This window comes from Notechis scutatus, chromosome 4 (genome assembly GCF_049901735.1).
Source record: "Notechis scutatus isolate UNSWTSFEM ecotype Mainland chromosome 4, rNotScu1.2, whole genome shotgun sequence".
In the NCBI taxonomy this organism is placed as follows: Eukaryota; Metazoa; Chordata; class Lepidosauria; order Squamata; family Elapidae; genus Notechis; species Notechis scutatus.
Window position 1 is genome coordinate 23,486,640 of NC_142012.1, and position 144,179 is coordinate 23,630,818.

The 144,179-nt window shown below is 36.0% G+C and overlaps 1 protein-coding gene across 1 annotated transcript; it reads right to left on the reverse strand.

The window, feature by feature from the left end:
- Positions 1–26,904: 26,904 nt before the first annotated feature.
- DKK2 (dickkopf Wnt signaling pathway inhibitor 2) lies at positions 26,905–81,065 on the reverse strand. Its single transcript, XM_026668664.2, has 4 exons — positions 80,678–81,065; positions 34,246–34,396; positions 30,172–30,321; positions 26,905–28,662 (listed from the first exon to the last, which is right to left on the reverse strand). Exons 1-4 carry the CDS (start codon positions 80,924–80,926, stop codon positions 28,412–28,414), a joined length of 801 nt encoding a protein of 266 aa, XP_026524449.1. The 5' UTR covers positions 80,927–81,065; the 3' UTR covers positions 26,905–28,411.
- Between the last annotated feature and the right edge of the window lie 63,114 nt (positions 81,066–144,179).

The following is a 144,179-nucleotide window of genomic DNA, read 5'->3' on the forward strand; positions in this document are numbered from 1 at the left end:
GGTGGTATTTGCCAGTTCTCTGAACTACTCAAAATTTCTGCTACCGGTTCTCCAGAACTGGTCAGAACCTGCTGAATACCACCTCTGGTTCTAGTCTCACCTTAGGCATGAAGTCAACTGGCTAACCTTAGACCAGTGATTCTCTTTCAGCCATAGGAAGGAGGTAGCGATAGAACATTGATGAAAAAAAAATACCAAGAAAATTGCAAGGAATTGTCCAGGCAGTGATCAGGAGTCATTTCTGACTTGTGTGTGTGTTTGTGTGTGTGTGTGTGTGTGTGTGTGTGCATGCACACACACTCACACCCCAATGCTTATATTAAAGAATTCATTGAAATGAATTTCCCATTTTTTAATGAGAGATTAATTCAACAACAAGAAAAAGTTTAATTCAAGTATTTAAAAAGTATTAAGTAAAGGTTAGTTACAATCATTTGCAAACTTGAAGTGAATTGTACAACTTATGCCTAAAACTAGTTTCATTTTTGACTGTAGTAAGAGAATTTCATAAGTCTAATGTGCTTCTCTATTCTCTTTTATCTTCATGTGAATTCAGGGCTTATCTGTCTGAGACAGTTTTATACCCTTTCTTCCTCATCTGGCCGCCTGCATATGTATTGTCTTGGCTTGGGATCTTTTCTCTGTCCAACAAGGTCATTCACTTTATTCTTTACAGTGGTAGAATATATCATGGAAGTATAAAATTTATTAATATTCTTTACTATGTTACAATCCATAGATATAACCAGGCTAAAAGTCTGTCCTAGGTGTGGATCCTTCACTAGGTTTGGCACAAGATAATAAGCACAATTTTGTTTTTGAATGTTAGAGACATATTTTTCCTTCCCATTTTGTGTAATGAAATAAAAAAAATTGAAATTTATGTATTTATTATTTATTTATTTAGAAATTTGTATAGCTACTCATTTTAAAATCTCACTCTTGGAGGCTTACAACCCAAGACTACAAATGATAACAGCAAAGAAGACAGTAAAGCCAAAACTTCATTTGTGGAACCCATCACACTCCTTAGAAGAGCCAGATATTGAACATTCTCAAAGGTGGGCCAGTCAGCTTTCCAGCAGAATTGGTGTTCCATGGAACAAGGGCTGCAACAGAAAAGACACACTTCCAAAAATCCACAAGGCAGCAATGTTTAAGGGAAGAGACATGGAACATGTCTACTCTATATGAATGAATGAATGAATGAATGAATGAATGAATGAATGAATGAATGAATGAATTCTTTATTGGCCAAGTGTGATTTGGAATTTGTCTTGGTGCATATGCTCTCAGTGTACATAAAAATAAAAGATACATTCATCAAGAATCATAAGATACAATACTGAATATAGTCATCGGGTACAAATAGGCAATCAAATCATACTATCAATATAAATGATAAGGATACAAGCAGGGAATTATTTGTTTAGCGGAGTGATGGCGTTCAGGAAAAACTGTCCTTTTTCTAGTTGTTCTGGTGTCAATAGCATCATTTTGAGGGTAGGGGTTGAAACAGTTTATGTTTGGGATGTGAGGGGTCTGTAAATATTTCACAGCCCTCTTTTTGACTTGTGCAGTATACAGGTCCTCGATGGAAGGTAGGTTGGTAGTAATTGTTTTTTCTGCAGTCCTAATTATCCTCTGAAATCTGTGTCTGTCCTGTTGGGTTGCAGAACCAAACCAGATTGTTATAGAGGTGAGGATGACAGTCTCAATCATTCCTCTGTAGAACTGTATTAGCAGCTGCCCTGGGCAGTTTGCTTTGGTGGAATGGGCAGATATCTTCAGGAAGAGCCACAGATAATTTGATCCTGCAGGGTTTTAAAGATGAAAAACAGTGCCTTGCGTTTTACCTGGAAGGAAACTGAGAACCAATGCAGCTTGTGTAACAGGAACATAATGTGGGGAAACTTGTGGTCAAATATTGCACACTGCTGTATTTTCAACCAGTTGTAATTTCCCATGGTTCTTCAGTGACAGCCCCACGTGGGGTTACATTGCAGTAATTCAAATGAAAAGTGACCAAGGTGTGAGTGAACATGAACAAGACCTCCCAGAGCAAGAAAGAATATAAATTAATAAAGTTGCTATAAAGAACAGTTGTATAAAGCAAGCAAAGTCTTTACAATACCACATCAGTTACAGTCGTAGCAAAATGATGATTCAATATTGAATTGAGTTATATTTGTTTTGAATCATTTTGAAGCAATTCTCAATCCTCGTTATTCAATCACGATTCACGTATTATTTTATTATGTTTTATGGCTGTGATTTCAGCGTTGGGTTCCTAAAGTTCTTGAGAGTTTCTTGACAATTAGCCAGATATCCCTTCATGAGAAAATCAGTAATAATGGATAGATCAGAAGAAAACTTGATCGGTGTTCTGACTTTGTGACTCTTCTTCTGCAGTTCTGTCTAAATATTTATTTAAACCCTATATTATACTTTTCTGTCAAGCAGGATCAACAAGGTGGGATTTATAGGTACAAAAGAGTGTTGGATACATTGCAATACATTCTCTTAGTTCACAGGATAAAACAAGAAGCCCAAGTAACCTGGCTGTGTTTAGTGATGATATGGATTTAGAAGGTCTGTGAACAGCTTTGTAGGAATGTTCAACTCAGTGAAGTTTTAACTGAATTGCTCATTTGAAACAGATATGCAAACCGAAGGGGATTCTACTTGGATGCAACACAGATGCAACAAAACTTTCATTTGCAAATATTACAGTTTTCTATGTGTCATTCCTACAAAATAGCTCAGATTAAAAGAAAAAAATGCCTCCAAAAATGCCTTCCTTTTTATTAGACGGAGAATAGAAGAGAAGAGAAGAGAAGAGAAGAGAAGAGAAGAGAAGAGAAGAGAAGAGAATTCTTTATTGGCCAAGTGTGATTGGACACACAAGGAATTTGTCTCGGTGCAAATACTCTCAGTATACATACAAGAAAAGATACATTCGTCAAGAGTCAAGAATCATCAGGTACAACACTTAATAATAATCATAGGGTACAATAAGCAATCAAATCATATTAGGAAACATTCAATATAAATCGTAAGGATACAAGTGACAAAGTTACAGTCATACAGCCACGAGTGGGAGGGGATGAGTGATAAGGAGTGATTAGAAGATTAACAGTAATAGTAGTGCAGACTTTGTCATAGTTGAACAGTGTTGAGGGAATTATTTGTTTAGCAGAGTGATGGCTTTCTGGAAAAACTGTCCTTGTGTCTGGTTATTCTGGTGTGCAGTGCTCTACAGCATCGTTTTGAGGGAAGAAGTTGAAACAGTTTATGTCCGGGATGTGAGGGGTCTGTAAATATTTTCACAGCCCTCTTTTTGACTCATGCACTATATGGGTCCTCAATTGAGGGCAGGGTGTTAGTAATTGTTTTTTCTGCAATCCTAATTATCCTCTGGAGTCTGTGTCTGTCCTGTTGGGTTGCACAACCAAACTTGACAGTTTATAGAGGTGGAGATGACAGACTCAATAATTCTTCTGTAGAACTGTATCAGCAGCTCCTTGGGCAGTTTGAATTTTCTGGGTAGGTGCAGAAAGAACATTCTTTGTTGTGCTTTTTTGATGACGTTTTTGATGTTAGGTCATCATCATACAGTAAATCTCCCTGTCACTTCCAAATGTGATCTTGTTTCCCAGGACTTAAGGAATTTTTCAGCCCTCTTTGTTTATTTTGCTAAAACTCATTTCTTTGACAATCTATATCCTATCTTTCTCTGTGACCTACAGGTAATTCTCAACTTACAACCATTTATTTAGTGACTGTTTCAAGTTATAATGGCTCTGAAAAAAGTAACTTATGACTGTTTTTTACACTTACAATTGCAGCATCCCCATGGTCACATGATCAAATTCAGATGCTTGGCAACTGATTCATATTTATGACTGCTGCAATTTATGACTCCCGGGGTCATGTGATCATCTTTTGCAACCTTGTGACAAGCAAAGGGCAAGCCAGAGTCACTTAACTATTTTACTAACTAAACAACTGCAATGATTCACTTAACAACTGTGGCAAGAAAGGTCGTAAAATGGGGCAAAACTCACTTTGACCAATGTCTTGTTTAGCAACACAAATGTTGGACTCGGTCATGGTTTTAAGTTTAGGTCTACCTGTATTTATCTCTACAACACTATATTTTATCATTTTAACATGTTCCTCATGTTAAGTAGCATGCGAGTATGGGGAACAAGGAATAGCCCTGATACAATCGAGTCTGGCCAATGGTAAGAGCATACTTACTAAGGAAGGCAATTTGCCAAAATAAGTTATGACTTCCCTCCTGGCATCAGGAAAAACCAAATGATGATCAGAAGCAGCCAAATGCACCATACTGCAAGGGGAAGTTAGTAGGTCCTATTCAGTGTCATGCCAAAACTGGAACCTCAGAAAAGCAAATGGAAGGGTGAAAGGTTATTTTGAAAAGCAGATTTTAAAAGTCTGTACTGGGTCCACCAGGTTTCAGGAGGCTATTTGCTAAACAGTTTGAAAGCTGTTGTCCTATCCTCGTATTTGCCATCTTTGCTCTAAAAGAAGTTTTGGGAAATATTTCAAAATTGTTAGTGAACTCTTGAAGCTAGCCAGTAGGAACTTGGCCAATTTACATTTCTCTAAAGACTCTATCCCTCTTGTTTAATGCAGCTCTGCCAAAAATGAACAGGCCGAAGAATTTTCACACACACACACACACACACCCTAGCATGAAATTTTAAAAGTGTTTAAACTCTAAGACACCAATAAAATACAAGATATATAAAATATATAAAATATGGCATTGAATAATGTTATTTACTTACAATCATTTTTTTGGATTTTAATAAACACTAAGACATTACTGTATATTAATAAACATTGATCATTGATGGTATTAATTCCTTTGCTGGCAATTACTATTCACATCTGGCTGTTATAAAAATAAATTTAACTTCAACTGTTTATTCTCTTCCCTAGAAAGAATAAATTATGATGTCACTCACATATTTAGTAAACAACAAATGTTTATTGTTGCTGTCATAATATGTAAAAATAATTTTTTATCTTAATATTTTCCATGACTTTTACCACTCCTAAATGGTCATTTGCTGTGAAATACTGAAGTATTTTTTAGAAAGGCTCCCAGCAAGATGTACATGAAGCAAAAAAAGAACTATATAAGTTACATCCTAAAATGAACAGAAATGAAATGGCAAGTCTGTCTGTCTGTCCTTCCCTCCCTCCCTCCATCTATCATGTATCTATAATCTATCTGTCTGTCTATCATCTATCATCTATCCTCTCTCCTTCTGTGTGTGTGTGTGTGCGTGTCTTTCTCTCTCTATTTCTCTCTTTTATTCACCTCTGTGGCTTTCAACAGGAGCTTCCTTCACCTTCCTTTTGACTTGCAAGCATTTGATCTGTGATTGAGTCTTTCATTATTTTTATACTATAATAAAAGGTTAAAAAAATAAGAAATCCATATTGATATGTGTTTGTGCAAAATGAGTTTAATTAAAAACATCGTTTTAGAGAAACTGATGCCTTTAGTAAAATGTCTTAAATGCTTTTATATAAGTAAGCCAGGTTCAGAGAAATAGAAAGTGATTCTAGATATTATGTTTGGATAAAATAAATTATATTTTCATAGTGAAATATTAATTCATTTGTTAAGGTATAACCACAACTCCAGTTTTTTTAAATCTTAATATTAGGGTTACTTCCAAGAGAGAAATGTACAGGAACTTGCCTTTAAATTAGTTTCAGAGATTTGCCAGTAGAAATCAGTAAAGACAAATGAACATTAAATTCTAGCATTGTAATCCAGGGATGATCAAGACATGATAATGAGATAACTAAGGGAACTAAGGGAATCAAATTTAATCACATTTCCAGAGAAGTTCTTTCCTTTTCAGAAACAAACTTCAATGTACTGTTCTTAGAATATATCTTTAAAACTCTGAGTCAATAATGGGATACAAGCCCAGATATAATTTTACCATCTTTCTCACCAGTCCAAATGATAACAACATATATTTGGGTTAAACATTGTATAATGGCTGATGAAAATGCATGCTAGGGTGTATGTCAAGAGAGCCAAATGAAAAACAAAGACCTTGTATTATTATTATTATTAGGCGGAGCAATTTGGTATTGTATTCAAATTATGCAGAACCAAAAATGACTTTATCTTTTCAGAAATTGTTAAAACATCTATAAATATTAACTGTAAGAACTGTATGCAATTGATGTCAATGGTGATTCTGATTCATGTGTTGTAATTTTTCAAAAAAATGTAAACAGTATGTGTGTTTTGCATTATGACATATATTTTGTTGCTATAGAAGCACACAAACTGTTGTCCTAGTTGTCCTAGGAAACACAGAAACAGTTTCTGATAATGTTTGTCACTGTAACTCATTGCAGACCATTCGGTTCTCTGTTTTTGTTAGGAAAAACCCAGCATGTTTTTCTCAGATAATAAGCTACAGAACTTCAGACTGACTTTTTAACTGGACAGCAAAGGAAATTCAGCACTTCCAACTTCCAAGCCATATAAGTATGGACAATGAATGGGAGGTATGTAATTCTTAACATCCTTTTCCACACTCAAAGCCAAGGATGCCTTCCTTCATTATTTACATCCATAAGAATGCATATCATTTGATCCATCCCTCTAGATCCTATTAGTTCATATCATTGTGCATAGTCTCACAAACAAATTCTCTAAGACCGTAGAGTTAAAAGGTCTTGATTAATGCTTTTCAGTGTTTGAAGTCTTTCAACTCCCCTCCCCCCCGGAAAGCATCCATATAACTAAAAGGTGATCATCAGAGGAATCTCAATAGTGAGCCTATGACATTTAAACCGTTGCTTTTTCTTGAACACTGAAGCTGGATATCCTGATTTTTTTCTGTATTCACTGGGTTCATATTTTCAATTGATTCTTCCTCCAATTGGTTGGCTTGGCTAGGCATGCCATCCCAGGGTTCAGAAGGTTCTCTAACAATGTTGCTTACAGGCTGAAGAAGAGCTACAGTCATGATCTAATTCTTGTGGCTTTTTTGGGTGTGGTACCAGTCCCTGACTGGAGTTTTCAATGGACTTGGCATTCTGTGTCAACAGCACTGAGCCCAGCACATCTGTGTTTTCTGGCATTAGATGGTTGACTTATTTCTAGTAGTTGATTGCATCCATTTGGGAAGAATAAGAAATGTGCTCATTAGAGGAGGAACTCCAACAAAATGGTGCCAAACTAAATCATCCAATTAACTTTGAATCATTTAACAGTTGCATTGGAGCTAGTTTGTTTTCCTACTAGACAGAATGGTAATTATTAACACTGTAATAAAGTGTCCCTTTAATTCAATGGGATTTCATTCATGCATTACATCATTCTACACCCAACATACTTATATTTTTCTTTATATGTTTATCTTTGAATTAAACATGGAAATGAAATACTTGCTAAAGTTTGAATGGAACATTAAAGCAATTCAGAATGATTTATATCATTTAAACCGGATGTTTTAAAATAATCAAATTACAGTGAAGTCAGTTTCTTAAATCTAAAGAAGTCTAAAATGTTGCAGTTATCAATAACTTCTAGAAATCTAGTGAATAAATAAACAATTTATAGTAGTTATATTTAAGTTCCTATCTTTCAGAATAAAAAGAGGAAGGATTTACAAGTAATAAAAGTAATCATAAAATTGTAGTTTTAAAATTGTAGCAAATATAGTTTAAATGCAAGCAATAAACTTTTCAGTCTGTGTCTAAAGGACAGCTACTGACAATCACTCTTGGGAGTAAGTAGGAAAAATCTAGTTAAATAAGGATAGTATTCAGCAGATAGGAAATAAATCCTATTTATGTGGAGAAGGAAAATAGAATGTTAAGTTTAAATGAAAATTGCATTCTGTATTGAAATTGCCAAACTTCTGCTTTGTGTTCATGGGGCAGATCGAATTTGTCCAGATCATTTCTATTGGATAATACAACAATTATCTCTGTGCCCAATACATGTATGTATGTGTGTGTTTGTGTGTAATCAATGAATAAACAGAATAAAGGCAAACAAATCTTGGATTTATGATAGGAATTCTAGGCTTTTTTTTTACTTGAACACTGTTGAGAACATGTAGGAGAAGAGAAGGCAGAGCCTAGGGGTGGAATAAAGAAAGGAATCAGTCTGCCATCATAACATTCTCACAAGTGATCCAAGTCCAGCTCTCTTTGAATTCTGTTGGCTCTTATTTAGCATCAGTTTAGTGCTGACCATTAGTTGACTAGATTCTTGTGCATAGACTTGAGCAGTAAATCTTCTTAACCAGAACTTAGCATAAAATCTTGATTCTTTGGATCTGATAGAATGACCTCTTTAATTAAGTACTTTTTAAATCATTTTCAAAAATAGCAAGAAACTACAGGCAATAATTTTATGAATGATGGTTCTTTGTCTAACATTTTTAAGGATTAATGGCATGACATACATGAAACAAAATAGGTCCCCCCTAGAGTTTTACCTATATGATTTTATGAGTATTTCATCAAACATAAATCACTGTTAGATTTCTAGATTCATCCAGAATAAAAATTGTTCATTTGCTATACTGTTTCACAAAAGCTGATTATTCAAATGCATTTTATCTTTCCTGCTTTTCTTCATCTCATGTCATACCTTCTTCTTTGTCATTCGTTAGGTGCTTTCTTTTCAAGTGTTTAATTTTTTCATCTCTTTGTTTCTGTCCCAAACCAATAAAATGTGTTTTTCCCAAAGCTTACTTTAATTATATCTCTAATAACTAATTATCCATTGCAATAGTCCATGAAAATCTGTTTTTCATTCATTTTACTTTTATATTGGCAAAACCAGGCAAAACATAAAATTTATCCATGATAAAATAAAATCTCTTGGTCCATGTTTCTTCCATCTTAGGATAAAGGATTAGATTTTCAGTACGATATGCTGTTCAATACTATACAGAATTCAGTACTATACAGAAATAGATCTTGTTTTAGTTTGTGATTACTATAGGCTGACTTCCACTATGCTCAAAATGTAGTGTATGATAGAAATTTTTCATGAGAAAATTGATGCTTTCTGCTTTCCTTGTTTTTTAGAGAGAATCTTGGGTGAATGTGGTCTCTTTCCATTTTGGAGTTCATATAACATATACGATGTTACAAGTATTGTAGATTAATAAAACATTAATTCATCTTTTCTACAACTGTGGAATAAGATATTTAGCCCAGGTAGCTGTCATGTGTTCCTGCCTTGGACTTTTCAGTGTGGGTAGTGAGAGATTTCGAGGCATTTGGCATTCCTCAGTTCATTTTTAATCAGAAGATACCCTTCTTGCACTATTTTCTGCATTCCAAATGACCCTACTTTTTCCCTGCTCTATAAAACACTTAGACTGAAGAATCATAGGATGAGTATTTATCCAAAGAGAAGAGCAATAGCTATGTTAGCCTATCATAAGCTTCAATTGTCTTTATATCATGTGCTGAAATCACATTTTCTTACAGTTTATAGAATCAGTTTAAGCAACAGTGGCTATTTAAAGATGTTTAAGTCGTCTCTGATGTATTCTCTGCTTCACTTGTCTTGCCTTTGCTTACAATAATTAAATTTTGACTGAGAATGCCTATAAGGTAAAGGTAAAGATTCCCTTTGCATATATGTGCTAGTCGTTTCCGGATCTAGAGGGTGGTGGTCATCTCCGTTACAAAGCCGAAGAGCCAGCCAGCACTGTCCAAATACATCTCTGTGGCATGTTGCCAGCATGACTAAATGCCGAAATGAAAGCACACGGAACGCTGTTACCTTCCCACCAAAGTGGTCCCTATTTTTCTACTTGCATTTTTACATGCTTTCGAACTGCTAGGTTGTCAGAATCTGGGACAAGTAATGGGAGCTCAGTCCGTTAGGCAGTGCTAGGGATTCGAACCGCCGAACTGCTGACCTTTCTGATGGACAAGCTCAGCATCTTAGCCACTGAGCTACCGCGTCCCTTGAGATTGCCTATAGATTCTGAATAAATCTCTGCATAATTAATATGATCTCAAAATCTCATAATATTTTGTTAATGTTTAAATAATATCACAATAGACTACTTACATGCCACTTTTAGTATATAAGCATTAAATATTAACTATTAAAATTATTTCTTTAAATACTTCAGATTAAATAATTGTGAAATCTATCTTATTATCTCCATGACAATGTGATTGGATATGCTATCTATTCCAACATAGAAGATTAAAGTTTAAGCACTGTATCTTAAAAATAATGACCAATAATGATCAATAAGATTTTAATCTCTGGTAAAAATTAGAAAATATGATTTAGAGCATGAAAACAGAGTCACTATAAATTTTGTCACAGAGTAATACATTTCACTGAGTGAAATGTAATTTCTTCGAGGAAGGCCTATAAAACTGTAGGGCAATTTTACATGATTTATAGCCTGAAAATGTGATAGAAACCTTTGGAAAAGTTTGCTGTTATGAGAACATTAAAAAACATTTTAACCAAGATAACAATATCTCAAAGCTGCTACTAAGGAAAAAACACAGATTGGTCAGAAGTTCTTACTGGTTGTCTTCATAACTTTTACAACCTCCTTTTACAGTTAGTGATGGAAATGTTATGTGTCTCCTAGAGAGGGAAACGAGGTAATCTAAAATGAAGACAGGATGCACTCTTGATGATACAGTAATGATGACTTGAAGGCACAGTTCACTTATAGATGAGTTTAACAATTTGACTCAGTGGTGGGATTCAATTTTTTTTACTACCGATTCTGTGGGCGTGGCAGGGGAATACTGTAAAATCTCCAGTCAGAGGTAGTATTTGCTGGTTCTCCGAACTGTTCAAAATTTCCACTACCAGTTCTTCAAAACTGGTTAGAACCTGCTGAATACCACCTCTGCTTTAACTCCTAGGAGTGCACAAGTCTTATTTATGGCAATGTAGCGAGACTAGAAAACTTAGGGATTTTGTAGGCTTTAGTTATGGAAATATGCACTGACAAAAATTTGGCCAACAATTATCTCACAGGTAATTCAAACTGCCACATGTCTGACTTATTTGATTGGAAAAGGTCAAAGCTATTTAACATAAAAGAAATTCAAGGAATGGTTAATGGCTTGCCTGCAAAATACTATTTTTTGAACAGTCACAAAATATGCCACCCAGAAGTTATTTGGTGGTCACATAATCACAGGATGTTCTTTTTGATTCATGTGTATGATTTAATTTATTCCCCTTGTTTGTGCTTATATAAATTCATAGAAGTATAAAAGTATAATTATATAAGCATGTGCCACACAGTGAGTCACTAAATCTAGCTTTCTTCATCTCACCAATCAAGAATAAGATATTAACATAACCTCCCAAATGAAATTTAAATAGAATAAGCAGAAGCAAGACTCTGGGGGAGACATTATCTATCTTCCAGATGTGGAGGGTGAAGAAAATATGGGAGGAACCATACATTTTGAAAAATTAATATTCTAATGGCCACCATCCAGGACTTAACTAATGACTTTGAAACATTGTGGACATTTTAGTTAAACAGGCATCTAGATCCAAATCCACAGGGGAATTTCTGATCAAGGACTGCAAAGGCCAAAAGCAAGGACTGCAATTTGAAGCTTGGCTAGAAAAATGAAAGCCCACCAGATCTGAAGCTGTTGTAGGTACTAACAAAGTAAATATATCCCTCTGGGAGGAGGAGATACAGTTCAAGAACAAATAAACCAAGAAGTCCGAATGCATGACCACATGGCTGTATAGATGCAGTTTCTATAAGATATTTCTGATATTTTACACATCCATACAACAAAGTTTTGGACCAGAACAAATGAACTAAAACTCCGATTGTGCCTTCTTGTTTCTTTGTGTTAATCCTTGTTTATCTGGGTGTTTATATATATCTAACTACAACCTGTAAAATAAACTAGATTGAGAGAGACTGACTAGCTCAAAGTCACCCAGCTGCCTTTCATGCTTAAGGCAGGGGTAGATCAATAGTTTTCTGGTTTTCTAGACTGGTACCTTAACTATTAAACTAAACTGGTGTGTAGGTACATTAAGGTATTGCAAACATATAGACACATATAGAGATATATAGATATGCATAGGATATACAGGCATAGACACATAAAGATAAACTACATTTATGCACATTCAAGAGACAAATAAAAAGCTAAAAAGGAATTAATTATGCATTAGAGCTGGTAGTCTACAAAAGTTACTACTTGTCTATGGAGATTTTTAGTCATCTAGGTCATGGTTGTCCCTGGATGATTTTTAGTCATCCAGGTCAAGGTACTTTTTCAGGAGGCAACTGGACTTTTGGGTTTTTCTTTGAAAACATTTTGCTTCTTATCCAAGAAGCTTCTTCACCTCTCACTGGATGGTGAGGAATAGAAGGATATATACTCCTTGCAGACACCTGTCATTTGCATTCTTTTAGTGAGTCATTAAGGTCACCTAGAGGTTTATCTGTGTTATCAGGGTCACCCTGAGTGGTGCAAATGGGTGTGGAACTTTCTTGGAACTCTTGAAGGGACTGTGTTGTAGACTGGAGCTAGATGATGTTAACGACTCACTAAAAGGATGCAAATGACCAGCTGTCTGCAAGGACTATAAATCCTTCCATTCCCTACCATCCAGTCAGAGCTGAAGAAGCTTCTTGGATAAGAAGCAAAATGTCCTCAAAGAAAAACCGGAAAGTCCAGTTGCCTCTTTGAAAAAGCACCTTTGGAACAACAGCTGCTACATTACTTCATGCATTAGACATTGGGGTATTGACTGAATTCTGAAGAAGGAAGGAAGGAAGGAAGGAAGGAAGGAAGGAAGGAAGGAAGGAAGGAAGGAAGGAAGGAAGGAAGGAAGGAAGGAAGGAAGGAAGGAAGGAAGGAAGGAAGGAAGGAAGGAAGGAAGGATTTCCAATGTTCACAAGGAAACTCAATGGAAACTCAAGCCAGTAGGAAATGACTCCTGCTCCTGCTGTTTTTTGCCCATTCATGGTCATTCTGTTTCTCTGTTTAAAAAGGAAATATCTCTGAAATGATCACCCAATGGGGCACAAGTTGTATAGTTGTAAGTACTGTATATTTTAGAATTTATGTATTTTAATTGTTGAAATTCCTGTGAAACCTGATAGATGTTAGCACTCTATTTTTGTTTTGCAGTACTGTGGGTGCTCTTAGCTGTCAGGGACATGTCATTCATTTGCCAGAAAGTAATGAAATAGCGCCATTTCAATTCTCACCAAGACTCCAGTGCTGGTAATCCCATTTTATCTTTGACTTTCCTTTTAATAGGTAAGTGCTTTTCCAAACATGGTCTTGGTGGTTATAGTCAGTCATAAAAAGAAAACTGATAACGTTGCTTCCCACAATCCTTTCCAGTCCTTCAGGACACTCCAAGATGCTTGATCATCCCAGCTTGCCTGTGTGGGTAAAGCTTCTGGTCACATGGACACATTTCCAAACAAAGCATTGGCTTGCAGCCAAAATACACCCATGGTTAAGTACAAGGAATATCTATGGAGTATATGTGAAATTTACAGCATGTTGCTACTAAATATGGCAGATACTTTGCAACTTGCTACATTAATTAACTAATTGCTTTTTAATTTTTAAATTAGAATAATATTTTAAAACATTTAAGTCAGATGGGTCAGTGGAATGATTTAACAAAGCTGACTCATGTTTCTGTTATGAAAAACTGTATATTTTCCCCTGGAAATCTAATCCAGACTACTGAAAGTAGTATGGGCAGATTTTTTTTTGCCATCAGATCCTCAGAAATATCTATATTTCCCTTGGTTGGCTTCAAACCAGAACAGTTTAAGGGAAAAGCCACCCATCTTTTTCCATAAACCACTCCATTACTTTCATTTTGTTAATGGACGATAATAATAATAATGTGATTTGCAAGGACATCTTTTCTTTCTTATGCATCTGGCAACTCAAGATTACACCTGTCTTCACCCTTTCACAACTGACAGTCATTTAATTCACAACTGCTTGGTCTTCATTCAGTTTGCAGTCATCTTGCTTATATTTTCCAGGCCCTGGCTTTAAAAGTGATATTCCAAACCAGCGTGAGCACATAACTGTCATGCATAATTTCTTGTAAAATATGTGAGCTGAAAGTTCCATCTACAGTATCTCAACCTCATCATGTACATCAGCAAAATATAATTTAAAGCATGGCAGCACTTTAGGAACATTTTGGAATCCCAACTACATTAAATTCATGTGATGTCATATGGTGGGATTGGCAGTTGTTCCTGGATTCAACATCGGATCTGTTCCCAAAGTTCTGCAGTGAGTGAAGCCAGTTGATGGCAAATGATAAGAAAAGATACTTTGGGGATCTACTGGGTGGCTAACCACACATTTTGATTTTTGCCAAAGGCTCAGTAGGCTGATTGCCAGACCACTGAGAGTCGCAATAGAAAACTCATGAGATTTAGTGTTCTGGCTGTATAATCAAATATGATATGGAATATATAATAGTTGCACATTTTTGGTATTGTTTTCTACTATGTCCTATGGCTGGAGGTGGGAGGGAGAGAATGACACCTGCCAAGATCTTATATTATTGTTAGAACAATAGAAAGCACATCAGGGTATGGTAGAGTAAGATGGGATGGGATGGGAAGACAGCTTGTGAAATAACAGGGAATAGCAGCTCAACTGCTTTGTCTTTTGGCATAATGGGTATCTTTTGGGAACAGCCATGGCAAAATGCCAGAAGTGTCCACTGACCTAGAAAGCGGCTTTAGGTATTTTCATTTTTCCTGTCAAAAGGATAGGCAAGACTGTCACTTTATATAACTGTACGCATCCCTTCTTGAAAAGAATAGAAACATGGATTGAAAATAAAGAAAATAAATACACCAACCATATGGAAAAGTGCAAAACTGATAGATTAATTGTTTCCATCTTTGTTCTTTCTTTCATACCTCTTCAGACTGTAACTATGGAGCCAAAAGATGAGTTGAAAATTAATATCAACATCCTTGTTCTGAAGCCACAATCTACCTTTTTTCTCAGAAGAGAAAAAAAGAACATTGTCAAAAAGAAAATCATTCTAAAGATGAAGGAAAAGTATGGAGAAAATAAACTTTCAAGCAAGTTGATTAGTGGCACACCAACACCATGTATTAGAATGATGAAATATTTAAAAAGATGGAGGAAAACATGATTTTGTTCAGATTAGCCATTTAAATGCTCCAAAATCCTTTCAAAATGATGTATATAATCATGATGAAAAGATTTATTTTTTTCCCAACCTGCAGTCAAATATTCCAAGAGAGTTTCTCTATGTAGAAGCTGCTTTTCAGACACTGATCTCCCTGAATTGTGGCCAATGTCAAAACAATATTAAAAATATAGTCCATAGTTAATAAGCTAAAAGAGCATCTTAGCCCATTAATGTTTTGGTAGAGCACTATTAAGATTTTGATCAGGCAATATGTTCCCTGCCATTGAGGGGAATGCCTTACAAAGCAAACAACTTAGAAATTAAACTGATTTAGGATTTGGAAATGTAGTCGATTATATTTAAAACTTATTTTTGAGTTGCTTTCCTGAATAAAATTGTGATATGGATATTTGAATTGTCAAATTCATCTCACTTTGAAAAAAAATGGAGGAGACTCCTGCACATGCCTTAAATGCTACAAAACTCTAAAGGATAATGAAAATTCCATCGAATGTTATCTATGTAACAAATATGCTCATCGTGACTGCTTGGGATTGCCCGAGCAAATGATTCAATACCTAGAATCATCCAATGAGTTTCCATATCTCTGCAAATCATGCAGACCCAGACTGGATCTGTTGGAAAGAGTTGATACCATTGAAACACGAATAACATCCCTTGACACCATAGTAGCATCCCTGGATGTTTTAAAAGAAAGATTATCCAACCTTGAAAAAAAAGACACAACGCAAAAACCTGAACATCCAATAGCTACAAACCACATCTCTACCCAACAACCACAACCCAATCCACAACCCAATCCACAAAACAACATAAATCAGACAAATAATGATATCCCAATCCTCATCAGAGAAGCTGTTGAGCGTGAACGGAAACGTCCAAATGCCATCTTATTTGGTCTAGAGGACATCAATGACAATGATGATATCACAACTGTCCAAAACATCATCAGTGATTATCAAGCATCAACCATCTCCCCTGATGAAATACTTGACATTTCCCAAATTGACCGAGAGCTCAAAAACAGAGACGGCTCTGTGGCCCCACGCTTCTGCAGGGTCATTTGCAAAAATGAATCAAGCAAACGTAAATTCATTTATATATAAATTCACTTGCCAAAAGCAACACCAACCATAAGAACCTCCGTTCTCGCCCTGACCTAACCATACAGCAATGTGCCCACTCCCGTGTACTCCACACTGAACTCAAAAAATGTCTAGACAATGGAGTGAAGGATTTGTACATTGACTACCATGCTGACTGTATCAAAAGTAAGTCACACAACCTGCAACTCAGCTTTAACCTTCAACCACAACCCTACCTCAACCAATCCACCATCACCCAAGACTAGGCATGCACGCCTCTAACTACCTCAATTCCAGCTACAGCTGGCCTTAAATGCAAGCTACTCAATGCAAGAAGCCTTGTGAATAAAATACCTGAATTTTTCCTCTTACTAAATATGGCTAAATTCAACATCATATTTGTCTGTGAAACATGGCTCAATGCATCTCTCCCTGACTCCATTACCACAGTAAGAGACTATCATGTTTACCGGTCAGATCATGAAATTTGTAGAGGAGGTGGTGTTGCTATCTTCTATAAAAAGTCCTTACATCTAAAAAACATCCAAGTTACCCAGGAGCTTACTCTTCCTGAGACCATCACCTGTGAACTATCCTTAAATATCACATTTCAATTCTTACTATGTTACAGAGCACCTGATTATGACATCGAACATGTAAACAAGCTAAATTCACTACTAACATGGGCAACATCCTGCCCACACGCTTTTATCTTTCTTGGTGATGTTAATTTACCTCATATTGACTGGACCCTAAACAAATGTACAACTGAACCCATACATGCAACCTTCTACAATGCTGTTACAAATCTGGGACTGGAACAACTAGTAACCAACAATACTAGACTAAACAACTGCCTCGATCTCATCTTCTGCAATAGTTTGAATTTAATTTACAGCATACAAACTAAAGAAGCCTTTTACAACAGTGACCACAATATGATTGACTTTTGTCTCAACATACGCCCACACAAAAATCATCACAATGACGTAATCCCCAATTATAACTTCAAAAAAGGCAACTATGATTTTATAGACAATGATCTCTCATCCCTTGATTGGCAATTTCTATTCACTGGATGCAATACTGTTGGAAGACCATTACAATATATTTTTACTTGAAGTCAAAAGAGTCATCAAACTATATATACCAATAACAACTCCCCCCAAAAAAAAAAACAGATTACCCATAACAATAAGGAAATTTCAATCCAAAAAGAGATCACTCTGGGGGAAAGACAAATCTGGTCATGTTACTAATTTCAAAAGCTGATACAAAAATTTATGCCACCAGATAAAGACTGAATGCACCAATTATCACATTAAACAAGAGGAAAACCTTCTAAGCACCAATTCCACCCGCACTTTTTACAATTTTGTAAACAGCAAACTAAAAGACTCAAGGTCCATCCCGCCCCTGATAGGACCTAATGGTAAAGACTGCAACGACGACACCATTAAAGCCAACATCTTTAACACATTCTTTGGCTCAGTATTTGTAAACAGCAATGGATCCATTGCCCAGTCGAACCACAGACAACTACAATGATCTAATACATATCGATTTTACAGAAGACAATGTTGAAAAATCACTATGCAATCTAAAACCATCTCTATCTATTGGACTAGATGGAATATGTGTCTCCTTCTTTAAAAAGCTATCCACTGCCATAGCCAAACCTCTAAGCATAATCTTTGAAAAATCTTTCAGGACTAGCTCCTTGCCAAAACTATGGTCACAAGCCACGGTCATCCCCATCTTCAAAAAGGGAGACCCCAGCCTAGTTGAAAATTACAGACCAATCTCCTTATGCTGCATCACCTGTAAAGGCATGGAATCAATTATTAACCAATCCATTATCCTCCACTTAGAGACAAACAACCTACTCTCCAATAAACAATTTGGTTTCAGAAAAAAACTATCCTGTAATCTGCAACTCTTACACTGCAGAAACATATGGCCTACACAACTCGATCAGGGCAAAACAATGGACGTAATCTACATAGACTTCTGTAAAGCCTTTGATTCAGTGGTACACGACAAACTACTCCTAAAACTAAAATCTTATGATATCTCTGGACAACTGAATAACTGGATAGAAGCATTCCTGTCAAACAGACAACAAATGGTCAAAATTGGAAGTGTCCTATCAAATTCTGTACCTGTCAATAGTGGTGTCCCGCAAGGCAGTGTTCTAGGACCAACTCTCTTCATAGTCTACATAAATGACCTCTGTGATTATATTAAGAGCAACTGCGTTCTCTTCACTGATAATGTAAAGCTATTCAATATCACAGACAATACTGCTACCCTTCAAAAAGATCTTGACTATGTATCAGAATGGTCAAACAAATGGCAACTTCAAATCTCAACAAATAAATGCTCTGTCTTATACATTGGCAAAAAAAATCAGAAAATAAAATACAAGCTGAATAGTCAAAACCTTGTTGATGATCCAAGCTCTGTAAAGGACCTTGGAATACTCATCTCTAATGATCTAAGTGCTAGACCCCACTATAAATACATAGCCAAAAAGGCATTAAAAGGCATTTTTCTCTGGTAATATCACACTACTAACTAAAGCATACAAAACATTTGCTAGACCAATAGTTGAATACAGCTCATCAGTCTGGAACCCACATTACGTATCTGATATTTGCACAGTTGAGAAACTCCAGAAATATTTCACAAGAAGAATTCTCCACTCATTGTAGAATACCTTATGCCAACAGACTTGAAATTCTAGACCTAGAAAAACTTGAATTACTCCATCTTCAGTCTGATCTAATTATAGTATATAAAATCATACATTGCAATGACTTACCTGTCAATGAATACTTCAGGTTCAACCATAACAACACAAGAGCACACAATAGATACAAACTCAAGGTTAACCGCACCAAACTTGATTGCAGGAAATATGACTTCAGCAACAGAGTGGTCAATGTCTGGAATACTCTACCTGACTCTGTGGTTTCTTCCCCAAACCCCAAAAACTTTAACCTTAGACTGTCTCCTATTGACCTCACCCCTTTCCTAAGAGGTCTGTAGGTGGTGTGCATAAGCGTACCAATGTGCCTACCGTCCCTGTCCTATTGTTTCTTTTATTTTTCTTATATGTACCCATTTCATGCATTCATAACTATGTATATACTTATACCTATTAACTTGTAAGCGATTGATAAATTAAAAAAAGAATTAAAACAGAGGGAGAATGAAAACAGGAAGACAAAAACTTATTATTCACTCTTTACTTTGATGCAAGATGAAATGGATTACAATGATTCATAGGCAGTTTGTAATTTTATAGAAAAACAAAGAATATCATATCATTTCCAGTTTTCTTTTCTCAGTATAGAACTTTCACAGTGAATTTTCCTTACCACCCTGGTTTTCTCATGGTTTAAGCTCAATGCAAATTCTTGACTTGTATTCATTTGAAAAATGACAGAAAATGTTAGATGTAACAATAGCTTTATGTCATAGCAAAGCCACTTTTGAGTTGCTTTTATGTTTACATCGAGACACTTTGTATAGAAGTGGTGTTAACTCTTTGATACAGTCCAGACAAGAACCATGGCAATGAAGACTAATTCTATTTTTATTGTAAAATTACATAAACAGAACCTTGTAACTCTGAAATATCTTTCCCATCCCTCACTTTTACATTCCAAAAACTAGGAAAAATCCCTTCTGAGTTGCTTTCTCCACTCTTTCTTCTTTGGACTTAAATTTTTCTTTAGTATGCCATTGTCTACTGTGGGTCTTCCTTCTGACTCCCAAGGTCATTCTCACATGCCATCAAGGTAGTTTTTTATTCTGTTTTTCTGAGACTTAAAAAAATACTTCATAGTCTGGCCAAAATGATTAGCAATTCTCCATGGTGGTTCCCTCCCTTCTTATATGTCATTCACATTACGTATCTGATATTAGCACAGTTGAGAAAGTCCAGAAATATTTCACAAGAAGAGTTCTCCACTCCTCCACTCATTGTAGAATACATCATTCCTCCAGAAATTAGACTGGCACCCACTCTTTCAGAATGCCCTGAAAATGTGGTTCTGCCAGAGCAGGATAAAGAGCCCATTAAATGGCTGGTATGAATGTGTGTTGTCATCAGGTGGTGTAGTTATTATTTTAAGATTTATTATTTATTTTATTATTTTTATTTCTTTTATATTGTGCTTCTATGTTCTGTAAGCCCCTTGAGTTGCCATGCACGAGAAGATGGCAATATAAATTTTCTAAATAAATAAATATTCCATGTGGTCATTCTTCCAAATACTAACCAGACAAGGCTACCATCTTCTGAGACGGAGTGATAATAGGAACTGACAAATTAATGTTGAAATGAAGTTCAAGATCAACTTTTTAAAAGTTGACTTACAGTTACCATTATCCCTCCAGCCTACATAATTTAAAGAAAGTTAGTTGCAAAGCCTCTGCATTTATTTCTGTGGCACTGGAATTTGCTGGCTCTGAAAAGTTAATCCCATTCTGCTAAACATTAAAAATAAAATAGAACATGTATCTGTAATTTTCCCATACTTGTCAACCAGAGGTATGATTCTCACTTCAGTCTGAGGACTCAAATTGGTTTCAGTCCAAGTTGAGTTTGTTTATTTTCTGAGATCCCTAATCTGGCCCAAGACAAATCTTTCAGTCAGCTCAGTTTCGATATGCAAAATCATCTTTAAAAAAATACCAATCAATTGATAATGTTGTATGAGAGTTTTCATGCTAATATTGAAAAAAGTTAATTAATGTTAAATCTGAATGGAATAGATTTATGAACAAACACAAACTTGACAAAGATTGATCCCTTTGTCTATCTTAGATCTAAGCTACCCTTGGTGACAAGCTTTCCCAGAGCTGTTCTGGCAGTTCTACAACCTTGGCTTGAATGAAAAACTCCAAAGTGCAGTGAAATAAAAGAACCCTGCATAAAAATAATTCATGGCAAAGGCCTGTCATTATTATTTTTGTGTGTGTGAAAATAGAATAGAAAACATCATCACCTCTCCTGTACTCTGAAAAACAAGCTTGTTTGGAAGAGTAGCCATTCCTTTTCCCTAATGAATGCAAAATGATATAAAAAACAAACAAACAATATATCCGTGTAAATAGATTTCAGGAAAATAGTGTGTCTGAATTCAATCTTTTGGATCCCAATGGCATCCCAAATTCTATTAACTGTCAGCTTCTCTCTTTACAGAATTAATAAAGAGATTATTCTTTATGCAAAATTGAACAGTGAGGAAGGAAAATGCAAAAGCTGATGTATTGTTCAAATTAATTTCCCTCACCTGGTGGACAGAGAAAGAATTGTGTGTGCATGTCAGTCTCTGCTTTGTAGTTTGAGGAAGATAATCATTCCTAATTCATGAGTAAACGCTTCACAAGTATTCCTGCATTCCATTCTTCAGCTTATGAGTGTAGCAGAGGGAAGGGGTTTACTGCAATACAGAGCAGTCATTCTGAGGAACATTTGCCTAATGTTTCAGTCTCTGGTATATTTTCAATAAAAACCCCTCCCTTTCCACAAAATACTGCCCAGTTTCTCTAACTCAGTCCCCAGACCAACTTACACTGTATTTGACTTTCACTTCATGACATGCAATTGAATTACATGTAAACTGGATCATAGACCCAAAGTCCATGCGATTGATCAAATTAGGATCTATTCACCAGAAAGATTTCTGCTAAATGATCCTTTAAGAGAAACTAACTAAATGTAATACCACATTATTTGGTTAATATTATTCAAGTTTGATGTTCTAAAAAGCATATCCCTTAAGAAGTCATTGAAAGGCTAACTGTGGCCTTTGTGCAGAAGTGGTATTCAGCAGGTTCTGACCAGTTCTGGAGAACCAGTAGCGGAAATTTTGAGTAGTTCGGAGAACCGGCAAATATCACCTCTGACTGGAGATTTTACAGTATCCTTCCTCTGCCACGCCCACCAAGCCACACCCACATAACCGGTAGTAAAAAAATTTGAATCCCACCACTGCCTTTGTGGCACAAAGTATTGCGCCACTTTGACCCTATAATTGTCTCTTGGCAAAAAGAATGATTCTTTTCTGGAAAAAGTAATGGAAAATAATGGGAAGGGGTCATGTACTATATTCATATTTCTTGGATAAAGTTCATACGGTGAAGTCCATATAAACCCAGCATCAGAGAGACATAGATATGAGTCTACTATCTATCACAGGAACTCACTATTTTATAGAAGTCATACTCTCTTCCTCTCCAACTTGCCAAATTGGACAGTTGTGCAAAAATTGCAAGAAAGAGTGCCATGTATGTCTTTTTGAGCTGCTTATGGAGTATAAATCTTACAAATAAACAGAGGAGAAAGAAACTGAGCTTTTGGAAGATCTAAGGTCAGAACTGGGAAACAGCATTATGATAGAAGAGGGTATGCTGATGGAGGCTGTGGTTATTAAACTGGAAGAGAACTTGAGAGATGAACATGGTAAGAGTCAATGAAACTAAAATCGGTTCCTACTGAAGCAAATCCAGATTTTAGCAAAATATGAGTTTCCTCAAAAGGCTCATGTTTTTTCCATGAGTGAAAACTACAAAGAATATGATGTTTATCTATGTATGCTTTTGTGTTTTATGTTTGGTTTTTTTGTTTTTAATCCATGCTCCTCTGTTTATGCTTTTCTGCATGTATGCAGATGTCACAGTAAATTCATTTATAAAGGCTAGATATATTTGTTTATTAACAAAACAATTCAGAATGCTTCTCCTGCACTAGCAAACTTCAAGCAATTTAGGAAGAAAAGAAATCTAGATGAGTGAATAGAATTCTTCCTAACATTGGGCCTTGTCTTTAAACAAAAGCTTGCACATCCTATCTGTATAACAATGGTTTCATCGTTATTTCCTAGATTCAATTTTCTAGTTAGACTAGAATATTGAATTCACCAAATTGGAATTTGAGAAGTAGTTTCATTCAAAGAAAGCATTGGCAATTCTCTTTTGAATATGACATAAAACTTCTTATTTCAAAATAATTTGAAATGGTTTCATCTTTTAAGCAGGTGAGTAGGTAGGTTAAGTAAATTATGCACCAGTATGATTTATGAGAATGAATGTGAATGGTACTTCATCTGTAGGAAATGGATTAACAATTTAAGCCTTAGCACTAAAACAGAAACATTTTTCATGAGTGAAGGTAAACAGTGTCCCAGGGAAAGTTGTAGGATCCAATCTGAGTTGGTCACCAGGATCAAAGATGTATTCTTCCAAGTTTTCAGGCTCATTCTGGAACCCATCCTCAGGTAACTTCTCTCTAGAATATGTGCATTGGCCTGTTCTACATGTTGTATAAATATGGTTCCTTTTTACTAGTTAATTGGTGTGATGATAGCAATAGCACTCAGCAATAGTACTTTGACTATTATGTATACGTTTATGTATACATAAACTGAGGGCTTTCCAGCCCTCTCTAAGCAGTTTACAGAGTCAGGTTATTGCCCCCAACAATTTGGATCCTCATTTTACGCACCTCGGAAGGATGGAAGGCTGAGTCAACCTTGAGCCTGGTGAGATTTGAACTGCCAAATTGCAGGCAGCCAGCAATCAGCAGAAGTACCTGCAGTACTGCATTCTAACCACTGTGCCACCATGGCTCATTCACTGTGATGGCTGGCTATTAAGTCATTAATTGTAATTTTCTTGTGCTACTGAAAATTACAATTAAAAACTTGATAGCCAGCCATCAGTACCCCAAATAACAAGTAAAAGCTACACAGACACCAGGAACCATATGAATATAATGCGTAGAACAGCCCAGTGGAAACAGAGAAGTTTCTTGAAGGTGGGTTCCAGCATGACCCTGAGAGCTTGGAAGAATAAACTTTTGGTCTCAGTAACTGACTCAGATTGGATCCAGAAACTTTTTTTTAACTTTACAAATTTATTGGTTTTTTATATGAAAACCCAGTCTTTTCACAAAAATTTACTTCTATGATAGATTGCAAATTTCCAGTGCAATCCTGTGTGTGGTTACTTAAAATTACTTCCATTGTATTCAGTGTTTCATATTACTAAGTGATTATCTTAAGAATTGAAGTTTTATTCATGTTTTGCTTAAGTATAATTGATTTCACTTGGTTCCCTTCTTCAATCCTTGGGGATTTACTTAAATGATTTCCCAAATTTTAATCTGTACCATGCAGCTTTATGCTCTTGTTAGATTTACAATACAAAGAAAACACAACTAATTGTAGTGAATGATTTAAAACAAATATACTTCTCAGAGTGTTGGCTTCACACATGACAAATATTACATATGTGCATAAATTCCCACATGCAGATCATGTTTTACATATTTGCAGATCACTGCATGCAAGTTTGTATATAAGTTTGCCATAAATAGTGAAATAAATGCAAGATTTGTTTAATTTTCTACACAGAATGGGTTTTCACATGGGACTTTTATAATGTGTAAAAAGTAGTCATTTTTCACAAAGCATTCAAAAAAATCCCTCAATCCCTCAAAGTTGAAATCATTGTGAAATTATCAAAAGAATGCAAAATTCAATTTTCTCTATGATTAGGTTATAAGTTCAGAGGTTTATGTTAACATGACCTTATTTTAAAAACAAAACAACTTAACTTATATTAGTCTGTATGAAATTTCTGAAATGCACAGCCATAGGAATGAAGAATGTGAACAAACTTCTGACCTCGTCAATCAGATAAGATTATATGAAATCATAGAACTGGAGGTTTAACATGGATAAGGAATCTGGTTGTTTTTACGAAAAGAATGCATGGTCAGAATTTTGAGAGAAGAGAAGAGACAGACACTGAACTGTAGGGTCCTATAAAAATATGAACTATTTTCCAGGGTCTATGGAAGTGGGCCCTTCCCATAAATTCTGTACGTTCTGTAAAAAAAATATCCCATTAAATAAAAAAAAAAAAAATTAGTCATCTTTCAGAGGTTCAGATCACAAAAGTGTAATACTCAGCAAAATGTAATGGTTTTTGGCAGCACACTAAATGCCAAAAGAAAGATCCAGGAAGACCAGTTAATTGTTGAAAGAAAAGAAAAAGGAACTCTCAATTCACCTCTTTCTTGATGTTTTCTCTAATGCTAAGTAGATGAGAAATTACTGAGAGTCAGATATATTTAGTATGAAGAAGATAAATTAAAGACAGGCATGACCATTATCTCAAATGTGAAATGGTGTCATGGAAACAAAAAGAGAAACCCAAGTGACTGTGACCAACAATAGAATATTGCTTACTAATTGCAATGAATTCTAAATGTGATGTGTTACCTTACTTACAGAGCTCTCTCTTCTGCACTCCCCTTTAGGGGATGAAGTAAGAACACCATGACAAAGTGTGGAAAAAAACATTTTAATATATTTAATCTTATTATATATTTCTTTCTAAATTACAAAGTCAACAAATGGCAAGTATAGTTTTGCTACAAAGCTTTCTGTAGGAAATCTCTTCTATAAGAAAATACATCTCATTACATTTCCTGTAAATAAATTACTCCAAATACTAGATATGGGGGAAAAATAAAGTCAGGGAGGGCATGCAGATAACATTTCAACATGTACTTTGTTACTCCTAGCTGAGCTGAGAGAGCAAGGACTTTTTCCTGTAATCTTGCTAATGCAAAAGGATGTCAGCTACCTGCTTCCATTATTTAACCAAAGGAAGTGATACACTTTGTCCATCTCCATTCTATTTTCATTGTATTGAAGTAAACTGAATAAAGTTTCCTGTATTAAACTACCGAATAATTTGAACTTCCTAAACTTTAAATAAGCTTCTATACAAGTGTCTTATTACTGAGAAAAAAATTAAATATTCAATCTGGTGCTTCAGAGCTAATAATCTGTTGGTAGCAGGAACAATTGACGTAAAAAACAGTTTTCTAATTTCTTCCTCAAGCTGCTTTTCTTGAATGAAGTTCCAGGGAGAAGTTTGCCACAGGAAATGCATATCTGAAACATAAATGGATGGGGCAATGTCTTGGGATATTTTAAGCAGAACAATCAAGCCAGAGAAAGCTAAATCTGCATTGTCTTATTACTATCTGTCAAAGCTACTTTTTATTTTAAGCAATACTGTCTAAAATTCATAAAACAAATTTGCACATAATATCAATTTTTCCTCCTAGATCATGTACATTAAAATAAACTACATGAATAGTATGGGAGGGAATTAGAACATATAATATCCTATTAATACTGGACTAAGGAGTCTACCAACTGGACTGTTAGCATAGTTTCATGGTTTATTCTGAATTCCCATCAAAGGATTATGAAGTTCTGTTTCTAAAGCAGAACTAAAACTTAGAGAATTATAAACACCTCTGCCAAAATCCACTTTCTTGCCTTTTTAATGTATAAACAATGAAGGACAGGCTGCAAATTACTTTACCACTACCATATGCGTTTAGATAATTTAGGTACTTTCTGAAGTTGCAGTTTGGCACTGAAATGGAAAATGGTTTGAAAGTATTTTTTAATAGACATGAAAAGCATGTAGCATTTGGCTGATATTTACTCATGGGTTTTGAAATATAAATTAATTACAGATAAACTTTAATTTTTGCAAAACATGGCCATTTTGTGGCTTCAGAAAGTCAGGAAAAAACTTGCTAGCTACAAAACACTTTGTTGCTATTGTTGTTGGTTACCTTTGATTGCTCCATTTTTAACAGACATTACAAATGGCATGTTGCCTCAGCATATTAAACTCACATGAAGGATAAACTCACATGAAAATAAAACAAAATGAACAGAATTAGAACACATACACAAACATACAAACACAATTCTTTCCTCCTTTTAAGCAAAGAGGAACAATCGGTCTCCTAAATGTACCCAGATCATACCATGGGGATATCAGCACTGTGAAAGTACATATAAGGATGCTGAATGGAGCAGAAAAGAGCAGAAATTGGTATCCATTTTACTAGACCATTAATACTGCTGAAGTTAACTCCATTGATATACGTACAGCAATCCGGTAGTGCCAATGCCAACCACATTCCTAAGGTGCATTCAGAACATATTTACCATATTCTTATGACACATGTTAATCTCAGTACTTTCAAAGTTATTACCATTTTTTTTGTCACTGACATATCATGGTTTATGTTGTGATCTAAAACCCTTATGACACATTATTTAGCAGAACAGGTTTAATGATCCTGAATGCCCACTTTAAGAGCAAAAATAAAGAATAATTCATAATGTAAACCTCTACTCCCTAATATTTACAACCAGTACCTTGGTGTATTATTCCATTTTGGATGTAGTAATGAATAGTCTGTTCTCACTGTAAGTCCATGGGGCTATCAATAAACCAGTAAAGCAAGTTAATGGGAGTCATTAGCTACAATAAATGAAGTAGTATCAGTTTGAGTTATGAAGTCTGTTTATATCATTTATGTGAATCTAGATAAGTGTTTTTTTACTGTTGGCAATTTAAGATATCTGGATTTCAAAACTCAGAATTCCCCAGCCAGTATAGCTAAATTGCTAAGCTTGAGAAATATGAATCTAGATTATTACCCTAGCTTAACTGCCTCTATTCACATATCTTAACATAGAATTATTGTATGGATTGTAAAACAATAAAGTCCATAGTTACATATGCAGTAACTTCCTCCTTTATTTCTAACACCTTTAGTTTGCTGGGAACTTTATGAAGTTATTATTCAGTATACAAGTATGTGTTGATAGATAGAAGTATATTTTGGCAAAGTGCTGCTCTGTATTGTAAATATATCCTATTTTATCATCAGAATGGGATAAACCAGCTAACCACTAATATGGAGAAGTCACAAAACTATCAGTAGAGCTTTGTTGCAAATCTTTGGCCCCACTGTCGAATGGCATCACACTAAAAAGAACATCCATCTGCTGTCAGCCGTACTTCCAAGCTGAATTATAACACCTGTGGAGATGGTGCTTTTTCTTGCCACAAAGGATATTTAGGCCAGTCATTTCTTATTTATATTTTTTTCCACCGTAGTCTATGCAATAGACACTTGTCAAGGCCTGCCGGTGACACATTTTCAAATCCCACCTCAGATCTTCTGGCACATGTGAAGTCTTGCTTTTGAAGAATATGTAGCATCTTTCCAGATTTTACATGATAACCCTTTGGCACAGTCACATCGCTGGAAAATCTCCAATCCATGGGAACCTTTCTTCCGCTGTTTGGTGCATACCTCTCCTTGGTGTAGCACCGGCTTGCAAATTTTGGTCCAAAAATGGCGAGCACAACAAAACCCTTCTGTGCAATCAGAGGACCTTAAGCAAGGGTCTCCTTCATGACCTAAAAAAAAATAATCGTTAGTAATGCTAAGAATGGAAACTAAAGCAATTGGGCTATTTTCCAAATATATTCTGATAAATAAAAATTTCTTTAAATGTATCTGCGTGATCTTCCAGAACATTTAAGGAGAACATTTTATTTATGGTTAGAGAAGTTGAATTGAATGGCAACAATCCTTTTCCTTTAACAGAATATATTCTCTTCCCATATAAGACTTTTATAAACCAATCATGCCCTTTTCCAACATACTGTAACATCTGTAAGGTAGGAGCAAAGGACTTTCCAGATGTTGCTAAACCCAAGCACCTAAACTAGAGCTGCCAATGGGAAAGATTTCCTGATAATGAGATCTATTACTACATGGGATTACAGCCTTTTAAAAACTATCTCTATGAATTATGTAGGAAGGTCATCACAGATTTCATTGGCACCTAGACCTCAAATTTATTAAACATGCAGAAAAGTCTTTCATATTTTTTTCTTGTTGGGTTTTATCCAAGTCAGCTATTAGATAAGAAATAGTAAGAAAATGTTGACTAACTTCTTTGGGCTCATTGACGTAACTATTAGCCACTAGTTACAAATTAAAAGAAGGATCCAATGATGCCATTCTTAATACATCTCCTATACTTTGTATACCCATCAAATTGTTTCAGGGACTTGGGGATCTCCAGAACACATTTTTATAAGAAGGAATTACCATAGTTTATCCCATACATGATGAACTCCTATATATTCTGTGACAGGAAGAAATGTGAAATCTCTTGCATAGCCCACAAATCTACATTATGCTGAGTAACAAATATTAAATAAGTAAACAAGCAAATAATTTATTCCATAGGTAGCTCAATTATAAACACTTATATAAGAACTATTAAATAAGTATGTTTAACACTATGAAGCTCCTATCTGAAATAATCATCAGTATAGAATTTTGATCACAAAGTGGTGCAGTGGCCTAGAGGTAGAGCTCTTGCTTCACAATCAGGAGGCTGTGAGTTTGATCCTAGGTAAAGGCAGATATTTCTCTCTGTGAGTACACTGAGAATATATCTGCTGAAAAAACCCTCCGCATTGGCAATAGGAAGGGCATCTGGCCAGTAAACACTCAGCTCCATTCCGTTGCCTAGACTCCACCCCGCAATGGTTTATGAGATTCTTAAAAGAGGATGATGATAGAACTTTGATCACACAAAGCTCAAATTACTTATTCCTGAGGAATACTTAATGGTATAAAGTTCCCCAATATTTAAAGATATGGAAGGATGCCTTCAAAGATGATTTTATATATAGTCCTGGGCATAGGACCACCTTAGATGATATAGAAATAGCCATCATCAGCATTTAAAGGGATGCCATTTTTCCAAGGGTCTCCTGTTCCTCACCCCCAAAGAAGCTTATCATTGAAAAAATCAAATATTAATACACGAATTTACTGTTTCTACAAAAAATTAGTTCTTCCCTTCTCAGGAAACCATTACAGACTGTTCATAAATCAAGCTATCCTACCTTTTGCATGTGTCAGCTTAGATTGTCCTTTCCCTAGATTTTGCCAGCCCAAATCCTTGGTGGGATAGTGATTACTTTTTTTATTGCGAGGCACTTCTAGAGCTGGAATATGGGGTGTGAGAATGCTCTCAGTCACTGGTATACAAATACCTAAATCAAGGAATGAAACAAGTTAGAACTGGAAATACCACAGTTGATAACATAACTGGTGTGCCACAAACGATGAATTTATTAATTTTCATAAAGAAAGTGAATACTCAAATGTATGCATGTTTGAGGTCTTCCATGGCTGTCCCATACTACATTGGTTAATTTTATTATCAGCAAACTGCAGTTGTGGTACTGAGGAGGAAAGGCTGGTCTTTAGCAGGATTCCAGCTCCCAACTAATATAGCATTTGGATTTAATGTGTCCATCAGTCATTAAGTTGGGAAAGTACAATTGAAAGTAAGATTTGACAACCTGCAGGCAGTGGAGCTCATGCATGTGTCCAGTCTCATTCTGCAGTCCCTAGGGCACTCCTGCAATGGGTATAATTGCAACGTTGAACCCATTTTTAGTTTGAAAAGCAAAAGGACAACATAAAAGTCCTAACCATATTTCAAGACACTAGTTTATGGCCAGCCAGTGTTGCTTTAGAAAACAATTCTGGCTTAACACAATATATTTAATCAGATTAAATCCAAATTTCAGTATGAAACCATTTCATATGAAATTAAATATGGCTAAATATGATTGACTGACAATAGTTAATATATTAATTATATATACTTTATTATTCTCATCTGATTTTATATGTACGCATGCATGTATGTGTGTATATGTATGTTGTTCTGACCCAGGCTTCCCCCAACAGCACGAAGACGAGACCTCATCCCAATAAACCCCTTTTATTTAATTTACAATGAATTTCCTCTCCAACAAAGTCCCAGTCAACAGTCTTTCAAGATTGTTCCTAATTATAAACCTTTATCAGGTTTGGAGAGTGGCCAGGCTGATATCTTTCAGATACTGCAATAGTTGGCAAGCATGCCAGAATGAACTAATTGTCTCCTGTAAAGCTCCACTTCCCTTTTGCTCCTTTTTTATTATCTAGGAGAAGAGCCATTCACCATCCACCTGTGGCTTTACTCCCAAGTCGGCCCTTGTTCCTCAGCTGTTCCCTTCTTCTGGCAACTCTATGCATGTGCACACTGGGAACAGGCTCCACTGTTCTTCTGCCTCACTGATGTCTGACTCTGAAGGCAGCTGATAACTGTTAGATGTCCTGGCCCCATCTCTGCCTCCGATGCAGAGCACTTGTCAAAGCTTTCCCCAGACTCCAGGACTGGCCCATGTTCCTCCTCAACCTCCTCACTGTCCGAATCTGCTGCTGGCCACTGTTGGGCCACAACATATGTATATGTATGCATATGTGTATATATACCTACAGTATGTATATGTATGTATATACTGTACATACTATAATATATAACTACAATGACATGGGAAAATACCCGAACAAAGCTGAATACTGTACATACTATGTATATACCAACATCAAGACGTTTCAAACTATGAAGCCCAATTCACAAATATTTGTGAGAAGGTAATATGCTATTACAAATTGGATCCCATCCCTTTTTCCTTATGTGCTTTCTAGCTAGTCTACAGGTGTGACATGTTCATGTGCAACAGTTCATGATTTTTTTTTATGCCTGAGGCATTTCCCCTCAAAATTTGCAAATATAGAATTCTCATGCCATTTTGTGGAAGAATTGTGATAAAAGATTTGGTGCAATTAAAATAAACTACTTGATGATAGCGATAATGATAACGTTTTAGAGTTTTCCATGGAAATTGAATATTGCTGATTCCAGATCTACAAGTAGAAATAATGATTTTTATATAGGATTCTCTATCAGATATCCAATAATGCTGGTATCCAAATAATATAATAGTTCTGGATAAAACAATTTCCTTATATTTTTTTTCTTGTATCACTGATTCCATTTATTGAAAGAGAAATTACTTTAGAAATTATTTCAAAGGAGATTATCAAATGTAGGCCTTACTGTACTGATTTAATTGCAAGATAGCTAAAGAATGTGTGCATGACTGAATGAATGGGACGGAGAATGCTGTCTTTCATTTCACTCCCCATAAATTGAATTTATGGGGCCTATGGATTTACAGTAGGACAGAAGTCCCTTTCATTAAAGTAGTTCAATGGCTCTCAAGTTCTGTAGTAGCATGACCCCTTAAAATGGTAAGGCACATGACCTCTGTGAATACAATGAATAATTTTAATGAATAAGAAAAAGATTTGCCACTTACTTTTAATAATTAAATTTTAAGCTATATATCAACCAAACCAATGAAACAATATTGCAAGATTACTAAAAAAAACCTAGAAATAAAGAAATCCCTAATAAAATTAAAACCATATATTTAATAGAAGGATGATATAACTTGATATAACTCCTGAAATCTGGGTTTCATTTTTGAAAATAATCGCTCTTACTCTTCAAAGTAAAGTGACAGGGGAGAATGAAAAGGTTATTTCATGGCCTTCAATAAACTCATCTTAAACTGCTCTTAAAATATGGAGGTCTGCAAAACAGACTTAATAGAAGCTCTTAAGTTACTTCTTGTACTTTTCTCTCAGTATAGCCATACTGTGATAACAGCATAGCTTCTTTACCTTTCAGTCTAGTGTTTTGGTGGTTACAATACCCTCCCTTTACTCTTCTCTATTCTGTAACATTTCATCCCTTCCTCTTCTCTGTTATTTTTCCCTGTGCAAGAGCAAGTTGTGAAATGGTCAGAACTTTGCCAGGAAGCCTCATTCCTCCAGATAAGGTTTTATTTGTTTATTTATTTTATTTATTTAGTCAAAAGCTTACAATACAATAGAAATAAGAATAAACATGTTTAAATGTAAGAAATAGGAACTAATAATTGGGGACAACAGGACAGGGATGGTAGGTACGATTGTGTGCTTATGCAGGCCCCTTACAGATCTCTTAGGAATGGGGTGAGGTCAACAGAGGTTACTTTGAGCGTAAAGGAGTGGGGGTTTGAGCAGGTGACAACAGAATCAGGTAGTGAGTTCTAGACATTGACCACTCTGTTGCTGAAATCGTACTTCCTGCGGTCGAGTTTGGAGTGGTTTACATTAAGTTTATATCTGTTGTGTGCTCTTGTATTGTTGTAGTTAAAGCTGAAATATTCATTAACTGGCAAGACATTGTAACATATGATTTTATGTACTATGCTTAAGTCCAATCTTAGCCGGTGTAATTCAAGGTTATCTAAGCCTAGATTAGGTTATTCAATCAATCAATCAATCAATCAATCAATGAATCAATCAATCAGAACAGAGTTCGAAGGGACCTTGGAGGCTCAAGCAGGAGAACTTATGCCATTTAAGACAAGTGACTGATTGTCCACTCTCTTCTTTAAAACCTCCAGTGATGAAGCTCCTCATTCGAAAGGAGAATGTACTATATTAAAAACCAGAAAAAGAAAAAACGGATTCTCTGCTGAGAAACAGTGGAGTAATGAATTAAGAAGGAATGTGTATAACTCATGAGAAAAAACATTTTGTAGTAATTTTGATAATCCATGAATTCAAGAGATCAACTGTTTCTCCATCTTTTTCTCTCATTGATGCCCCCAAAATGAATCCTCTTCTTACGTGGCAAATCTTAAAGAACAAATATGAGAATCAAGTACTAAAATCCAGGGAGGAAGGGGTCAAGTTATTTTCTAAAGCTCCTGTAGACAAGGAATAATGGATGGAAACTGAACAAGGAGAGATTCAACCTGGAAATAAGGAGAAACTTTCTGACAGTGAGAACAATCAACCAATGGAACAGCTTGCCCTCGGAAGTTGTGGGAGAGCCATCAGTTGAGACTTTCAAGAAGAGATTGGACTGTCATTTGTCAGAAATGGTGTAGGGTTTCCCGCTTGGGCGGGGGGTTGGACTAGATGACCTACAAGGTCCCTTCCAACTCTGATTACCTGTATCTGTATCTGTAAATATTTTACACTGCTCATGTTTTTTTTTAAATTAAGAGTCATGCACATACCGTTGTTACAGCGGTTTCCAGGACAGCACATGCCATCTCTGTGGCAACGTTTCTTCTTCCTTCTACAAACCATGCAGGTAGATGTAGCTTGATGGGGACTATGGCAATACTTCCCAACTTCACATTCTTTATCATTAGTGCAAGGATAAGCCTGTGGGTAGTGATAAATAAAAGTGTCATAATGAGTCAATAACACTGTAAAAGTCAAAACAAATGATAATGAAAGCATATTTTTAGATACCAACTTAAAAGTTTTTCATACTTTCAGTATTCAGTGATACTAAAATACCCAGATTTATGGTTTTCCAAACATTATTTGTTGTAACTGATAGCATATAAATTATATTGTCTTGTGTATTAAGGACTATCACAGAGGTAAGATCAAAAAATACGTTTAGATGGATCATTTTCTATATGATATTAATAATATGTATCATGTGAATCTTTTCTTTTAAGGTTTAGATGAGCAGATTATTGAAATTTACAGGAATAATATTGAGATATTGGTCATAGTTTCTTCAACTGAAGCAATCAAACAAACAAAACAAAAGTCAAATTTTCCAAGAGCAAAATAAGAGAGATTCACATGATACTATATTCATGAATGGTCCTTTGGTTAAAAATGAATCACCATCAGTTAAGCTACAGGATTTACCTTCTTTGGTATCTGAAGAGAAAAATGCATATCAATACGCCCCCATAAACCTTTCCTTCTCTAAGAAACCATGATTTGGCACAAAAAAAACCCCTCTACAGTTAAAACAGTCAATAAAATTTATTGCATCTCCTTGATCTTTAATCAAAATTTGGCATGAGAGCCATTTTGCTTTCAGAATTCCACTAGGGCACTTCTCAATGTAAGACATCAAAAAAACTACTAGGGAGCATAAAAGATAGAAATATTGCAGATAAATAGGCATATGTGTCTGTACATTAGTTTATTTTTTAAAAAAAAATCTGTTATGAGAAAAATCTTACTTTTCAATTCTAATTTTTTAACGTGCCTTATCTAGATGGGGTGGATTTTGTCTGTGTTCCGAAAATCTGTCCATTGATGCTGAATTTAATTGAACCAGCTGCTATTTGGGGTTGTTTTAAACTTCTTTGAATAAATTAATTTCTGAGAGTTTTTTTTGCATAGGTACAGATCATAAGTTGTTTGATAAAGAAGCACCTGTCCTCTACTTCCCCTTTCTTAAGAAAGTTAATGAGAGGATGTCGTACCGGAGTCCAGAATTATATTTTCTGTCATACTTCATTTTCTCAGTATGGTGCCACTCTCATGGTAAATCCACTGCTGTTTTATGAAATGTTAAATCGCCCAAAAGTATCATGTTACCCCCCTAAATCCTTTACAATGAACCATGGGAAAGTACAAGCTCCTTTTTACAATGCCAAGAGCCCATTGATCAACCTGGGTTGATATAAAAAAACCTAGAAAGCAATTTAGTTCATAAAAAAACAAAAACCTGGACATTTCCCCCCATGATTAACTTGATTCTTTATAAGGTATGTTCTTGGGCTTGAAGGGCCTTCTAGAATGATATAGGATTGGACCCAAGAAAGTCTGCAGTGGAAGGTGAATAGAGACGTGATAATTTTGCCTTCTGTAATATTTTTAATTCACAAAAAGAATTTTAAGATTCAAGGATTGTGTTTATGCAAACCTAAGAGCTAGTAAAATCTCATAAATCATAACTCCACGAATGAACCTATAAACACTGAATTAAACAGCTGAAAAAATACTGAAACAACAGATAACGTCATTTAAAGCAATTCCATTTCTCAAGTCAAACTAGCTTTGAAACTGACAGTGTTGGTAATTTCATACTTTTCATTTCATATCTGCCTGACTGATGTTTTCTTCTTCCTCCCCTGTGTATCTTTGACATACTAAAATCAATATTTCAATTTTCAAGCACATCACTGTTGGCCATGTTACACCACAGAAACGTATGAAGTCTAAGAATACAGATTCTATTACATTATTAGTCTTTTGAATTGGCAATCATCATACAGTATATTTGGTTGGTCACATAGTCAGCCAGATGTTTAGACTAGATTTGGTATTTTTATCCACCGGCTGAGTCATTCCCAAGGACCTTTATAGGCAGGTATTGTTATTTGATAGTGCTAAAGATACCTTCACAACATGTAAGCTATTATAAGTAAAGCTACCTTTTGCAATTGTCCAATGGTGATTTTATTATTATTGACATACTTTTTGGCAGGAAATTTACTATGCATATAGAAAAATGCTGAATATGTGGAAGTTAAAAGTAGGTTGACATGGCAACAGTATCATATAATCAAACAGGAGGCATACTTGTTAGATTTTTCTCCTCCCCCCCTTTTCTAGTTGACAGTACAATTTTGAAAATAATTATAGAAAGACAGAGTTGTAATCATGAAAATATTTTTCTATGCAAGAAGAGTTAGTGAGCCAATTCTGCAACATGTTCTGCTGGTGGGAATACATAAGCTTTTGAGCCCACAAAACTCTTTTTCAGTTATCCACATTTTGTTGTTACTAGCATTTCAAAGTGATAAACTAAACTAGGCAAGCTGTTGTTTGCATCCCAGATTTCTGGCTTTTTCTTACAACTCCCTCAGATTTATAAAACAGTGAACTCATACTACTATCCCCTCTACTACTGCAAGGTAAAAAGACAGACACAAACTTGTGTAAAACATTCAAACGAGATGCTTTACACAATTAGTGCAAATAAAACTCTTTTTCAAACATGAAAACAGCCACTATTTTTGTTAATTTCATATGACTGACCTGGCTTTTTCAGCATACATATATAAGCATGTATATTTAAGTTTCCACTGGGACTGTCACAAAATAAAATAGCTTGTAGAGACACTTGGAACTTACTGCCATGTCTCCCAGAAAAGTTAAGCATGTGCCTCCTCAGAGCTTAAAATTTTATAACCATGAACAGGATTTAAAAATTATACTGAAGTAAGTAAAGTAGGTACATGAATCCACATTTCATGTTAAGCCTTAATATGGTACCAGTTCCAGTATTAATGTACTACACTCATTATTATATTATTCTGTTTGATTGATTCACCAGTTATCCTAGCTAAGGATGCTGCTATTAATTAAATTAGTGGCTTTTTAAAATACTATGCTCAGACCCTCTCCACGTAATCACATGGTATAATTTTTGCAAATTATTGGGTCCCCATTAACATATATTTCACAAACAAAAATGCATGTTAATAAATGTGTATTAAACAAATAATATGCTAATAAAATATATGTATATTGCTTACAATTATAATATGTAGGAAATAAGGCTATTTTAAGGCACTACTAAATTTGATAAATATTTGTAAAATATCTATGCAGACAATGTAAGAATGCAAAAAAAGGACACTGTTACTTTCCCCATTTAAGATGGCAAGTATTAATATGCAACATATAATGGCATTTTGAAAATGATAGGATCCTATACTATTAGGGTACTTTAAAGTATCTCTATTATTAAGAGCCGCTGTGGTGCAGTGATTAGAATGCAGTACTGCAGGCTACTTCTGCTACCTGCCAGCTGCCTGCAATTTGGCAGTTCAAATCTCACCAGGCTCAAGGTTGACTCAGCCTTCCATCCTTCCAAGGTCGGTAAAATGAGTACCCAGATTGTTGGGAGCAATATGCTGACTCTGTAAACTGCTTAGAGAGGGCTGTAAAGCATTATATAAGTCTAAGTGCTATTTTGTTTGGTAGAAGCTAGAAGGACTATAGTTCATAGAAGAGAGGCAGAGTGGTTTTCATGGTATTTATTTCTCCATGATGAATAAAAGCAAAATGACATATGATTAAACAAATATATGTATTAGTTCAGTTTGTATAATTGATTCCAAATTGCCACATTCATCATTAGAACCTCATAGAAATAATGTAATCTTTATTACAATCTATGAGAAAGAGCTTTGGGAGATTCTGCTATTTATCTTTAGTAGATAATACTTCATCCCAGTTCAAAGTATTTCTTCTGCATACCCTTTTTCAAATCTTTACACTATTGTATTATATACATGTGAACAGTTAATTTATTTTATAATGTAGAAAATAATCACAAAGTGCATTGTAAAATGTAAAGACCACTGGGGACATAATATATTAATTCAGTGAAAATGATCCTGATGATCTCAGTTTTGCCCCTGGTGGATATCTATTCCAGTCATAAGATTTCATTGCTCCTCCTGATGATCTGCAGTTATTTCCTGCTTTTATTATATGGAAATAACATTTTTTGTGAGTCAGTACTGAATGGAAACTATTATGGTTCACTTAACTCTATTAGCAGTGTGTGAAAATTATTTTGACCATGTGTGTTTTCAAAATTTAATTCCAAAGGACAAGCAAAAGAAAAACAAGAGAAATTACTATATTCAACCGGATATCAAAAATTAGCAAACTAAAACTCATATTCTTTGTATTCAGCTCCTGCACAGCTCTTGTAGCTTCAGATAATTTTCAGGTTGTCAAAATCAGATTGAACCTCTTTTTATAATCTGAAGGAATGGCTGTTTTATGATTAGTAGTATTTCCTGTAGCATCTTTTCTTCTAAAATATAGTCATTTTTAAGGCAGGGGTGGAGCCAGTGGCAGGTCAGTCCCCGTTGGCCTTTTTCAACCCTTAAGAGGATTTTGGTTCTTCAATGAGACCTCTTTGTATCCTTTAAACTAGCAGAACCCATTGGGATCTATCCAAGGTACTGATCAATGCAACCAGATGTAACTTGATCTTTTCACTTAGCCAATGTGTTTGAGAATTACTATTTTCTCAATTATCTCAATTATATTGCCTTCATCTCATCTACAGCCAGTGAGTAAAACCTTTCCCCACCCCCAGCTGTAGGGATGTTAAAGCATTATGTCTGACTCTTGTTAGACTCTCCATTTCTTAGATGAGGGAACCAACATCATCCAAAAATATTGCTGTGTTATGTGTGGCCAGCATGATTATGTGCCGAAACACACAGAATTCTGTTACCTTGTTACTGAAGTGGTGCCTATTTATCTATTCACATTTGCATGCTTTTGAACTGCTAGGTGGGCAGGATCTGGAGCAAGTATCATCCCATTGCTCAGTGCTTGGGTCTCGAACCTGGACTGTCAACTTTCCAGCTGACAAGCTCAGTGTCTTTAACTGCTGAACCATTGTTCCCTATAGTGATAGTTACATGTATAGAAAATCCTAAAGGGAATCATTAACTTGAAGCAGAGCAGAGTAGGGTTAGTAACGGGGGCAGCAAATTTTATGTTGATATGGATTTTTGCTGATTCAAGTGGAGAGCATTTTAACTCAGCAGTAAGGAAAGATCATATTGAAAGGATATGAAGTGCTTTTCATCTTAAATGATCTTCTGGGCCTCTTCCCCCCCAAAATTGATTGGCTAGAGGTACAACCTGTACTTCTCTGCTCCTTTTCATATAGAAGTCACAGACCATCCATGGTTAATTCTGGGAATGAGTCACAATTAAATTGGAACAATCAACTTCTTGTGGGCATAAGTTGTTTTCAAGCAGGGGCTTACACAGAAGATTTGTAACTTCATGACACAAGGTCTGGTAGAAGGCAACAATAGTGTTTTCTTTATATGGTAATAGAGAAGGCTGTTCAGCACTTCAGATTCAAAGCTGAAAAGGTGATTCAGAATAGAGATAGCTTGCATCCTATCTCATTAAGAAGCTGCAGGATTCCAGAAAAACCCCTCTTTGAGGAGGCATTGATAGTATGCTCATGCCCATTCCAAAGCACTCTGTTGCACTTTACTCGTGCCTTCTTAGTGCAGGCATGCATTTTCTTTGATCACACAACCTCTTCCCACTCCAGAACACTTTGGTATTCAAGTTCCATCTAACTGCTTCCTATTATTTCCTAGTGAAAATAAATTCCCTAGTGAGGGAAAGAATTGCATTATCTCTATGTAATTAAGGATATTACTCTGAATTTTTGCACCTGTTCATAAGTTGCTGTTCTTATCTGACTTGGAAGATTGCACAATGTTTGCACTTATTCCCTACATGGGAAAAAAAGTGTGCATTTCTAAACACTTTAACACATTTTTAAACCTTTAAACATTAAAGATTTTGAATATAAACTAATACACAGAAAAAGATAAGAGGCAAGAGGTAAGAAAAAAGAAAAGAAAACCCAACTACTGTATATACAGTTTACATCAATATTGTTCACTGTACCTGTCGAAGTTCCAATTACAGCATAAACTTATCACAGGATGCAGAAATGCAGAAAATGTAAATATGCAACTGATTGCTATGAATGGGTTGAGTGAACATGCAAACAGGGAGCCCAATTTATCTGTATAGAGAAAAAGGCATACAGAAAAGGTCCCAGCTAACTGAACATGAATCGAATACAAATTTTATACCATCTTTCCTACTCACTCTGAGCCTTTTATTGTAAGGACTTTCTCTCTTTCATTACAATAAAAGCTTAGTTGCAGTTCGTTTTCAGTCTTTTGAGTCTTTCCTGCCTAGCTTCGGTCTACCCCAAGAAGAACCTTTGTTCAAGCATCATTTTCTCAATCTTCCCACTATCTTTTTCCATTCATTCACTCACATTCTTGCAATTTTCTCAGCATTCAGTCATTCAGTATAACCAATTCACTGCAACATAATTCTTTTTGTACTGGTCATTCATGTTTGTATTTGAATGGTGCAGTGGCCTAGAGGTGAAGATGCTCGCTTCTCAATCGGAAGGTTGAGAGTTCAATCCTAGGCAGTGACAGATATTTCTCTATCACAAAGAGAAAATATCTGCTGTGAACTCCAAGTAGGTGTCAGGAAGGGCAACCAGCAAGTAAACACTCAGCTCCATGCAGTCACCCCAACTCTACCCCAATAAAAGGGATTACAGCAGGGGTGTCAGCGGTATCTCAAGGCCCACAAACTGGATTCAGCCAGTGGGGTGTTTAAATCTGGCCCACAGGACTGGCCTGGAAATATCAAAGGACTGGCCCACAATGCTCTGTTGACCAAAATGGGCCAGGGGAGGGTCACATGGCCCCCTGCTCCTCCTTTTCGACCTTCATGGATTCCTGAAGCACTCTGCCAGGCAAAAATGGGACATGCAGAGGCCTTGCAGGACCTCTGGACAGTCTGTTTTTGGCCAACAAGGTACTGCTGAAGACCAGGGAGGTGAAAAATGGGTCTTGTGGGCGCCTCATGGGGCCTCCATGAGGCCGGATTTTGGCCAGTAGGGTGCTTGGTGGGGAACAGGTGGGAGATAGGAGGGATGCCTCCTGCAGCACTTTGCCAGCCAAAATGGGGGCATGCACAGCCCATGCCTCATTTTGGGCCTCCATGGCCTCCTGCAGCACCCTGCCAGACAAAAATGGGATGTGTGGGGGCCCTGCAAGGTCCCCATATGGCCCTTTCTCAGCTTCCATGGCAGCACCCTACTGGCCAATGTCCAGGCCTCATGGAGGCCCTGTGATGCTCCCACAAGGCCCATTTTTGGCCTTCCTGGCCTCCTGCAGCACTCTGCTGACTAAAAATGGGATACAGGAGGCCTCATGGGGCCTCTGTGCAGCCCATTTTTGGGCAGCAGTGTGCTGTTGGAGACCAAGGAGGTCAAAAATTAGGCGTGGGGAGGCTGTGTGCCCCCCAGTGCTCCATTTTGGCTTACAAAGTGTTGCAGGAGGCATCCATCCCATCTCTGACCTGCTCCCGTTCCCCCTCTCCCACTGGCCTGCAGAGACTACAGTGCTGATCCGGCCCTCGAAGAAATCCAGTTTGACACCCCTGGATTACAGGGTCACTAAAAGAAAAAAAATGTTTTTAGTCATTCTATATTTATTTAACATTTTTTTCCTTTTCTTGAGTTACTAATTCTTAGATATCCCATTTCCACTGTATTCAATTCTAATCCTATGTTTCTACAGAGCAGTGTTTCTCAAGCTTGACAATAATACATGGACTCCAATTTCCAGAATTCCTTGGCCACCATATTGAAATCCACATATCTTAAAGTTGCCGAGATCAAGAAACAATGCTGTGAACATATCAAACTCTTTTCTATATATAGAAAGCACAACTTGCGCACAGCCATTTTCTTTGTAACAGACAATTTTCTATATACACCTTTTCTACCTAGCATGTACAACATTCTTTCTAATTTGTAATTATATCACATCAAGGTATATAAATCCATTTACTTGCTCATGAGTTATGTACGACATGGAAATTTTTGTTCCATTACTCTGCCAAATATAACTATAATCCCTATATGAATATTCATCTATCTTTCAGTCAACCTGAACCAAACAGATTGACTGATTCCTAGAGACTAGAAGGAAGAAAAACCTCACATACATTGGACTTATGATGTCAGCATATGAGAGAAAACAATAGTTTTGTGCAAATTGAAGGGAAAGGGAGTAGATAAGGTGAATAGAGAGGATCAAAAGTATTTGAAAATCCCTAGAAGACCTACAACTTACAGTACCCCTATATTCATACATTTATCAGAAATAAAACCAAATTTGATGACATTTCACTGACTCTAATGACTGAATATTGCAAACCAAATCTAAGTTCAGACTCCTGGACTTTGGGCATGTCAATTTTTTGTTTACAATGAAAATTTCTTGTTTCATTTAATTGTTCCCCAGAGTTACAGACAGTAACCTTTGTTAAACTTTAAAGATGTTTGGAATTAAAGTACAATCTTCCATAACTTTTCATAAATGTATGTCTCAAGGATACTATGACCTTCCTCACCATTATGAAATATAATTGTATTAATTAAAAGAAGGCATCACATAATTATTATGAAATTATTACAATAAATATTTCATTCAAATAAGCAGATTTTTTATTTTATTATAATATTATTTTAGTTTTTTATTGCTAATTCTTAAGATGTTTTAAGGTAGACAGTTCAAATCCATTCAATGAAATTAGAAGCAAAAAATGTTTGCACATAATAGATAAGACATTATGACCTCCACTGCAATGGGCTTTTCAATACTTTAGCATCTGCCTTGTCTTATTTTACAATAGTCCTTTGATCTGCTTCAATATCCTGACTTTCTTGAAAAAAACATTTTTTAAAAAAAAATGTTCATGTAGGAACCTCATCTCTCCACTTGGATGTCTTAAAAAGTAGTCAATAGTTAAATCTTTTCCTTTTTTGTTCCTTTTGTTTTAAAGCACTAAATCCTCTGGGTTTGGCATAACATCAGACTAAAACTGCTGCTTTGTAGAATAAATATTCATTAAAGTGTTTTTTTTTCACACTGGTCATCCTTTCCTTCTTGTCAAGCGGGTGGCCTTATTGTCCATGCAGCTCATTGTGTGTTCGACCCTCCAAGATGCCTTCAAGAATTTGGCAGCACATTTCTTTGCTGTTTTCTTTAAAACTTTTTTTTTTTTGAGGGGAAGGGGTCATTGTGCTATAATTCCGTTCACATGTAAGGCTTGCAAGGAAATTTTAATGGGATACAAACCATATCTGACAATACCATCAACAGTGTTAAAATTATGCATCTTCTTTGAAGCATTCTTCATGCTACAATCCAACATCTATTTTTAAGTTGCTTTATATTGTTAGTTTTCTGAGCTTCTGGTCAAGAATAAAAAAACATGCTTCAAAATGGCTCCTATGGAACAATGAAATTTTTTTCTTGCTCAGTGTTCAAACTCTAAGAGTCCATGAGACTGAGAATCCTCTTTCTATAAAGAAATCTGCAAGTTCCTACTGGACTGCAAATATGGAGAGCAGAAGTGGAAAGTGCTTGGAGGGAAGATTGCCAGTTTTCCACTTCAGATGTCCTCTGGCCATAGGATAGACATGGAATCCATGTCTTAATCCATGAAGTAAAAAGGAAAATGGAAATCTTTTGCTATTTTGTTTTTTAGGACAACGTCCTCACAGGAAGGAATCACAATACTATATATATATCAATGAAGTCTAGAACTAAACCAAATATTGGGGAGAGAGAGCAGAACAAAAATTGGCTGCTTATTCTTTCTCTTTCTAATTCTCATCCTTTTCCTCTTTGGTGCTAGAAGACACTAGTGTACTAAACTCTTTTCATTCAAAACAGCTTTGAAATAAAACTTGAGGCTCCATTTGGTTGCTTATCTGACTTATTAAAGAGTGCAATCTTGTTTTATTATGACCATTCTGCAAATACTATTCATGTTGTCTCTGATACTTGGTGGAACTGATCTGAAGCTAAAACAAGGATGCTATTCGTTCCTCTTTTGTGTATAAAGCTATCTAGCAGCTGGCAAATGACTCTTTCTTTACATTGGCAATGGGACAGCATTCTCTATGGCAGCAAACTAGTTCAGGGACTGCAGGGCAAGTATAGTGGGCCATAAAACTTTGCTGCCACCTTTGAGCATCTACACATAGAGACAATGGCATTTTGTCTAATAATAAAGCCTATCCCAATATGCAACCTTTACTTAAACCCTTGAAGCTTTCTGGTTTTATGTTCTTCTATATATTTGCTTTTTAATTAGAATCGTACTGTGGATTTGAAAGCACCACTGAGCTCAAAGTTCTCAACACAGGAATCTACATTAAAGCACAGTTGTCTCTGCTTGGACATATCCAGTAAAAGGATCTTTCTAGATAATTAATTTTATTGTTAAAATGGCCCCCAATCAGGCTGTAAATTGGCCCTTTTACAACAAATTTTCCCCATTCCAAATTGGAGTAAAATCATGTCATGGCCTAGTGGTTTTCTTGATTTTATGTTCTTGTTTTGATGCCATATTAGCTATCCAAATTTGTTTGATCAAAGTGGGATTGCATCAAATCTGAAAAATTGATGGATAGATGGATGGATGGATGGATGAATGAAGATTGTCACTAAATTTGATCTTGAAAGTTTCAACTGCTAAAAAATTTAGTAGTTATATTTAATGCAGCATTAAATAAATGGCAATATCTAATTTATTTTTATCTTGGTTGTAACACTTAGTGCTGTAGCCTTGTTGCCCAGAAAGGATTTAACTTTCCTAGAACAAGTTCATAGTGTATAGGAAAAAAAGGAAATATCCCGTCCATTCTTCACTGCAGCATACTTTTTCAAGTTTTCAAGCAAAAAAGAGGTCATGGTGGTTCCTGCATTAGAAAGAGCTTATGTAGAAGAGAATTAGGGAACATGCAACTATTTATGGCTTTAAAAGCCACATGACCTCTGGATAAATCCTTTTTCCATTCTTGCTCTATATATTAAATAGACATTAGGCTTGATTTCATCATCATCCAAAATGTATGTATTTGGAAATGATTCCCATTGACTTCAATGGGTATTGTTCTTTCATATAAGTGGGGTGAGAACCACGGCTGTGGGGTGGGGGAATTCATTTCATTTGCTTCTCTCTGTTCGAAGCCATTTTCTATTAAAAAAAAATTGCCTTTTATGAGCTACCAAATTACATATGACCAAATGTATCTATTTAGTAAAAATGGGTTCCATTAGTTTGTAACTTTAGCCAAACATTGTTTTCGTTTGAAGGAAGATAATGGAGAACAGGTGGAGATGTTTAGCATCAGGCTGCTGTTTCTAAAATTACATATCTTTTGGGACTTGCCAGAAATTTCTAAAAGCTGTCAGAAGAGCTCAGGAACAAGTATGTTCCAGAATGCATTCCATACACAAAATCCTTAAAAAAAATCAGGTGAGAGAGCAAAAAGCTAGTTGACTGGTAAAAAAGGAGCTTAAAGCCATCCTGTTAAAGGTCAGGGCTTCCTTCTCTACCCCAAATTAACTTGGCTTTTAGGTATGCAGAAGAATCAGGCTACTAACTTCTCAAGAGCAATTACTCAAACACGATTTTAGCATCTTCCAGTGCTGAACTTTAACATTCTCAAAAAATCCCCACTGCTTATATAAAGCTAATTAAATAGACCTCCTCTAAGAAAGTTGGGCTATGTGATTAAAAAAGAAAGTCAAAATTTGCAAAACAAATCAAATATCTCCAAATTCTTATCCTCTTAATATCATTGAAATTCAGAGTTTCATGATTGTTTTCACAAAAAGATTAAGAACTCCATTTCCCGAATTATTATTACAAGGACAATGAAATGGTCCCAAACTGCCTCTTTACCAATAGGAAAACTAGTGTGCTTAAAATAAAAGACATTTACACCCGATAATCCAAATTCAAGGTAGAAGTTGGGTATGCCTTCCAAATGATGAAACATTGATTTTTGAAACATTATTTTTGGCCAAATTCCTGGAAAGTGAAATAATGAGTTGATACAGAAGCCTGATACTTTGCAGTATACTAACCTGCCATTCTGCCAGTTTTTAACTATTAGGGGAGATGGGGAATCTGACATTTATTAAGAGAAGAGCCTTGGGACAGGAGTTTGGGGATATTATCATCAAATATTATCATCAATCAATCTAGCATAAAAAGTCTACACATGCTCAGTGGCCCAAGAGAAGAAGACAGCTTTAAAAAAGACACTATTTCAGGCACAAGACTAGAATGTGAATAGGTGCTATGGAATCTCCATAATGGGTGGCCAGATATTTGAATATTTTTTTAACTTTCTCCAAAGCCTTTGGCAAAGCATCTAAAGTTCTATGGGAAATATAAGGTAAGATGATAGCTTGAATTCATTTGCTACTACAGCTGCAGGCAATCGGGCTAGAGACCAACTAATACAGGAACCAGCCTATTAGAAAGTTGTTGGTTTTTTGAGAATCCCCTAAAACTATGATATGAACCTATGTATGGAGTTCACAATACAATAGAACTAGCATACCAGATTAATCTTAAATTAAGACCAAACAAGTTGTTGATCGTGATTAAAATCTATGTCATTCACTTCCCAAGCACTCTGATTCTTAGCTCAATGTTCTCATGTGAAATCATGTGAGGGTTTAGCATCTATGTTTGAAACTATGATCTTGTAAAGTTTTCATTTAAAGTTTTGATGTCTGTGACTTTGGAAATGACGTTAAGAACCTGAAAAATTATTGATTCCCAATCTAGTTACAAGTAAGGATTTAGGGCATGACCAAACCAACCAAACTCTTCTCACTCTTAATTTTCTTGCTCTCTCAGCAAGAAACTTCTTTACATTGTGATCTGTTCCACTATAGGGTTAAAAATTTCTGTTTAAATTATATTTAAATATATTCTTTATTTGAAGAATTGTCCTATCCAAATCAACTTCAAGGCAAAGACACCTAAATTAAAATATTGACAAATAGATATTTTCTTCAACAAGTTTAACACACAGGTACCAGTCCATAGGCTTTTTCACTATATTGATGTTTTATTTTTCTGTTGAAATTACACTTATCTTTTCTAACCTTGTAATTATCACCAGCATATTTTTTCTCTCTCTTGATTGCAGTTTGTAAGCCATTCCATTTTCCTCTCTCAATATTCCAGTCTGATGTCCTTCCCTCCTACATTTTTCTACATATTTGCCTCTTCCTACAACTAGAGAAATCCAGTAATAAAAGCTACCAATATTTCTACTCCTTTTACTCCTCTGGGATTTCATGGCACATCAATCCCTCTTTTAGGCTTCCTCATCAACAATATTATCACTATCATTGATAGCACTTTTGTGCAATCTTTCTAAAAAGTTGGACACAAGGTCTTGGATTACAAATTCTGGAATTCATTTGAAATATTCTACACTGAAGAAAGCAGTTGTAGTGTGGCTTATTTTCTCAAGATCCATAGACTATTTCAAAACAAATATCTTCAAAATAGGGTAAAAAAAACTAAAATAAAATAATTCCTTACCTCAGCATATAAAATATACATTAAATGAACTATTTGAAACAATGTAAGCATACAACAGCAGCCTACTACTTTTGCTAATTTTGTGAGGTTGATTTTAATTTAAGAATCATATTAATAAATAATTCCCAGTTTAATTTTTCTCTTGAACTATATCATGGACTCCCATATAATGTTTAGCATTATGCCATATAGTGTAACAAAGATATTGCTACTACTATTATGCTAATTCTGTGTGCTATATATACTGAAGATGCTATGAAAACATACATATTCTAGTTTACTGTCCCATATCATTTAATGTTAACATAAAATGCTAAATTAAGAACATTAGAAAGGCTATTTTCATATCTAGATTCATGTGAACTATATCAGCCTTACTAATTAAATAACTTTCTCCATCATGCACAGCTTGCAAGATCTGGGATGATCTGAGTCACAGGCTGCAGAAATTTTGTCTCCCTCAACTGAATAGCCCTGGAGAGTTTTCACAAAGGTTGCTCCCTTTTACTGTCTATTTATTTATTTTAACAGGAGAACTTTCATGTTCAGGATAGACATTTTGTTACTAAGCTAAACCTTTCTTTGAAGTACCGAGTCCAAAGAACCCCTTGTCCATCCAATATAAATTGGAATTTCTATGAGTTATGTTTTGCGGAACGAAACAAAATCCAGAAAACCAAAATAGTTTGTGGCCCTTGTTTTTCAGTTTATAGTACAATATCAAATGGATATTTTCCTAAGTCAAGTGTTATAAACTTAAAACCCACAATTTCAACAAATATTTGAAAGTTAGTAAAGAAATGATTGTGTTAAATTATAGTCCTGATGTCAATCTACAAATTACCCATCGTTAAAAGCAGATAGCAAATACACATGTACATATACAAACATTGGAATGAATATAATGGCCTAAATTTTGCATAAACAATTCCGTTAGCTTAGTTCAATATGTGTCATTTTTTAAAAAATAGGAATCAGCATTTAGGATTTTTACAAAAGGCTATAAAAGTCTTCAGGGACATATTGCAATTATTATTTATTTATTTGATTGCATCCCATTTATTTATTTGATTGCATGAAGATCAAATCTTCATTTTATATCCCACAGCCGTCTTTCTTTTTGCATTTTCCCTAGGCTTTGGCCATGAAAAGTAGATTCTGACATCTTCTACTTTCTATTGGCTTCTAGCAGGAAGAAGAGAAAACAGAAGCCACAAGACTCACTAGCAGTGCTACAAAATGATTTATTGTTTAAGAAATAGGATGAAATGGTCATTTCCTACCTAAAAGGGTATTCTGCTCTAAGTTTCTTTTGCCAATTGACACATACTAATAAGCCAAGTATCCAGGAGTTTTTGAAAGAAAAATGTTGGAGAAGTTCTAAAAAAATGTTCCATATTGCAACTGGCAAGGGTGGTTTTTGGTATACGGCTATTATCCAGAAAGTGCTAATTACCCCATATCATGGGCTAGAAGTCATCCTTCTCTCCTTGATCCACTCACGATACTGACAAAATCAGGAAGAGATTAAATGAGAATAGAATAGAATAGAATAGAATTCTTTATTGGCCAAGTGTAATTGGACACACAAGGAATTTGTCTTTGGTACAAAAGCTCTCAGTATACATAAAGAAAAAAATAAAATACATTCATCATGAATCATAAGATACAACACTTAGTGATAGTCATAGGTTACTAATAAGCAATCAAGTCATACTAGGGAACAAATAAAACAATCTAAATTGTAAAGATACAAGCAACACGGTTATAGTTATAAGTTGGAAGAGATAGGTACAAGGAAGGATGAGAAGAATAATAGTAACACAGTATTACTGAATAGTTTGACAGTATTGTGTGAATTAGTTGTTTAGCAAAGTGATGTCATTCAGGGAAAAACTGTTCTTGTGTCTAGTTGTTCTGGTGTGCAGTGCCCTATAGCATCGTTTTGAGGGTAGAAGTTGAAACAACTTATGTCCAGGATTTGAGGGGGTCTGTAGATATTTTCACAGTCCTCTTTTTGATCCGTGCAGTATACAGGTCCTCGATGGAAGGCATGTTGGTAGCAATTGTTTTTTCTGAAGTTCTAATTATCCCTTGAAGTCTGTGTCTGTCTTGTTTGGTTGCAGACCCAAACCAGACAGTTATAAAGGTGCAGATGCAGACTCAATAAGGAAATACACACTTACTGTCCTAAGAAAAGGAACGCTTGGAAAATGTTACTATCAATAAAAGCAGGATAGATGTCTAGAACTTTGTTTTAGGTCTCATCATTTATTTATTTATTTATTATGCTGCCCATCTCTCCTACAATGTGACCAATTGCAAGCACTTATGGATTTCACAGTAATTTCCCTCAGGCTCCTATGCAATTTCTTTGCAGAATTCAAAGCAGGCTTCTGGCAAGCACATAAAATTAATACATTTTCCAGTTTGAATCTTTTACCATTTTGTCTTATTTACATTATTCCAGCTTGCTTGCATATTCATGGAAGTTAAATAGATATATATATATATAACAGGTTCAATTGCCCCTTCTCTTTATGTAAGCTGCAGTGTACAGAGAAATTGAGCCCTGATTTTGACCTTTATATTTGTCTCCAAATAATGTTCATCACATATTTATGTTCCATATTTATTATCACTGACATATCCACCCTGTCCTCTAGGACATCCTTATTTGTTCTGGCTAATATCCAGCTTCTAGAATTCCATAGTCATTACAGAATCAGGGTTAGCCAAGTTAGCAGAGTGAAAAGAGGGAAAGATGGGTGTTGAAAAATTCATTATAAAAGAATAATTATCTAATTTAATCTATCTAGCCTGAGGAAAGGATGACTATTTTAATTATAAATTCTGATTTATACATACATACATATTTGTAAAATGATATATTTCTGTATCATTTGTGGAGGGGGAAAAATGACTGTTTTATAAATTGCTCTGAAATTTTCAAGCTTTGCTTTATATGATCAGTAGTATAATATATTAACTAATAAATAAATAACGTATTATATAAGTATAGTATTAACAATATAATGTTAGTAATAATTAATATGAATATATTAGCATAGTTATACTTTTATTTCTGAAGGGAGCTCTGCTTGTTCCAAAATGAAATCAAAGAATAGATGGAAACAAAGGAAATAGGATGAAGAAAACAATGAAAGAAGCAGTACAAATTGATTTTTTTTCTGGGAATGTTATGTTTGATTTTCTGTTTATCTTTTAGTTATGTTTCCTTTACAAAGGTAATGTCTTTTAAATTAGAAGCTTTTGATGAAAAGCCTTTGTTTCCAACATGATTCATTCTAAGTGGGTTTTCTTTTTGACAATTTAATCTTTTGAAAGGAGAGAAAAATCAATTCCTTGGGGATGACAGAAGAACAAATATTTGATGACAATGAATGCACTCAGCTGAAGCTCACCAAGTTGAAGCCCTATTGGACTGGTATCGGTAGGGAGTCAAGCTTGGGCCCTGAAAACACTGTCAAGAAATGGTTGATAAGAAATTGGGTGAGGTTAGAAGCATTTGGTAGCACAGTGGTTAGAGTGCAGTACTGCAAACTACTTCTGCTGACAGACAGCTGCCTGCAATTTGGCAGATCGAATCTCACCAGGCTGAAGGTTGACTCAGCCTTCCATCCTTCCAAGGTGGGCAAAATGAGGACCCAGATTATTGGGGGCAATAGCCTGACTCTGTAAACTGCTTAGAGAGGGCTGTAAATCACTATAAAGCAGTATATAAGCCTAAGTGCTATTGCTATTGCTAATCACAACTGGTTTATTTTGAATTACTTTGGTCGACTCCCAACCTATGAAATGTGTTCCTTCAGGAAAGGCTCTTTGCTGCCATTCTCTCTGGCATTATGAAAGAGGACACCGAATATTGTTTGCACCATTTTATGGATTAAAATTCATTTTAATTATTGTGCCATTTTTCTTTTTCTTTTTAATCTTTTTCTGTTGTTAGCTGAAACTATTTTTTTTTTCAGATGGAAAGTAAAGATATAATGCATCTAAAGTTATAATTTTTTATTTGCACATCCTCTCCTGGATCCTTATCCTCCTTCATCATTAATGTACTGTTGACAGAATGTAATAAAATAATCCTTGCAAATTCTTTGATGTAGTACAAAAAAAGCCCCTAATATTTAGTTTAAGTAGAAATTATAGTGATTTTCAAGAAAGGAAATGTTGCTACCTAGCAGAAACTTTGTTTATATTAAAAAAACCTGTTGTTGTTTTTTCTGTCCTCTTTTAATAAAACCCTTATTCTCCTAAGTAACATGATTGCTGTTTCTTTGCAGATTGCATTCCTTCTACTGCAGTTCATGTTTGCTCTGTTAATCTCAGCATGTGCACCATCTAGTGGACACTAAGAAAATTTGCAGCAGCTAAAAAGGAATTCTGAATTATTGGTTGCCATAGAATTCAACAAGTTGACTGCAGTTACCTAAAAAAAGGGGGAGAGGTTGGGGGCTAGTAATTTTTGCATGTCTAAAGAGTCATGGAAGAAGATCTTTTAAAATTTGGAAAAGATTTTGTTGACATTTAACAGGACATTTACAAGAATTCACAAAGGTGATGCCAAAAATATTGAAGCCCTGAAGGTTTGTCTCCTGAATACCTTTGATGCTGCTTTCTGAGGCAGAACCAATCCATCTAATCTCCTCAGTTCAAGCGGAACTTTTATGCAGACCATGTGAAGTGAGGTGAGGTGAGTGAGGAGAGGTGAAGTGAGGTCATTGGGTGCCTAGAGATAGTGACTTTGGGCAGTGTTTGGCACCCTATAGAATACCAATACCAGTAGCACTTAGATCTATATACCTCTTTACAGTGCTTTATAGCCTCTCTAAGCAGTTTATGGAGTCAGCATATTGCCACCAACAATCTGGGTCCTCATTTTACCAACCTGGGAAGGGTGGAAGGCTGAATCAACCTTGAGCCTGGTGAGATTTGAACTGCCAAATTGCAGGCAGCCGGCAAGCCAACAGAAGTAGCCTGCAGTACTGCACTCTAACCACTGTGCCACCTTGGCTCATGGTGGTCCCCATCCCATGTCAGATCACCCTATGAAGTCTAAACTGCTTGTTTTAACTTTTCTTAGATATGCAAGTCTAGTAAAACATTGTTAGATTATTATACTTCATTATTATTATACTTATTATTCTTTGGAAGTAAAACAATATTTTAAAGCTCATTAGTACAAGTCATGTTCATAAACTATCTATGTTTTCAGTACATAAATGCACCAAACAGCCTAGGCATGCTTACTTTTAAAATCTTATTGATTTTAATAAGAGATTGAGTACAAAGTCCTAAGGTAGAAAGTACAATTGAAGTCAATAATAGTTATTTCTTGGAATAATCAATTTTACAATTTTAAAGCCAGACTTGCTGGGAGTTTTAAAAAATATAACTTTGTAAATTATTTTCCACAATATATACTTTTTTAATATACCTCTTGAACAAGGTTTAAAATCTAGAATCCCAAATTGAAAAGATATGAAAGAAGAATAATTTCCAAGTTTCTGTATTTGTTTAGAAAGTGTCAGTTGAGTTAGCTCTTCTTAAAATATGACACAAACCCATTTTTAACATATCTTCATTAGTGAGTATACAAATGAAATTATAAGGGTTTTTACATGAAAAAATGTCCTATTATTAAAAAAAATGCAGCTGCCACTTTCAAAAACACAGTATAATCACAAATCCTAATTCATTCTTTTTTCTTTGACTTAGAGGCACAAAATGGGAAGATAAAAGTTAAAGCATAAGAAAAGAACACGTAGTCAGAACTGTAATTTTGATCCAATTTTTTTTTTTTTTTTTTTTGCAAAAGAGGACTCTGAATTTGCAGATAATATTAAAATTTGAGAGCGCTTTTTAGAACAAGAGTTTCCAGACTTTTCAGCTCATCAATCCCTCCAGAAGTTTCAGACTGTTCATTTACCTCTAAACATTTATTATGTATTTTACTACATGAAAATGATTTAATAAATACCACTTTAATAGTATTGTGATAGCAACAATGATGAGAACTCAAGGTTGCTCCTTCTGGCAGTTGGCCATCCAACTAATCTTTCCATTAGCCACCTTAACTTTAGAGCTTGTGACTAGCATGGAACTCTATAGAGACCTCCCAAAAATTAGCTGACCCCAATCAAACCTTTATTATTTATTGACCACCTATTGTTATCCAGACATTTATCAACCCCTTGAATAGGCCTATCTGCTCTTAGGAATTGATATTTACCTTTGGGGAAACTTAGAGAAAGGAAATGGAACTTGTTTATTTTTACAATTTTCTTCCTTGCAAGCAGAAAATCACTCTTTAAATCGCCTATCTTATTCCCAAAGATTTCTAACATGAGCATAATTTGGTACAATAGAATCCAGGAACCCGTTAATTTAATTCTCACATAATCTTTGTATTATCACTAAATATTTTGTGAGATTTTACTTTTTTTTACTTTTATTATTATTTTTAGCCATTTTTCTGGATGCTCATAATATCAGATACAACCACTGAGTAAAAAAAAAGCTTTCTTATACATGCTTTATTGAAAACATTCTAGAATATCACACAGAATTTTTACGCAGAAAGAACTCAATATGAAAATATAGAATAATTAAGACATAAGAATTTATTTCAATAAATTGATTTTGCACTGATACCTATGTTGGCACTAGCTAAAAAGAATAAAGCGAAAGAACTTCCCAGAGAATGATTGCTGTTGCAGAAACAACCTTTTCAGAACTAAAAAAAATGTGCTCCAGGAAGAAATTTTATAAAAGGTGTAGTGATCTGAATTTTTATTCAACAGAGTTTTAAAATTGCTTTTGTTCATTGTTTAGGAATTACATTGTCATGTAATAGGACTACCATTTTTAATTGCTGAATAATTAAAACAGAAAATTTCAAAAGGAGGAGGATGGGCCACTGTTTTTATACAATAGTACAATCTGCTAAAATATATATTTGTAAAAAAGAAGATTGCTTATATTGTACATCCAACATGTAAAAAGGCAAAAAATATAGTTATTATAAGCCCATTATGTTTATGTTCTATTAGACAACAACAGCAAAAGTTGATCTAGCCAAGCTCTTTCTGCAGTTGTCAAGTGGCTCATGGGAAAAGAAAGTGGCCTTTGGAACTTCTGGCTTCAATTAAAGAGCTGAATGTTATGATTGGCTGAAAAGAAAGAGGGGCCTTAAGTTCAAATTATTCAAAGCAATGTAAGAGAAAGGTGCTCGTGTGAGCGATTCTGGCCGTGAATTAAGCATAATTAAAGGCAGTAGAAGATGTGGGTTTTGCCACATTTGTTACAATTTGCAACAGTATTATTGTCTGTTTCAACAGGGGATCATTTCTCTGTCTCCTGCCCACTTTAAAATGCTTCCCTTAAGGGTTCCTTTCGGAAAGCTCTCACCAGCAGCCCAGGGAATGAATGAATGATATTCTGCTTGGGAAGCGATCCTTGTAGCATTTGGGTTTTTGCAATGAAGTTTCCTCATAATAAAAGCGGGAAAGAAATGTGCCATGGGGCTCAAATCTGCAGCTGGGAGGTTGAGGTGGTGTAGAAGGATTCCAGGGGGAACAGCAATTATTATTTTCTTTTTTTTTAAAAAAAAAAAGGGAGAAAAAAAATAATTCACATTAACATACGCATGTATCATGGACCCAGCTGGAAGGAGAAGGGCATACAAGCAATTTTTTTTATTATTATTATTTAATTTATTTATTAAATCACAGCTTTTAACAGGAAACTGCAGCTGTGGGAGGGAATGGAAAGAATGTTTTATTTTTTTCAGAGCATATGCAAGCATTTGCTTTCAATCGGCATAAGAAGCCAGACCTTTCTGATTCGACATCAAAGTAGAGTAGGCTCCCCTTTAAATCCATAGTAACCATCCATCAGGCCATGGGTTGTCAGCTGCTGCTGGTGAGTGCCAGGTCAGTTTGTAATAAGGGCACTCTTATTCATGACTTCATTGTTGAATAACAGCTGACCTGGCATGCATTACTGAGACCTGGCTGGGACAGGAGGTGGGGATTCCTCTCTTGGAGACATGTCCGGCTGGGTTTCCCATGTGGCATTAGTCTGGGGAACTCGGGCCCGAGTCAAGGAGCTGAAGCAAGGAAGTTCCTATGAAACAGGGAGCACTTAGTGTCTTACACTGGTTCTCCTCCTTCATCCAGGTTTATTCCAGTTCATGTTGATGGGGCAGGGAGGAGAGATACAGCCTGTGACTCCAATGTTGTATTGGAGCTTGGCCTAGGGCTTGGCCTCTCTCATCTTCTATTTATTAACATCTACATGAGGATGCTAGGTGATATGATCGAAGGTTTGGTGTGAGATATCATTAACATGCCAATCATACCCAGTCTTGTATGTCCACCCTGGACCATCTGAGTGATGCTGTGAATGTCCTGTCACGGAAGATGAAAGAGTGTAGATGGGGTGCAATGGGTATTGACTCAACTCAGCAAGACTGAGTGGCTTAGATATTTGGGTCTTCTGGTGACAAGGTTGTTCCACCATTCCCTTGATGGAATGGCACTGTCCCATATGGACCCACTGCATAAGCTGGGGTATCTTCTCGGACTCATAGCTTCTATTAGAATAGCAGGTGGCAGCCATCTCAGGAGGACCTTTGCACATTTTAAGATTGGGCACCAGTGGTACCCATTCCTGGATTGAGAAGCTCTGCTCACAGTTCTTTGTACCCTTGTGGATTACTGCAACACGCTCTACAACGGGACACCCTTGAAGAGCATTTGGAATCTTCTACTAAAGCAGAATGTAGATGCATAGGTAGTAAATAGTGCTAGTATGATTTTGGGTGCAATTCAGGGAGCTGCTTATCTCCTTTAAAGCCCTTCATGGCTTGAGGCCAAGTTACCTAAGGACCATCTTCTCCCAGTTGTTTCTACCTATACAATTCAATCTGGCAAATTGGGCATGTTATGGGCTTCATCAACCAGAACACGTTGACTTTCAGAGACCAGGAGACATGCCTTCTGTGCTGTAGTCCCTGATGTCTGGAACAATCTCCCTTCAAAGATTAGGAGGACCGGATCCTGCTCATCTTTTGTAAGACTATTGTTCTGACCCAACGCTGTTACCAGCCAGAAAATCTCAAACAAATGCAGCAACTCAAACCTACTCAGCTTTAATCTACAAATAACTTCTTTGTAGATAAGAGATGGCTTGCAGCCAATTAGTCCAACCAGAAAAGCCTTGACAGAATTCTTCAGATAAGCCGGAGTCTCTACACACAATGCTGAGTCCTTAGAACGTTTTTGCTTTCTGCAAAAGCAAAAACCTTTTGAAACCAGGCTTATATTCCCTGGAGGGAGGGACCATTATGTTGCATCCTTACTCCGGAGTCACCTGTGCTGCTCCAGGTGTTCTCTTCTACGAATCATCCTGCGCTCAGGCACACTTGGCACAGGCTCCTCGGGAACCTCCTTGTCACTGCTGCCAGCCCCACAATCCCTGAAGGCAGCAGTCCACTCCCTGATGGTCCTGGCCCCTCATCGCTCTCCTCAGCCATCTGTACCTGCTGCCGGCTAACCACAACAACTATGAAGATCTGGTTATGTGTGTTGGAACCTGAATATGTTTAAGGGCCCTGTTTCTGGACTATATTAACATTCACAGCAACAGTATTTATTCTTGGCGACCATAAATATTTATTTGCATTGTTTTATTGTTTTTATATTTTTATCACATATGTCATCCAGAGTCACTGATTGAGATGATTGACTATACAAATCAAACAAATAAGTAAATAATAAATAAATATCATTCTTAAACTTCCCACATGCTTGCTTTAAGTAAAATTGTTGATAAGAACGGTAATGAGAATAATGAAACAACAATAAGATGCAATCATAATCCTGGAAGAAGATTCCAGCCACCCAGTGAAGGAATTGGTTCATAGCAAAATTACTACGCAACTTCCTCCAGGTCTGTTCCATTCAATTTGGGTCATCCGAAGCCCTGTTTCTCAACCTTGGCAACTTCTAAGTTGTGTAGACTTCAATATGCTGACTGGAGAATTCTGGGAATTGAAATCCACACATCTTAAAGTTGCCAAGGTTGAGAAACACTGCTCTAGAGAATAAATGAGCAGGAAAAACGGTAATGCTTTGCATCGAAAAGTATTGCTGAACTAAGCTAAAGATCCAACTAATCCAGCAGCCACTTCCTAACCAAACTCCTCCAAGACATTTACAAATAAGTACTTTTTTCCTGCGAGGTCCTCCCTTAGGGCTGTACCTCCTTAACAGCTGGTATTAATTAGTATAATGTGTCCTAAAATGGGAATTAATTAGTATAATGTGTCCTAAAAGTCATTATCTCTAATCTTTTCAAAGTGGCATTGTTACATTTTGGCACATCTAACTTTCAGAATGTGAAGTGCAATGCATGAAAAACTGTCCAAAGAGTTTCTCTGAGTAATCAAAGAAGAACTTGGGAAACTGCTTAGTTTAGAAAAAATGAATGGAAGACATCCAAAGATGCAGAAATGGTAGGGGTTGCAAGTAGAAAATTTATGTCCAGCACCCTTTTTGCAAAAACATTCCATTCAAAAATGAACATTCTACACTGTATCTACTTTACTATACATAAAGCAGATGATTAGACCAGTTCATTCATTACACTACGACTGTGTATCTTTTTAAGACTTTCTGAACAAGCAGAAAGCGTAATTTCATTTTTCTGCTGTCCCAACAAGCCATTCAATATTATTGAATCATCCCATTTCCTTATGGAAATTAGCCAAACTATATGCCATTGAGAGCAAACCAAACCAAAACAGTAATTCTTCAGGATAACACTAAGCCGACCTCTGAAAATGGCTTTCTGGTTCCAGATATGAATCTCACTCTGTATCCTACAGGACATGCTGTCTTCTGGTGTGATCTTTGCAACAGAACTCTTGAAGTCATGTCAATCAAGGGCCACTAGCCTAAACCAAGGCAGTAAAGTGACCAGGAATGTGTAAAAACCATGACAACCATGACCATGGGTGGCTGACCCAACACATCAATTTTGTATGGGACATGATCTGAGAAATGTGCAGTTTTGCCCCATATGAGAGATGAGAAATGGAATTGCTCAAAGTCTCCAAAGAAAAGAGAGCTCTGAAGTTCACAAAGAAAAAGTAGGGACTTATATTCATGCCAAGAGATAGCATGAAGAATTCAGCAATGCCCTGGGAACATTGAGGAAAACAGCAGCCAAGAAGAACTGAATTCTGCATCCTTATTCCCAATAAAGAAGCCCCCTCTTGCAAGATAATGACACAGGGATAGGTTATTTGCAGGACTGCCCATATCCAATTGTTTTTTCCCACACCTTCTCTAAATTTGTGTCATCTGGCAGGACCCAAGAAGCATATGTTCTCTGATGCACTAGCCTTTGGCATAGCATACCACTTTCCCACTCCAAGATTCAAATAAGACCTGTTTTCCTCCTGGCACTGGGTCACAGCACTGAATGGGCCTGTTCGTAACAACCAGAATGCTGAATGGTGGTGGGATGGCATTAAGTTACACTATATTTTCTTTTCCATTACTGATTTTGTTTTTAAACCTATGTTAGCCACCTAGACTTGTAATCTGCAAATTGGGTGGCCATATATATCAGCTAAATAAATGATAAATACTTATAACCATGAATCATCAATAAAGGTTGTGGCAAAAATTTTAATCTATCAAGCTCATAGGGGTGGCTTTCTATGGAAGTGATGCAGGCATTTTCTTGCTAACCCACCAGTGTTCTTCTGTTCACAAGCTAAAACACTGCTAAAAGGTGAGCTGTAAAGACGCTATGCAATGAAATACAAAAAGGGAAACCAGGAATATGGGCTGCATTAACCTTCAGACAACATATTTAAATTATTCTGTATGAGGGGAGTCCCACCTCACATGCTGCTTCTATTAACCAGCATCATATCCCTGGTCAATGGGAAACCACTTAGATGCTTCTCTGGAGAACAACACGGTGCCGGAGCTTCTGGAAAGCTAAAGTCAAAACAGACACAGAGAGTTGCTTGCCTGAATTGGCACCAGTCTCCCAGCTGCAGAACACGAGGCACCAGTTTGTCTTCTTAACATTAGCAAGGCCAGGAAGGGATTCATTAAAGAACTAAAAGCCACAACTTGGCTTCTAGCATCCTTGCATCCCTGTCCAGTTTTATATAGCAAACATTAGATCAGTAGAGAATAAGGATTATGCATAGAAGGGATGCTTCAAGCTGATGAAATGCATTCTATATAGTTATTATCCTTCAGCTTATCAGTGTTCTATTCAATAAATACATCATCTACTAGCATTTGGAAAACATATTCAGATGCCGTGGTTTCTCTACGTCTACAAAGATCAGAACAGAGCCAGCCAGGAGCCAGCCAGAATAGAGCCAGGAGAAGATTGCTGAAAATATCACGGATAGACAAGAAAACAAACAATTGGATCATCAAACAAGTTAATCCACAGTTGCCATTCAAGGTACAAATGGTCAGGTTTTGGGGATAGGTCATCATGGACCAAATCTATCTATGTGGTTGCTAAGAAGTCAATTCTGACTTCATAGCACATAATTAATCAATCCAAGATTGCTGTAAACTGGATAGCTACTGAAAGCTGCTTACTGGTCTCAAGCTGAAAATTGACCTCAATATAGAAAAACTTTGTAAATTTCTTTGTAAAACAAAATGCAGCAGACAGTTGAATAATTTGGTAAGAAACAATTATACTTATGAGATTTCCTTGTTTCTTTTAATTATAGAATTTCACTACGAGATTTATGATTATTGGTGGCAAAGTTTTGCCAGATAGAGAATGCTCTCCATTATGGGAAGTCTGGGTACACTTTATCCCCTAAAACTAATTTACAGAAGAATTGTGAAATGACAAAAAAGGTTACCTACATGAAAAGAATCGATCCATCTTTTCCCCCAAAAAATTAGCATTTTTCCCAAAAATACTTTTTTTTTATTTCATGGCTTCCCTTAACTTAGAGATAACATATCTTTTTTGCTATTATGCCTTTATTTCTCTTGACTATCCAAACAAATGGACTTCTGAAAACATGAACATCTCTAAAACTCATTTTCCTACAGAAAAATTATTTATCAAGTACCTCGACAGCCAGCTATATAAAATTGTAAAGATGAAAAAGCAACATGTTTAATTGTACATTGAAAGAACTGCAAATATTTCTTCTCTTCTAGCAGGAATTTATCTTGGTGCCATGCTTCCTTGGCTTCCTTGCTGCCATTCTGTATCAATCCCAACTTCTCAAAGGTAGGTGCTGTGTAATAGTTTAATCATGATTAATGGATGGAAACTGACCAAGGAGAGATTTAACCTGGAAATAAGGAGAAACTTTCTGACAGTGAGAACAATCAACCAACGGAACAGCTTGCCCTCGGAAGTTGTGGGAGCATCATCACTTGAGACTTTCAAGAAGAGATTAAACTCCCACCTGTCAGAAATTATGTTGGGTCTCCTGCTTGGGCAGGGGGTTGGACTAGATAACCTACAAGGTCCCTTCCAACTCTGATTATCTGTTATCTGTTATGATGAAACTAAGGCAATTAAAAAAACATTGTAGTAGATGTAATTGTACAAATTTGATCTTTGCTATTGCTAAAAGTTTAGACACAAATAAAAATCAAGCTGAATTCTACACTGTGGATCTGTTCTTTGGGGCAAAATACAATCTTATCCAAAAGACTCTAAAATTAATATTAAAATTTGGTTGCCTATTTCCATTTTACTTGACTTTAATTTCAGCATCTTCACCTTCATCCGGCGCTTGTTACTTTAACATGCCTTCTTCAGGAAACTCCACCCACAAACAAATGGTAGAACTTAACTCTTCAAAAGTTCCATCTACACGTGACAGAGACTTCCGGTTTGCTGGGATTCGGCGGCAGCAGGAATCAGCGATCAAGCGCAGTTTCTGCTTGCGCTCGCCACTGGAGTGCCCTGAGCCAGCCGGCTTTGGGGCTAAAGTCACCCTGTAGAGGTGGCTGAAGACAGGGGAGACCCGGCAGGGTTTTGAGGGGAGTCCGCACCTCCCCTCCTCAGCTGGCTTAACTCCCTTTTCCGAAGGCAGTAGAGTGGCAGTCAGAAATGGCCGCCTCAAAGAAGCACTCATCCGGAAAAGAATGTGCAGGAGGAAGCTAAGAAGTGAAAGTTTTGGCTGACCGGGATAAGAAGCAACATTCAAGATATCCTGGAATTTAAACTTTAAAAAAGATTCATCGTTCCCAAGGAAGATCCAGAAGCAGCGAATGAAAGTGAAAAGGGAAAGTTTGTTTTTTCTCACTCTCCTTCCTTATGGTGACAGCAGTTGAATGAGAAATCGGAAAAACCCACTTTGGCATCAGCAGGTAATTAAACTGAAAATCAAAGCCAAGGGGACAATAAAGATTTCTGAACACTGAAAAAAATTTTTTTTTGCTGTAAGTGGGAAGGGAGAGGAAAAGAATAAAGAGTAAGATTTGGCTGGAGGAGAGTGCTTGGAATTTAAAAGAATCGAAAGTTAAATTGTAAACAGACTTCTAAAAGATACATTTTAATTGGAACTTTGTAATTGAATTGTAACCCCAGGAAGAGAAAGTGAAAAAAGAGGAAAGTGTTAAATGAAACAGCTTCTGTGTATTTGGACTGCTTGGTGACTTTGGGATTTTTGGAAATTATATTTCAATGATTAAAAATACTTGGGTGGTTGTTTAAAGATTTTTTAAAATAATGGCATCACTTGTGGATGAACTGAAAATTGAATTTAAAAAATATAAAGAAGAGGAACAAGAAGGCAAGGGCTCTTTTGGCTCTGTTTTTCACTTTTTAGAAATGGCAATTTCTACCTATGGGAAACTACAAGAACAAGAAGATTGGGACAAAGAAGAAGCCATCTTTAATGAACAAGTAACTTTATCTGGGGAAGAAAGGGGAAAGAGGGGAAAGAGAATGGAGAATTTAACACCTAAAAAAACAACCAAAAAAGGGAAAAATAAGGTGAAAAGTGGATATAATGTCAGAAAGCAACACAAAAGAGAAATACAGAAGAGGGAAATGGAGATGGAGAGAAAAGGGGGTAAAAAAGGCGTGAAGAAGCAAGGGAGGAAGGAAGGGAAGAGAAGCTACAAGGGTTTGAAACAAGATGTAAAGAAACAGGATTTATTTAGAGATAATGGGTAAAATATAACTGAAAAAGAGATTCTGCAAAGGTACATATAGACTGTATTGTTGTATTTGTATTAGAAATAATGTTAGAAAATTGGAACAACATATGATTATAAAATGGGATAAAATATTCAATGTAATTTAGTGAATTTTTTTCTTTTTTGAACAAAATAAATGAAATGAAATATGAGAGAATTGAATTAAGAAGGAATGGGAATATTTTAATTACATAATGTTTTAAAATATAAGTGAAATGGGGGGGAAGTAACTACGCAAAATATATAAGGGTTCCCATAGAAACATGATACTTATTTGAAAAGGAATGTGTAAAATGTTTAAGATTTAAATGAATATTAATTTTAACGATAGAGTTCAACTGGTATGGATTGTTGTTTTAATTATTTTATATATTTATAATTTTTTCTTTTTTTAAAATATAGTGTGTAGCTTTAGAATGTACTAAGCAGAATCCGAATGAAAGTTATGTATTATATTAAGTGTTAAATTTAGGGGAAAGATATAAAGGCGTCATACTCCAATCAGTGATTACAGGAGAAATTTTGTATTAATGAGAAAAGATAATAGACAGTTGAAACAGGACAGACAAAGGATATATGTATAATGATTTAAATTGAGATGAAATAAATAAAGTAGAATTAAGAGAGTGAAAAGAGGGGAGAAGCTATATAGAAAATCTAGAATGATAATAAGATATGGAATGGTATATAAAAGTGAGCATGAATTTGAATTTATGTCTGTACGAAGAGATGTAACTCGGGATCAAGCTGCTTTCAAAAAAGATGTTTTATGTTTTTATGTTTTGTGTTTGGTTTGTATGTTTGTTTTTTAAAAATTAATAAAATTTTTGGAAAAAAAAAGTTCCATCTACATAGAGATAATCCCTTTTTAATGACCACAATTAGAACAGCAACTCTTTCGCTAAGCAAACTGGTTGCTAAGAGGGAAATTGCATGACTGCCACTGTGCTTTACTTTTGTCCACCTTTGGAAGGCTCACCAAATAATTAGCAAGAAGAGAATTAATGCTTTTATTTACATTAATTGGAGAAGAAGAAATTACAAGGAAAACAAGTAAGCAAAATCTTGTAATGCTTTCCTCTCCAATTTCTCTACTGTGCAAAAGGGGAAAAAAAGAAAAAACAACCTGTCAGGCATAGCACAATGTGTACATTCTATTCTATTCTATTCTATTCTATTCTATTCTATTCTATTCTGTTCTGTTCTGTTCTGTTCTGTTCTGTTCTGTTCTGTTCTATTCTGTTCGATTCTATTCTATTCTGTTCTGTTCTGTTCTATTCTATTCTATTCTATTCTATTCTATTCACTTATAATGAATTACTAACTTTCTAATTGCTTCTACATAAGTTCCCATAAACCTGATCTGATATGAAGCCAAAGCTTCAGCAAAATCACTGGAGACAAAGTTAGAATACTTTCAGGAAAATGCTTCAATTGATTAGCTTCAATCAATCATTTCATTTACCAGTCTAAAGCAGCGCCTGAAGTGCTATATTCAGGGACTGCTTTAGTGCTATATTCCCCTGCCTAGCTGGACTAGGTTGGGCTGAGCTGAACTCCGAAGCAAGTGTATTCAGTACCATTTATCCAGGGACAGATTGCCACTGGGAAAATTCTGAGCAAACCAAGTATCCTTGGGAGTGATGCTAAACTTTGAGGAAGTCTTGGGGAATCATTGTTTCAGCAGCACTAACACAATCTGCACACTATCCTGTTGTGAATCAATAAAAGTTAATAACTTAAATGCAAATCAGGGTTTGAAAACCTGCACACTTGATTGGTCCTTATACAACAACTTTGGATTGGGCCAGAACTAGTCCCTGATTGGCCACTATTTGGACTATTCTTATTGGTTATTAGTTTGAACTTGTTGCTCATCTCATTGGGTAATAAGTAGCAGCTAACCCTATAAAGGGTTACTGCTGCCCATAGCCTTGCTCTGTTCTGTTCTATTTACTGTTATTAAAGAGTTGAAGTCACTGGTCAGATGTCTGGTCTCCATTATTCTCCATACTTAACAATCCTATATTGCCTTAGCACTTAACCATAGCAATATGCACATGTCTGTTTACTGTGTACTGTGTTCATGTGTACTGTGACATGACATCCCCAGTATCAAGATGGGTTGTTACGGTACATATTTCTTTCTTCCCATAATTCTATCTAGCTTGTTTAACTATGATGTAATCAAATGGACACAATTGGGAGAGTGCTTGATTGTTCGTTTGCTTACACTTAATCTGTAGCTTTTTATGACAAACATGTATCAACCTCAGAAATTTGTGTAATTTGTGAAAGAACAAATTACAATTGATCTTCATGACTACCTGCTATATATCAAGTTATTACATCTCTGCTCTCTTGCACATCTTTTATCCTAAAAGGTACTGTAGCATTTAAGGAAAAATGCAAGAATTATAGAAATTCTAAGATTAATTTCTCACAGGACAAGTTCAAATGTGATCCATATTTAAATGCATTGGGATAGTTTTATAACTTTCTTTGAAACATGAGAGATAATGAATTAATATTTTACAAATAATGACACTTGTTCTATTTTATTCATAAAACCTTAAGGTCCAGTTGCCTAAGGACAGGGGTCTCCAACCTTGGCAACTTTAAGACTTGTCTTAAAGTCTTAAAGTTGCCAAGGTTGGAGACCCTGGGCCTAAGACGTTACCATGAAGTAATAACAACTTTATTTACTTGGCAATACATATGTAAAGCTCTAATTGAGGCTAAAGTTCACTTTCAATTTATTGCAGCTGCTGTGTTAAGGATCCCTTGGAAAAAAAAACAATTTTAAGAGGATTCTGCTCTTTAAAAGCCATTTCCTTACATGGGAAGTTGTGGAAGATAGCAAGAGTGGAGGAAAAAAAATGACTTCAAATTTTACAAGCAATACTAAAAAGCATTTTGGAAATGCTGTATTAACTAACAATTTGCAAAAACTCTTTTTACTGTCTCAGAGTATAGTCCATTCCACAAAACTTTTAATGCAGAGTGAATTTTTATCCCAGTTCTTGACAGACAGCTGCTGTGCTTCAGGGAACACATTATCCTTAACAAGATGCATACGCAATGAAAAGTATCACTAGATTTCATTCTGGGAACCATAGAAAAGGAGAAATCTGGCCAGTTGCTTTGTTGCTCTTTTCAGGGGTTAGTGGATCAGTATCTACATACTTACTTAGATCTATGAAGGCAGTTGTGCTTCAGTTCAGACAATGTTGGAATTCTACACATCTAAAGCAGATGTGACATGTTTTCTCAGTGAGGCCTCACATTATTTGATGCATCCAGCAGTTCCAGGAATTCTTTTCTTATTGGTCTGCATTCATGGAAGTCTGTTCAATTGCTCCCAGGTAGTTGTTTGCATGTTTGGTAGCTTTTTGATTTATTTTCCTAGGAACTACCAGATGAAGGGTTCAAAAACAATTTGTAGAACAAAGCAATATGGCGACTTCATTTTGCATTTAGAAGGAGGGGAGGACACAGGTTATAATTTCAGAAAAGCTCTTTGTGTGAGCTTTCATTCAAATAAAATGGCTTTCAGAAGCTTAGCACAATCTAACTATGGATATATAGCTATGGTGAATTTATCCTCTGCCAATCAAATTTGCTGCAATTGGACTGATTTGGTTCTTCATGATAAAATTGTGAATTCATTTTTATATCCTACAGGGAAAAATCAGTATAAAAATGAATAACAAACATTGCTATAAGATGTACTGATGACTTAAAATCTGGGATTTCATACAAACTATTGAAACTATCTCCTTGCTGGCAGATGAACTTCCAATGCCCTAAATAGTTGCAAAAAAAAAATGAGGGAAGGCTTCCCAGTTCTTTTATCATTGCAAACATTTGCAGTTTTGATATATTGGAAGGTCTTTTCCTATGTTTTTATTTTATGTATTTATTAAATTTTTATGCTGCCCATTTCCCTTACAGGTTTAAATAAATTGGGGAAAAGTCTCCTACCAGGTTTACGACACTGATTCTCCTTCTTCAACGGTGAAGCCTCTGTTCTTTGAAGAGAACATTTTAAAAATTCCTTTATATTTTATAAAATAAATTATAAAAGTCCCAGAGCTGCCCTTGCATAAAGCATAGATTTACCACTAAGTTTATATTCAAGACTGATTTAAATAGAGATTTAAAATATCACCCCTGCTTGGAGGTAATAAGGTGTTCCAGAAAAACCACTTTGTGCAATCAAACTCAGGAACATGGTGTGTTTTCTTAGCATGACACTTTTCCCCAAAAAATGCAGTGCCAATCCAAAAGGGAAAGTATTATCATACTAAACTTTTGATTGTTTTGCAGCAATGCTGGTTTGAATTACAGTACAACAATATCCAATCAAAGATAATCTTAAGCATGGCTCAGTCTTGAAGCTGGTCCTTATTACAGTAGAGATAATAAAATATGGTACGTATGGTATTTCTCTACTCCCTTTTCATGTTACTATATTAAAATGTAGAAAATCAAAGGAGACTCTATATGACCAGGGCTAACAGAGAAGAGGGGGAAACAGGGAAACAAAAGAGATACTGCCCAATTAAACAATGATTTGAAAACCTTATAGCACATTTGTGAAGACTTGTTCTGTCTGTCTTCTAAGAACAATAACCAGTGTTACAGCAATTTTAATTGCTCACCAGTTATTAAGCACTTTAGCCCAGCAAGATGGTAGCAGTTAGCCATCCTTAGTTGATTTTAAAAATTAGGTTTAAACAGCACCAGGAAATTCCAAGCCCGTATGCTAGACTAGAAGACAATGTCAACCACTTGTGCACTATGACATAGTTGTCAAGAAAGTGACATGAATATGTCCATGAAGACATCAGCTATCAAACTTGATTCATAGATTTTATCTTAGAAAGCCTCATCTAGTTATTTTCTGAAAATGCTTCCATCTCAATTTTAATGGCAATCTCTAATGTGGGGAATCTTGATATGCAAATGGTCCAAAAAAACCTTTAATCATAAAAGCATTTAAATTGGATTTACATTCCCTCGTAACTTTCTTAGAACTTTGCAATTTGAGTATTATTTTTTTAAAAAAGCATAAAGAGAATAAATTAGGAAAACTTCAAGCTCTGTAACAAATGAAGAACTGAATCATTTGGCAGAAGATTTTTATACCATTATTCCATACTGTATTTTCACATTATCTATCCTCTGGAATTAATTTTCGTTGTCAGCAATTTTGTATTTTGATTAATCCTTTTGAAAAAAATCATGATTTTAAATAATAATTAAAAAATAAATAATCCCACAGCAATAGATTTGGTATACAACAATTTATAGAAACTTGCTCACCAAAAAACCAAAAAAGAAATGGTTGATTTTTTATATCAATATTCTTTATGGATTGATACACTTTAGAGTAGACAGAAACTTTTTCAATGCTGTTTTATTACAAGACATATATCTTGGGAGAGCCTGATTATTACAATAATTAGAATGCTGTTCTACTCAATTATAAAGCTAGTAATTGAAAAAAGTTGTACATATCTATAAAACAGAGCTCATAAATTTGTACATGACAGTTTTACACAGAAGTTTAATTAAAGGATCACCATGTTTCAGTACAATCATCCCTAAAAATTTATATTTGTAAGCAAAAGTTTCATTAGTCACACATAGCATCAGGACTTTCATCTACTCGACAATTTGTGCCATAAGCCTATCTTCCAGGGGTTGAAAAGCAAATCTATTGACAAAAAGAATGGCAAAATGAATCCATAATATTTTGCAGCTATCAATTTCCTCATAAGACATACGGAATTCAAAAGAATAGGGTAACTAACAAATATTAAAGCTTCTGTCCAAGTTAAATTAATATGTAGAAAAACTTCTTAGCAGAATATAACACAATTTTAGGATATTGCAAAAATGTGTGTTTGAGAGAAGCATTCTTCTCACTTTGTCTCCAAGAACATGATTTACTTATTCCTTTTTTTTACAAACACAGTACAGTTTAATAAATTGAAATATTATTGTTGTGGGCTTAGATTTATTGAAATTTTGCAGAGATATTCCCCCACTGTTCAGACAAAAAGAGATTTCTTATTCCATTCAGTATTTAAAATGTGCATGTCAAATTGATTTAGCAACAAAAATATTTTGAAACTAATTGTATGATTTTTAATTTTATAAAATTTTGTTAATTATAATAGGAGTCTCTGACTAATTTTATTTATTTATCCCTGAAGCTGAAAGTGCCAATAGTCCAAATTAAGATATCAGTAGATGTTAGTTATAACCATTGGGCGTGAAGAGATAAATGATATCATTCCATAACTGATCTTAAATAAATATCCCAATATCCACCCAAATTGTTCATATAACAGGTTTTTTTTAAAAGAAAAGTTTTAAAGTCTGAATTAACCCAAAACATTATCATCAAACTACAATTTTCCACAAAATGTATCAGAATTTTCAAATCTATATAATAGTATGACATATCTAATGTCATATATTTTTAACCCAAAGCCATCCAACTAAATAAAGATGCTATATGTGAATATCCCAAAAGTGCCTAGAAAGGAGAATTTATACCAGATGATGTCATCTATTATTTAGAAATAATCAAAAGTGTAATTCAAATTTGGAAATCCATCCTTTTTTTTAAATTGAGAACTGTATAGTTTTTCGAGAATATCTGTGAAAATGAATAATTGCACAGAAATTAATGGGACAATATACTGACTTTTTAAAACTGTTTTTACAGGGATTCAATAAAAAAAACCTTCTCAGATAATTTTTTGTACCCAAGCGTTAAAGGCTCCAACCTATGAATATCCAGAGAAACTTCTTTCTATATCTCATTCATATGTTATGTAATTACTTGGGAAATATCACATGAAATAATATATAATTAATAAATGAATTGAATTCTCATTTGGAAGTAGCAATAAGATGGAAAAGTTTCACGAATGAAGGCAATGAAAATCTTTGTCTATCTTGGCATCATTGTCACATTAGACCAATTAACTAAGTATTTCACAACTCACTTCATTAATAAATTGTATCAAAACTGGAGTCGAAAAGGGCGAAGTACAGAAAGAAAAAAATATCATAATGCTATAATACTAATTTATATTCTTATGAATTGTGAGAAAAATTATAGGTATAATCTAGTCCAGTGATAGTCATGTGACGAAAGTGCACACGCACGTGCCTGCACCCATAATGCAATGTGCGCATGATCTCTCACGTGCACTTGCGTGCCTCTGCATATGCGCATGTGATTCCCCATGTCACACGCCTCTGCACATGCGACTTCCCCACACACGCTGTCCCCCTGTGCATGCACAGCAGATACCCGAGAATCAGGTGGCTGGAAGGGGGGCACATGGGCATGCATAGAGGATCAGTTCTGGGCGACAGCTTGCATGCCAGCAGAAATGGCTCTGCGTGCCACTTCCAGCACACATGCCATAAGTTCATCATCATGGATCTAGTCTAAAAGCACAGGGTAAAAGTTCCAAATAGTTCTTAAAATCACAGCAGAAAGTAGATATTCTTGTTTAACCTTTTCCTTAAACAAAAATAACATGCATTCTCATTCTCATTCTCTCTCTCTCTACACACACACAGACACAGACACAGACACACACACAGACACACACAGACACACACACACACACATACAAGGGTGGGATTCAAATTTTCTAACAACCAGTTCTGTGGGCGTGGCTTAGTTGGTGGGCATGGCTTGGTGGTCATGTTATTGACTGGGCGTGGTCAACTCAATATCACTCACATTGAGGCATGCATCTCCTCGCCTGGCCTCTCATGACTGTGGGGATGCTGCAAACTCGTAAGTGTGAAAAATGATCATAAGTCACTTTTTGCAGTGCCATTGTAACTTTGAATGGTCACTCCACACAAGCAAAGTACTAGCAAAGGAGGGGAAAGAAACTCCAGAGAAGTTCCAGAAACAGGAAGTCTAGTCCTGCCAAGAATGTAATAAGGTTCAATGGAGAGGCAGTTTCTGTAAGCAACACCAGAATGTTTCCTTCCTGCCTTCCTTACAGGATTAGGCCAGTAATTTCTTCTAACAACCGGTTCTTCGAACTGCTTAGAATGTTAACAACTGGTTCTAACGAATAGGTGTGAACTGGTAGAATCCCACCACTCACTCACTCTCTCTCTCTCTCTCTCTCTCTCTCTCTGTGTGTGTGTGTGTGTGTGTGTGTGTGTGTGTGTGTGTATAGATGCATCAAGGGATAAAATTCAGATCAAACAAATTCTCTGCTGAAGAAAGTCAAAGTCCGAGGGATGAAGTTTGTCTTGTACCCACCTTTTGGCTATGACCTTTGACATATTAACTCATGTCAACTTTGAGGAGGGGACAACTGACCATTCCTTGGCAAAAGTCTTCCAGAGTAGCATGGAACCACAATTTAAGGGGCCTTACAAATAAGTATTGATAATCAAGCTATATAATCCATATCTTCATTAAAAGAAAAGTCTCTTCTAAATCAAACTCAGTTTTCTTGGCAGACTCATAGAAATGGGATGAATCTCAATTTCACTTTTACCTATAGCTTGGTAATATCCCATCAAAACTATTAACCAGCTGTGCCTAATTTCTGAACACAGACAATATAATCCTGGTACACATCCTAAATGACTAGCAACAAACCACTTATATACATATATCGGAAAGTATATTGAAAAGCAGATCAGTGCAAAATAGAGATTTTGCTAGTAGGATGGATTATTCTTTAGACATCTGCCACTAGCAATCCTAAAGTGGGATAAGCTAAATTCTTATTTCCTGGCTGAGGATGCTGAAGGTATTCTTTTCCTTATTTGATTGCCAGTTTGCATCCAGAGAACTGTTAGCACAAAGATTAAGTCTGCAGCTGTGGAAACTTCTGCCTGGTCTTTTACATGCCTGTTCTGTTTGTTATCCAAATCCCTCACTGCCGGCCTCAAGCTGTTGTTGCAGCAGTGGCGGCGGCTGCTACAGTACAGAGTAGCATCTACTCATTGGCAAGATGGAGAAAGAACCACAGGAGAGATGTGTAGCTAAAGGTATCTAAAGCCCAATATTAACACATCTTCCATACCTATTCATTTCTTCAGAAAGGTCTATAGAAAGATGAGAGAAAGACACATATAGGATGTTTCCCCTACACACACACATTACAACAGATGCAGCCTTCACCATTCTCACAACTGCTGTCACTGCTGAGAGCTGTAATCCAGAAGTATCCAAAAGGCAAATGTTTGTCATGGCTGTTGTAGGCTGTTCTAATAGTCAGAAAAGAGATCTAGAGAGCCTTCAGGATGAGAAGCTTGAAGTGTGATATACTGATATGTACTGATATATATATTTAATTAAATCATTTTATTTTGTTGTTGTTGTTCCCATAGAACAAATACCAAATTCCATTGATTGAATCTAAATCCACTCCTAGGGGATACTGATTGCACATTTAAATAAATTATTTAGAAGAATATACGGAAGGTTCTCCATTAAGTGAGTCACCTTGCCTTTATGTAAGACTAAAATATGGTGATGTGATGGCTCAGTGGGTTAAAGACATTGAGCTTGTCAGCTAAGCTGACCGGCCAGGTTTGAGACCCAAGCACTGAGCAATGAGGTGAGCTCTCATTCCTGCCTCAGCTCTTGCCCATTTTGTACTTTCGAACTTGCACTAGCAGTTTGAAAGTATGCAAATGTAGATAAATAGGTGCCACTGTGGTGGGAAGGTAACACCATTCTGTGTAGTCATATAGTCATGCCACACAAACAAAGAAATGTCTTCAGAAAATGCTAGGTTGGTCAGCTAAGAAGCAGAGATGAGCACTTCCCTCTAGAGTTGGGCATGACTAAATAAGATAAAGTTTTACCTAAACCTGAAGATTTTGTACGTTTCCTGTGTCATTGTAAGTGCAGTGGACACCAGAGAGAAGAAGGTTCCACAAAAAGCAGAGCCAACAACCATAGCAAAATGAAGAGCTGGTGAGACTGGCTCTTTGAAACCAGTCTGGACAAGGAGAAGACTTGAGATTACCAATAAATATTCGAAGCAGTTGCTATTTGTGAGGAGATTACAAGTTAGCAGACTCCAACAGGTTTACAGCTTTAGGATATGGAATAACCCTCTTACTCAAAGTGTGCTTAGCAGAAAGGCATATATATTTTATTAAATTTCAGAAATTGCTTGTTAACTGCTTTCCAGCTATTAAAAATGTTGGATCAACAAGTTTGACAGCACCAAATAAGTTTCCTTCATGAAATAGTTCTAATTACAAGTTAGAGCATTGAAACAATTTAGTGGAAGAAGAATAAGCAGCAAAAATGTGATTATAACTTTGATTTTAAAAAGTTACCAATGGGCTAAGGAGCCAGGTAAATTTGAAATATGGTTTTGAAATTAATTATAAGAATCCTTCCCATTGGGAAATGTTTTATTTTGAATTCTTAAAAAAATATAGGTTGGAATCTGAAGGAAAGAACTAGAAAACATTAAAGTTTACAATTACAGGAAATGTATATTTGTTATATTTGACTAATTAATACCAAATTGAGAAAAGTATTTTAACATTTGACATATTGAAGGATAGCCTTGAACAATGGACCCTGAAGTTAATTGTAAGTTTTTATCTATTGATAAACTGTTATGACATGGAAATGGAACAAGTTTTGTTGGACAAGACTGAAACCGTTCTGAAAGTGGAATTAAAATTGACAAGCCACAGAAATGATATGGGAAAAAATGCTATACTCGACATACAAAAGAAACTGGATAATACATTAATCATTAAAAAGGATATATAAATAAGAAGCAAGAGAGTGACCTGGATGATCTTCCTGTATTGGATTTTTAAAAATAGATTGTTAAATCTTTGAAGAATTTTGTGAGAAGGGACAAAGTAATCAGGTTTTAGGATATTATTTGAAGGAAATAAAGACCAAGATTGTTAAAAGTAAAAGGAAGGAATATAACGTTGATTTATTAGATCAAGTTTAAAATAGGTATGTTGTTATCTTGAATAATGAACTTAATGAACTATTCCTGTTCAGAATGAAATGATAAGGTTTTTAACAATTTGTTTATATTTTCTGGCTACAGAAAATCCAAGAATAGATCATTTCTTGGATATTAAGAAAATTTTAGTAAAATTGTTTAAATGTTCATTAAGTTCATTATTCAAGATAACAACATACCTATGAAGGTGGAAGTCCTTTATTTCTTTTTCCTTGGTATATTCATTTTTTTTGTCTTTTATTATTTCTGTTTTTCTTTTCTATTCACTTCCTTTTTCCAGTATTTTTCTAATCACTACACTAGTAATTTTTGATAAAATTACTATTAAAAAAGAATGCATAAAGTTAGGGAAGAGCCACATGTAACAGCTGCTAAAAGAAATTGGGGTCAAATTGTGAAAAAGTAAGCAAGTTCGTCACATATTCTTTCCAATATGAAAGAAAAGACCTATTCATGAAGATGATGAGCAGAATGCTAGCTTCAAAATGGAGATGCAAAATGAAATCTGCACATATTCTAAGCTAATGAAGTCTTTAATTTAAAAAAAAAATTCACATGGGCAAATATTACTTTTTAGTTCTATATTAAAAATACTTAATTGTATACTTGAAACTTTAAAATAATACAGTTACTAAAATGTCAAGATTAGCTGCAGAAACATCGGTAGAAAATCTCTCTGTGTTGCTACCTGGGATGCAAAATGAACCCACATATCCAAAATATTAATACAAAGCACAAGAGATAACAGAAATGCAAGGTCCACTCCTTGTGGCTTTTTGGTAGCATTTTTAAACCAAGTATGAAATGTTTTGTAGGCAAATAAATTCAACCCAGTGAATGCTTGACTTTTCTTCTGCGCACGTATTCATTTTTTAACATGTAGACCAGAAATTATGCCAACCACATTTTTATTAACATATAAGGAAATCAAGTCTGGAATTTTGTAATGCCAATTAAAACTCTACTATTTATAGTTTCTTGTGTGTCTAAACAACATTTAATGGCCCAGACTTTTTTTTTCAACTTCAGTTCTCTCATTTTAAAAAGAGAGTTGTACCCTGTATAGATAAAATCTTTTATTTCAGTGTTTGACAGCAAGAAACATTACATTACAACACACATATAGTTATTTATATATTTCAACTATAAAACTATAAAATCTGGTGTGGTGGGTTGGATTGACAGACAGCCTGATTATCCCAAATTCATACAATCTATTTGAGACTCATTCTCTGGCTCCCAATACTAAAGGCAATGGTCCCAAACTTTCCTTCATTATGCAAAACCAGAATGTCCCTGTGATGATTGGGAAATGGTTATCCAAAAATAATAAAAGACCACTTTTATCTAATTTTGGGTAATTAGATTGGGTAATTTTGCCCAGGTTTGGGAAGCATTGCCTTGGTCACTATAAATCACTACCACCCACAAACATTCATGTCATAGCCATAAAGATCAAAGATGAAAAAAATGGATAGAAAGGAAGTGGGAGAAAAGGAAGCTTTGATATTTTTCAAACAATTTCTTGTATCCCTCAAAACAAATTCCAATAGTCTAAACAACTTAAGAACTACTAATCTAATAATGGTTTCTTTTAAACAAAATGGTTATGTACTAATTAACTGGAATTCATGTAACCATTATTTTTAAATGCAGCAGATTTCATGCTCTGACACTAGAAATTTCATTTCAGCAGCTCTTTTTAAAATAAATAAATAAAAAGATTCAGTAACAGCCATTGCTGATACCGTTGGTCCTGCAGTCCTAAATATATGAACCATTGCTTGAAGAACTCATCGCTGGAAGAACCAAAAGCGAATGTTTTCCTTTTAGTACTGAATTTGGACTGCCACAGATTTCTCTCTACCTTTCAATCACAATATGCAGAAGTCATTAACAGCACAAAAGAAATGAGTTCTGATTCCCTTTCTTTCTTTCATTTCTATATTCTTATTTTTTGCTACACATCCTTCCATTGCTAGGTATAGCAAGCAAGCAGCACCAGCAGCAGTAAATAATGGAAAAATTACGATCATTTATCTGCTTAGTTGCATTCAATTTACCTATAGATAAGATATTTTTATAACAATAACTGTTCATAAATTGTTAATAACAATAACTATTTATGAACAATAACACAGCTGCATAATTTAAACAATAAAATTCTCTAAAATGCTCATGTCTCTACAACTCTCCTAATGGACTAAATGCTTTTGTTCTGTCTTATCTTTATCTAAAGAAATATAATTCTTAAGAGTTTAATCCAGCCGCAGAAATACTTGAAATATCTCTTGATAGGTCAAGTTTTTCATTTCCCCATCTTTTTAAAGTCTATTTGTTTATCTTCATTCCAACATAAAATTCTATGTTTTTTTTTTTAAATATTATTCAGATGTAGAACTCTTGTCATCTCGCTGGAACACAAAGTTTTCAAGTATGTTACAGAACTGGTCAAGTTGTGCAAAGAATAACTTAATATTGGATATTTTTCATCTCCAGTTGGAGTCAGTGTTTGCACACACAAAAACACAAGCACATACACAGCAATATGGACAGTGGGAGTAAACAGGCATAAAAAGAAGTCATTTGTGATGTTGCTTTCTTTCTGCACTGCAAACTCTAAAACAGAATTTGGAAAGTTTTGGTTGAGATGCATCCTGTGAGTGCTTCCCAACTGGCCCATAGCATTTTGGCAGACGTCTTTCCTCTCCATACTACAGTCTCTCAACCAGAAATCACTCTGAAGAAGAGGAATTAATAAGCAATGATTCTTTGTCACATCCCACATGGACCATTCTATTCCTTTCAGAAGGAAGTAGGATGAAGCATTCCCCTGTACAGGAAAATATGCTTCGTGGAAGAAGAGAAAGGGGAATAATAATTTGCCTTTTTCTGGGCAGGAGAAAGTACAGAACAATTATTCCCTTTCTCTTAGTGCACAGAGAAAGTCCACTGTATCTGAGTGGAAATGGGACAGTTTTCTAATCATGACAAGATACTAAGCGCAGAATATATTGTGTACAGAACATATAAAAGATGGTGTTCAACATGCCCAGAAGGTTCACACAGACATCAGAAGTTAGAAAAAACCCACTGCTTATTAGAAAGGAAACACTGAAATTAGAGAAGCTTTCAGGGAGATGCAAGGTTCCAGTTAACTTTCTAAGGTAGATTTGATAGAACAACACTTAGAAGACAAAACAGAAGAGACAGATTTACTAATGAATAAAATTTCCACTTAAAATATGATTGTGCACCGGATGTTACTAGATACTATTAGTCTAGATGGACCCTGGTATAAGATGAGCTGACTAAGGCAACTTATTTTGCTGACTATAGCAGTGTTTGCTTCAACTTCGTAGGGCAGCATGGATAAGACATGGATTTGTGATGGGAGAAGGAAAAAAAAAAAGAAAGCCATTATCATGTCTATAACTGGACTTTTTTTATTTTGCTTAAATATGTTTTACTTGTCATCCAAGAAGCTTCTTCTATTCAGTTCAGTTCAGTTCAGTTCAGCTTCTGTTCAGCTGAAGAAGCTTCTTGGGTGAGAAGCGAAACATCTTCAAGCAAAACAAAGAGATTCCAGTTGCCTTTTGAAAAAGTAGCTTTGGGGAAGCCTCCATCATTTAGCTAGCAAACAAATAAATTCCTTTTTCATTGCAGAGAAATTAAACCTAGGTTTTCATAAAAAATCATGCCTATACAATATAAATGGGTTGTAGTTTTTCATAATAATATAGGTTGTGAGGAAACCACTAAAATACTTTCTGTTATCTTTCTTTACAGCCTGTCAATTAAAGATTACAGAACGAATAAAGGACAGCAAATCTCAATCATTCCACTGATTCTGTTTTTAATTGTAAATTATTCTATCCTAATTTCTAGCAATCCTTTAGCCACACAATGAGGGGAAAAAACCCTGACTCTTGATACTTTATCACCATTATAAATCTTCAGGTTAATGCTACCTATATTCAAACTGAATATTCAAAATGAAAAATTTTGCATTTCATTGTTTGAGGACTCTATGCTGTTTACCTTGTTAATGGGAACCGCATTTTGAATGTATATATATTGGATAGCTTCCTACTAAAACAGACATCAGTTACTCTATCTTTGCAGGAAGTCAAGGAATGTCTTTTCATTTAGTGAATGGGTTTGAGATCAACTGACTGGGAAACGATCCAAAAATGAAGCAGTTGATGGATGCAATACCTCTTCCAGAGAAATACACTGGGAAATGTTTGCTCCACAACAGACTTTAAAACACATCTAAGAATCTATTAGTTAGACTTTTTAATTTTTTAAAAAGTGAGGATCTTATCAGTCACACATCCCATATCAACTTCTGAAAGATGTCTGTTAAGAACAGAACGGATACCTTTGGAGCCCTGACTGATTCTAGGCTATTTAATTGTCACTGTTTTTGGTTGTTTGTTCAGAAAACTTGTGACTCAATACTGTAAGGTTATTGGCATACATATCAATCATGCAGGACTTCCACTCTCTCAAAATAAAGAAAAAGAGACATAACAGAACCATTTATAGCCTGTAAAATCAGTATCCTGCAATCATTCAGATCAACTTCCGAGAAGCCCAAATGGAGAAGACAAGAAGAGAAAAAGGAAGGTAGAAATTGAAAGTCCCTATGACAATTTGTAATTTATATGCCTATTTTGTGACCTTGAAGCAACCACCTACGGTTATTCACCTATATAAAATATGGAATTATTCTTCAAGCATTCTTTGCTACTCTCAGTTTTCTGACCACCATACTTAATAAGCTATCAAGTTACAATTTTTATTTTCTGCTTTCTTACCTCAAAGGCACTACTAAATTATAAGTAAAGGGGCAATGGAAAACGGTGCAAGATTTCTCAAAACTTTTTTTTTTTTTGCTGGGGAATGAGGGATTTTGAACTCAGACTGCACCAAGTTGTAATTTAATCCACTTTTTAAAAAACTTGAAACCTATTAAAGCTACTTAGCACAGTGTTGGGCCATTGGGAAAAGCACTCATGTGGCTCTCCAGATGTTTCAGGCTATAAGACCTATTAGCACAGTTATCACCAAAGTTCATATCTTCAGGATATCTTCTGTATTAAAGAAACAGCAGAAATTATTGAGACGTCATGAGGATTAATGATCTCCTCATTCCATAAAGTCAGTGGATCACAGCTGATATTTTGTGCTATTTTAAAGGTCTTGCCTTTAAAGTGTCACAAGTCTCTTGATTGGAAGAGATGAAAATGGCCACCCTATGAAAACAACATTGTGCATACTTTTATTTCTATAATCAAACTAGCAAGAGAAGAAAAACAATCGAAAACACAATTCTCTTCTTTCTCATTTTTACAGCTGCTTCTAAGTTTTTGTGGGGAGATCTGGCCACAGGTCTCTGGAGTTACATCTGTTCTATTGCTAAAATTCTGGTTAGGAAGTAGTATTACTGGAAGAGATTGAAAGAAGTTCCATCTCACTCCATTAATAATTCCTTATGGGGAGGAAGGAATGTCCTACTCCTTGGGGAACAAGGCTTACTGGTCTTTAATTCTAAATTTACTACTTCTACACTCATCCATAATGGGAATCACTCACCCAATAGAAATAGCATCAGGTATTCTAACACCACCCCTTGTCCCCCAGTTTAAATACCACATTGAAAGCTGTGATGTCCCCAGAACTAACCTGCTGTTCCACATTGTGATTTCATTGGAGATATTGACATTTTTTGCACTTTCTTTTAAATCTTGGTGCATTTACGCTACAAACAGAAAAATGCTGAAAACAACCCTTTGGTGGTCATAATAGTAATACAATCGTCATTGTCACTTACTGCTGAAACAATGGGCCCACAGAGTACTAGAAACTTGAAACTTCAATCTTCCATTCATGCTGCCTTTATTATTACTGTCCAAGAAGTATTTCAGAACTAGACCCTCTCTAGAAGTAGCCTATCTCCAAATGGTAGAGAGATACACATCTTAAATCACCAAATAGGTTACTGATACCTTCCTGAGGAATTTATACCTATCCAAGGTTATTGATAGTTCAGCTGCAAGAAGAAGAGGAATGAAGGACATCATTACTTTGAGGGGACCCTGGGTGAGGTACCCCTATCTTCCCCGCTAACCTTCCCTTCTTGCTTGCCACCTCTCCATGATTAACCATCCAGCTGGAGCCCTGGATCCGCGCCTTGCAATCCGGTCCTCGCTGGACCCCTCTGGAACAGGGGTCTTCAACTTTGGCAACTGTTAAGACTTGTGGTCTTCAACTCCCAGAGTTCCCCAGCCAGCTGTCCACAAGTCTTCAAGTTGCCAAGGTTGGAGACCCCTGATCTGGAAAGAAACAAAGAGGCGCGCAAAACGCCGGTTGCACCTTACCTCGCTTTGTCGGTGATAATGCTTGAGGCCTTTCCCGCCCTGGCCGAAGAGTTTGCCTTTCTTGCCGCTCCCCAGAGAGAGTCCTTGGTGGAAGGGGAGCGACCGGTTGGCCGCCTGGGTCGGCGTCTCGCCCATGAGGGTGGCCTTGATGGCGTTCGCCTTCGTGCCGTCGAGCTGGGAACCCTCCACCACCAGGAGCGCGGCTAGGAAGAGGAGAGGGCGGGAGGAGAACTTAGTCCAGCTCTGCATGGTCGTCTCCTACCCTCTTCCTAGACGTCGTCCTTCCTTCCCGAGGCTGGGCTGAGCGGGCGCAGTTGCTGCAAAACCCCCGGGGTCGGCGAGCCCCTCCGGCCGTCGGAGCAGGGCGAGCAAAGGGGGGAGAGAGAGAGAGAGAAAGAGAGCGCTCCCAATCAAGGTCTCCGGGGCGGCATGGTGGGGCGCCCTCCCTCCTCCTCAGCAGGAGAGCCAGTGGCGGAGGAAGGGAAGGAGACGGAGACCTGGTGCCGGGCGGGAGGCGGTGGCTGAACCCGAGGAAGGAGCCTCCCACCCGCGAAGCTCGACCGGGTTGTCTTGGGCAGGAAAGAGTCCTGGATCCGTTCCCGCGTCCACGCCGCCTCGTTTTGCCGTGGGACAAACGCCCTTGAGCCAGGACTGGCCTGGAGAGCGACGGCTGACAGGTCGCTTCCCTAGCTCGCTGTCTAGGAATCCAGGCAGCCTTCCACCTTCCGCTGGCTGGTCCGGGGCATCCCGACAGCGGGCAGATGAAAGGCTTGGACGGAAGACCGGGCGCTCCGCTTATTAGGCTTGGAGTCCACCCTCCCGTTCCCGCTTTGGTCCTCCCGTCTCCAGAAGCCGCCTCCTCTGCTCGCCTCCTGCCCTCTTCGCTTTTATAGCTTCACTGGCGGAGTTTTCTTTTCCTCCGCCCCCCGGAGCCGCAGAGTGACGGGGCCGAGCTGACTCATTCCTTGAGCCCACTCCTCATCATCCTCCGTCCCCCTCTCGGCACCTTCGTTCCCCCCCCTCTTTGCTCCCGATCTCTTGGAAGTTTTGCGTCTTTGCGCAGGGAGCGCCTTCCCTTAAGTTAAGGTCCTCTGGTAAACCCTGAACTAAGGATGACGGCTGAGGGTGAATACTTGTGAGGGTCTAAGTTTTTGGATCCCACTCTTGGTCTAATTAACTCAGGGTGGTTGGACTTGGTTCTCCCAGCAAATTGTCTCAACCTGCTCCAAGGGCTCTTTTTGCCCAACAAAAAGTGTGGAAAGTTTTGCACACATAGATCAGGAAGAGGAGGAAGAGAAATAGAAGGAAGCAGGCTCGCTCTCACTCTCTCTGTCACTCACACATATAACCAGAAATGTCTTGCTCAGGTTTCACTGGAACTTAAAATATTTGCTATCAGATCAAATCCCGTTGAAGTTAATAAAAAAAGCATTTGTTTCCATTTAAACTAATTTTGGAAAAGGCCAACGTACTGGTGGAATCCATTCCTAAGCGTTTGTCCATTGTCTGCAACCAAACAGACAGGATGCAACACTTAATCTGATCAAATCTGGGTGTAGTTCCTGGTGACTGCCTGGAATACCGGTAATCCCCGAAGTTTTACTGGCAAAGTTTTTCAGAAGTAGTTTGCCATTGCCTCCTTCCCAAGACCCAGACAGAGTAACTGGCCCAAGATCACTCAGCTGGCTTCATGCCTAAGATGGACTGCAACTGACTGTTTCCCAGTTTCTAGCCCAACACCTGAACCACTGCACCAAACTGGCTCTTTTAAACATAAATAAAATAGGACAAAGGGAAAAGAACATTTGCAGCAATGGGTCCAGTGGTGACCATAGAATATGTTGACTGCCATCACAATTAATTATAAGGTAGTTAGTGCAATTCAGTTGTGTATTCATTAAGAAGATCAATTTGCTATTAAGTGTACCATTGGCTAGAAAACTTTTCAGTTGCCACCTACCTTTTGTTCTGTATTGGAATATATTGTGAAGCTGGAGGAGACAGAAAAAGAATTTGGCTGACTATAAGATGATTTGCAGTAGATCAACTGTAAACTCTCAAAACTGAACAAGAATAGAACTAGGAGGAGAAAAAAAAAGAACTGTATTGCTGGAAGTATCTTTGAATGCAGTTTTTTTAAAAAAGAAAGAATTGTGACTTCCTTGAATTCAGTTTGCAGCTCAGAATAGATTGCTGGGTTCCTAACACTTTAATTTGTAGTGATAATTGATTTGGTTCACATTAGGTTTTGGTGTGTGGAACCTGAATATTCAGGAACCGAATAATAGAAAAGTAAGAAATTATGTATATCTAAACTCTGTCCATTCTAAGGATTCTGTCAAATGTAACTGCAAATACTTGAAGAGAGGCCATGCTTTCCTTTAAAATCTTCTGTTAGAGGATCACAATTCTCCTCTAAAAGATTTTTATTAGTTCTGAAGAACAAGTAGGAGCTTAATGGTGCTGCCACTTCTTTGCAAATTCACCCAGAAGAATCTATTCTTGGTGCCCTTTGGGTGTTCCTTCTGACAGTATGCATGTACTTAAAGATGTTCCTTTACTTTGGATTACATTCAGGTTAAGATGCTAAATTAGGTCCATCAAGTCTGTTATTAAATATTTTCCCTTCACTGTGTTCTCCATTTTTTTTCTTTTTTTTCCTTCTGTTTTGAAGGATTTTTTTTAAAGAGAAGAGTGAATGTCCTTTTCAACAAAAAACCTGAATTTACATTTGACACTTTTGTTTGTTATTGCACATTTAGTGATTCAGTGATAACTAAGCTGGACTTTAAAATGCCATAAGTCATGTCTTTACAATAATTTTATATTTATGGAATTGAAGAGAAAATGGAGGAAAGCTTTATACATGATGTATGTGGTATAGCAACCCCTCCTTAGGTTAAGTAAATAATTAATAAATACAGGTTATTGCCATCCTATACTGGACTGATCAAAATGAGCACAACAAGCACTGGTGTCTCTGGACCAGATGTGGTATTCACCAGGTTCTGACCAGTTCTGGAGAACCAGTAGTGGAAATTTTGAGCAGTTCGGAGAATTGGCAAATACCACCTCTGACTGGCCCCACCCCCATCTATTTTCTGCCTCCCGAATCCCAGCTGATCGACTGGGTCTTCTTTGGTTGCCCTGCACAAGAGATTGGAACTGGAAAGCAACTTAGTGGGGGGGGGGGAGACGGAATGGGATTTTTTAGTAACCTTTCCCCAGGAGTGGGGAGGGAATGGAGATTTTACAGTATCCTTCCTCTGCCACGCCCACAGAACCGGTAGTAAAAAAATTTGAATCCCACCACTGTTCTGGACAGATGTTTTTTTTAGGACCTATTTCATTCACACTTAGATATAAGGGCCCACAACTCCTATCATCTCTATCTAGCAAAGTCATGGGTATGGCGATAGCCAAACATACTACAAGTTTTTAAGGCATAGATTTCATCTAGGAGGCTAGAATATTTATCCAGAATTGTGTATAACCAGATGCACTTGGACTGTATATACATGAAATAATGTTATGTTTGGAATGTTTCATAAAATCCTAGAGATGAAAGAGACTTTGGAGGGTCTTCTAGCCCAACCTCCTGCCAAGACAGGAGACCTTGTTGCATCCCAGACAAATAAGTGTCCAATCTTTTCTGGAATGCATCCATAACTCTCGGAGGTGAGTTATTCCATTGATTCATTGTTGTTACTTTTCTCTTTAGTTCCTGGCTGGATTTCTCTTTAGTGAACCATTGCTTCTTGTCCTATCCCAGGTGCTTTGGAGAATAAGTCAACCCCTTCTTGCTTGTGACTGCCCTCAAAGACAGTGATTATATCATCCCTAATCCTTTTCTTCATTAGACTACACATACCTAGTTCCTCATATATTCCTCATAGTTCATCCTTCAATTTTGATTCCTACACTCAAAGGAGTTGGAGTCAGTTCCAGGAATCTAGTAATATGAAAACTTAACTTGAAAGCTAGGTATAGTAATTCATTGGGAACATAACATTAGATTGAGAGAAAACATTAGCTCTTTTCATCCCTCATTGTAAATATTAATTTTAGCAGCATTTCAGGGCATCTGGCAGAATATTTGCAATCCTACCAATTGATGTGAGGAACTGATCTTTTACTGTATCTCATTGCATAAAATTATTGATCACACTCAATTAACAAAGAATATAATCTAGTGTTTTTTCAGGCTTAGGATTCTCTACAAGAATCTACCTTTCTTTATAGAAGAAAATCAAATGTGCACGTCTACCAATAATTAAAGATTATATAGTTCAAACAAATGTTCAAAAATATGTCTAGTAAATGTTGGAAATGTAACCAAAGACAAATTCCTTGTGTGTCCAATCAAACTTGGCCAATAAAGAATTCTATTCTATTCTATTCTATTCAAAAATTTGGCACATATTGCCATTAAAACAAAAAATTTTGGGGAAAATATGCATGTGGTTAGAAAAGATGTTAGGAAAACATGTAGATTTTAAATTGAACATTTTTAATTAGGTATAGTATCAGAAAAATTTGATAAACAAAGTATATATTTAATATTGCATGTATTAACAGCAGTGAGTATTGTATTTTCTCAGCATTGGAAAAATGAAGAAATACAACTAGATGAAGAGATAATTAAGAAGATATTGGACTGTACAGAAATGGACAGACTTACACTGAAGATCAAACAGAAAGAAGATACAGAATACTATCAAACATGGAATTTATTTTATCAATAGCTGGAAAAAGGGGGTAAAGATTAGGAATATAATTTGTATTGCTAAGCAAACAAAATAACCCAGACAGCACAATGTTTATTAAGCACTAAATAAATGTAGTAGTAGAAAATCAATAAAACTTTATAAAAAAAAAGATTATAGAGCCCTAATTTGAAAACTATGTAAGTATTTTTCCTTTTCTTCCCTTTAAATTATATACAATCTTATATGATGTAGGGTAAAAAGCTTGCACACTCTTTGGTGAACTTGAGTTGAAGTAATAGAGGTATTAGCCAATACAGATGTAGAATTTCTAATATTTTAAAAATATGGTTGAAGTTCAGAAGTTAAATGAATCATGAGTCATGTTTCTTGTTCACCTTGCATGGATGGCTCCCGTGCTATATGATTATCATGCAGATCTGGGATGTTCACAAGTCACTCAATAAAATCTTCCCTTTCCTTAAATTGAGGAAATATATCTTCAAACATAAATAGCAGATGGTTGAGAAACAGGATAACAGAAGTCAGAAAGAATAAAATCTATTTCTATCTTATCCAAAATAATATTTCACATATGGTATTCACTGACCTCCCTTCAGCTGCTGTTTATATTAGACAACCATCTTAGAATTGAGCAGAGTGATTTAAAAATATGTTTTGTAATTATTCTGTTCAGAGATTGACAAATATGTTCAAAACCTTATAGTCACAAGGTTGAAAATGTGGAAAAGGATTTGTAATAAATAATGATTTTAGATATCCGTGAAACTTAAATCATACCAAAATATAAGAGACAGTTTCAAGAATAATTCACAGATATAATCAGGATAATGTTTTTGAAATCTGACACAAACTGAATAGTTTTAACATGTTTAGCTCCCAAAAGGTCTTTAAGTTACTTGTATTTCAAGACAATTAGCCGATATTTTCAAAACTAAAAGGTGAAGATGAAGATGGCAGTAGGATTCACATAAAGAAACAGATATGTATACCAAGAGGCTTTTTTTTTCATCAAATCTTACAGTTAAAACACATAAATGTGCTGGTATGCACTATATACACTATATATGGCCAAACAACTGTGGCCTCTAATTATGCAATAAGTTTTTATTATTTTTTCTCAAAAATAATATGCAAAGGATGTCCAACCATAAGGTGCAAATCATATTTATGCATGATATCACCTAGCCATCTGTTCACTCTAGATTTCTGCTTTCAAGGACTCGTTTTCCCATTTTCCATGAGAAACACTAAACATTGCATATTTCCTATGTGATCTAATGTAGAATACACAAATAGACATTCTCAGGATTCTACTACTCCACATGTATCAATTAGTTGCATTTTAGTTGTCTTCAATCTCTAGTTGACTTCTCTACCTCAAAAGCTTTTAAGCCAACTGTATACAATTTAAAAAACTGTGAAAAGTCATTTTGAGATGCTCTACATCTTTCCTTTTCAATATTATCTGTACTTAAAATGAAATGTGTTCCTAATTCTGTACAAACTTATGTAGACAGTAACAGAATGAAAGACATATAAAAATAAGGCATTCATGCACAGAATCCAAGAATTTCTGGCTTGTGTGCAAAGGAATACAATTGAAAAAAAGGAATACCATGCATCAAATACACTGAAGATAATATCGTGGCTACCTCAATTCAAAGATTTACCTCAATTCAAAGATTTAAACGCAGACTTCAAGATGTTGTTGTGCCGAAAGAGTAATCTACTGACTAATGCATCTCAGTACAATGCAATTAATATAATAAAACTCAATACAATGCAATTGTTAAATGATTTAAGATGTGTATAGTTTCATTGACAAGCCATGATTATATCTAATCTCAAAATTTTAATCTGAAAGTATTTGTGACTCCTCTAAGATGAATATGCTAGTCTCATTGAAATGATTGGTGTATCTTGGTTGATATTCAACTATTTTGATTAAATCATCTTCCAATATAGAATAAGTTTTAAATCCTGTTGACTTATGGTGTTATTCATTACTCTCTTGTTTCAATACAACTAACAGGCCTTGATTCAACGTACTGACTTTTGCTTAGCATCTGACAGATGGCCAAAAGATGTATTTTGTTCCAGGTCTCACTGCATTACCTTTTGTCCAGTTTCTGCAGCCTCCCTGATGGAAGGCATCCTTTTTAAAAGGAAGAGAGGGCAATTGAAGTGATGGAAAGATGCACACCCACATTAACTATACACTACCAATAAATGTAGGAGATGAATAACATTACCAGAACAGAAACCTCTTTTTCAGAAGAAGATCTTTGGAAAATTTCAAGACAGATGAGTTATAATTTATAATTATGCAAAATTTATGCACAGAGCAACAAATTCATACTTCAGTTTAAGAGAAAATGGTAGATGAAATATGGGCCCTTGACCTCCTTCAGCATCCATGATACATAAAACCAACATGTTAATGTTCTAACAACATTTCATCAATAAAATAAAGAATGAAAAGTGGAAAGAATTTGGAACCAAGAAGATCAATATTCTTGTAATATCTTACTTGCATTCCATTAAAATTGGATTTGCCTTTTCTTCATTTGTCTGGGGTTTTTGTAATATATCTTCTTCATGTTTTCTTTCTTCCTAATGTTCCTAATCTTCTCAAAGTTTAAAATGAATGGAGCATCTGGAAAGGCTAGCTCAATTGCCTAACTGGAGAAATGATCCATATGAGAAGAGAAAGAAGAACCAATTTACATCAGTCTAAAGTTTAGAAGCAAATTAAAATGTCACTAGTTTTATAGCATTTTCTCCCAAAAACTGGAAGTCAAAAAAACCCCAAATGAAACAGGAACCATAGGCAAGTTGAATGAGGAAAAAAAGAAATATATAATAAAGTTTATCAGGACAGATTTTTATCTCTAAATATATATCACGCTAGCTCTCTGTGTGTTTGTATTGATATATTAGTTTCTTAGATAGATATGTCAGAAAATCTTAAAAGAAGCTAACAATTTCCTTGAAAGAACAAATATGTATTTTTCAAAGTGTCCTCATCAAGATTTTTTAAAGCATTTATTTCTAACTTTAGGTTAGATACACCATAAACACAAATGTTTAATAGTGACCATCAAATGTTTAAACCAAGAATTCTATAGCATCTGACCAGCAGAATTTTAGACCACAAAACCAGGTGCCTCAAGGAATTTGTTAGTTTTTAAGGTGCCAAGGGATTTGGTAGTTTTTGCCACTACAGACTAACTATGCTTCTGGAAATCTGCTTTAAAAATTCATTATTCTTCAGCTTTTAAGCAAAGCCATTTAGTAAGATAATCTATTGATGAGTGGAGACAGAAAAGAGGAAAACCATGAGAATACTTGTTCATCTTTATTTAATTCATCTTTATAGGCAAAATGTGCATCCATCAAATAACATATTGTTTGGGTATTTGTTTGATATTTTTTAAAAAAAGAGATTGCTGTTGATGGAACAACTGGTCATGGAATATTTAAGTGGGAGGAACAAGATCTTATTTGTTATTGGGCCACAGTTAAGTCCATTGAATATTTTTCAAGTCTATAAAGAGACACGTTAAGTTTTTCATCCAAAATACAACAGAATTCTGAACTGCTGCCCTCCAGCCACATCAAAAGATATATACCAATGCTGGTATATCAACTATCTGATCTCATACAACATTGTGGTGATTTAAATATCAAAAAACTCTAGGTTTGCAAAAGATTTTTCATTCAAAAAATCACCATGGAAATAATTTACACTTATCTTCTCTCAAAAATGTTAATATCAGGCGACAAATGTCAGTGGCTTGACACTAATATTCTTCTGAAATGTCAGGAATAGGAAGGCTTTCACCTTAGCCAAAAGGAAGGACAGTTGATCAATTATCTGGAATCCATTCATCAAAAAATGGTAAAGCCAGGACCAAATTATATTTACTTTTAATTGACACTAACTGTAAGATATTTTTTAAAAAAATCATTCTTCCTTTGTGTCATAAAAATCACAATGGGTGCTGCTCATGGATCAAATGTTGGATACAGAAATTGTTTTTTTCATAGTGTAGAATAGAAGAAGTATCATTTGATGCCCTCAAAGTATCTCTGTTCTGCTACGTGAATGTAGATAATATAAATAAGTCTGGAATCATCAAAGGCCGCTTCCTTTGGGATTGTCAATGCAAATTACATTTAGTATTGTTTCCAGTAGTTCTGGAAAATCTGGTCATTTTTATAGAGAGAAATTTAAAAATTGAATATCCTCTTCTATTGTTTGTTTCATTCTTTCTCCTTTGTTTGCCCCTTTTTTGGGGGGCCAATTTGTAGTTTAAATGTTTGCTGATGTTTAATAAGTAAGTGGCATGTGTGTTGGCTCTCACCTGGATGTAGGGGTCAACTGGAGTGTGTTAGGTAAAGTAGAAAGCACCCAACACACACACACACACTCAACACGCGCACACACACAAATCAAACTGTGCAACTTTATGATTGGCAGTAAGAAAGAAGGATTCTCAGCTACAGTTAAATTTTTTGAGCAGCAACTCAGCAAAAATACATTGTCATATTCAGATGAATTGTTTTGGTAATATTTCCTTGAACCTATGGGTGTCAAGTGAGTTGCAGAAAAAATATGGTACAGAACAAAAATTAAGGAGTTAAATATTGTGTACTACATGCATTTTTGGAGTATCTTTCTTGGTCAATTATAAACATCTCTCAAGAGAAAGACATATTTTGCCCTGTCTTCTCCTGTGTTTTAATCCTATTTCAGATTTCTCAACATTAAATGCGTTTTCTAACCTTTAATTTACCGTATTTGCCGGCGTATAAGACGACTTTTTGCCCTAAAAACATGCCTCCAAGTGGGGGGTCGTCTTATACGCCGGTAAATACATTGTCACGTGCAAGAGCGACGGGGCGGAGCTCCGCAACTTGCGAAGCCCCTTCAAGCCCAGCCGAAGTCTCTCTTCCTCCTTCTCCCACCCACCCACCCACCCTCCGCCCGGCTCGGGCGCTTGCGGAGGCCAATCTGGAGGTGGGGTGGGGGTGGAGCGGGAGGGTCTCTGGCGGGCCGCCGCCAGCCAGCCCCGAGCCGCGTAATGGCCCGGGGAGTGGGGGGAGAAGGTGGTGGGGTGGACTGTGGCGCCCCTCCTTCTGGGCAGCGGGCGGGGCGGCAATTTGCTCCTCCCGCTTCTCCCTCCCTCTTTGAAAGACCGGGAGGGCTGTGCTTGGGGCGGGGGTGTCCTCAGGAAGTTCCTGATGGGACCCGCTGGGCAGGGCCACCCGGCTCCCGAGCTGCTTTCCAGGGTCCCCTTGGGAAGAAAAGGGTCCGGTGGGCGGTGGAAGAAGGCGAGCGCCCTCCTCCCGCCCCCTGTCCCGTCCCGTCCCTCCTCTTGTCCCCTCCTCCCCTCCCCGCTTAAGAGAGAAAGATCTGCCTCCCCTGCACCGAGCTTCCACCCGGCGCCGCGTCTCCCGGCCAGCGCGCTTGCACTTGGGAACCGGCCAAGCGACTTTAAAACCGAGCGGAGGCCAGAGATAGCGAATTACCCTCCACACCACACACACACACACACACACAGAGAGAGAGAGAGAGAGTTGGCAGCTGTCCATCCCCACCCTTGGAGTCCCGATGGCACGCACGCGGGGCTGTCACAAAGAAAGGGAGAGGAATTGAGTGCCAGCCTGAGAAAGGCGAAGCTGCCTCTCTAAAGCATTTTGGTGGCTTTGTAAGTTTGGGGGAAAGGGGTTGGGGGTGTCAATCAAGAATTATATCCAGAATACCCCAAGTGTTACAACTTACCGTATTTGCCGGCGTATGAGATGACTTTTTTGCCTTGAAAAGCATGCCTCCAAGTGGGGGGTCGTCTTATACTGCGAGTATATAACAAAACTATATTTTGAGTGGAAATGTTGGGGGCTCGTCTTATACGCCCAGTCGTCTTATACGCCGGCAAATACGGTAACCAGTTCTTTTCTTTTGTTTGCATGTAGTAAAATTTCTGAAGGCTGAGAAATAAAAATGAGGAATGTGTAGGTTTGGGCTTCAAAATTAGCCATGCTTCAGTGATCTAGTATGCCAAACTGTTTCACATTAGTGGAGCAATCTCCAGCATCCTCCCCTGTCCTCACCCCAGATATTTCTTTTTTTTATGATGGCACCCATTCTAGTGTGCGTGTAGAGAGAGAGGTCTTAAGCTTTTATTAGATGCTAAAATCAGATGAAGTAGAGACTTTCTGGTGTTGTTTTTAATTACTCTCTTAAACCAAAACACTCCCAGAGGAATAATTTAAAATATACAATTACACAAGAATATTTTGTAGTTGTATTTATTGGGAAAGATTGTGAGAAAAAAAATAGCAACAAGTCTCATTTTACCTCATTTTATCTCAGAATACCTTTTGACTTCTCTTCAAACTCTTTTATTTCTCTCTTTTTTTTCAGTCTAAGGCTAAGCCCATCATGTTCAAGTCCTATATGTCAGTCTTACTAGGCAGCCTGGATAGGACCAAATAAACTGATCCTACTTTATTATAAAATCACATTGACAGAATCTTTCAAGTCTGAAAGTACAGTTCTCCCACCTTTTTCTTTACAGCCCAAGAAACTAGGGAGGAACTCGTCTGAGACTCTAGTAATTGTCATTATCCAACTGTGGGCTGTGCTGTCTCTTATTTGACCATTCCCAAGATACCATCTCTTCATTCAATCTCTCAAGGTTTTTCTCATACACCATTACAAAGACCAGAATTGGGGTGCAGTAAGGTTGTGTGAAGAAACAACCTTCCGCATGCTATATTCTCCAGGTGTATTAAGCCACAGTTCCAGCCAACATGAAATCATAAAGGTAGTCCTGCAAAGCAATTAGCACTGAAAAATAAACCAAAATGTAAAACTGGATTACAAGACAAAACCAAAAAAGAAAGTCCACAAAGACTACAATGAGAACATTTTATACTTCATATCCTTGAATTGGCCTGGAAAATCTCTAGGCAAGTTTTCAGGGTTATTAACACACCACTGCAGCCTCCAGTTCAATATTTCAGCACGTGGAGCATCGAAATCAGTTTCTGACACTTCACAACATGACTGCAGTAGTCTAAAAGCTGTTCTTGGCCTCTGTGTTCTGAAAACATTGACATATTATAGTGAATCTTACTCCTTCAGGCTTTGAGCTTCAAGACTAGTAATGAAAATACTAGCCATGACAGCTCTGCAATCTGTTGAGAAGTCCCAGTAGGAGAAGCAATTTTGTTGTCAATTTCAGCATTGCTTCTCCTACCTGGAGTTCTCAATGGATCTACAAAGCTGCCAAGGTTGGCATTTCCATTCTCAGAGTTTGGTAAGTGTTCCGCTTCTCTTAAGTCTGAGAGGAGATGCTTGGTTCCTCCCACCACAACCTTTCTTTCTTTCCTTTTATGTTGAGTAGGATTGAAGAGATTTTTGTTCCAGCAATACCACAGACAGACGAAAAAACATTTCATCACAATTTCTTTTAAGCATTTCAAGATGGAAGAAATAAAGACAATTAAGAGCACTGATAGTCTGGAAGTATCCTTGCACTGGTGCTCAATCACTTCTCAATATTGAAGAATCTTTATTGCTTCCTTTTCTCTTGGTGATAATATGATAATGTAATATACTTTTATGATTGGCAGTGAGAAACTTTTTACAGTTATGATTGCCTGCTCCCTAACACTCTGTGTCAAGTGCTTTCAGATTTAAAGCTGAAATAAGTGACAATTACAACTAGGTAGTTCCTTTTTAATGTTGATAATCCAATTAAAAAATAGTTTCCCAAAGCACTTAGCTGTATTGGATGTGAATTATAGAAACTGAAGTCCATAACCTTGGAAGTTACCAGATTATAAAAAGCTCTTATAGAATAGAAAGTAGGAATGATTTTCATACCATAATGTTAGAATTGCTCAGAGGAACACATCAGACTCTTCATGGTCCACGTAAAAATCATTTTAAGGAAACAAATATGACCCATTGACCACTAGATGGCCATACTTGATTTGGGTTGGATTATATACTTGTCAAATGTATTCATTTATAGATTGAAGTTAAGTTTAAAAAGTTTGAAGTCATTTACCTGGGGGGGGGGGGGACACATGCCACAGAGAAAGTATTAGAATCTTTCATTAATAAATAATTCTGACATCATGTAATTGAAAATTATCCAGCCTCTTTACATTCTGCAATAAACCTGTAATGCTAGTTCAGCTGCTCATAAGGATAGAACGATTTATCAGTTTCTAATATTATAACCTGCCCATTCTATTTCTGTAACAGTATACAACTATAGAAACAAACAAATAAACAAATAAAAAACCACTGTGAAGAAAAGTTAACACATATTTTCTGAGTCAATGTGGTTAAGTAGTAAGATCTTGAATTAAGACTATAGAGTCTCAGATTCATGGTCAATGTCAGCCTTGGAAATTACCTTTCGTTCAATCGCTCCCTTTCAGCTCAACCTATCTCATAGAATTTTTCTGTGGGGATAAAATGGGAGATCTCTGTATAAAGTGCTTTCAGTTCTTGGAAACAAAGTAGGATATAAATGTAATAAATGAACTAATAAATGTTTGAATATGCTTGTATTTCAGTCATGTAATAAACACAGTTCTCCAGAACTAGAAATAAGAATAATAAACAAAAAATATTATATTTAAAATGAAACAATAAAGTGATAAAACAACGAGCAGTACTGTTTCCCTTTCTTTCAACATCTTGGAAAGTTTCTTCATTTGGCAGGTCTTCACTCAATGATAATTTTCTCTTTAATCTAATCCAGAAGAGGCTCTTCATGCAGGAACCTTTATTGGCTCCCTACACCTTAACAGAAATGCTTGGTTTTAATCTGTAGGGCCTGGAGTCCAAAGTCTACCCTATCTTTCTTCTCTTATTTTTTGGCATATTCCTTCAGGTGACTCATACAGCACTTCTAGTAGCACCTTTTCCCTCTATGTCTTTGTATTTAAAACTTTTTTAGCATATGACCCTTAAACTGTGGGTTAACCTCTCTTTTTAAATTCATTTAAGAAGGATTTAATTCAATCAGCAGGCATTGGAAAAGCAGGAAGCAGGATAGAGGACAGAAAGAATATTAACACTTTGGTTTTGGAGGAGAAAATACCATGGACAGCCAAGAAAAGAAACAAATGCATCATTGAAAAATCAATCCAGAATTCTCTCTAGAGGCGTAAATGACTTGAGTCAAATTATCCTGTTTTGGACAACTTATGCAAATTTCTAGCTGTCTAGAGAAGATTATCATGCTGAAAAAGATGGAAGAAAAGAGAAGAGGATCTATAGCAAGGTAGATGGACTCCGTTACAATTATCATGAATGTTAAAGGACATGAAAGAATGTTAAAGGACATGAAAGACTATGAACAAATCATCATGGAGATAATCTGGGTGGTTGGTATGAGTTGACAATGACTTGATGGCACATAATCAATCAGTTAGTATAATCCAAACATTGACTACAGACTAGTCAATACTGCAAATTCTCATTTGTAGGAAGGTAACTTGGCAGTAAATACATTGTGTTTTTTGTGGATTCTTTTTTTAATGAAATCTCTTATTCGTAATTTTATTGAGGCAGATGGATGGTTTTAAAATTTGATAAACAAATAGGTAATGTAGTGTATAGGATTACATGATTGATTGGTTTTGCTGTTACATGATGGTGGTGTTCTTATTAAGTTATTATGTTTTTGTAATTTTCTTGTTGCTTAAATTATAAATTGTACCTGCTTGTTGTCCTTGGTATTCTGATGCTTTAGGTGTTTGCAGTATTTTTTTTTAATATAAATTTTATTTGGGTTTTGACAAAAACATAATACAAATAAAACATCTTTTTTTGAGACTAGCATGATCCCAGGTTATCACTTCTTCATACAGATGCAAACTCAATTTCATATTCATCTTTGTGTTCATATCTTATTATTATTTTAATATTTTCTCCATAATTTTTCCCTACCTTGGTTTTCTCAACTTTATTTTTAATTATCTCATATCTAAATTCAATTATATATCTTTTTCTAAGTTTCAATGTCTTTCCAATCATTATATTTATACTTTTGTCTGTACTGTTTCAATTTCATATTATCTTTTGTCATTAAACAAATTTTCCTCTGTAGTTACTAATTGGAGTATGACACCTTTATATCTTTTAATTTTATCCATTCAACTCTTATTTAAACTTCAATTTATGCCTTTAAAATTATAACATTCAATATAGTACATAACTTCCAATCGAATTCTGCTTGGTACATTCTTAAAATATACACTATGTTCTTTAAAAATTATATATATATAGCAATAGTAAATAAAACTCTCATTCCATTCCAATTCAATTCTATCATTAATATTAGTTAGAATCTTAACATCTTTAACATTTCTTTTCAATTGAATATCATACTTCCTTGGGAACACTTATAAACTTTCCATAATTAATTTCTTTTTTCCATATTTCTCTTCACTTATATTTTTATAAATCATTAATAATAATTAAAATGTTCCCATCCTTTCCTAATTTCATTCTCTCATTCACTTTATTTCATTTATTTATTAACAAACATTCCACTGCATTACAATAAGTATTTTATCCATCATTTTAATCATACATTGTTTCATATTTTCTAAAATTATTTCTATTTCTAATATAACAATACTATCTTATGTACTTTTGCAGAATACCTTTTTCAATTAATTTTTCACCATTATCTCTAAATAGGCTTATACTTTCAATCCTTATACATGTTCTCTGTTTCTCTATATCTTGTTTCTGTCTTTTATAACTTCCTTTCCTTTCCTTCTTCCCCCTCTTCTTCCCCCTCCCCTTTTTGCCCCATTGTCTCTCTACTTCTAATTCTCTCTTCTGTGATCCTCTCTTCTGTTGCTTCCTAATATTGTAATTATTTTTCAAACTAATCTCTTTTTTTGTTGTTTTTTCAAATCTTAAACTTTTCACTCTCTTTCCCCCTTTCCTTTTCCCCCCACATAAAATTACTTGATCATTAAAGATGGCTTCTTCTTTGTCCCAACCTTCTTGTTCTATAAGCGTTTCTTGTTGTTTCTCATAGTTCCAGATCTCCATTTCTAAAAATTGAAATACGAAGCCAAAAGAACCTCTTCCTTCTTGTGCATCTTCTTTCTGTTTTTAAAGTTCCATTTTCAGTTCTTCTAAAAGTGATGCCATTTTAAACACTTTTAAACAACCACCCGATTGATTTTAGTCATTTAAATCCAATAGCCAAAAATCCAAAAATCATCAAGTAATCTAAATAATCCAAAGCTGTTTCTTCTTGCTTCTTTTTTCCACTTTCTCTTCCTGGGGTTCTATTATTTTGTTACAAAGTTTCAGTTAGAAATCTTGTTAAGGTTTCACTGTAAGTTCCTTTTAGTTCCAGGTAGTCTCCTCCATTTTTCCAGATCCCGCCCTTTTATTCTTTTCTTTTCTCTCCTTTCCTGCTTTTAAAGGTTTCTGAGTATCCAAAAGTCTTTATTATCCCTTTGACATTTTATTTTCAGCTTAAATGCCTATTGATGTCAAAGTGGATTTTTGTCAATTTCTTACTTAAATCTTTTAGCTGTCAGTATAAGGAAGGGAAGAAAAAAAAAAGCCAAATCCTGTCCCTTCCCTCTTTCCTTCGCTGCTTCGAAGTCTTCTTTGGGAACAATGTTATTTTTTATAGTTTAAATTCCAGGGTACCTTATGTTGTTGCCTTTTCAGTTTAACCTGGTCAGCCAAAACTTTCTCTTCTTATCTTCCTCCTGCACATTCTTTTTCAGTCAAGTTCTTCTTTGAGGTGGCCATTTCTGACCACCGCTGCAACCGCCTTCGGGAAAGGGAGTAATGGCCAGCTGAGGAGGAGAGATGCAGCTCTCCTCGACCCTGCTGGCAGTCTCCCTACTCTTCACCACCTCTACAGGCTGGCTTAGCCCCGAATCCAGCCAGCTTGGAGCACTCCAGTGGTGAGCATGGATCGAAACCACACACGATCGTGGATTTCGGTCTGTCTCCAAAGAAGCTCAAACCGGAAGTCTGTTTGCAGTATTTTTAAAGGTGTATCATGAAGAAGGGCAGGAAGGAGAAAGAGTAGAATTGCCCAAAAATAAAAATAATAAAATCACAATAATAAAACCAATAATAATATATGTTGCCATGTTGATATCCTGGAATTTTAGCTTAGTTTGATTTTTGTTGAAATGATGTCATGAATGATGTGTGGGTCAGTGTGAAACCCAGTGAAAGGGGAGGAGAGGAAAAGGGGATTTGTGGTTTGTTAAAGAGACTAAACATTCAAAGAAATGATTCAGTTAGATAGCTTTAAATTTTGGACTAATCCTTTTAATTGGCATTAATTGTTTTAATCCCTATTAAGCAATACTAATAGCTTTACTTCAAGTTAGCCCTACTGCATTTAAGGAACCTGAAGAATTGGCTTATCTCTATGTCATCTGGAAAACTAAGTGCTTTCTTCCTTTTAAGAAGATTACAAGAACGTTCTACAAAAAAGCCATATTCTTTCATAGATGTAATAGCAATAATTTTGTACTATGAGATATTAATCATAAAGGTATTATCAGTATATTTTGTGGGTGCCTTTGAGTCAGTTTGCCTGGACAAGTCACACAGATTTATGGCAAAATTTTGGCAGTGGTTTTCCTTTCCCTTCTTCCCCAGACTGATTGGCTCAAGGTCATACAGCTGGCTGTGTGCCTAAGGCAGGACTAGAACTCACAATTTTTAGCCTGGTGCATTAACCACTACATTAAACAAGCTATCTTTGCCAAATTTAGTCCAACTAAATTTAACCCTGAGAAGTGCACGTCATAGAAAATAATTAAATACATAATGAAATGGAAATAACTGCATTGTACTCATCAATTAATCAAGCAAGTAAACAATATCATTTAAATACTTATAAGAATATTGCTACTGTATACATACTATTTCTGAAACAGTACAAATTTCTATGGTAATAATGCTTATCCAAAGATGAGTTTCCTGGGACTATTATTAACTATTGAATATATTGAGTATATTGAATAATATTGACTATAATTGAAAACTGGTGACATTTCTGTGACATATTTTAGAGTAAATGAATATCGGTAGTACCTTGTGAATAAATATAAGCCTGCCCTTATATTGAGGAGCAGGAGAGGTGAGTTCCCATGTAAAACATAAAGACAGTATTAACAAACCATAATGAGCTATAGCTATAGTTTATCCATAGTAATGGGAAAGATTCTGTAGTTTTCTCCCTCATATTCCTTTCTCTACCTATTGATCAAGTAGTTTAATGACTTAAAAAAGTAATAAAGGCAAAAAGGTGCAGGTTTCTCTTGCCAATTGTGTCCGAGTCTAAGCAGCAGTGCTCATCCCCAATTCACAGCTGAAGGCCCAACTTTATCTAAAGACACTCCCACAATCGAATGGCCAGCATGACTAAACGCTGGCAGTGCACAAAAAAACTCTTACTTTCCCACCAAAGTGGTACTGATTTATCTACTTCCATTGACATGATTTCGAACTACTTGGTTGGTAGGAGTCGGGGCAAGTAACAAAAGCTCACTTTGTCATGCAGTACTTAGATCTCAAACTGCCAACCTTCTAGTCAACAAGCCAAGCATGTTAACTGCTCACAGCCCTTTAAACAAGGGAATAGAGGTGTTGTTTTTCTGCATCATTTTATTTCATTTTTAGAAAAAAATATTTTTTTGAAAACATGTCAGGATGGTAAAGCTAATCCAGCTGTTTCCCGACCTTCAAAATGTTTGGATATTCTTCAGGGATATGAGAAGATGGCAGATTTCGTGTTCCTCTAAACTCATGAAGATATTGCATTTTTCTAAGAAACTATATCTTTGTAGAGATTTACAACCACAACATAGCCTAGGCTATTTAGCAGTGCATAACCTTTGGAATGAGTTTTTGCTTCATGATCTGGATGATCTCCACCCTGCTGTTGTATAGAAGAGCCTTTGAAGAGCCTCTGGCTCTTCACCAACATCTTTGGTGAGGAAGAGCAAAAGGCCCTTTGCTTTGTCCTTATAAAATCTGCTTTATTAGCCATATTTTATTTTTTCATTACGATGTCACAGCAATGTGAAACCACAGCTGCCACTTTTTTAAACTAGTGTTGGCTTTCATATGCATCAAGTTCTTCCAAAACAACCTAGGATATAACAATGCATCATCATAGTATATGTGTGGATCCAAGCAGTGTGGCCTTTAAAAAAATGACAGATGGAAATTTTATCAATGCGTAAATTTTCTAAGTGCCATCCAAGCTTTTTTTTGGTAGGGCACACAGTATGTGCCAAAAGCCACTGGGAACAGCTGATTTATGCCATAATATTTCAATTTCAGTTTTTAGATCTTGATACTCTGTGATCTTCTCCAATTCTTTGTCTATTTTAATATCCCCTGGTATTACCACATCAATTATCTACACTTTCTTCTTTTCAGTTATATCTAGTGCTTAAGATCCAACATTTGAAATGATCCAAACATTTGGAAATCCCACAATATTTCTGTCTGCTCATTTTTTACTATTTTTTCAACCATATGTTCCCAGTAATTTTTCATTACTAGCACATGATTATTTTAATAGATATTCCAATGAATCATTTTGGTGATTGTTACATTGTTTATTATAATCAGCAATTTTTCTTCATGAGCTGAATATGTTTTCTTGTTTCTTCTGCTTCTTTGCACAGTCTTTGCACAATTATTATTATGACAAGTTGCACAGTAGGCCAGATAATTAGTCTGCATTTGGTATTTTTATCTGCCTATCAAGTTCTTCTAAGATACGCAGATTCTGTTGTTTGGTGGTTTTAAGGTATTGTCAGAAGATGTAAGCTGCTCTGAGTAGAGTTCTCTTTTGCAAATGATGATAATGTTTTTGTCAATGCCAATGGTGTTCAAGAGGTGCTCCAGATGTTAAGGGATTGCACACAACATGCCTATTACAAGCTGCCTATTATAATAGTGCCTATTGGTACTATTTTTGTTTTCTTTTGATATAGTCATTCTACTTCTATTTGCAGGTCTTTTGTTTTCTTAATTTCTGCAGTTCTTTCTCTTCTATGCTATTGTCTCCGCTACTGCAACATCTTCTATCCAGACTTTTCCCCACATTTCTCATCAACAATTAATTCTGCAGTGTGTTATCTGGCAGGTGCTTATTTGTTTGAATTATGAAGTACCAGAGTTCTTAGCTTCTTTTTTTTCTGTTACTTTGTCTGTTTTGTAGTCTCACCGGTCATTGCTTGCTGGAAAATGATATTTCTTGATGGTATTCAAATGCACCATTGTTGCTACTTTGTAATGCTGTTGTTTATAGTCAGTCTGTACGATCTTGAAGCAGTTAACTACTGTACTAAAAGCAGTTTAGTTTTAGTTCCACTGAACTAAAAACCTTGGATGGGAAGACCAGAAAAATAATAACAATGAATCATGAGCTTCAGCCAAGTAGCAACATTGTCAATCCCTAAGGAGTATAGGTAGATATGGAATGTTGCAAGCACACCAGCATTTGAAGATGTAAAAAGGGCATTAGAAGAATATATGAAGGACAGTGATTTAGGCACACTGAAGCTAATATACCATAAAGGCTTACTGAACCATACAGTAGTGGCCAAATTTGTGGAAACCTTTTGGGAAAAGTGTGTGTGTGTGTGTGTGTGTGTGTGTGTGTGTGTGTGTGTGTTGAGGTTTGATGGCTTTTTTTTTAGAGTAGAACCATAAAATTATATATCAATGAAAAGATAATTTGATCAAGAATGTAATGCAATGAAGTTTGTTCAATTATCTATATTCTATGAAAAGTTATAGCCAAATAACCAGAAAAAGAAAGCACAACTTACTTAGGTTGATATCAGGTAGCTTTCCTTCATCTGATTGTAGCCAATGAGCATGAGTGTTTAGAGAGCCAATCAGGTGTAATCTTGTTTTGGCAACGAGCCAATCAGATCACTGTAGGATTCAGTTATTGATATCATGTATTGAAGCTGAAAGGAGGACATTTGTTGGTGTGCTATGTAATTGCTATCAAGTTGGTTGGGGTTTTTTTGTGTTCTTTCATTTAGTGAGCTTGTAAAACATAATAAAATTAAAGTAATGGTGCAAAGAGTTGACTAGAGTTTCTGTTGCCCAGAAAGCGATGTAAAATAGTATTATTACGTGAACAAGGCTACAGTTATTTTAAAAATTAGAAGAAAAAATGGTGGAAATTTAACCAAAGGTGGCATTTCTAAGTTTTTGAAGAGGTATAAGGAGACTCAGTCACTACAAAACCACACTGGTAAAGGCAGGAAAAGCTGCACAACAGCAAGTGATGATAGAAGAATTAAGAGACTGTGCCTACGTGACAGAAGAAAACCATCTGGAAGTATACAAGATGAAATGGCGCAATGCAATGTGAAATTGAGTGCAAGGATTGTTTAGTGCAGACTGCAGGAATTTGGCCTAAAATCTAGAATTCCATGAAAAAAGCAGTTCCTTCATAAAAGTTATTGCATTACATTCTTGATTAAATTATCTTTCCATTGATATATAATTTTATGGTACTACTCCAAAAGAAAGTGGTGTTATTAGCCATCAAACCTGAAAAATACACTTTTCCCAAAAGGTTTCCACAATTTTGGTCACTACTGTAGAGATGAAATTGCTTAAAAGAAAAACCAACTGAAGAGTAAAAAATGAGACATAGTAAGACCAAGTATTACATGGCCAGTACACACACACACACACACAACACACACACACACACACACACACCGCTAGCAGGCAAAGTGGATAACAAAACCTGGTCATTCAGCGATCTCCCTGGTTGTTCAGCAGATGAAGCCTCAGTTAATAAATGTGGCTCTCTTGGGATGGCCCTGGGAGTGTCCATCAGAGGGGAGAGAAATCCTTCATCAGGCTGCAGGAACACAGCTAAAATCTTCATGTTGTATAACTGCAGTCCAATGAAGAATTTATGTTCCATCCATCCATTGAAAGGGAAATCATTAGATCGGCTGCAGGAACAGAGATAAAACCCTGAAGATTCCAGCTTCTTTTCTGCAGCCCAATGAAAGATGTCTCCTGCCTTACATTTTACTTCTATCCCTGCAGTCTAATTCCCTTCAATCGATGGAGGAAAGAGGAAATCTCTCACTTGGGGAAAATCCTTCATTCAACTGCAGGAATGCAGCTAAATCTTCAGTAATTTAACTCTGTTTTTTCAGCCCAATAAAGGTTTATTCCCCCAGTAGACGGAAAGGACTGAAATTCTTTATCAGGCCAGAAATTTCCCCCCTGGGGAGCTGAACTCAGCTCCACTTGGACCTGAAGTTCCCTCCTGGCAGATAATCCTGTTGCTCTCAAACAATTTCTCCACCAGAATCAAATACCTCCTCCACACAGAGTAGCAGGCAATTCTGTCAGCAAACCCCAGAGATGAAAGGCAGTCCTCTCAGCAGGCGGCAGCAAATTGCATCTTTTCCTGTTGGTTTCTCCACTGATTTTCTGGGGAAGCCAGCAGAAAAGGTTGTAAATGGCAATCACGCAATCCCAGGTTGTAAGTGCAAACAGGCTGCCATGCATCCAGATTGCAAACACAGGACTGTAGGCTAGATGGCTTTATAATTGCTGGAAGTGCTGTACAAGTTGTGAATCCATCATAACTGAATGATAATGAATGATTGTTAAATGACCAATGGCGGACCACCTATATAAAGTCAGAATTGAGAATGAAGCAACAGATGAGCAACAGATAGCAAATGCCATCCCTGCAAAGAAATATTATTACTATTTTGTTATTATTGTACAACTCTCAGAGTTGCTGGGAGTCAGGTAGAATACAAATTTTATTAATAGCTTTATACACTGCACTCCAACCTCTGTATTTATATGAATTAATGTTTTCCCTTTACAATCTCTGTTCCCTGATTATGAAGTCACAATTAAGGTATATTTGCAAAGTTCCATTCTCCTGCTTCCTCAGATCATTTTTAATTATTTTCTGCTGTTATTGTTGGCTAGTGTGGTTTTCACTCAATTTTAGACACATTGAATTTATTCTGCTCTGGCTTCCCTATGCAACAATAACATGTGACTGAATCCCTGTACCTTCCCTCTAAAACAAACAAACTGTAGATGACTATTCCAATATGATAATAATCAGTATTGCATATGTCTGGGTTTTGAACATTTGTTTTCCATGTGCATTTCTTTTACATGTCAAACATCACATTTCCAGCAGAAAATACAGTTTCCTAGACTCAAGTTTCCCATGCTACTGTAAGCTAATTTCTCAATAAGTAAGGTACCTAAAGGTAATTTTTTTAGTGAACAAAATTTAAATCTATATTTTAATGCTCCTCATACAGCTCTGAGCTGACATTTGAAATTTCATCTATTGCTTATATCTATTGCTTTGTTGTACACAAAGATAACTTCTGGCTCACATACAACCAGTTCCTGATAGGTTTCATGATATGCTCTCACCTTCTTCTAGAATGTTTTTCTAATTCCCAGACTAATCTACAACCTTAATTTTTTTCCCATCTAAGCCCTACTCAGATACTAATTTGTACCAACCAAGGAAACATTAACTTTATTTAGCTTTCTGAGTTCAGCCAATACCTTGGCCTCTGGTGTATATCTTGGTTCACAAATTGTCAGTAGAATACTATCTAAAAATCTAGATAGTTGCCCAGGTACCATGTGGTTCCATATCTCAACTATAGAGGACTGCATTTGCATCCTGAAGATCTGAAGTTAATTCAATAAAAGGACATGGAATTATAGGATCAATGAGCTTGCAGATACTGAATTTACAAGGCATTGTTTACAGTTCCAAATTATTAAGAAGTTTGAATAGTGTGGTATGATGGTCAACGGAAGTATTAAGGAAAATAAGAGAAGACAAAACCACTGAATGCAGAATATGTGAGACCTAGCCAGGAAAAAAAAATGAAGTTGCTTCTTCTGAAGTCCTTCTGGCCAAATTTACAGCAGAATGCAGTAGATTTCAAGAAGCAAGGAGTTGTCAGAAGAAGCAACCTTCTTGGGTGGATTTTGGTCCTTAGGGAACCACCAGATGAAATAAAGAATACATTGTGGAAACAGTTTTTTCATCTTGGTATCCCAAGAGATTGCATATCTGCAGAGGCACAGAGGTTTATCTTGTACTTTATGTCATTTCTAGAGCATTTAGCTGCCTTAGGCAGTTAAGTTGTATGTGGGAAGGTTTTTCTAGAATGAAACAATTAATGTCTAGCAACTTTTTAAAATATTGGTTGACAATTGTTTTATAATGTCTCTTCTATTCATCCATTTCTATCCAATATGTTGATATGGGATGTTTTGTAATGATGTTTTAGGAATGTTTTTTTAATGGCAACAGAATTCAGTCCAAACCACAGTATTGTTACTAATTTAAGTAAGTAATTTAACATAACTTATGAAGTTGTAGTTACTAAGTTGTAGTTCATAAATCATTATTGCCGTTTAGTAATATATGAGAACCAGACAATCTTGATTTTTCCAACAACCTACGATTATGATTATCTACAATTATCCACAAATCATGGCACTTATAAGGCATTTCTTATGTTCACTTATTCAAACTTTCTTTTCATCACAAGTTTGAAAAAAAACCTCTGCAGTTATCAGCCAAGTATAGAATATTCCTATTATTTTTTTTAAAAAAAAGTACCTTCAAAAGTAGAATTTAAAGAAAAAGAACCCCTACATAGCTGTATTTTTGAAAGAATTTATGAATGAACTAAACTTTGTTATTTCATTGTTATTTCACCTTTGAAAATGTCCCTGCTCACTCTGTACAGAGATGGCCTTGAAGAAGATATTCAATAGCCATTATGTAAATTGCAGCTTAGCCCTGAAAGGAAAGAAGGAGAGCAGCTGAACTCAAGATTGCATTGCTCAGACAAGACAGGGGAAAGACAAGATTTCTCATTCTTTCAATATCCTGTCATATTACTCTGCAGCAATAAATTAGAATTCCAATAGCCATTATGGCATCTTTTTCCTGACTTGGCTAGCCAGAGGGCTGGCAATTTCTTTCCCCAAGGAAGGCTTTAAGAATAAGTCATTTTATCTTCATTATGTATGTTTTAGTTGCTTTCCAAGTGGACATAATTCTTGGAAAAATATTTAGTCTGAAGCATCAAATTTCCCGGTGTGTGAGAGAGGAAGACTAAGGTAAAACGTTGCATTTTTCTGGTCTTCCCCAATCTACTGCTTTCCAATTATATCAGGGCCAATTTCACTAAATCCCCGTAGGTCAGGAACTACAGAGGTGGAAGTCCCAAGCACCATGTTAAAAGTGAAGTGGTAAGCCTCAATGTGGTTTTCTTGTTTATAGCTCAGCATGATTGGGGAAAACCACACATTTATTACTGAACCAATAAAAGTTGGTTAGATTGACCCTGCCTTCATGGACCACAGCAAAGGGATTAGAATCACTGTTTCGTTTATTTACCAGAAGCCAGATTAATGGTACTGCACAGGCTCCCTTTAAGGGTCAGCATCACCATATGTGTGAATAAAGAGTCATGAACGTGTCAGCAGTGTGAGGCTCCCAAATTCTACGCGGAACATGTCCAAAAACTTGCAGAAGTTTCCTTTCCTTCCTTTTCCCTGACTGGTGAATCACGATTGAGTAGCTCTTGTGTCAAACTTATTGCATTCATTTGCTCTGTTGGCTGTCTAATGTTGGCACTATCTCTAAGAACATCTTTTTGCAATCTTCTTATTTATGGCTGTTTGAAGATTTGCATAAAGTGTCACTGGCACCATCTAAAAATTCTCTTCCCTCTTTTGGCCCTAATATTGGATTAGAAACTGGATGTTTTCCTGGGATCATAGGAATTATAGCAAAAAAAGCTATGAAGCACTAAGCTAATTTTGAAATCATGAGTAACCTGACATAATGAACATTAAGTTTACGATATATAGGTCACAGTAAGCTGCTCAGAGTCATTGTTTGAGATGGGCAACCATAGAAATTGAATAAACAAACAAATAAAACTTTTAATATGTGAACTATCTACTAACTATTGAAACTGATAAAGATACTTAACAGCATCTGATCTAGATATTATTGGCATTGTTGAACTAGAGTTTCTTTATCAATCTATTTGTTCAGGCTATGGGATATTCCTAATTGTCTTTTTGCTGGGTTGTCTTGCACAGAAGATATCCAGAGGTACAAATTGAGGAAACAGCTTTTATTTTTTTCACCGTCACACAGGGAAATAAAAGTTCTCCTGCTATTATATTTCCTTTTTCATATCAGACCCCCATTCTCACTGTATCCAGCGTGGAGAATAGTTTTGTGTCTTTTCATTTCTTTCCACTATAGTGAATGGCTCAGAAAAAGTTGGGAATGGTGGAAAAACAAGTACTGTATGTGCAAAAGATTCATTCTGGAAATAAAATGTTCTGGGGAATTCTGAAACATTTCTTTATTCTTCTGAACAAAACATATCCAATGGTATTGGCAGTTTTCTGGTAATAATACTTCAAGTGTTTCAATGGGTTTCCAGACTGACAAGTTTGTTTTCTGTAAAAAGAAAAAAAAATGACCTGTTTGATAGTTCTATATTCTGAATCAAGAGAAGATAATGGGTGCCAATATATTTTTTATATTTCAGTGGGAGGATGCAATGTTATTTGGAAAAGTATTTTTTTTAATTAGATCAAATTAAAATGGTCAGAGTAAAACAAAGGGGAAAAAAATAATTAGTAGAATGAAGTTGTGGGTGCTCCAACACAGGAAGTTTTTAAAACGAGACTGGACAATGATTTGTCTGAAATGGTGTAGGGTTTCCTGCCTGAGCAGATGGTTGGACTGGAACTTCTTCAAGATATCTTCCAGCTCTGAATATATCTGTATATATTCTGTTATTCAAATCTCTCTCTCTTCTCTCTCTTTCTCTCTCTCTCTTTCTCTCTCTCCCCCCCTCCCCCCCTCTCTCTCCAAAGACAGTGCATTTACTTCTTTTTTCTGACTGAAGCCTTTGCAAGTGCATTTTGGAGAAAAACGGAGGAAGGGAGGGAGAAAGTGCATTAACATGAATTGAAGCTGGGAACTACATGCAGCTGAATATCACATGTAGTTTGACCCCAACATATCTGGGTTTCTTCAGAATCAATGTCATGTGACTGTCTTTCATGAAAGAAAGATTACTTGGAAACACTTCTCTGTTTTTTTTTAAAAAAGCTCTAACCGCACTCTGCCACACATGTTCAAGTTCTGAAAAAGAGAACACAAGTTCTCTCTTTATCCAGTGTTTCTGCTAATGTTATTGAACTCTGATATTTTTGTGATCTAATTTTTCCAGAGTTGCTTTCAAAGTAGTTATTCATAGGTAGGTTGGTAGATAGACACATATTCATATATGCATTCTTAAATATAGTCTGGGAATTACTAGAACTCCATTGTTCTTTTTGTACACTGATTATTCATTTTCCAGTTTTAAATATTTATTTTGATATTTGAACATAAATGTCTTTAAATAATCTACATGGTCTTCAGAGGTAAAGAAGATATAGTGAAAATCTGGCTCTAAAACAGTCTCCAGGTAAATTGTCTCATATACAATAAACATCCTTGGAATACAGGCTAAAAGCACCTAGTCTAAATACATCTGGAGAAACAAAAGTAAGATTCACTCTGAATATTGTTCTTTCTCTCTCAGTTTACAAAATAATCTGCCTAAACAAATTCTAGCAGAAGTATGAGAAACAAGGACCAAGCAGCTCTCCTTCAGGAGGTAGAATTTGGGAAATGATGATCACATTGGTTATCAAAAAGGCTGTAACATTTCTCAGGACTTTCTCATCCTCCCTCCTCCTTCCATATATAAAATGCCATGTTAATCCAAAGCAAACTGAAAGCATCTAATATGAATCAAGATCACCCTGGAGATTATATTCAAGGGTTTAGTTCAATATAGGAGTGATTCAATCAAATCTTTAAACTTAATTAATCTTTTACAATTTTAATAGTTACCAGATATATAACAAACATTTCAAAGTAGATTTTTATATCTTCCACTGTTTCAAAATTGGATTTGATAGTTTACTAATTCAAAAATTATGTTTAACTGAAGGCTTCCAATTTATTCATAGCACCAAGGGAGGCCAAGAAATTTGTGTGTGGTTATTAGGCTGGGTGAAAATTTCATTCAGGTTGTTGAATCCCCACCCTTAATGGCAAAAGGATCACAAGTCATTTGAAACTGACTTGTGAACAAAAGATCAGAAGTAGAGAAGCCTTTTTTTTATGGCAGCCATGTTATATGCCATGGTTCTGGCCTCTGAAGCAAGAAAATGGCTGCCTGATATATCACTTCTGCTTTCTAAGAAGTCTTTTGTGGGGTGGGAATAGATTGTTATCTTTGAAGTCACAAAGGATGACATTTTAATTTGCATCACAACATAGCAAAGCATGTTTCTCATTTGTTGAGTGTCTTCAATCAGGCTGCTATTGATAAGCATAAGGGACATGTTCTATAATAGACACAATTTTTCTCTGTCAGTCTTCTTTAATCAATTTTCCTCTAGTGAGAGAGACTTCATGATGACTTATATCAAAAGGATTAGTAGGCTTGAAAGCAGTGCTTTGGATTCAAAGGCAAAAGGATATTTAATTGGTCTTTAGTTCTTTATAGCAGCTACATTTTCTCTCCCAGGTTTGTACAGCTGCTCTCCATAAATGCACTGTGAAAAAAGATGCCATTTGACCATCTTGTCATTAAATGTTGAAGGATATCATGCCCTGCCATGAAAAGTTTATTAAATTTAAAAGAAATGTGTGAAAACACAGTCTCTTTATGAAAATGATGAAAACATGAGCAGAGAAATGTGATTTGTTTTTCTCTCTGTGCACAAGCAAAATCAGTGATGCAGGAGGATATTTTCTCCTGCCTTGCTGTCATTTTTAGATGAACAGTTTATCTGCTTCGCACTTGTCAAGTTGTCCGGCACATTTTTTTTTTTAGTTCTATAGGTAGGCCATTCACTGCCTTGCTATAGTTTCTTCAGAGTAGGAATAGCATAAATAATAGTAAAGTGCTTATTATGCCTGTACTGTGCTTTAGATTCAAAGATACAAAGTTGTGTCTGTAAATAAAACAGCCTCCTGTGGAGCTGTTACTGTTCCCAGGCCAGGGGTCTTCAAACTTGACAGCTTTAAGACTTGTGGACTTCAACTCCCAGAATTCCTCATCATGTCATGTTAGCTCAGGAATTCTGAGAGTTGAAGTCCACAAGTCTTAAACTTGCCAAGTTTGAAGACCCCCACTCCAAGCAATTGAATGATCTCAATTCAGGAGCTATATCTGAGCTAGTTTTACTATGTAGTAAACTCAAGGAGGTACCTCCGGTGCAAGAGTATGGGTGTAGACCATTAAGACCCAGAAAATATGAAATTGTGTGCTTTCTGGTATGAAAATTGTTTCTGTTCTAAATGTAGAGATATGGTGAGCATCATATAATTATTGGAAACATACACCAACAGGAAACATATTGTTTCTGAAAACAAGTAAACAAAATATGTGACAGTAGACAGCAGACGCAGTAGGGAAAAAGAGAGACAGAGAGGAGGAAGAACTTCTTCACATCTTTTTAGAATCTTCTAGAGCAGGGTTGGAGAATTGTGGCCTTCTTATGACTTGTGGACTTCAACTCCCAGAATTCCTGAATCACCCATTCTTCGAGTTGAAGTCCACAAGTCATAAGGCGGGGGGCATAGTTCCCCACTTCTGCTCTAGAGCCTGGACATATTAATACCAACTTAGAAGTGTTCTGTTTTTTGAAGCTTTCCTTAATCCTCCCGTCTCCCTGAAGGAAATAGGAAATCAAATGATCAGAAACAGAGGAGGTGATGATAGTGTTACCCAGTTAAATTTGTAATATACTTACATCTTTTTTCAGCTTGGCCTTACCAGGCAGCATACTAATTGTCCCATTCAACTGAGTCTTAAGAGTCACTATGGATGAGCAAAGCAGCCATTTACAGTGAAAGAAGAAAAGGCAGTGAAAGAAGAAAAGGCAGTGAAAGAAGAAGAAAAGGCAGCATTTGAACAAAAAATATGACATTTTTCTGTCTAGGCATCATAAAGTCATCATAGAATTGTAGAGTCATAGGGCTGGAAGGCACCTTAGAGGTCTCCAACTCCCTGAACAAACCAGGAATCCTTATGTGTGTAGTCCTATCTATCAGGGTCTTCAAACTTGGCAAGTTTAAGCCTTGTTGATTTCAACTCCCAGAATTCCTGAGATAACATGACTGGAGGAGGAATTCTGAGAATTGAAGTCCACAAGCCTTAAAGTTGTTTGAAGACCCCCTGAGATACATAAACCCAAATGAGTCTTCCATTTCCATTGAGGACTTGAATGGTAAGCAGAAAGATCTTCCATGTTCCCCCAAGAAAGTGAAAACAAATTTTCTATCCTTTTCTATGTATTTGATATAAAATCCAAAAGGGCTACCAAGGGGAGAGGACGTATGGTTTATAAGCCCCAAACCCAAGACTGCTGTATATTATTTTTGCTGCAATAGCTTCTATTCTTCCAATCTAATAAACTAATCACATTAGCTGTAGAACAACAAAGGCCTAGCAAATTCAGTCTAGAATATGGCATTCCATAAGAGAGAGAATCAGATTCCACATGTGAAAGAGCTTGAGATAAGATTGAGTGAAAGAAAACCATAGAAAATCAGGATCAAAAGGTAGTGGGAAAAGATTCTGAAAAAGAGGTTTCTGCTATTGTGAAAAAGTTTGAAACTCCCAAAACTAGTTTTATGTGCCAACATTAAAAATTTCCTTTAAAATTTAGCACTAATAGCTAAGCTTAATGCACTATCTAGAAGCATCTACCACCCAAGAAAATTATACTTAAGTGTCATCTTGGAAAATAGTTCAAATGAGAACTTGTTGGCAGCAAAATTGTGGGAAAACGAAGTCAGATATTCAGAGCTGCACACTTGGCATTGGCCTTATGGAACACATTATTACATTGGCACATTTTGCAAGAACAAAATAACTTAGCTAAAACATTTCTGCCACGCTGACTGTTAGATAACATTTTCTAGAATGTATTGGCAAAGAAGATACAATGGAAATTATACGATAAATGTGCTTCTCAAAAATCCAGAGTGTCTATCTGTCGTTGTTGTTTTCTCTCTGCATTAATTCACCTATAGCAAATGTTGAAACGTTCTCTCTGACGCAGAAACCACTGGGTGGCAGACAATGGGAAAGTTTAGAGAAAATGATAAGACGTATCAAACACCAGAGTGGGACAACAGACAATTCCCTCACAGCCATTAAGGAGAATAATGCTCTTTGACAGGAACTGTTCCCAGTGGCAAGAAAAATGGAATCACCAGAAACATATATCACATTTCTGTGTGGCTTACAGTTGTAATATGATTTGTAATATAATTATAGTTGGAATTCTAAAGTATTGACTAGGGATGTTCAGGAAACAGAAAATATGTTTTATTTCAAACCCAGATCAGCCCATTGTGTTCCAGAAATTTTCTAAACATTTTCAGATCAGTTACAGACATGATGAGTATCTGAAATAAGTAAATAAGTAAGTAGGGAGGGATGGATGGAGGAAGCGAGGAAGGAAGGAAACTAAAAAGAATAACAATGAATAAAGTGTTGAAAAATGTATTTTAAAAAGACATGGGAACAGTAAACAAAAATAATATATTAAAAACAAATAAAAAATAAAGTACTATAGTTGTGGTGATGATTAAACAATGGCTAATGTTTCATTTTCTATTAATATTAAATATCAATACTTGAAGTGCCCAGAGTCATCTTATCAGGGAGATAGGCAGCATATAAATTTAATCAATCGATACATAAAATATTCTGAGCAGGCCCATGCCAAGATAAAAAAGAAACATAAGTAAAACAATTAGTTCATTATTTTTTTCCAACCTTACTTAACTTTTGAATTCAGAGATACTTACTTAGCTCAGCACCTTTTACTAAGCTAAGTACCTTAGCTTTTGGTAGCTCAGACCAAAAGACTGTCTGATAGACTTCACAGTTCACTTCACTATGGACTTCACACTATGGACTTCACAGTTCATTGTACATTGTTTTATGTACAAAAGCAAGAGAGAGTTAGAAAAAAGGAAGAAGGAAACCATAAAGGGAAACAATAAAAAGTTAATAGGTTAAATATAATAATATAATTCACATTAATTTTAAAGACTTCATTAAACAGAATAATATTGATTAATCTTTCCAATAGAACAATAGAAACTCAGTTCATAAACAGAAATTGAACTTCTATCAGCATCCAAGCTGTAAAATTGGGATTGTAGTATCTAGCCAACATACAAGGATTATTTTTTTGTTGTTGCCAGCCATACTTGAGAAATCTAAAATTGTTTATATAGAAAAATGCATTTCAAACGTTGGTATATAATTTGAAACTACCTTCATATCATTAAACACTGTTGAACTTTGCAACAACATATTAACACATTTATTGATATTAAATTTTAAAAAATATCATGGGATAAGTCCATAGTGTACGATTAAGTTTTCCCTCACCACCAAGAATAACTAATATTAATATGGGCATGTTACTTTGGGAATATTGATATTCAAATTATTTATTCCAGGGTTCATTCAAATAATTAACTTCTACAAAAACCTATAGTTAGAATGAACTAAAATATATCCCGGTGTTGATATACAGCTTGCTGTCAGAAGTTGTAAGTGCTTCATCACTGGAGGTTTTTAAGAGGAGACTGGACAGTCACCTGTCTGAAATAGTATAGGGTCTCCTGCTTGAGCAGGGGTTGGACTAGAAGACCTCTAAGGCACCTTCCATCTCTATTGTGATTAATTGGTTGGTAGATTGATTGATATGTATTTCAACAGTAGTTTTTCAAGGCCTTTCGGAAGGCTAGGGTTCAGGGCAGAGGTGGTATTCAGCAGGTTCTGACCAGTAGCGGAAATTATGAGTAGTTCAGAGAACCAGCAAATACCACCTCTGACTGGAGATTTTACAGTATCCTTCCCCTGCCATGCCCACCAAGCCACGCCCACAGAACCAGGAATAAAAAAAATTGAATCCCACCACTGGTTCAGGGCCCTACCAAATCTCAGAGCAAGTAATATTCCAACGGATAGGGGTCACCACCATGAAATATGCAGCCCTGATTCCACTAGATGGCAGCATTTAAGGGAAAGGGCCTGGTACATGCTCAGCATCTCTGATCCAATGATATGTGCAGATACCTTCAGGGCAATTTAATTAGAGAATACTCAGTCATAAAGAACAGTTGTATGATTTGATATAAGCTTCATAACTGGAGTTTGTTCACAGTTAGTTGCATAACCTGTAAATTTGCATTTAAGAGATTCATCAGATTTTGCAGGACAGGAAATTTTTATATCATTATTCTTTAATAGCTATTCTTCTATGTTAATACCAGTTACTTCTTGTGCATCAGCATGAACTTTTCAACTAGTTAGACAAAATACCATTGGAATAAGGATATTATATTCAATTGGCTCTGGGTTGTACTGAAAATGTTTGCTAAACGTCATTGCTAATCCTCCTTTCCTCCCAATTGAGATATTAGTCAGAATTATGCCTTAAAGGTAAAGTTATGTCATACATCTTTCATTTAAGTGTAAGAGCTGCCACCTAAACCACTAGGCTAAAATGCTAAAAAAAAGGGCTTTGATCTATCCTGGCAAATGCCTGATCTCACCCTGTGTAAGGGAATTTTAAATGAAATATGCACAATATTTAAAGCTGACGTTATATATTAGCTAGTAGGGATACTGAGCTGCCTACAACTGATATTTGCCATGTGTGGAAGCAACTGTAAATCACTCCATATTGTCCTACAGTGAGCCACATTTGATGATTTAATCATGTTAATTGTATGAAGGGCAGGCAATCTAGTGCCCTCCAGATGTTTCAAACTACAAGATCAATAAAGTCCTGCCATTGGCCGCGCTGCTAGGGTTGATTAGTTGAAATCCAAAACATCTGGAGGGCACCAGGCTTACTGCCCCTGAACTAAATAGTTATGAAATTTTAATCCAGTCTTCCCGAACCTGGGCATCTTCCAGATGTGTGGACCTCAACTTCCAGAACTCTCAACAATGATCATACTGGCTGGAGAATTCTCAGAGTTCATTTGGAGGGCATCCAAGTTGAAGAAAGCTGTCTTAATCATTATGTAGAAGCAGAACTCATAAATGGATAGAAGGCCTGCATCCAGTCAAGCATGTGCCAATCTAGTGTAGTCATTGCAAGTCATTACAGTTTGCTATAAGTTCCCAGTTTGCTTTCTTAATTACTGTACTTGCAGTGATCATAGCAACAGGATTTCCATCTCAGCACAGCTCCCCAGATAATCAGCCCTAATAGTCCAGCAGTACTTTATGTGCATGATAAGAATGGACATGATCAAAATGCAACTGTGTGCGCAAACTGCAGATGCTTTCATTATATTTTGAGAAAACATAGCTCTACAGGGCTTCTCTCTTACAAACCTAGAGTAGCCCTCAAAGCTATTGCATTGCAAATACAGATGTTTCAATGGAATGGGTACTGTATATAACCCATCAAAGATAATATTCATTGTATATGAACATGAGCCATGTTGTGTACTACTCAACTGTGACCACAATGAGTAGTCTTAATGAAGACTATCTGGGCTATTATGGAGTGCTCTCAGCAGACTTCATCAATGTGGTGCAGTGATTACACATTAAACGTTTCAGTGCCAGTGCCACAACTTGTTTGAAAGTCAAAGCACTTCGTATTTGGTATATTTCCATTTACTTAGGAGGCTTTTGCCAGCAATTTCTCCTACTCTGGTCTTGAAAAAGGAAGATCGTCTGGATCTCCAAGGAATCTACATGGGAGACTCAGAGATCAGGCAGTATCCTCATTACCTGAAGAAAGACGTACTTTTTATTTCTCTTGACTATATGTGTGTAAGTTGAACCCATGCATCCAACAGGAGAAAGAGAAAGAATCTTTATCCAAAGAATTTCAAAAACTGAAGCTCAAAACATCAACTTCAAATTAAATTATTTATTAGAAATGTATTATGAGATAGCAGAAGAAAAAAAAACCCATCTAGGTACTTGATACCAAACCAAATATTAAGTGGTAGAAGGGTATATTCTCATCTCATGGTATCCAAGTTTGGACATCCAGGTTTGTGAATGGTTATTTATGAAGCATAGCTGCTATTGGTTTTATCTATTTTATTATAAGGCACCCAGAATCACTTAAACAAACAAACAAATAAACACACTTCAAGGGAATAGTTATTTTATTAACAGTAATCCAACACAGAGAGAAACTATTTTGAAGAATGCCCCAAAAGATTGTAACTCCATCAGAGATAAGAAGCAGCACTGGAAATTTAGCAATTGAAGATTATGGTTAACTGATGAGGTGAGAAAGAATAATAATATTTCTTTCATTTTTCATCAGGATGATTAGGGGTGACTACAAAAGTAAGCCATCTCTATTTCTCTTTTTAAATGTTATAAGAACTTTCTGTAACCATTTGAAAAATTCTCTTGAATCAGAAGATAGGGAATTTTGACTATGCTTTTAGGAAATCTGATAGTTCACAAGTACAGTTCAGTACTACAGAACATGCTTATCATTTTCAATAATTAATTGTTTAATCACACAATCAAGTTGCCCTGTTTCTCAAAAGTTCAAAAAAAATTCAGAATAACAAATCACAGAATTTTGCTTTCAAGCATGTCAAGCTTAACATCATTTCTTGCCTTTGTCTAATAATAATATTCCTTTTAGAAATTCATCTTATGGTTTAATGTAGTACACATCTACTATTTCTTTAGGGACAGTGATGTTTTTAAAACAGATATTTCTGCAAATCTGGTCCCAAAGAGCAAAACATTTGTGGAGCTGTTTTTAATTATAATATTCAACACAACCAGTTAAGGCCAAAGCTCCTAATTTACGACAGGGCTTGTTAATTTGCTACACTGAATTTGTAGTGTTTAAGTAAACATTGCACTTCTGGATGACAGATAGCTAAACACTGAAATAAAACTAAAGAAACATCCATAAATTGTAGGACTTTGAAAGAACTTCCGTAGCTTCAGAAACAAATTCAGACGGCCAACAACTGATGCAGGGTTGAAAATAATAGTTATTTTCAGGACCTCTGACAGTGCAGTGGTTAACCTCGCCTAGAGCCTGGAGTTTGATCTTGATGGGGCTCAAAGTTGACTCAGCCAACTTTCCAACTTTTCAAGGTCAGTAAAATGAGGACCAAAATTGTTAAGGACAATATGTAAGTAATGCTATATATTGTAAACTGCTCAGAGAATGCTATAAAGTGCTACAGGGAGATATATAATCCTAAATGCTATTGCTATATTAATGGGTGTCCTAAATATCTCTTGATTATGGGGCAAAAATTGAGAATGTGTGTATCTGCAAATCCAAGTACTAATTCTTGTCAGGTGGTTTCAAGAGCCTCAAAGTCCCTTATGAAATTATTATCTTTAAACATTAAACCAGATGTGGATAATCTCTCCAGCAAAGATTATATTCTTTCAATTTTGAGTTTATTAAGGAAGTTATCTGTAGAAAAGTGTATGTGTGTTAATGTGCATTAAAGCAAAAGACTTCAGAAAAATATCTAGTAGTAGGCTGCTCACTTGTGTTCTGGTTATCTTGTAGTAACTCTTCAATCTCTTATACATTCTCAATCTATGTGCTCGTGTATGAATATAACAGGTTTGAAACAAAGCCACATCCAATAGCTAGCCCAAGCCAGTATGTCTAGAATTGGTAGGCTTCTATTAATTCCATAACTGAAATGGGTTACTATGCTAAATACTCACAGAACACAATTAAATATTTTTTCAAGAAAAAAATCTTATCATGACAGATATATGGTCCACTCCACTCCTATCATTTTATAAAGAGCCATAAAATCATGGTTCTGATGGACAGAAATTAGGGCACTAAAGATTGATGTACCACCATTTTATAGTGCATTTAGTGGATGTTAATTATAATCAGCTTCTAATGAACAAGATGTTTTTAATCCTATGTATAGATAGATTACTGCAAGTCCTTAGTAACTGAACATCATAGAACCTACAGCACGCACACACACGGACGAACACACATACACACAAATGTTAAATTTCCTGCCATTCTGAAGTTTCATCTGTTGCCATTACAAAGGACCTGAACATTAGCTTTGGCCAACTATGAAAACCCTAGATTTAATTCATGATTGAATATTTGTATTAATATTCCCCAAACCCCAAAAACTTTAACCTTAGACTGTCTACTATTGACCTCACCCCTTTCCTAAGAGGTCTGTAGGGGGCGTGCATAAGCGCACCAATGTGCCTACCGTCCCTGTCCTATTGTTTCTCCTATTCTTTTATTTTTCTTATATGTAACCATTTCATGTATTCACAACTATGTATACATTTATACTTATTATCTTGTAAACAATTGGCAAATCAAATAAATAAATAAATAAATAAATAAATAAAAATAAATAAATAAATAAATAATCAAAGTATCACACAGCCAATGAGCAATAGTGAGCAAGATTGTTATGAACCACTTAGCATTTTTATAATTTTGAGATCCTATTGTTACATTCCTTCCATGACGGATATAGTTACTCAGGAAAAACCTGAAGAAATTATTTCCTGATACCTGTTTAATTGTCTAAAATGTTTATCACCCAGACAATTTATCTATTTTTCCCTAAGCAGGTAAGGATGCTTTGTTGCTAAACAACCCTCTATGAATGTGAAATTCCAGTTCTCCCAGACATTTAGACATGCCCATTTTTATTTCCTCAGGCACCAAATTGACTAACCTAGGGTTTGTGCTTATAAATAACACGAATTGTTAGGTCACAACTAAAGCACATAGCCAGCAACAAATAAATGGCAGTTATTAACGATAATACACTCACTTACCTAACTATAGGGTTTCGGGCAAGATTTTTACTACTGGTTGACAGAAAAAGTATCAACAGTCATTTTTAATTCTTTGTTCTTTTCTATTTCTAATTAAATATATTATTGACGTCAGTGACTGTCTCAGGCAGAACTTTGAGAAGTAAGTTCAGAAGTTAAACTGGCAAGAATCCATTGACATTTATAATAAGGACAAGCTCCAGAAAATAAAGCTGAATCTGTTTTATTTTATTCATGCTTCAGCACTGCTATTTCCCTGCCACAGAAATGTGCCCCTTTTGCCTTGATAGAAACAGGATTTTGTTCACTTTTTTTCCCTAACACCACTAGGGCAATGCAATATGTATCTATACAACCCAAAGTATTATCATGATCATTATTATTTATTAATTTTGTATCTTGCCTCTATTACTTCAAAAGTAAATTCAAGGCAATGAACATGCATAGTACTTCTTTCTCCTTATATTTTTAGCCACAGCCACACTCTATGAGGTGGGCTGAGATCAGAGTGGTATTCAGCAGGTTCTGACCAGTTCTGGAGAACTGGTAGCAGAAATTTTGAGCAGTTCGGAGAACTGGCAAATGCCACCTCTGACTGGCCCTGCTCCCATTCTCTGCCTCCCCAGTCCCAGCTGTTGGGCTGGGTCTTCTTTTGTTGCCCAGCACAGAGCTGGAAAGGAGGTTAGTGGGATGGGAAGGGAATGGGATTTTACAGTAACGTTCCCCTGGAGTGGGGTAGGAATGGAGATTTTATAGTATCCTTCCACTGCCATGCACACCAAGCCACGCTCACAGAACCGGTAGTAAAAAAAAATTGAATTTTTTTGAACATCCGTAGTTATGAAAATCTTTGAAAGGCTTGTGCTGTCCCACCTGAAAACCATCACGGATCCACTGTTAAATCCCATGCAGTTTTTGCCAATATGTAGGACAGATAATTTATTTGTTGAGATTTGAAGTTGCCATTTGTTTGACCATTCTGATACATAGTCAAGGTCTTTTTGAAGGGTAGCTGAGATGGATGAGAGTAACTGGGCCAAAGTTACCCAGCTGGCTTTCATGCCTAAGGCAGGGCTAGAACTCACAATTTCCTGGTTTCTATCCTGGTGCCTTAACCACTAGTCCAAACTGGCTCTCAACACATAATTATCATCATCATATGATAATTAGATTATTGTGTTTGCACAATATACTAAGACAAGGTGGCTGACATACCATAAAATTTGGGTTCAAATGTGCCTTGCTTTGTGGAATATTTGGAAACTAAAATCACAAATGCACAAATTGTAGTAGCATTCAAATTGTATCCAGACAATGCCTTTATTAGATAAAGCTGTAACTATGCATACTTCTCCATAAACCACATATTCACTTACTTTTCTGCATATACTTTTCCATAACCAGCAGAGTAAGTTATCTTGTATATTCAAAACAGTCCAAAGTTGTTACACCACAACAGTCAATTGTTCAGAGGAACAAAGAAATTCTAGTGCATAACACTTTTAAATAGTGCTATCGCCACAACACTCTGAAGAAAAGATTTGTTTCAAATTAGTATACTTATGCTCTTCTAATATGCCCTTTCTTATCCTTGTTTTTGTGTTTATACCAGATAAATCTGTGTTGCACTGCTCCTCTCTGTTTCACTAGATTTCAATTCTGATTATGTCAGTGCTGCCCATAAATTATATAGCTGTCAGTTTTGTTATGTTAGCACTAGCACTAACATAGGAAAACTGATATCTTGTGCCTCCTGCCATGTTAGTATATTTGAAAGAGTTGTTAAATATCAAAATAGGAAATTAGGAAATTCCCAATAGAGATTCCCTTGAGCTTCTGCCAACCTTACCAGGTAATGAAATAGGAAATGTGACCAGATAATGTAGTTCTACTTTATTGTAAAACTATATTAACTGAATTTTACGAATCTGAAAGTACAATTCTCCCACTGTCATTTTTACAATCCCTTATATGAGGCAGGGTCCTTCCTGAGATTTTTGTTCTGCCCACTTGGTAGCTGTGGGCTTTGCATCATCTTATTTGGCCATTCCCTAGGCAGCACCTCTCTCCTGGTGTCCCAAAGTTATCAACATACCATTACATCTTCTCTAAATCTTGTTATCAGACAGTTCTTGATAAGATACTTCTTTTTTTTATCTCCTCTCAATTCTGATTTTTTAAATTCTTACTCGAGCTTCTCTGGTACTCAACCAGTTGGCATTACTCTTCTTACCCTACATTCATGCTTGCTGTCCTTGTATTTTTTTTTTTTACTGTGATAAAAAGGTAAAGTCTTAATTTGTACTTAACATATCAGTCTCTTAATCTTAGCGATTTAATGTAGTTAAGCTACATGAAAGTTAACAGCGTTCTGTGCACCTTCAGTGTTTAGTCATGTCGGCCACATGACCACAGAGACGTCTTCGGACAGCGTTGGCTCTTCGGCTTTGTAATGGAGATGAGCTACCAACCCCTAGAGCCAAAAACAACTAGCACATATGTACAAGGGGAACCTTTATCTTTATTGTTACATGAAAGTTAGTTTGATTCCACTTCTAGCTTTTTAGCATAGACTGACAGGTAATTCAAGTGGCAAGTGCAGTCCTCAGATCAAAAAAGTTGCATAATTGTCACCTATAAAATTGTAATTGAAAATCAAGTAGACCTTAATGCACATTTTAAATAAATAATAAATATAAATTCCTCCTCAGACAAACTGGAAGAACTTCAAGGAAGAGCAAAAAAAAAAAAAAAAAGAGCACAGGATTGGGAATTAAGTCCTTTAAGAAGAAGTTGTATATGCTTAACTGAAGAAACTATTATGACTGGGAGGGGATATGATAATGGTTTTAACATTTTTGAAGGGTTGTCAAAAGAAGATCAAGACCTGTTTTATATCATCCAAAAGTGCAGGGCAGGGAATAATGGGTTTAAGTTTCAGGAAGGCAGGTTCCTGTTGAATGTTTGGAGGCATGACCTTGAAGAATAAGAGCAATTCAAGACTGGAACAAATTACTTTTCTGGTAGTGGTTTCATTTTTGCTGATTGTTTTACACCAGAAGCTGACTAGACATTTTCTGTTTTTGGATATTTTTATTGAACAATTTTGGAGCTGATGCTGTAAATGCCTTTTTCTTCCATGTGATTCTGTAATTTTAGTCAGAGTAGACTAAGATGAAAGTTGACAAAGATTGTCCTGGTTTTTCAGATACTCTCATGCCCTGGAAGGCTGTAAAGATCTAGCTTTTATTCAAGTACTGGCTCAAAATGTTAGTTTAACCCCCCATGGTTTGTATAGTTGGCTTTGATATACAGTGCCTTAATTATTGTATTTTGTGTATTTTATTTTAATTTGTGTGGGTGCTTGATTTTAATATATTGTTGTTCTTGTTAATTGGTGTTAGCCTCTCAGGGTTCAATATGTAAGATGGGCAGCCATTTAAATTTTCTAACATAAACAAATAAAATAAGGAAAGGAGGATACATGCTTAGTTTCTGACCCACTCTCCCTTCCAATGGCCATTTCCTCTTCTTCTCGCTGTTTACTTGCCCAGTTCATTTGTCACAGTAAAAATCCAGACTGCTTGTTCTTAATCAAACATTTCAATGAGGAAGCAAGAACCGTATCCAAGTAGCAGAAGCCAAATTGTCTTCTGCACAATGGACTGGGTGAAGCAAGATTGGAAGGAGGAGCCATCTTTTCATTCTCTTACTACACCTGCTTATACCCCTGCATCTCAACGTTCTCTCTGTGTTTTGCTTTTTAAAAGAGTTACCCAAACTTTCTTGTGCCCTTCTTGTTTTTTTTTAAAAACTATTTACTTATTATAAACAGAAATCCTGTTGTTGGTAGATTATGAATGGATGAATGTTTTTGATATATCGTAGGGACCTTCCAATCAGAATTACATGCTTCAAATTTTTAGTTTAAATATTTACAAATCCAAAACAATCTGAACACAAATATTGCATTTCTATAGTTCACCCAGTGTATAGCTTTAACAATAAAGCCTAATTAAAGATTTGGTAAACAAAAAACAAAAAACCCCAATTATCTGTAAATAATTTGCATTCTCTTTACTTGGCTTGCATGAACACAACAAACAAACCTACATATCTAGTTAATGCCAATTAAAGGTCAGAAAAAGTTTGTTCTACTTACACTTCAAATGCAATTGTTTTAAATGTTAGCAACTAGTATTAGCAGCAGCAGAAGCTAAACATTTCCAAAGAATTTCAAACAGTTCCTTTGAAAGATACCCTCTCTGAATGTCTTTTCTAACTCCCCAGAAACAAAACAAACCCTATTGCTGATTTCATCTTTCTGATACTATTTCACCCCCAAGGTCATTCAAAATATATTCCCGCTGGCCTTGTTTAGGAACAAATGATTTAATATTGGGTGACAAAATGCTAGCAGATGGGATAGGATTGTCAGAATGAAAAGTGGTACAAATAAAATTCCACTCCTGCCTCCTGGAGAGATCAGAATTCCATCTTCTTGCATTTGTACTCTCCCCAACCAGGTTTCAAACAGCCCCTCAGAATCCACATTCCACAAATATATATTAATGATACTAATACAATGACATGTTGAGAAAAGATAGTAGGCTAGGGGAAAGGTTATACTGACTGCCTTTCATAAAGCAGACCCAATAACAGCATGGGTAAAAGATAGAAAATGTTTTCTAAAAATGTCAGAGTAGTATTAGAAGTACACTCAGCATGCAACCAAATCTCTCACTGTGAAAAGTACACAATGGTAAATCTGTAAAGTTTCTAGTTTCCAGGTAAACTAAAAGTATTATGAAAACACAGAAATCTTTGTCTCTATCAGCCCTAGTTTTATTCTTCATACCCATGAATTTATGATAACTTACATGCTAGCTCTCATCATTTCCCTGAAAAGTTATTATTTAGTTTTATTTCTCAAAAAATGCTTTATTCAGCCAAAAATAATAAACTGGGATGAATCATCCTGCATTTAAAGTTGTTACTTAAAGTGGTATCTGGGACTGCAGAACAGAGTGATGCAAATAGTTTTGACTTTTTTCTAAATACATCATACATTTTTCTAAATACATTGAAGGCATACCTAAATGTGCAGAACTTATGATACATGGGCAGACATTCATTTTTTATTTATTCATTTATTTTTTATTTTTTATTTCAAGTCTTAATTAAGATCAAGGCTGGCAAAAAAAAACACATAACTGCAGAAGGTAAAATATAGATTGAACCACAACATTGATATCCTCAAGCAGAAGACCTGAATTCTTCTGAAAAATGTGACTCCTTGCATGACCTGCTCTACACTTTCTCCAAGTTCAGGCTTATTCTCAATGATCTTAGTAAGATTCAGTCTGTTCTTTTATATTCAGTTCTTCATTGATTTAGAATACCAATTTAGATTGTAAATTTATTTCCAAGTTTACAAAAAAAAGTAAAGTTAATATTGGTTTTTTTTTAACTTTTTGAAAGAAGAATTTGCAAAATGTACCTTTTGGACTTTCATTTTGAAAACTCCTAATTAAGGAAGATAATTATTATAAATTGACACAACAAATTAAAATGGATTTGGAGAAGTGGAAAAATCTACAACTATCATTGATGGGAAGAGTAGCCACCATAAAAATGAATATCTTGCCAAGATTACTATAGTTATTTCAAACAATACCAATAAAACTGGAGAAAAAATATTTTGAAGAATTAAATAAAACAATATTAAAATATATTTGGCAAGAGAAAAAAGCAAGGATAAACTTGAAAATGTTGCAAGATTCTAAAAATAAGTTTTGGTTTTGGGCTACCAGATTGGGAATTGTACTATCAGGCTTCAACACTTACTTAGTGAAAGAATGGATTGGATTGAGGAAAAAAGACTACTGACCTTGGAGGGACATAATGTCAAATTAGGCTGGCATGCTTTTTTATGGTATGGAAAAAAACAAAATACATAGCTATTTCCAAAGACATTATGTTAGGAATGCATTATTATTAGTATGGAAGAAAATTAAAGAACAACATTATTTGAAAATACTGATCTGGCTTTCTACAAACGTTATTGATATAGAGAATGTTACCAGATATAAAGATATTTTAAATGAAAAGGGGAAAATTAAAACTAAACAGGAACTGAATGATCAGGGAATTGAGATAACATGGTGGCCATATGTGCAGATACAATCGAGATATGAGAAGGATGTTAAAATGTATGATTTAAATAAAGAATTAACAGAACTAGATCAGATATTAACAGGAACACATGAAAAATTAATAAAGAAAATATATAGCTATTTGTAATCAAGATGGAAGAGGAACAAGTAAAAGAGACAATGATAGTATGGGCTAAAAACTTTGGCTATTAGATTAAGTTAGATCAATGGCAGAAATTATGGGATAGAAACATGTTTAAGGATAAATCTACAAAATGTTGGAAATGCCACCAGATACCTAGTCCATACTATCATATGTGGTGGACATGTCAAAAAATGAAAAAATACATACATGGCTTGAAAAACAACATATAGATTTGAAACCAGAGACATTTTTTTCTGGGCATTCTACCAGACAGGTATAACAAAGGGAATGTATATCTGATTTTACATGGATCGACTGCAGCGAGAATAGTATTTGCACAACAATGGAAAAGTGAAGAGATCCCAACAGATGAAGATGTGATTAGAAAAATATTAGAATATTAGTGCAGAAATGGATAAGGTAACACTTACAATAAAGGAAAAGGAAGAAACTGAATATTTTTTGCCTTGGGTCTTATTTTATGAATGGTTAGCTGATAAAAACAGGAGCTAGAATCAGGGAAATATATGAAATGATTAGTGATATAAGGAAGATACATTAACTTGTTATTTTTGAATTATTGTTATGGAAAACATGCAGGATAGCATGAATGTGGTATGAAGTTGTTTGGACATTAAACATTAAATAATTGCAATGGGATCTAACTTTTTGCTGTTAGTTTGATAGAGGGTTCACTGAGAAGCTTCCTCAGTCAGAGCAAGGCAGTTAGGCAGAAAGTCCAAACTGTGTTGCAGAGTTGTTGAAATGTACCAACTCCTGCCATACTAATGTCAGGGGTTATATCGCCAAATATGTTGTTGAAGATGGCACTATGTCAATGAAGATTCTCAATCATCCAGGAAGAGTTGTCTGAAGTAGTTTAAAGATTGAAATATTGCAGCTGGATTAATTTTTTTTTCAGGATACTGGTTTATTTACTTTCTCTGAGCTAAACCTACCTCACCAGTTTTTTTTTTGTTTTTTTTTACTGTGGCAATGATATGGCATGCAAAGATGAACAAGAAGTACTAGGTATGCCTCTTTGAGCTTTGGGAGAAAAGGAAAACCATACCTCTAACAATTAAGAGCAAAATGAAGAATCAATAAATTCAAATTGGAAAACACCATAAGGGAAAATAAGTAGTTCATCTTGAGTTTACTTTGTTGATTAGCCCTCATATCAAAGTGCAGAGTTCCAGACACAAATTATTACTAAAATCTGATAAAAACAATTTAAAATGGAATTGGATAAAATGCAATTTAAAATAAAATTGGAATAAAATACATATAGATAAATAAAATATGATAAAGTTATATTTTGGTGTCACCCTTGCAATCTACCCCAACCAGTCCCACATATGCCAATCTCAACCAAAACATTTTGCTCAAGTACTGTGCTGTGTTAAATGTTATTTTCAGATTCTGGCCGCACATGAGGTAAGTTGTTTTGATATGGGGATCATCTTATGTGCCTTCAGGTCTGTGTTCACTTAGTTTACTGATGCTGAAAAAAACTGCTCAATCTTCTCCCTACTTCTCTAGTCAGGACAACTGAAGGGAAGCTGCAAATCATCCAAATAGCCTTTTCCAAGACCTGAGACTCAAGAAATGATAGAATCAGGCACGATAGAGCAAGCCAGGATTTTGTCATATTGTGAATCACGTAATGATTGGAACAAGTCACGCAAAGCCTTGTTGCAAATATGAAAGGAGCTGATTTCATCATTAGGCTTTCTTTTGTCCTCTCTATTTTTCCATTGGGAAAATAAAAGTACTTTAAAAAAAATACAACTTTTGCAGTGATTTTAAATATGCAATATCAGAATTGGCATTCTCAAAGGTGTTTTTTTCAAAAGGTAACTGAAAAAGCAACTTTGAGACAACCATGACCTGGATGACTGAGAATTTCCATAGACATCTGAATTGGAAATAAATCAGTCCAAATCTCCAACATTACTACCATTGCAAAGAGGTGAAAGTCTGGAATTGCTTTTGAATTGGTTCAGACTCTTCATGACAAATAACCCTTATTTTCATTTCAATATTGTTATTGTTTTTATCATTGTTGCCATTGTTTTACTGTGCTTCGTAATTTAAAAATATATTTGTCTAGAAGGAGTTCATTCATGCATCTCTGAAACAAACAAAAGCATATAAGGGATTTCATTCTGTTAAAAATAATAAATCATCAACTTAAAAAAAAATAACAGAAACCTGCTTCCATTTTATTTATTGATTGGTTTTCTATATGTCTGTGTTTCACAAAAGCTTCCAGCAGTTTGGAACATATATAATGCAATCAAATATCCATGACAATCAATTTTAAAATTAAATAAATTCAAATCAAATTAGACTGTCCAGTGTGATTATACATAATAAATAATTAAGACAGTTTCCTATGGCAACCAGGGGATCCTAACACAATTAACAAACCATATCATCTAATCAACAACCAAAGACCCTCTGAAATAGCTCCTCTTCTCGAAAGTAGGCACTGATGGAGGCAAATCCTATTTCTGGCAATTATTTTTTGTAGGAAAAAGTTTTGCAATGAAAGAGTTTTCAAGCTACCACTTGACTCTTATCAGGAAAAATATGCATTTTATCATTTGGAAATGATAAATCAGTTGCAAATCAGTTATAGACTAATGTGCTAATGTACAATTCAAAGACAGTGAAAATGAACATGAACAACTGTATAGAATCCTATCAGTCTAATTGTTCTGGAATAGACACAAACAAAGGAAAATGTTAAATGAAGTTACTGGCCTTGAATAAAGGGAGCCTCATGAATGACATCAGGGGCAGCATCTGTTTTGTATGATTTTTATCTTTCTGTGTTAGTTTCAAGAAATATGTGCAACAGAAGCATCCTCTTAGCAATATGATGGTATCATCTCCTGAGTGGTAGCTGCGATAATATTGAAATGGTCCAGCTGGAAGATAGACCACAAAGTTCCCAATCAAAAAGAATGCAGATTCTATAGGAAAAGCCATGCTTTCATCTCCCTATTGAGGTTGACTGGCTTTTTGAAACCATTTCCCTAGCAGTGAGGGAACCATTTATGGAAAAGTATGCAGATAGGATAATGTATAAGGGTCCCCACCATTACTCACACCAACTGAGTGATGAAAAATGGGTCAGACATTTTAAAGTTTTCCCTTTATGCATTACTTTTTGTCAAATAACTAAAAGCAACTCAAACCAAATGTTGGCATGATTCATAGACTAAGCAATTGCAAAGGGCTTCTTCCCATAAGGTTTTCTTTATTTTAGTGAAATAAAATAGATACAATATGTGATTTAGGGTTTGTGTAAGTGTGTGTGTGTATGTGTGTGTGTGTGCATGTGTGCGTGTGTGTGTAGAAAGGGAGCCAAAGACAGCTAAGTCAGCTTTCACCAACTTGGCAACTCTGGAAACCAGCCTTCCCCCTGGTGGTCTTGCTGGCACAGACTCTGGAAAAGCTTTTGATATTCTGCTCTTTTGATTGATTGTTTTGGTGCCTATGGTTGTCCTCATTATTAATTTTATATTTCTCTTTGTGAACAGTTTTAACTCTACATTTGGACGGTTGCAATTAATTTCTGCTACTAATCTTGCATGAGGGACTGCAACCTCAGCTATATGTGGATGTAATTAATAAATAAGCAAATAAATAAATTGCTCCCAGAATTCGAAGTCAGCATGACCATTGCTGAGATCTGTGGATCTTAAAGTCTGAAGACATCCAGATTAAGCCAAACTTCTCAATTTAATGAAAAGAGGTTTGTGTCTGTTTGGGTGTCTCTGTCTTCAGCTGCTCTTGTGGTGGGATTCAAATTTTTTAACAACCAGTTCTGTGGGCATGGCTTAGGTAGTAGGTGGTCATGTGACTGGGTGGACATGGCTTGGTGGTCATGTTATTGGCTGGGTGTGGCCAACTCAATATCACTCACATAGAGGCATGCATCTCCTCGCCTGGCCTCTCATGACTGTGGGGATGCTGCAACAGTCGTAAGTGTGAAAAATGGTCATAAGTCACTTTTTGCAGTGCCATTGTAACTTTGAATGGTCACTCCACACAAGCAAAGTACCAGCAAAGGAGGGGAAAAAACCTCTAGAGACATTTCTGAGAACAGGAAGCCTAGTCCTGCCATGTAATAAGGATTAAGAATGTTTCCTTCCTGCCTTCCTTACAGGATTAGACCAGTAATTTCTTCTAACAACCGGTTCTCCGAACTGCTTAGAATGTTAACAACCGGTTCTAGCGAATAGGTGCGAACTGGTAGAATCCCACCCCTGGACATAATAATCATATGGAAGATAGAACATTTTAAAATATCTGGCTTTTTTTCAGTAACTAGGAGGATGGTGCACTTCAGATCCTCAGAACTGAAGAAAGAATCTCCTTGCATTCATTTTATTGCCTTTCATACTACATTAATATCCCAGTTTAACAGGCTGAAGGTAGGGAGGGATGCCCATGAAAATCAAACCACTGTTAATGTGAAGGGGATTGTTATACATGTACAAATCACATAAAGACTTTACCCCTCCCATACAAAATCTGATTGAGAACTCTTAAACTAAGAATTTATTATGTAGAAATGTGTTCCATCTAGTCATCCCATTTCAGATTGCTATTCTGATATTTTAAAAACTTCTTCGAAACTATCTGACCTTTTTAAAATTTCCAAATTATTTTTTGAATATAGCATAAAAGAAATGTGGAACATTACTGGAAAGTTTATAATTTTTGTTTGCTTTCAATTATTATAAAATCCCCAATAGGTGCACAATGAACTGATTATAGCAGGTTTGCTTGCTAAATAAATATGGCACAGGGCATATATTTTAACTACTGTAACAGGTATGAACAGGTATGCAAATGGACTGATATGACTGAATTACATTTCTCTTATATTCAGAGCCCTGTCTTACCAGCATCTTAAGCAAACTTATCTCCTAAACCGGTACTTATTTATTATTAGATTTAAAAAATGAAAAATCCCAGTGTCATAAGAAAAAAGTTTAAATTAAATTCAGTTAATTAATGTTTGATGCTTCTTAAATTGGAATCAGAGAGTTAAGAGAGACCCTAGAGGTCATCTAGTCCAATGTTTGTCAACTTTAACTACTTTGCAATTTTAAAGTTACTGAGGTTAAGAAACATTGATTTAGGCCAAGCCCCTGTATAGTATTTACCTATAATCTCTGAGAATCTCATGTTATGTATTATTTGGAGAGTGTAACATTTACAAAATGGCTACCCTAAAAGACTACATCCTGTCAAAAACTTCTCAGTTATGTGAAAGGTTACGGATAAGGTTACTCCCTTCAATTTGTCTAGATGTTAGATTGCTTCCCAATATCCAAACTAACTTTCCACTTATGAATATGGTCATGCTTTCAAACTAAGTTCTTTTTGGGTTGAAATCATTTTAAACCATTTTTTTTTTTTTTTTTTTTTGTAATGTAAGGGGCATGTATGGGAAGAGAAATAATATTAGTCATCACAGTTTTGTTTTTACTATGCCAATAGTAAAATTTACTATGCCAATAGTAAAATTTACTATGCCAATAGCTTCCCATTTAATTTTACCATAATATTTCACAAATTCTTTTAAACATGAAACTTGTCAAAATTATATATATAGTGAATTCTTTGGTAGGAAAAAATATTTATATTTTAAAGACAATTTCTTTAATTTTGGTCATTAGCAAAGAATTTTTTTAAAAAGTAGATCAACTGAAGTAAGCTGAAAATTAAATACAAAAATGAGAAAGTAGGGTTGGCTAGTCTTTTTTTTAATGTGTGTTAAAAAAAATTGTGGGTTTGTCCCAAAATGTTTTTAAGAATATTTTTTATTCATAACAGTGATGAAGCTGACATATCCAACACATCTTTTTAGCACCATGTTTCTTTCTAGTCTTAAGCTATTTGCATTATAGATAAAAAATAAATTAATGAAGAAACTCTAAATATCAATCAATCATGTGATATTTATTATTCTTAATGAAAGCAAGGTAGAATTAATATATTTTCAACTCGTGCTCTTTTGTCTTTTGTTTTAAAAAATAAAGTTATTGTTTAGGTACATAATTCAGTGCAGTCCATGGTCAGAAGGAAGAATGTCTTAATCTTAAATTATGGTGAGATTAGGGTCATCCAAAGATAAGGATGGAAAGGTGTTATCCCAAAAGTCAAGATGGTGACTACAATTGTACAGCTACAATTGACTTTTTAAACCGTCCCTATGGGTGTTTCTAGTGAAGATGCAACTTCAGTCTTCAGTTGGAATGTTCTTCCTCTCCCTCTCCCTTCCTCCCTCTCTCTTCTCTCCCTCCCTCCTTTCTTCTCCCTCTCCCTCCCTTCCTCTCCCTCTCCCTCTCCCTCCCTCCCTTCCTCTCCCTCTCCCTCTTCCTCCCCCTTCCTCTCCTTCTCCCCCTTCCTCTCCCTCTCCCTCCCTTCCTCTCCCTCTTCCTCTTCCTCTCCCTTCCTCTCCTTCTCCCTCCATGTTCAGATTGTACTCTTTAATTCATTTTCATTTGTGTGAACACTGACACCCAGTGGGAGGTTGACTAAATAACTGCCATCTATTTTAACTGTTTGAGTGCTTCAGAGAATCTCCTTTAAACCAATAGATGTCATTGTATCAGTCTACTTGAAAATCCTGCATTAATCTTTTTTTTCATTCTCAATATAAAATGTAAAACATAATCTATGAAGGCTTAAACAATTTAAAGACCATCTATCTGAGAGAGGACTTGTTTTATAATGAACCTGTTTAAACTTTAATAGCTGCAGAAGTTATTTTGGAGATGTCCCTATTTGAAAAGGCCCAGAGGGCCATTCTGAAGGAAGGAAAAATAGAGGAAACCATCCCAGTTTCATGTAGAGTCCAATATAAAGCCTGATTTAATAAGTGAAAGGATTGGTTGCATCATAAAGTTTAATTCAAAACATGAAAACAAATTGAAATATAATTCCAAGATTTGTTTCAATAGAACAGGGCTTCATGCGTATTCATGTATATTGGATGCTAATGTTTTTTTAATCCTTTCTCATTAGGGTTTTTGGCTAAACACAATGAAGACTGACTCATGTACAAAATGTAGGCAGTAAAAAAAGTACAAATACCAGTATATTGACTAACAGGATAATGGTAGGGAAGTCTGGTGGAAAGATAAGTTGAGTGAGCCTTCTGGTTCAGGGTCCTTGAGAGTCTTAAAACACAGAGGTTGGTCCCCATGTTTGGACATGTCATAAAAAGTCTTCTCACGTGACATTCCCAAAGGACTGTCCCCTTTGGCTAAGCCACATCCTTCCGTTCATAAAGCACTCTCCAAAGACACATTTTTAAAATTTAGTCATGTAACATGTTTTAGCAATTTTTCATACCGTTAAAATAGACTTTATTTCTATAGTCATTAAATATGTTTTATATCCTTTAGTAACTAAAAAGCTAAGCACTTACCTCCATGCAGTATTTATTACTCTTTTTAAAAAATAAGGATTGCATTGTGATAAACATTTAACCTTTATGACAATGCAGATGCTTATGTCATATGTCATATTTACAGTATATCAATATTTAATATGAATGCATTGTTGTCCACAGCCTCAGAACTTGTATAAAGTGTACAAAGTGTAACAATATCTCAAAAGTCTACAGGATCAACCATCTGGACTGGGAAGACCTTTATTTTGGCCATGTGTCCTACTTTCTTTCTTACTTGGGCAGATCGCTATATGAAGATCCCTTTTCTTGGCAAAACTATTAAGGCCAATCTGGTTTGAAGACATAGTACCGCAAGAAGCCAGGAGACAAGCCAAAGATTGCTTACCCTTCCTGGTAACCTCCACATGTTCTGAGACTATAACTCTAGAAGTCACCGGTTACAACTTGCTATCTCCATTACATTGACTTATATACAAGTTTAAATCATAGATTTTCTAGTGCTACAAATTCTTTTCTTCTTTTTTTTCTTTTTTCTTTTTCTTCTTTTGGAGGAATATCAAGATTTGTGGGTGGTTTTTCAACCTGCTTTATTCTTGCTTCACCATACGTCTTGCTGTCTAAGTTTAAGCAAGCTGTCCTTCAGCATCTACTACAATCTATCAATAATGTGGATCCCTGTTTCTTGGCTTGCCATTTTTAAGATGTATGGACTTCCATTCCCAGAATTTGAGGGGGCAGAAATATACACATCTTAAAGTTGATAAGAATGAGTGCAATCAGCCCTGTCATCACACCTGATCTTACTTAAAATGTAGTCTGTTTTAGCTAGTGTCACAATTCTGTTGTTTTTTTAAAAAAAACACTTTCTGATTTCATTTTCATGGATTCTACAAGATGGCATGTCACATTTTTGTCTCAACTATTGCCCATCTATTTAGACTCTGGACTAAAGTGAGCTATTGTTATTTCCTTATCTAATTCACTAATACTACATTGCAACCTTCAACCATAATTAAAACTATTTTAAGTAATGTATCTGCTTGTTAGACAAAACAATGATATATAAGTGACAATGGCACCAACGTGCCTACCGTCCCTGTCCTATTGTTTCTCTTATTCTTTTATTTTTCTTATATGTAACCATTTCATGTATTCACAACTATGTATACATTTATACTTATTATCTTGTAAACAATTGGCAAATCAAATAAATAAATAAATAAATAAATAAGTGACAATGTCATTGACCTACATTAAAAACCCATTGATCTGATTCCCATATATTTTCATGATGAACTGAATTGTGTCTCTCTAAGCACCATATAGCATAGTTTCTGCACATTCTAAGGACTCCTAAAGTCAAACCTCAATTAGTAGGGAAAAATGCCAGCAGATGGACTGCCTGGAACATTTCCTGGACAACAATATTTGTTTCTCATTATGCTAAATATGATGCTTTCCTATGCACCTGTAGATATACAAGAGTGAAGGATAGTTCTGCTATTGCATTCAAATAACATGACCATATAGCCTTAAACAAGAGACTGGAAATGAATCCATAAGTATGTGTGAGAATTAAGGATTAATGTGCTTTGGAAAAACAGAAGACTTTGGCTTATGAATGCATCCCAAAGTCATCCTTTGTTTAAAGATGGAAACTAAACTTTACATTCATTGCCAACTGTCTGAGCAACTTTTTATTTATGACCATTGGCTTAAGGATGCATACAGTGATATATTTATGCATCTCTACTGGGAAACCTGATTCAATCCACCTTCTTCAGATTGCCAGCATTTTTTGAATGGTAGAACTTACTGAGTCTCTAAAGATAGTAAGAATGGACTGCATTTTTACCTAGTCATATCTCTCTGATCCAAACGCTGTCTCAAATTAATTGCATATACTAAAGCTGCTTAACCAACAGAAAGCCAAAATTTATGTACACATACAGAGAAAACAAGTTCCAATATATTTAATGAGCCTTACTCCAAAGAACCCACCAATGGAATTGCAGTTTAAATGGGATTGCACTGTCAATTGATTCAAAGAAATAAAAACTCATTAAATCAGAAAGAAGTTCTTTTGAAATTCTATTCGTTGGTTTTTGTTCCAATTACTTTTATTAAGGAAGTAATAATATCAAAAGGCAGGAATTTTATCTTGTTTCTTATACATTTCCTAACATCCCCGTTCTTCCCTTTAGAACTAAATCCAGTGGATTCAAAGGCAACGCAATCTCCTCCCTCAAGAGCAAAGGGTCTATCTGGTTCCATTCATTTCAGTAGCCAAAGCTTCTGCATATATACATAGTTCAAGATTTTTATTGTGTGTACTGTACTTGTTTTGTCTAGGTTGAAAACACATGGATGAAAAACTGTATAGAAAAATGCTATACTTACCAGTAGGCACAGGACACCGGCATTGCATAAAAAACCAATCCCATTTATTTTGAGCTGTGATTAACAATCTTTGAAGCTTCTTTCTGCTTTCAGAATCTCATTTCTGGTCTGTCCTCAACACTCCTCCTCTTCAGTATCCCTCCCCCTTCATCCCTTCACTGGGGAGTCAGTGTTTCAGAGCACTCCTATTATAACACTGCAAAAAGAAAAAGAAGCTGTTAATTCAGCATAGTAGATGAACGAGGTTAGGGCTGTGTGAATCCTCTAGACTACACCATGCCACCACAATTCTTTCTAGCCTAAATTGAAAGTACATTACAAAACTTGCATATTGGCAAGGAAGGAGTCATGCCTGTGTCTGTAGGTGCACACATGAACAATTCCACGTACATAATATATGCAGAGTTTTGCCTATAAAGGAGACAGATCTCCATCCAAATCAAATTAATTCCATGTCTGCTCTAAGGACAACAAAGTCTTGATATTGAGTCTATGGAGCTTTTCATGTTTATTTTAAATCTAGCATTTATCCATTCTGCCCTTGGCTTCAGAATAAAAGAATAACAGAATTGGAAGGGACCTTGAAGGTCTCGTAGGTCAACCCCCCTACTCAACCAGGAGACCCTATACCATTCCAGACAAATAGCTATCAATTTCTTCTTAAAAGCCTCCAGTAATTGAGCATATACAACTTCTGAAAACAATCCACTCCACTGGATAATTGTTCTCACTTCAAGAAATGTCTTCTTCGTTCTATATTGCTCCTCTCCTTGATTAATTTCCATCCATTGTTTCTTGTCTTGCCTTCTGCGCTTCGGAAAATAAATTGATCCTCTCTTCTTTGCGGCAGCCCCTCAAATATTGGAACACTGCTATCATGTCACCTCTAGGCCTTCTTTTCACTACACTAGACATACCCAATTCCTGCAACCGTTCTTCATATGTTTTAGACTCCAGGCCTGAATAATCTTTGTTGCTCTTTTCTGCACTCTTTCCAGAGTTTCCACATTTATAACATGGTGACCACAACTGAATGCAGTATTCTAAGTGTGATCTTAGTCAGGGGTGGGATTCAGATTTTTTAACAACCGGTTCTGTGGGCATGGCTTAGTTGGTGGGCGTGGCTTGGTGGTCATGTTATTGGTTGGGTGTGGCCATTTCAATATCACTCACATCGAGGCATGCATCTTCTCACCTGGCCTCTCGTGACTGTGGGGATGCTGCAACAGTTGTAAATGTGAAAAATGGTCATAAGTCACTTTTTGCAGTGCCATTGTAACTTTAAATGGTCACTTCACACAAGCAAAGTGCCAGCAAAGGAGGGGAAAAAAATCTTCTAACAAGATTCTCCAGAGACGAACTACCTAAGAATGTATTAACGAAGCCCATGTTTGCAACACCGAATGTTTCCTCCCCCCCCCCCCCCCCCCCTTACGGTAGGTGTTAACAACATGTTCTAGCGAATAGGTGCGAACTGGTAGAATCCCACCCCTGATCTTAGTAATGCTTTATAAAGCCAGGGGTGGGCTGCTGGGGGTTTGCAGGTATTCGGGAGAACCCCTAGCTAAGATTCTGTGCAGTTTGGAGAACCCTCAAATCTCACTCCTGGCTGGCCCCACCTACCCCTCCCCTCCCCTCCCAGGAGTCCCCACATGGCCCATTTTGGATGCAGGTAAGCGCAGGGTGCATGCATAGGCTCAGGGAGGGTGAAAAATGGGCCTGTTTCCAGCTTCCAGAGAGCCTTTGGAGCCCAGGAGGCTGTTTTTGCCCTCCCAGAGCCTCAAGGAAAGTCTCCGGAGCATGGTGCAGGAGGCTGACTAGGCCATGCCCACCATGGCCACACCCACCCAGCAACCGAGCGGAGAACCCATTGCTAAAACTTTTGAAGCCCATCCCTGTATAAAGTGATACTAATACTTCATATAACCTCGATTTAATGCTTCTGTTAATGTAACCTAGAATTGCATTGGCTTTTCGGCTGCTGCCGCACACTGCTGACTCACATTTAAGTGATTGTCCAATCACTTCATCCATAGCTTTCAAAAAACCTGAAATTTCTCCTTGTCTCCAGTGAGCTTTAAAGAGGAATCATGATTCCAGGAGCTGGAGCAGATAGCATATGTTCCGCAAGCAAAGTCTTTCGAGTAGCTTCTGGGAAGTCTGAAAGGGGAAATGAATATCTGAAAGTGGAGAAAGCCTTTTAAAATAATTCTTTTATTATTGTCATTTGTGGGAGCTTTGAACTTCCATTAAACAGTAGTGTGACTAAGATTTGTATGTGTGATTTGTGGGAAGTCTTGGATGATTACTGTGACCTGGCTTCTACATCTCCAAAAGTACAGCTATATATAATCCCAAGGACCCAATGGAGATAATTGCAGAGTCCAAAGGATTTGGGCTGATATAATGAAATGATACAAAGAGTGATAAGGTAGTGTGGCTGAAGGCTCTGAGGGATTTTTCAGTATTAAAAGGGAGTAATTCTATCCCTACTACTGTAAGTGTTAAAAATCTTGCAAGAGGATTTTTCAACATTGTGTTCTTCTTTGGAGTTCAGCCCTATCCTATTGGCAAAAGCTTTCTTGCTTTAGTTTCTGAATACGAAAAGTGATACTGCTCCTATTTTGAAAACGCTACAGGAAACATAAGCACCAATGGCAGCATAACCTGCCACTTCCATTTGGTAACAATACATCAGACATTGATTCTTTGGTCTTTTCAGAGGCCTCTGCTTCGTAAGGAATCCCAGCGCCTACTGCACTTTCTCAGGGAAGCTAATGAGAAACATCTGTTCTACTACTTAACAGAAAATCAATATATTGAGTTAAAATCTTTTTCCTTCCTTCCTTCTCTCGATCCCTCTTATCCATCTACCTACCTAACTACCTACATTTTTTACATATTCAGCTGAAGCACGAACTTCAAAGGGGAAGAATGGTCTGATCAAGAATCAAATCTGCAAACAAGCCCAAAAAGTCAAGATTATGGTCACAACTGTTCTATCAAATGCCCACCATGTTAACTTTTTTTATTCACAAATACACAAACACACACATGCCATCGCCCTTGGACACACCTTCTATGTCCTCTTTTTGAGATTTTGAGGTGAGGCTTTCCAGGGCTGAAATGATCCACTGCTCAGAGAATCCAATAAACAGCAATGGATCATGCCCAGTATTTCCTAGCCGTACCACAGATAACAACAATGATCTAATACATATCGATTTTACAGAAGACAATGTTGAAAAAGCACTACGCAATCTAAAACCATCTCTATCTATTGGACCGGATGGAATATGTGCCTACTTCTTAAGAAAGCTATCCACTGCCATAGCCAAACCTCTAAGCATAATCTTTGAAAAATCTTTCAGGACCAGCTCCTTGCCTAACCTATGGTCACAAGCCGCAGTCATCCCCATCTTCAAAAAGGAGACCCAAGCCTAGTTGAAAATTACAGACCAATCTCCTTATGCTCGTCACCTGTAAAGTCATGGAATCAATTATTAACCAATCCATCATCCTCCACTTAGAGACAAACAACCTACTCTCCAATAAACAATTTGGTTTCAGAAAAAAACTATCCTGTAATCTGCAACTCTTACACTGCAAAAACATATGGACGACACAACTCGACCAGGGCAAAGCAATAGACGCAATCTACATAGACTTCTGTAAAGCCTTTGATTCAGTGGTACATGACAAACTACTCCTAAAAATAAAATCCTATGGTATCTCTGGACAACTGAATAACTGGATAGAAGCATTCCTGGCAAACAGACAACAAATGGTCAAAATTGGGAGCGTCCTATCAAATTCTGTACCTGTCAATAGTGGTGTCCCCAAGGCAGTGTTCTAGGACCAACTCTCTTCATACTCTACATAAATGACCTCTGTGATCATATTAAGAACAATTCGCGTTCTTTTAGCTGATGATGTAAAGCTGTTCAATACCACAGACAATACTGCTACTCTACAAAAAGATCTTGACTATGTATCAGAATGGTCAAACAAATGGCAACTTCAAATCTCAACAAATAAATGCTCTGTCTTACATATTGGCAAAAAAATCAGAAAATAAAATACAAGCTGAATAGTCAAGATCTTGTTGATGACCCAAGCTCTGTAAAGGACCTTGGAATACTCACCTCTAATGATCTAAGTGCTAGAGCCCACTGCAACTACATAGCCAAAAGGCATTAAGAGTTGTTAACCTAATCCTACGTAGCTTTTTCTCTGGTAATATTACACTACTATCCAGAGCATACAAAACATTTGCTAGACCAATACTCGAATACAGTTCATCAGTCTGGAACCCACACTACATATCTGATATTTGCACAGTTGAGAAACTCCAGAAATATTTCACAAGAAGAATTCTCCACTCATTGTAGAATACCTTATGCCAACAGACTTGAAATTCTAGACCTAGAAAACTTGAATTACTCCATCTTCAGTCTGATCTAATTATAGTATATAAAATCATACATTGCAATGACTTACCTGTCAATGAATACTTCAGGTTCAACCATAACAACACAAGAGCACACAATAGATACAAACTCAAAGTAAACCGCACCAAACTTGATTGCAGGAAATACGACTTCAGCAACAGAGTGGTCAATGTCTGGAATACTCTACCTGACTCTGTAGTTTCTTCCCCAACCCCAAAAACTTTAACCTTAGACTGTCTACTATTGACCTCACCCCTTTCCTAAGAGGTCTGTAGGGGGCGTGAATAAGCGCACCAACGTGCCTACCGTCCCTGTCCTATTGTTTCTCTTATTCTTCTTTTATTTTTCTTATATGTACCCATTTCATGTATTCACAACTATGTATACACTTATACTTATTATCTTGTAAACAATTGGCAAATCAAATAAATAAATAAATAAATAAATAAATAAAAAATAAATACCAGATTTTCTTTTTCAAAAGTCAGAGCCCCATTGTGTCCTTGGAGGGAAAAATATCAAAATATTTTTCCCCTGAGATGCTCTCCTGAGGCCTTAACTTTGCAAGGTTAGGATAAATGGACTCTTTACGTTTTACCTCTATTTGATTAAAATTAAGTCAAGACCTCAGAGGCCAAGTACATTGCTGACTATTTGAACTCCCAATATCTTTGATTTCTAGTTTGGGTTGGGAAAAAAAGTGCTATTAAAAATTGAATGAAAAGAAGTACCCAAACTAGTCAAGCTTTAAATCTCCTAATGGAACTGGGCTTTTGATTGATTGATAAATCAACCAATAGATTGATTGATTGTATTTATATCCTGCCATTATTTGATGACTCTTGACCATTCACGCAGTCATTCACTCAATTCACACACATTACTTTTATCATTTACTATAGGACTTGGGCTTTGGGGCATGAGAGCGTTCTACCCAGATATTTGCACAGAAGTTTCCTTTTCAAAGAAAATATTTAAACTACTTGAATATTGTTTCTATATTTTATTTCATACGCGCAAGATTTATGGTCTTAGATTCTGTGGTCTCAGCAGGTTAACATAAGTTATAATTTATGAATGAGCATTTTGGAGTGTTTTTGGAATCTTTTTGGAGTCTGGCAACCTTAATATATCTAATAATACTTATTTTTTCTTGCATATTTTTTTTTCAAAAATCTCATCTTTGATTGGCACTATATTATAAATCATTGGAGTATTTCTTTCTAAATAATTATATATGTATCTGTTCAACACAACTTCATTTGAAATTTAATGAATTGCATGTATGATGCTGATGTTGCTTCTGTTACCTATTCCTCCCTTAGTCTATACAATTTCTGGCTATAATATAATATATTATATTATTACTATAATATAATATATTGGTCTACATACAAAACATTTGCTAGACCAATACTCGAATACAGCTCATCAGTCTGGAACCCACATTACGTATCTGATATTAAAACAGTTGAGAAAGTTCAGAAATATTTCACTAGAAAAGTTCTCCACTCCTCTACTCGTTGCAAAATACCTTATGCCACCAGACTTGAAAGTCTAGACCTAGAAAACCTAGAACTACGCCACCTTCGGTCCGATCTAAGTATAATATATAAAATCATACATTGCAATGTCCTACCAGTCAATGAATACTTCAGCTTCAACCAGAACAACACAAGAGAAAACAATAGATACAAACTCAAGGTTAATCACACCAAACTTGATTGCAGGAAATACAACTTCAGCAACAGAGTGGTCAATGTCCGGAATACTCTACCTGACTCTGTGGTTTCTTCCCCAAACCCCAAAAACTTTAACCTTAGACTGTCTACTATTGACCTCACCCCTTTCCTAAGAGGCCTGTACATAAGCGCACCAACGTGCCTACCATCCCTGTCCTATTGTTTCTTCATTTTTCTTATATGTATCCATTTCATGTATTCATAACTATGTTTTTACTTATACCTATTATCTTGTAAGCAATTGACAAATCAAATAAATAAAATAAATAAATAAAATATGTACACTCCTAGGTTTTGAAAATGTTCCACAGGAACAGTTCTCTTGTGTTGTGTTCCCTGGGGATTGAATATGGAATGCCAGAGAGGCTGCAAAGGGTTGGAAAGAGAGGAATATAATGCAAGATGGGACACATTGACACAGACATCCTGTGGCTATGTTGAAACAAAACTAATTTCAGGAATCCTTACAGAAGCATTCGAGGCTGTTTGTACTTAATTGGAAAAGCATGAAAACCTGAGGCTTCCTTCATACAAAAAGACTCTGATGTCAAAATAAGGTGCGTAAGCTTGCCAGGTGTTGAAACTGATTTCTTATCTCCCCAGAAATGCACTAGTTTCCAGGATGCTTTGAAATCCACTTTGCAAGGTAGTAAATCAGCATACTGGCATTAGAAAATCATCACTGGCATTTACATAGAAATTAGATTTACATTCTCCGTATCTTTCCTATTGAAACCTGCCACTGCTCTCTTGCATGCAGAATGGTTTTATGCTGGAGCTAAGCTCAGGAAAGCAGATGGGAAAGTGGAGTCACACACACACACACATTTGATATATGATATATGATATATATATAAGGGGGAGTGCATAAGCGCACCAATGTGCCTACCGTCCCTGTCCTATTGTTTTTTATATATATATTTATTTTTCTTATATGTATCCATGTATTCATAACTATGTTTTTATTTATACCTATTATCTTGTAAGCAATTGACAAAAATAAATAAATAAATAAATAAATAAGATGATATGAAGGCCCTTGATCAAAAATACACTCATTAATATAATTACAGGAATAGTACAGTCTTAGAGAATGCTTGAAAATGAAACTGCCAAACCAACATATTTACTTTTGAATCAGACTCAAAGCTTTTTGAATTCTGGGCCTGAACTAGAGAGCTTCCAGTTCAGGAAATGAGATGTCTGCTGTCATGGTCTACCTCCCCCCACCCCTCCATTTCCTAAAATTGCTGTTGAAAAGGAAATGCCTTTCTTTGATAGGGAGAAGTACTAAGATGTCAAATCCCAACAGTTTGCTATTATAAGGGAATGCTCATTTGTGCAGGCACAACATGTCTTGGATAACTAGAAACACTCTGTGAACTAGTATCTTTGCTTCCTTCTATCTTGACATAATCCCCCTATGTGGCCTTCACTATGATTGCTCAATTAAACATGAGAAGGAAAGATGTGATTCAGAAAGAAATGGAGGAGGAAGAATGAACAAGTCATTTTTAACGCCCTGACTCAACCAACTTTTCAGTATTTTTCTTAGGACATTATCAACTGGATGAGTAATGTCTGAGCTTTCAACCTTAGTGTACAAATATATATAACTTCTATTTAATTACTGCAGTATTCCCTGCAATCATGATCTGCATGTGTCAAAAATGGTATGCTAACTGCTTAATGTGGCACACTGTAAATTTACATATCAAAAAGAGGAAGGTATATAACAAAGGGACAAGAGAATATACATACATATGTGAATATACATATGCCTGCTACTGATTTCTACCTTCAGAGGCATATTGAGAAATAAACATTTCATTTTTTTTCTAAAAGACCAAAGCCATAGTTTCTTAAGATCATCCTGGCTCTGTTGCTTTAGAGATGAAAGCAGTATCATAATGAACTTTTGTCAGCTTTGGTTGATTTAACAGCTGTGTTCCTATCTACTAGGAAGAGCTGCTGCTGGATCTATTACTCCCCCAAGACCAAGCTAAGTGACTTCTCAAAGCAACATAATCGTAACTTGCAAATGCTGCGATGATTCCTCCTCTTCTGTTTGCTCAATGCTTTTAAGATATTTTCCCCCTCTTTTCTAATAATCTTTCTCTTCATAAAAGCAGGTGGTACCCAACAGTAAACAAGTTTGTGGTACAGAAGTACTGTGATGATCTCTTGGGTGGGCTGTCTGTCTGCTTCTGAGATGGAAAAATCTCAAAGACCAGTTCCATGTGGGTCAACACTGGCCTGGACAACAAGGAGCGGAAATGAGTAATGCAGCAAATGAACCAATTTCCCCCTTTACAAGCATCTGTTCTACACGTGTGTGGCAGATTATCTTTGTCTCTTGTCCAGCAACATGTGTGTGAACTCAACTTTCCCCAGAGAATGGAGGGATACAGAAGGAATCGGCATAAAGGCAAAGGCAGGATTGCATCTTGTCAAAACATAGCTTGTTCTCTTTAAGAATGTCGCCATCATGAAGACAGTTACGACAAACAGTGAGGTGATGTAATCTTGGGCATATTGATTATTCCTGACTGTGTCTTTTAGTTCATACCAAGAAGAAGAAATACCACTGCTTTATAGTACTTCTGGCCTACCAATCAGCATTCACGTATCTAAAAAAAGCTTGCCAAGCTTCAGTGACAAAGTGAAATCACTATTATTATTTTTCTAGACTGTTAATTTGTTCTGTATATTTTTCCTACACAACAGTCATTATTATTTGGCATAATGTTTTTCTAGTTGTTACAGACATAAATATACACATATTCTTATATTATTTATGCATCAGCCTACTCAATATAACAGCCCAACTTTTCAGATGTGTTAGAAAGACAATTTTTGCTGATCAAGAATTGGAGTTCTAGTCTTGATACATTTGAAGGACAGCTGATTGGAGGAGATTGCATTAAGCAATGTAATTCGCTGAATCAAACTCCATGAAGTAAAATTTTTAAATGCACATATATACTGAGCAAAGCAACAGACTTTGGCCCACAGTATCTTTTTAAGAGAAATGTCATTTAATCAATGTACTTACGTTTATTTTATACGTGTGCGAAGTCAATATTGACTCCTTGCAACTGCCTGCAGTTCTTAGCAAGTGGTTCACCATTGCTTACTTCCTAGGGCTTGGAGAGAATGACTGGTCTAAGTATCCCAGCTGGTTTCGGGCCTAAGAGAGACTAGAGCTCACAGTGTTTTGCTTCTACCCCAGTGGTTCACTACATCAAACTAGCTCTCTTATCTTCCATTAGCCTCCTATAACAATGGATCATTAAAAAAACTTTTGCTGTCCAAATTAATATCTCTTAAATGTTTGGAATAGGACTTAAACCATGTTCAGTAAAATATCATTAAAATTGCATTAAAATATACTTA

Excerpts from the sequence above, each read along its gene's own strand:
- DKK2 (XM_026668664.2), bottom strand. The coding sequence starts at position 80,926 with ATGCAGAGCTGGACTAAGTTCTCCTCCCGCCCTCTCCTCTTCCTAGCC. Across the intron at positions 34,397-80,677 it reads ATTATCACCGACAAAGCGAG|GCTTATCCTTGCACTAATGA; the intron begins GTAAGGTGCAAC and ends CACTACCCACAG. Across the intron at positions 30,322-34,245 it reads TGGAAACCGCTGTAACAACG|GTATTTGTATACCAGTGACT; the intron begins GTATGTGCATGA and ends TCCTTGATTTAG.